This window comes from Sorghum bicolor, chromosome 4 (genome assembly GCF_000003195.3).
Source record: "Sorghum bicolor cultivar BTx623 chromosome 4, Sorghum_bicolor_NCBIv3, whole genome shotgun sequence".
Classification (NCBI taxonomy): domain Eukaryota; kingdom Viridiplantae; phylum Streptophyta; class Magnoliopsida; order Poales; family Poaceae; genus Sorghum; species Sorghum bicolor.
In genome coordinates this window covers 55839077-55978021 of record NC_012873.2, presented here as the reverse complement: position 1 = coordinate 55978021, position 138945 = coordinate 55839077, and the positions used below count along the sequence as shown (strand labels likewise).

General features: G+C 40.8%; 16 protein-coding genes, 1 long non-coding RNA gene and 1 other non-coding gene across 40 annotated transcripts; 8 read left to right on the top strand and 10 right to left on the bottom strand.

The window, feature by feature from the left end:
- Positions 12457-17363, top strand: LOC8056509 (serine/threonine-protein kinase STY17). Its single transcript, XM_021460140.1, has 12 exons — positions 12457-13143; positions 13528-13602; positions 13742-13846; positions 14095-14177; positions 14802-14922; positions 15074-15153; positions 15495-15557; positions 15659-15774; positions 16131-16216; positions 16361-16485; positions 16670-16801; positions 16988-17363. The coding sequence occupies exons 1-12, from the start codon at positions 12682-12684 to the stop codon at positions 17007-17009; spliced, it is 1470 nt and encodes a 489-aa protein (XP_021315815.1). The 5' UTR covers positions 12457-12681; the 3' UTR covers positions 17010-17363.
- LOC8072440 (LETM1 and EF-hand domain-containing protein 1, mitochondrial) lies at positions 19606-28399 on the top strand. Its single transcript, XM_002454105.2, has 15 exons — positions 19606-19761; positions 21246-21901; positions 22002-22314; positions 22610-22756; positions 22914-23002; positions 23097-23189; positions 23737-23863; positions 24860-24924; positions 25000-25171; positions 26073-26288; positions 26420-26467; positions 26579-26725; positions 27183-27265; positions 27664-27779; positions 27870-28399. Exons 2-15 carry the CDS (start codon positions 21306-21308, stop codon positions 27950-27952), a joined length of 2295 nt encoding a protein of 764 aa, XP_002454150.1. The 5' UTR covers positions 19606-19761; positions 21246-21305; the 3' UTR covers positions 27953-28399.
- On the bottom strand, positions 29571-34907 carry LOC110434967 (protein FAR1-RELATED SEQUENCE 6-like). Of its 2 annotated transcripts, XM_021460100.1 has the most exons (7): positions 34598-34897; positions 31911-33935; positions 31760-31795; positions 31507-31620; positions 30288-30353; positions 30029-30190; positions 29571-29938 (listed from the first exon to the last, which is right to left on the bottom strand). In XM_021460100.1, the coding sequence occupies exons 1-6, from the start codon at positions 34667-34669 to the stop codon at positions 30062-30064; spliced, it is 2442 nt and encodes an 813-aa protein (XP_021315775.1). In that variant the 5' UTR covers positions 34670-34897; the 3' UTR covers positions 29571-29938; positions 30029-30061. The 2 variants fall into 2 exon arrangements, 1 of the variants encoding a protein (XP_021315775.1); XR_002452597.1 differs by lacking the exons at positions 29571-29938; positions 30029-30190; positions 30288-30353 and having other exon boundaries at positions 31516-31620; positions 31911-31975; positions 32080-33935; positions 34598-34907.
- On the bottom strand, positions 36719-42185 carry LOC110434878 (protein FAR1-RELATED SEQUENCE 6-like). 7 transcript variants are annotated; one of them, XM_021459706.1, is made up of 8 exons: positions 41897-42160; positions 41565-41785; positions 39366-41495; positions 39137-39250; positions 38954-39058; positions 38811-38867; positions 38646-38726; positions 36719-37025 (listed from the first exon to the last, which is right to left on the bottom strand). In XM_021459706.1, exons 2-7 carry the CDS (start codon positions 41739-41741, stop codon positions 38685-38687), a joined length of 2625 nt encoding a protein of 874 aa, XP_021315381.1. In that variant the 5' UTR covers positions 41742-41785; positions 41897-42160; the 3' UTR covers positions 36719-37025; positions 38646-38684. The 7 variants fall into 7 exon arrangements, with proteins under 7 accessions (XP_021315381.1, XP_021315383.1, XP_021315384.1 ...); XM_021459708.1 differs by having other exon boundaries at positions 36781-37025; positions 41565-41777; positions 41897-42185; XM_021459709.1 differs by having other exon boundaries at positions 36781-37025; positions 41571-41785.
- Positions 58214-59540, bottom strand: LOC8056508. Its single transcript, XM_002452377.2, has 3 exons — positions 59224-59540; positions 58925-59118; positions 58214-58777 (listed from the first exon to the last, which is right to left on the bottom strand). The coding sequence occupies exons 1-3, from the start codon at positions 59317-59319 to the stop codon at positions 58387-58389; spliced, it is 681 nt and encodes a 226-aa protein (XP_002452422.1). The 5' UTR covers positions 59320-59540; the 3' UTR covers positions 58214-58386.
- On the top strand, positions 68235-74364 carry LOC8056507 ((+)-neomenthol dehydrogenase). Of its 2 annotated transcripts, none has more exons than XM_021458930.1 (4): positions 68235-68475; positions 68615-68894; positions 72376-72558; positions 73575-74364. In XM_021458930.1, the coding sequence occupies exons 1-4, from the start codon at positions 68405-68407 to the stop codon at positions 73968-73970; spliced, it is 930 nt and encodes a 309-aa protein (XP_021314605.1). In that variant the 5' UTR covers positions 68235-68404; the 3' UTR covers positions 73971-74364. The 2 variants fall into 2 exon arrangements, with proteins under 2 accessions (XP_021314605.1, XP_002454149.1); XM_002454104.2 differs by having other exon boundaries at positions 68612-68894.
- LOC8072439 (serine/arginine repetitive matrix protein 1) lies at positions 81334-87917 on the top strand. Its single transcript, XM_002454103.2, has 4 exons — positions 81334-81363; positions 82324-83096; positions 87528-87600; positions 87711-87917. The coding sequence occupies exons 1-4, from the start codon at positions 81334-81336 to the stop codon at positions 87837-87839; spliced, it is 1005 nt and encodes a 334-aa protein (XP_002454148.2). The 3' UTR covers positions 87840-87917.
- On the bottom strand, positions 82189-86810 carry LOC8056506 (glutamate synthase 1 [NADH], chloroplastic). Of its 5 annotated transcripts, XR_002451753.1 has the most exons (9): positions 86677-86806; positions 86368-86559; positions 86138-86257; positions 85934-86047; positions 85687-85839; positions 85504-85604; positions 85218-85314; positions 84497-84613; positions 82189-83069 (listed from the first exon to the last, which is right to left on the bottom strand). XR_002451753.1 is itself a non-coding variant. In XM_021458181.1 (6 exons), the coding sequence occupies exons 1-6, from the start codon at positions 86467-86469 to the stop codon at positions 85248-85250; spliced, it is 657 nt and encodes a 218-aa protein (XP_021313856.1). In that variant the 5' UTR covers positions 86470-86810; the 3' UTR covers positions 85054-85247. The 5 variants fall into 5 exon arrangements, 1 of the variants encoding a protein (XP_021313856.1); XR_002451752.1 differs by lacking the exon at positions 82189-83069 and adding an exon at positions 83966-84270 and having other exon boundaries at positions 86368-86810; XR_002451754.1 differs by lacking the exon at positions 85218-85314 and having other exon boundaries at positions 86368-86808.
- On the top strand, positions 89061-89719 carry LOC8056505 (cyclin-F2-2). The gene is made up of 2 exons (XM_021459563.1): positions 89061-89279; positions 89306-89719. Exons 1-2 carry the CDS (start codon positions 89061-89063, stop codon positions 89717-89719), a joined length of 633 nt encoding a protein of 210 aa, XP_021315238.1.
- TRNAS-AGA lies at positions 97141-97222 on the bottom strand. Its single transcript has one exon. It is a non-coding gene; the product is annotated as a tRNA-Ser (tRNA).
- On the top strand, positions 98549-104368 carry LOC8072438 (BAG-associated GRAM protein 1). 2 transcript variants are annotated; one of them, XR_002452417.1, is made up of 17 exons: positions 98549-99194; positions 99290-99387; positions 99493-99568; positions 100637-100765; positions 100882-100928; positions 101004-101124; positions 101231-101347; positions 101725-101754; positions 101845-101944; positions 102196-102302; positions 102414-102560; positions 102633-102737; positions 102867-103013; positions 103102-103155; positions 103540-103587; positions 103679-103740; positions 104176-104255. XR_002452417.1 is itself a non-coding variant. In XM_021459767.1 (17 exons), the coding sequence occupies exons 1-17, from the start codon at positions 98898-98900 to the stop codon at positions 104281-104283; spliced, it is 1809 nt and encodes a 602-aa protein (XP_021315442.1). In that variant the 5' UTR covers positions 98553-98897; the 3' UTR covers positions 104284-104368. The 2 variants fall into 2 exon arrangements, 1 of the variants encoding a protein (XP_021315442.1); XM_021459767.1 differs by having other exon boundaries at positions 98553-99194; positions 103540-103603; positions 104176-104368.
- LOC110434892 lies at positions 100106-101851 on the bottom strand. Its single transcript, XR_002452420.1, has 5 exons — positions 101419-101851; positions 101182-101321; positions 100934-101091; positions 100348-100464; positions 100106-100260 (listed from the first exon to the last, which is right to left on the bottom strand). It is a non-coding gene; the product is annotated as an uncharacterized LOC110434892 (long non-coding RNA).
- On the bottom strand, positions 102155-107997 carry LOC8056504 (TNF receptor-associated factor family protein DDB_G0272829). Of its 5 annotated transcripts, none has more exons than XR_002452418.1 (7): positions 107787-107997; positions 106401-107364; positions 105888-106007; positions 104453-104503; positions 102523-102651; positions 102383-102431; positions 102155-102291 (listed from the first exon to the last, which is right to left on the bottom strand). XR_002452418.1 is itself a non-coding variant. In XM_021459768.1 (4 exons), the coding sequence occupies exons 2-4, from the start codon at positions 107292-107294 to the stop codon at positions 104453-104455; spliced, it is 1065 nt and encodes a 354-aa protein (XP_021315443.1). In that variant the 5' UTR covers positions 107295-107364; positions 107787-107997; the 3' UTR covers positions 104373-104452. The 5 variants fall into 5 exon arrangements, 3 of the variants coding, with proteins under 3 accessions (XP_021315443.1, XP_021315444.1, XP_002452420.1); XR_002452419.1 differs by having other exon boundaries at positions 106401-107350; positions 107787-107968; XM_021459768.1 differs by lacking the exons at positions 102155-102291; positions 102383-102431; positions 102523-102651 and having other exon boundaries at positions 104373-104503.
- On the top strand, positions 111138-116350 carry LOC8072437 (U1 snRNP-associated protein usp106). 5 transcript variants are annotated; one of them, XM_002454100.2, is made up of 13 exons: positions 111142-111476; positions 111612-111664; positions 112635-112803; positions 112903-112966; positions 113741-113820; positions 113915-114071; positions 114223-114284; positions 114366-114425; positions 114696-114754; positions 115062-115143; positions 115286-115335; positions 115454-115678; positions 115905-116350. In XM_002454100.2, exons 1-13 carry the CDS (start codon positions 111330-111332, stop codon positions 115930-115932), a joined length of 1236 nt encoding a protein of 411 aa, XP_002454145.1. In that variant the 5' UTR covers positions 111142-111329; the 3' UTR covers positions 115933-116350. The 5 variants fall into 5 exon arrangements, 3 of the variants coding, with proteins under 3 accessions (XP_021315551.1, XP_021315550.1, XP_002454145.1); XR_002452472.1 differs by lacking the exons at positions 115454-115678; positions 115905-116350 and adding an exon at positions 114878-114923 and having other exon boundaries at positions 111138-111476; XR_002452471.1 differs by lacking the exons at positions 115454-115678; positions 115905-116350 and adding an exon at positions 114875-114923 and having other exon boundaries at positions 111138-111476.
- Positions 116545-120267, bottom strand: LOC8072436. The gene is made up of 6 exons (XM_002452374.2): positions 119927-120267; positions 119764-119838; positions 119274-119307; positions 117126-118680; positions 116892-116985; positions 116545-116811 (listed from the first exon to the last, which is right to left on the bottom strand). Exons 1-6 carry the CDS (start codon positions 120004-120006, stop codon positions 116778-116780), a joined length of 1872 nt encoding a protein of 623 aa, XP_002452419.1. The 5' UTR covers positions 120007-120267; the 3' UTR covers positions 116545-116777.
- On the bottom strand, positions 123563-124765 carry LOC8056503 (chitinase 6). Its single transcript, XM_002452373.2, has 2 exons — positions 124277-124765; positions 123563-124170 (listed from the first exon to the last, which is right to left on the bottom strand). The coding sequence occupies exons 1-2, from the start codon at positions 124674-124676 to the stop codon at positions 123758-123760; spliced, it is 813 nt and encodes a 270-aa protein (XP_002452418.1). The 5' UTR covers positions 124677-124765; the 3' UTR covers positions 123563-123757.
- LOC8072435 lies at positions 128446-132065 on the top strand. The gene is made up of 4 exons (XM_021459338.1): positions 128446-128633; positions 129896-130159; positions 130869-131105; positions 131434-132065. Exons 2-4 carry the CDS (start codon positions 129926-129928, stop codon positions 131707-131709), a joined length of 747 nt encoding a protein of 248 aa, XP_021315013.1. The 5' UTR covers positions 128446-128633; positions 129896-129925; the 3' UTR covers positions 131710-132065.
- LOC8056502 (eukaryotic translation initiation factor 2A) lies at positions 132296-136826 on the bottom strand. Of its 2 annotated transcripts, none has more exons than XM_021459337.1 (13): positions 136617-136826; positions 136158-136518; positions 135344-135530; positions 135014-135248; positions 134876-134944; positions 134673-134774; positions 134228-134268; positions 133900-134033; positions 133760-133823; positions 133526-133622; positions 133333-133445; positions 132708-132733; positions 132296-132622 (listed from the first exon to the last, which is right to left on the bottom strand). In XM_021459337.1, exons 1-13 carry the CDS (start codon positions 136648-136650, stop codon positions 132520-132522), a joined length of 1566 nt encoding a protein of 521 aa, XP_021315012.1. In that variant the 5' UTR covers positions 136651-136826; the 3' UTR covers positions 132296-132519. The 2 variants fall into 2 exon arrangements, with proteins under 2 accessions (XP_021315012.1, XP_002452417.1); XM_002452372.2 differs by having other exon boundaries at positions 133333-133451; positions 136617-136825.

Genomic DNA, 138945 nt, shown 5'->3' with positions numbered 1-138945 from the left:
TCGCTATTTGTTTTACTAACTCACCTGCTTAGTGAAGTTTATAGAAATTTTAAATAGGCTATTCCTCTAGCCATTTGGACCTTTCACGGACACGGACGTGGCCTGTAGGGGGTGGGGGGTGTTGCACGGACACGGACGCGGCTTGCGTTTGCCAACCAGCCCTGAGTCCGGAGACGATGACTTCGCTGTACGCTGTAGCGACGACGTGGGGCACCGGTGTCAGTTGTGCTACGTTGGGGGAAAATGTTAGGGTACGTCTTATTTGTTGTAAAACATACGGACTTGATCCTAGAAGGAAAAGAGAAGGAGGAATCCTAATCCTAGTCCGTTTGTATGTGGGCTCTTACCAAAACTCTTAGGCCTTGGCAGGACTATATATACGTGGGAGATCTATGTTGTAATCACCAATATTCAGAGGAATAAAGAATAGTCTCCCTATCTTGTGTCTATTTGTTCATCTACTTTCATCTACTATGTTGATCATGAGAGACGGAGAGGGAAAGGTCCCAACCGCTGGCAAAGAAGGATATCCTGGACTTGCTTTGAATAAAAGAATTATATAGCATGGTCATTCTTAATCCTAGTAGGATATTCTACTACCACTGAAGTGTAGTAGACTCAGGCACTATAGTTCCTCTAAATAAGTATATGGCCATAATAAATCTCAAAGGTCTTTGTGGGATGCATGATAAATTTTAGAAGATATCCCATATTATTGAAAATCGAATTTTCAAGCTATACCTGATCCTATGAGATATATATGCTGCTCTACAAACAAATACAATGGCCCGAAGCTTTGTATTAAATGTCATAGAAGACATGATGGTAAATAAAAATTCTATCGGTGAATATTCTTGAAGAAATTTCTCTTGTATATAGAATATTCAAGAGAAATATAATACATGAAGCATTTAAATTTATCATCAGAAATGACTCAAATAGAAGTTGAGTTAGAATTTTTAGACAGCTCTATGAACCAGGATATATGACTTGCATATGTTGCACTCCTAGAAGGATCATTATTACATATCACTATTATGAAATAAAGCATGCATGAAGCTGCTAAATGTCAAGCATAGAAGCTAAGACATATAAGAATGGATAAAAATTAGAATATTTAAGGTTTTCTTGAAGAAAAACTTAAATCATGTGCTTATAGACTTGTTTTGTCTTTTACTATCCTGAAGTATTAGTGGTGGCACTGTTTTAAGTTTTAATTCCCGTTGAATTAAGTGGATTTTATAAACTCGTAGAAGAGTTAATGGTTATTTTATTAGCTTGAAGACTAATATCAAGCATTTAATATTCTTAGTTGCAATTCTTACTTGCAGTAATATGTGTCAATCTTACATGGAATGAATTAGAGTTATATGTTTCACATATAAACAATTGCTTATTTTGCCTATGTAAATAAGTTTTACATTATTTTTATCCACAAAGAAGCCTTATTAACCATGAAGGTTATCGTTCTTTGTGCAATACTACCATATAGGTAGAAGGGAGATTGAATTTCCTAGAAGCACATGAATGATTGGACTATACTGGCTTATGAACTGATCTCACAAGGATCAATTTAGCCAAGAAATTGTATAATCCATAAACTAAGTATTCAATACTTCAGCTCAGAAAACTAGAAGTTTATGTCCTACCCCAAATATGTTGCTATACATTGAATAGTACACGTGACATGTGTATTTCATGTCACAACTATTGAATACTAGAAGTATGATTAAATTCTATGGAACATTTGAAATGATTAATCATAGATGATGCATGAAGCATATTACTACTTGAAGTAATTATGGCATGAAAAGGGGGAGGAATTTTAAGTAAGGCATAAGAAAATGTGGATAATAAATATTTAGTAGGCATAGCCTTCCTAAATCTATCTTTAAGTGCATGTATAAGGACTTGAAGTTCTAGTCGTGAATTTTCCGGCTATGTTAGTTTTCTCTACATTGCACTAATTGCATATAAGCATGTGGCTTTGTATTTTTTTTTGTTATCTATTATGTTGGATTGAATACCAACATTCCACGTTACACTTGAATGTGTATTACTATGTTGTGCTCCCGTCGAGCTGCAAGTATCTCCACTCCTGCATGGATATTATCATAAAAGAAGCTAAATTTGTAGCTAGTAGCTACCTTGCACTCTTCCCGTAATTAGATTGGCTAGCTAGTACGCTATGTCTATATAGTTCCTGTTGAACTAAGAAATTTTTTGCTTTCATGTGTTGCATACATAAGCAATATTTTGGTCTATGGCCAAGCAGCTTAAGATAAGGGAGTGAGTTAATCTGAAATTAGCTAAATGGAGAAGTAACCCAATTTGAAGGGATGAATTATTGTGAAATTAAGATGGTGGATAACACGCTTAAATGATTTGGGATTTATTAAGAAAAGGCATTTGTGGATATTGCATTAATGGCAATTAGAAAATTCTTGAAGAAATTCCATGTAATTTTGAATGTTGCGTACTTTATACATTTGAAGTATATGGTCCATTTTTTTATGTATGAGTACTTGGATCAATTTTTTAGGCTAAAGAATAAAGAAGCTAGATAATAAAATAGTTTTATAAACTATGATATGTGCAAATCAGGGGGAGAACATCCTTGATTTCGTAGGAATGCTGAACATTCTTAAGCACTTTATGAATTCTAGCTCACTGCATATAATGTATAATAACCCCCATATTTAAATATGTGCGTGAATATTTCATATAATTTTTTTCATAGCATATATGAATGGGCCTCCACTTGTAGTTGGAGATACATGAATTTGAATTATTTTAAGCCCATCATAGGGGATTTCTTTTGAAGTATGCTATTAAAGATCTAATATTGGCATTAGGGGGAGAGAAAGCCTATGTTGAATGCCAAATATTATTTCCATAGAAGGAAAATGATCTTAAGAGAAAATATTCCTTGAAGCTTGAAGCGGGAATAGTATCACGCACTAAATCAAACAATAGTTTGACTAATGCTCTTGTGAAGCATGAAGCAGAGCATATGCCAGATATTTTTGATAATGAGAGGAGTAATTTAAAGTTATAAACAAGAAGTTGTGTTTACTAGTAGTAAACTAAATGTGTATACTATGAAGCTAAAATCTACGGGGACGCCTGTGGATTCTAGTTTAGTGTATACTTGTTAAATAAAATAAGAATAAACTCCTCCATTCTCACGAAGAGAATGCCTCGTGAAGAAGGTTAGGCTCCTCATGAAGAGGATCATCATGAAGATGAAATCCAACACATTAAGCGCGCGCACCATAGTGTTGGGTATGCAGAACAATAAATTATCTCTTGTTTAGAAAATGACAAAGAGATAGGATAATCTCACATTGTGAGAGTATTGGGAGAAAATAATAGTTGTCGACAACACTACCTCTATAATTGCAAATGTTTCTCTTATGAGAACCCGGATCCAGAAAACAAAGTCCATGGCAAAGTCGCTTGAAGCGATTATATCGGGTCAATGAAGAAAGCAATTGAGGTAGAATCTCCTACTAAGAAGAAATAAATGTTCTGCAATATCTCTGGCAAATGAAATAAATAAATATGAAATATGCAGTTAGTAAAGTGGATCCTGAAAATCCATATAGTTTCTGAAGAACAGAAATCGCAACATATGGAAATTAAATCTCATACTAAGTATTAAAAAGTCTAAGGTGGAATAATATATTCCTGAATGAATATTGAAGTCTCAAGAAGGGCATGTCCTAGAAGGAATAGTCATTGAATGACTTTATAGTGAATAACACTATCTCATTGTGTATATAACATATCATGTAGTAGAGAATATTTCTCATAGAAGAGAAATATTATTCAATAAAATTGAGAACATCCTTAAAGGATTTAATCCATGAAGGATTTTCCAGTTGATTCTTGAAAAACACCATTAGTCCCTGAAGTGAATGTAGACCCGAGAAAAAATAAATTGAGGAATTCTAAATACCATGAAGGTATCATTGAAACACTCAGAAAGTGTATATTGTGATTTTCGTACCATAGAAGGTATAAAAATAATGGTGATTTTGGTAATGAATTATCCCCTAAATATCAAATGTAAGACTGGATTTATTGGTTAGTGGTATAATCAAAATCCTGAAGATTTATAGAATATATAATTTAAAATCTACTAAACAAGAATTATAAGTTTGGTGCACTATCTAGAAGATATTGAATATTGTAATTATTTACCCCATAATCCTCTGAAAGGATTCATTATCCTGAAGATAATTTTTTATTTGTTTTGCACAACTAATAAGTGGTCGTTTTTACGTGAAGCATATTGCTCTTGTTTATACCCATATAATTCATAGAAGAATTATAAGCCAACTTTTGGAAGATATAGTATTGTGGTACTGCATACCATTAATTAAGTACACATTTGTGAACAGTGTGATTTTGAACAATAAAGTTCCAAGTTTGGCATTATGAGGGGGAGCATATTTTCATTGTATCTACCTTGAAGGTAAAACCACTAGAATTACAAAGATCTAGTAGATCATATTTGCTAAAACATTGAAGTTTATGCATAGATCATGGAGATAAATATCTATTCATGAAGAATATGGTATCGTGAAGAATATATAACCACGAGGGTTAAATGTTGTACTCTTTTTTCCTATGTGAGTTTTTACTTGAAGGTTTCTCACACAAGGTTTTTAATGAGACAACATGTGCAACACAATTAACGAATGCAATGTAATCTTTTCTCCAAGAACCGTTTTTCCCATTGGGTTTTCGGATGGAGTTTTTAATGAGGCATGTGCATATCGTGGTAATCGCCCAAGGGGGAGTGTTGTAAAACATACGGACTTGATCCTAGAAGGAAAAGAGAAGGAGGAATCCTAATCCTAGTCCGTTTGTATGTGGGCTCTTACCAAAACTCTTAGGCCTTGGCAGGACTATATATACGTGGGAGATCTATGTTGTAATCACCAATATTCAGAGGAATAAAGAATAGTCTCCCTATCTTGTGTCTATTTGTTCATCTACTTTCATCTACTATGTTGATCATGAGAGACGGAGAGGGAAAGGTCCCAACCGCTGGCAACCTGTTTTATAACATTATTAATTTGCTACATACTCCTATTTTATAGTATTACACTACCGCCTAGTTTCAAGCGTCGTTATGATACTCATGCTGATCCTTTTTTAAAAAAAAATAGCAAGGTTTATAAAAAAAGTATTAGTAATATTTTATTTTTTAAAAACTCTATTCAATTGAGTATATTTGACTTTTTAAAAGTGAGAACGACAAATAAAGTAAAAAAAGAGCTTGTTTGTCTGAGCTTATCTGTCAAATCTGTCAGTCATTAAGCAGCGTTTTTATCTCACAACAAATCAGTAAATAGTACTTTTAGTTATAGCTTTTCAGTCAAGTGAACAAACTCTTAAAATTTAGGCCTTATTTAGTTGATGAAAAATTTAGGTTTGGCTACTGTAGCACTTTCGTTTGTATTTGATAATTAGTGTCCAATTATGGACTAACTAGGCTCAAAAGATTGTCTCGTAAATTACAGGCAAAATGTGCAATTAGTTATTATTATTTTTCTATATTTAATACTTTATGCATACGTCTAAAGATTCAATTTGACGAGAAATCTTGAAAAAGTTTTGGAAAATTTTGAGAACTAAACAAGGCCTTAAAATAAGGATGAAAATGTAGAAGGTGTACCTCAAAGTAAGGACGAAAATGCTTCACTATCTCAGTCTTCACAAAATCTAACGAGAACTATTATTTTATTTTAATTCTTCTGAAGTCATGACTAGAATTACTGTTCGCTGATTTATTGTGAGAAAAAACAGAAAAAATATAACTTATAAAATAATCGAACGGGCTCTAATCGAACCGTACTCGTTATGTAACAGGATATCACTAAAGAGTTGCTGCCCTAATTAACCAAACAAGTTTAGACAGACATCGGAGGAGCACGGCGGTAGCGTTAGTGGAACACTCGTTGCATCGAGGAGGAGAATGATTAAACAACTCACATAAATAAGAAAAAAAATCCTTTTACCCCCTCAACTTTAACACTCATCTGATTTCTCCCCATCTATAAAACCGGGTTTTTTAAACCCTTGAAATTTAAAGCACAACGCTAATTGTCCTGCGATGACACCACGCCAATTAAGAAGGAGGTAAATCAGACTAAGTTGAAAGTTCAAAGAGGTAAATCAAACTACACAAACTAAGTTGAAAGTTCAAAGAGGTAAATCAAACTACATATTTTTTTAAAAAAATAATAACTCATAAAAATACATTAGTTTCTAAAATATCCAACTACTTTTTAAAAAATAATGCAAATAAAAATTCTAAAATCTCATTGAATCTTAGAAAAATCATAGAGATTTTGTTTAGCTCTAACAGTTGTGGAAATAGTTTAAGTTCTTTTTTCTAAAAATCATGACCTATCTTTGGTGCCTAGCTTGAAAAAAATTGAATCTTGATGGACTCATTTTGATATTTACTTGTTAGTAAAAGTTATCATTACCTATTATAGTATTATAGTTAGTCGATGTTGACCTACGTAGAAACACTAGTGGGAGTGGCGTTAGGACCATAGTGGGTGATGGTCCCCTGCTCTAGATATTTTTTCAAAGTATCTGTGTTAGCCTGCACTGTTGAATACACCCTATGTTTAACAATATTAAATTAAATTTTATAAACTATTTAATTTAATTAAGTTTTAGTACAATGCATTATGGAGCTTGGTGTGACCGGAATATCTTGATGTATCATACGAGGCATGATGTTTGTACAAATAGGATCAAGTGACATAAACATATCGAGCAGCACTTATGTTTTCCACTAATAAATAGTGTTAAGCATGATGTGATTGCATGACATTTGTCTTGTCATCAAAGTCACTTGGTCGTCAACATACACTAATTATGATAGATCACAAGAGCATCTACTAGCAAATAAGCACCAACAGGATTCCATACAAGATTCAATTAATTCCATTTTAGGCACTATAAGATAGAGAATGATTTTAAATATACGGAACTATTTTCATATTTTTAGATTAGAGCAGATTAAATCTTCTATGAATTTTTAACATTAGATTGGACTTAAGACTTTTAATTGCACATTCTTAAAAACACATGTGGAAAACTTTTTTATTTTTTTTTTCTAATTTGATCTACCCTTGAATTATTAACATAATCCGATTTACTCTCCTCCTAGCTAATGTGGCGCCATGTAGGACAGCTAGTGTGCGCGCTATATCAGCAAAAACTTCTTGCGATGCAAAAACAAACGATTTTAAAAGTTAAAGAAAAATCAGACTATCACGAAAGTTGAGGATTAAAAGGATTTTTTCCATATAAATAGACGTTTTTTAGTGGAAAACAAACGTTTGTTTAGGCCTTGTTTAGTTCCGAAATTTTTTTGGTTTTTGGAATTGTAGCACTTTCGTTTTTATTTGACAAATATTATCTAATTATGGAGTAACTATGCTTAAAAGATTCATCTCACGATTTACAGGTAAACTGTGCAATTAGTTTTTCGTCTATATTTACTGCTCCATGCATGTGCCACAAGATTTGGTGTGACGAAGAATTTTGAAAAGTTTTTGGATTTTGAGGTGAACACCTTTTTTACTTACAAAAAAATTTGCAAAATGTGAATAATACCAATTTCGTTTGTATTTGACAAATATTGTCCAATCATAAACTAACTAGGCTCAAAAGATTTGTCTCGTCAATTCCGACCAAATTGTGTAATTAATTTTTATTTTCGTCTATATTTAATACTTCATGCATACGTCTAAAGATTCAATGTGACAAGAAATCTGAAAAATTTTGTAAAATTTTTTGGGAACTAAACAAGGCCTAAACAAGGCGTAGGCATTAAGCCAATCTGGCCCAAGAAGAAAGCTGGTTCGAGAGGAAGCTCAGCCCAGAAGAAAAATATAATGAAAGCAGGATCTGTTCTTGTTGGACCGACACAAACGGCCTTGTTTAGTTCCCAAAAAATTTTGCCAAATTTTTCAGATTCCCCGTCAAATCGAATCTTTAGACGCATGCATGGAGTATTAAATATAGACGAAAATAAAAACTAATTGCACAGTTTGATCGGAATTGACGAGACAAATCTTTTAAGCCTAGTTAGTTCATGATTGGACAATATTTATCAAATACAAACAAAAATGCTACAGTACCCATTTTGCAAAATTTTTTGCAACTAAACAAGGCCTAAATATGTCGGGACGACTCGAAGCCTCTTGAAAATTGGAAGCGAGGTTTTCCTCACGGGGTGTCGGGTGATGGCGTGATACAGTCATACACATGTCAGATCGATGTTTCTCAAAAAAAAAAATGACAGATCGATAACGTGCCGTTCATCTGCCTTGTTTAGTTTAAAAAAATTTATAAATTTTTTTCAAGTTTTCCGTCACATCGAATCTTACGCCACAGGCATAAAGTATTAAATATAAATAAAAAAATAACTAATTGCATAATTTATATGTAATTTGTAAGACAAATCTTTTGAGTCTAGTTAATTGATAATTAAATAATATTTATCAAATACAAACGAAAGTACTACAATGTTCATTTTGCAAAATTTTTGGAACTAAACAAGACCCATATTGCAGTGAGGAAATTTTCTTGGCCCAACATCAATCGTAGCCATCCGATAAAGATTTGATGGATCTTTTGTGAGTGGCCATACAAGTCAGATGCGACTTGTGATTTGAAAAACGAATTCCTACCAAATAAGTTCTTTAGTTCAGCATTGTTCATAACCGTAGGATCGAGGTATGGTAGATCCAATCTCTTCTATATATGTCCACGGTGCTCGTCCCAAAACGAGTTGAGACATATGACACGATCGCTGATATTTCTCTAAACCCTCGATACTGTGTCCAGACACAGTATAAATTTTGATTTCAAGATGAATTGAGTCGCAAGTCATTCGTGTAATGCGTAACAAGTGCACGTCAAAGAGTTAACGGAGACAGTGCGCTTACTGAGATTTAGGCTTTGTTTAGTTTCAAAAAGATTTTCGTTTGTTTGTGACAAATATTATCTAATTATGGACTAACTAGAATCAAAAGATTCGTCTCGCGATTTACAGCTAAACTGTGTAATTAGTTTTTGCTTTCGTCTATATTTAATGCTTCATGCATGTGCCACAAGATTCGATGTGACGGGGAATCTTGAAAACTTTTTGCTTTTTGGGTAAAGTAACAATGGAACCAGACGACTTTATTACTACTTCAGTCATTTTCACCATCCCTGACCCACCGTTTTCGGCACTTAAGCCTTGTTTAGTTCGCAAAATTTTTCAAGATTCCCCGTCACATCGAATCTTTAGTCGTATGTATAGAGCATTAAATATAGATGAAAATAAAAACTAATTACACAGTTTATCTGTAATTTGTGAGATGAATCTTTTGAGTCTAGTTACTCCATAATTGAACAATGTTTGTCAAATAAAAACGAAATTGCTAGAGTAGCCAAAAACTAAAAATTTTACAAACTAGGCCTTACTACGAACGAGTGCATGTCGCTCTCCGTGGCTTCCCAATTTTCAAAGAACGGACACGCGCGCGGTAACCCCCCACGCCCCCACCACGCGTGATTGCAAGCCACTCGTACGTACCAATAATATCTGTATCCAATTTATCCATATCCTTTCTGCTTAAGGTCTTGTTTAATTTACGAAAATTTTTGTCTTTGACTACTGTAACATTTTTTGTTTATATTTAACAATTATTGTTTAATCATGAACTAACAAGATTAAAAGATTTATCTCCTAGGTAAATTGTATAATTATTTTTTTTGTTTTGATCTATATTTAATGTTTCTTGTAACATGTAAAGATTTGATGTCATAAAAAATCTTAATTTTTTTTAAAATTAAACCAAGCCTAAAATAAAGGAGGACGGAGAAGGAGACTCACCGGAGGACCAAACTGTGCCGTTGGCGGCGGGCGCCGGGCGGCAGCCGATAGCCGCCCCAGCCAACCAAACCCCACCAGGCCACCACGTCGAGCTGCCAGCTCTGCGCTGCGCTTGCATGCGCATGCGCTCCTCCAGTCGCCCGGATTCCTGCGAGCGAGAGCGCGAGGGAAAAGAACGGTTGGTGGTTGTGGCTCAGCGCTCAGCGGTGCGCAGCTGTCCTGACTCCTGAGAGAGGACGACCGGCGCTTTCGCCGAGCCCGCCCCGGCCGGGCGCTCTCTGGCTCGTGGACTGGCGGTCGCGCACGACGGCGACGCGCGCGGCCGACATGCAATGCAATGCAATTGGCCCCGGGGGGCTAGTCGAGATCCCATCACTAGCGTGTGACGAGGAAGTCCGAACCACATGGGACATTTTACAGGCCTAATCATCCTACGCCAGAGGACACCGACGATAGGACTGCTAACGTCGACCGGCAAGCAAACTGCCACCCACCACAGGGCCCACCTGTCGGGTCGTAATTCGCAAGTACTACCATACCACTCTTTGGCTAGGGCTTCTAAATTTTTTTGAAAAACGATATTGTAGCATTTTTTGTTTGTATTTGAAAAATATTGTCCAGTTATGAACTAACTAGGCTTAAAAGATTCGTCTCGTCAATTCCGACCAAACTGTACAATTAGTTTTTATTTTTTATCTATATTTAATACTCCATGCATGCGTCTAAAGATTCGATATGACAGAGAATATAAAAAATTTTGAGCGAGCCCAACTGTCCAAGCACACACGGCCCAGGCCAATAGGCCATAGTCGTTTGGGCCTTGTTTAGTTCCAAAAAATTTTGCAAAACAGGCACTGTAGCACTTTCGTTTGTATTTGACAAATATTGTCTAATCATGCACTAACTAGGCTCAAAAGATTCGTCTCGTCAATTCCGACCAAACTGTGTAATTAGTTTTTATTTTCATCTATATTTAATACTTCATGCATACGTTTAAAGATTCGATGTGACGGGGAATCTGAAAAATTTTGTAAAATTTTTAGGAAAGCCTTGGTTTATAAGCCGTATCATGGTTTTTCAGAGGAGCAAACTGCCTCACGTGTCGCGTGACTCGTGAGCGATCCCGGATCCCAGGCACCTACGGCATGCAAGTCGGCAGACACTTTCGATCGGACGCCGAAACACTACTGAAACAGATGGACGGAATCTCGGGAGCAAAAGCACCGGCGCCGTTTGGTCCAGAAAAACCTGCTCCGTGCTGCACACCACGCTCCCTCCTTTTTTCTCTGATGAGATGAGATGTGATTCCATGAAAAGGAAGGACCAGTAGCGGCTGTCCACATCTCGTTTTGTGATGACAACGTAAAAGAGGTAAGAACGCTACCGGACCATATGCACGCCGCGCTACGGCAAAAAGCCACCAAATCTCAACAGCACCCAAGTGACATGATAACAGTAAAGTGATGGCCTTCGTTTTCACCGGTGTTTTTTTTTTTAAAAAAAACCCATAGTATCCCAGCGGTTTCTGCAGAATATATAAGACGGAGTACCCCCAGCATTTCGATTGCTGAAGCAAATGTTTGTGTAGCACCACCCGAAATGGTAACATTTGATATTTCCATTTTTTTTAAAAAAAAGCTTCATGGATTGCAGAAGAAAACTCAACAAACACGCAACTGGTCATAAACTGCTGATCAGATATCCCAACAAAGCATTCCAGGTTGGCAAAGATAAACAAACACACTAGTGTAGTACCGGAGGAGTGCGAAGCAAACAAAAAGACTTGGGTCTTGTTTAGTTCACCCTGAAAACAAAAAAGTTTTCAAGATTCTTCGTCATATCAAATCTTGTGGCACATGCATGAAATATTAAATATAGACGAAAACAAAAACTAATTACACAGTTTAGCTGTAAATCACGAGACCAATCTTTTGATCCTAGTTAGTTCATGATTGGATTTGTCACAAACAAACGAAAGTGCTACAGTACCGAAAACTATTCATTTTTCGAAACTAAACAAGGCCTTGGAAAAAGTCGTCGGCAGGCGTTCTCACGAAGCCAACAAACACACACTGCGCCGACCACTCGCCCCCCACTGACAATGTGACCAGCCGCACTTTGGTCCCACTCATCATTGACTCATTGCTTCCCAACATCCCGGTACGTGACACGAGGCCCGCGTTTTAAAAACACCCTCACACCTCACCGCGCGTTTTCCTCCACTCGGTTTTATTCCCCGCTCCCTCCCCAACTGCGCGCACAAACGCTCCGCCCACTCCGCTGCTTGCAACTGCAAGAGGATCCATTCATTTCCATCGCTGCTGCTCGAGCTCGGCTGCTACCAGTAGTGAGCTGTATACCAAATATATATATATATATATATATATATATATATATATATATATATATATATATATATATATATATATATATATATATATATATATATATATATATATATATATATATATATATATATATATATATAGGATATATATATATATATTTGTATATATATATATATATATAACTGCTGGTCTCGATCGAGTCGTCGCCCAGTTGGTTAATAGCAGAGGCAGCATCGCCCACGCCCAATCATCCGCCCCCAAATCCCCAGAAGCACCCACCCCCCTCGCGCGCGAGATCCCACGCGCGTCCCACCAGCAGTCCAGCACCACCTCCTCCCGCGGATTCCCTCCTCCTCCTCCAGCGCGGTCCCAGGCCGGCGGTGGCCTGCGGAGGCCCTGCGACGAAGACCCATGGACGGGGCGGCGAAGAAGAAGATGACGCGGAGCATCTCGCGGCAGCTCTCGTCGGGGGCGGCGCGGCTGTGGCGCCAGCTGTCGCTGGACCCGCACACCCCGCGCCGCGGCGGGCCGGGGCCGGGGGCGGGGGCGGGGGCACGGCAGACGCGGTTCGCGATCGCGAGGCAGTCGTCGCTCGACCCGACGCCGCGGGGCGGGCCCGACGGGTCGTCGGCGCACCAGCAGCTCGCGGTGCCGGAGAACCTGGACGCCACCATGCGCCTGCTCTTCGCGGCGTGCCAGGGGGACGCCGCCGGGGTGGAGGAGCTGCTCAGGAGCGGGGTGGACGTCGACAGCATCGACCTCGACGGGCGCACGGCGCTGCACATCGCCGCCTGCGAGGGACAGGGGGAGGTCGTGCGCCTGCTGCTCGACTGGAAGGCCAACATCAACGCCCGCGACCGATGGGGTAGCACGGTTCGTCAACTCTACTAGACTATTACCACTACTTCATTACTAGCTCTTTCTGTTCCTCTTTGACGAACGCGATCGGTCTAGTTCTGCTGTCTTGTCCCGGTTCACTGAATGCGTGGAGCCTTTGTAGTTTCTGATGTGCTTCAGCTCGTACTAATGGGAAGTACGAAAAGAACATCTATAAAGCACCTTATCTAACTGAACTTATAGAGAATAGTCAATGGCACGTTAGCTGAACAGATTTCATGGTTTAAACTATGCAACTGGTTATTTATAGAGAATAGTCAACGTCTCAACGATTTTGACTAGACCAGCATGATAAGAGGAAGTACCTTATCTAACTGAACTTTATCTCTGCCTTCCTGCATTTTTATGGACGATTTTCAGCCAGCAGCAGACGCGAAACATTACGGCCACTTCGAAGTATATAATCTTCTGAGAGCAAGAGGAGCAAAAGTTCCGGTACTATATTTCGCTGACGCAAAAATACTGAGCTATTCCTTTTTTTAGAAGAAAAAAGATGCAAGGGATCTGAGCCATTCCTCCTCTCTTGCTTTCTCAGATACTGTATATATTTAACATGTGCTTATTTTACTCCTAGAAAACCAGAAAGACTCCAATGGCTGTGTCAAATCCGAAAGAAGTTCCAGAGTATGAATTGAACCCACTTGAACTGGAGTTCCGAAGAGGAGAGGAGGTCACAAAGGCATGTTTTTTTTTTATTATAACATTGTCTGCTTATTCTTCATTTTACTCTGTTCTTGATGTTTTTGTACTTTGGGTTCGTGTTATTCAGTGACTTCCACTAAGAGATTTCCACATTGAAGCTCAAGCTAAAGGATGATTTCTAGAATTTTCAGATCTATTTATGTTTTCTCTATCTGTTCGTGCAAGTGTACATTACCTTTAAAATTTGCATACAATTGTGACAGTCCTTGCCATACAATTTTGCAGGGTACATATCTGGCAAAATGGTATGGCTCGAAAGTGTTTGTTAAGATACTTGACAAAGACAGCTTCTCGGATGCTGATAGCATGTAATGGCTCCCTGCATTAACTCTTGTCTTGAGTAATCTTTTATATTGATTACATGTGCATTCTTTTATACCTTCCATTGTGTCAAATGATGTTGAATAATCAACAGCATAATTAATTCCTTCTGACTCGCTCTGTAAGTTCATGTGTAACTACAATTTCAGGATGATCTTGAAACTTGTTCCGCATGTCACCTAGGTCCCTGAACTATTAATTTGCATATGCAGGTCCCTAAACTTACGTAGTTCACTCGAGGTCCAAACCTATATAATTAGTATTGATTTGTTTACTTAGCATCTATGGCAGCATCCATGTCAATGAAAATTTGAAATTCATCATTCATATCACTATTGGGTCACACATCATAGCCCAGTGGGATGCACATGTTTAACATTCGCGCTCCCCAGATGTCATGCGCCCAACGATTGTCGGTGAGCGCCTCGCGTAGATAGCGTCTCCGACCGGCCCTGGACCATTGTGTTTAATAAACCATGCTACAAAGCGGGTTTGCCATATAGTTAGTCTGTAATATAACCTAAAATATGTCTGTACCATTGTAATTTTTGTTCTGTTTCATAGGGATTGGCCTATTAATTAACTTTTGAGCTATTGTTTTCTTTGTTCAGAAATGCGTTCAAACACGAGCTTACCTTACTTGAGAAAGCACGACATCCCAATTTGGTCCAATTTGTTGGAGCTGTCACACAAAATGTCCCGATGATGATTGTTTCAGAGTACCATCAAAAGGTAAGTTACTATAATTGACTGAACAAGACAAATTTCTGTATTCAGTTTCAATTTGTTGCTCAAGCCATTCTCTTTCAAATAGCACTCTTTTTACACATAAAATCTATGCTGTCTTTGCCATTGATGTCAATATCCATTTTTCCATGATTAGGGTGATTTAGCCAGTTATCTTGAGATGAAAGGTCGCTTGAAGCCTCACAAAGCTATAAGATTTGCTCTTGAAATTGCGAGGTGTGTGAATACTCATGAAATCTATATTGTTTTTAAATGATTGTCCTTTTGATAAAATTTTATGTACCTTGCGGCTTGCAAAATGTTGATTGAAGTGCAGCGAGTAGGGGTAGTACACTATTTTATACTCACATAGAAAAAAGATACTCTTTCCTGGCTTATTGATCAGAATGGCAGGACTGTTCTTTTAGGTGTGGTAACACACATATGTGTTTTCAGATAGCAATTTTGTGTTGATTCAGTTGGATACAATAGAAACAACACTATGAAGCTTGTTTCTGCTACCTCTACAGTTGAACCGAACAAAAAGTGTTCAGGATTTTTTTTCCCTTCTTGTTCAGGGGACTGAATTATCTCCATGAGTGCAAGCCTGACCCAATCATTCACGGACATTTGTCACCAAAGTAAGCTCATTAAGCATTATTCCATCGTTGAATTCGTTCAAGACTTTTAAATATGTGGCTACATGTATGCTGTACGCTATGATACTTTGGTAAGGTTGCAGAAACATCGTTCGGGACGATGAAGGACAGCTTAAGGTGGCTGGGTTTGGATCACTGAGTTTGACTAAAGTTTCTGAAGACAAAGTACAAATGGTTCAGCCAGTTACAAAACTAGACAGTATGTTGCACTCACTCAGATGTTTTTTTGTTATTAAAGAAGAGCTTTGGTTTATAAATGGACCTTAGATATCACCATCTCGAAGGAAAAAATAGTTCGAATGTTCAATCCATGTTATGCTCCTCCTACCCTCTTTCTTTATTATGCCTTTGCCGTCGAAATGTAAGTTCGTGAGTTTGGTCAGTTCCTTTTTCAGATGTAGTGTCCATTTGCTTTTAGAATTAATTTGACACCAATCTTATCTTATTATATAATACTATTTTAGCTAGTGTCCGAGTTCCTTTCAATACCCCTCCCTGTGTTTATTTGGTAACTCTGTCTTGTAGCCTTGCTGATACTTTCCTCAATGTGCATAGATGTATACATCGCTCCTGAGGTCTACAAAAATGAACCATTTGACAGAAGTGCAGATGTATTTGCATTTGGTCTCATTCTTTACGAGGTACGCAAAGCTATCCAATCTACATGCAAGGAATCCAGGCTAATCATGTGTTGCATCCTGGCTGATGTGTCACTTAGATGAACAGAAATTCTTAGCTTCTCACGTTTACACTGCTTGCCCGTTCTATGGACGGTTCTGGTTCAGATGATTGAAGGAACCCCTGCTTTTCACCCAAAGCCACAAGAGGAAGCAGCTAAGATGATTTGTTTAGAGGGGCTGAGACCACCATTCAAGAATAAACCAAAATACTACCCCAGTGATGTGAAAGAGTGAGTGAATCACACGCAGTGTGCAAGATATTTACTTGTGGAGCTTTGCTTTCACTTGATTGATCAAGTTCTCCTCTTGCCAACTCGACCACACTAGCAGTGTGCAAGATATTTTCGTAGGTGAAACACTGCATTTAGCATCGTGCCATTTTGCTGCTCATGATGGTTCTTTGCACGGCTGCAGGCTGATACAAGAATGCTGGGATACGACGCCTTCCGTCAGGCCAACATTCGCGGAGATAATTGTGCGCCTGAACAAGATACACGCGAGCTGTGCTAAGCAGGGTCGCTGGAGAGACACCTTCAAGCTTCCATGGTACATCTCTGGCTGATCTTATCTTATGAGAATCATCAGTTGCCAATCCCCCAGTCCAATTCCTCTCTGAAGTGTTAATTCTGATGCGCTTTCCAGAACATGAACCTAAGCTCATTGTTACGGCATAAAAATATGTCTCGTGGGGATTGTTGGTCTGAATCATACTCTTCGTTTTATGTGACACAGGAAACAAACTGGAGACAGATAGTTGTAAAGTTCCGTGAGGCTGCCGTCAAGATTTCGCCCCCTCCCTTCAGCAAATGTGAGTAAACACGACTACACGAGTGAAGAAACGTACAGAGTTACAAACAGAAGCCGTTCCTTTTCAGCTCAGGTTCTATACGCGTCCAATACGAGAGCACAGTTTGTAGCCTGTATGACCGTATCTAGGCTTATGCCACCGGCCCATTTCCTCCTGTGATATTTTCATCTTCATCCAAACGGGAACAGTGAACAGAATATTACTTTTCTGAACATTGAGTACGTGCCACTTCCTTTTGAACTCGTACGAGCTACGACATGTGAGCGTTGTAAATTCTACACGATCTCATTTTTTTTGGCAGCTCGCATGTGCGAATTTGCGTATTCATCAGGGGAAAAAAAGGCGAGAAGCCTGCCAAGTTGGGGATGAGTTGATACGCAAAGGCAACGGCTTGGACTTGTAGGACCCCGTACTTGCGTCGTTTGTGTACGTGTGCAGTGTGCTGAAAGAGAACATGAGGCATATGCCGAGAAATATGCTACTCCGAGATTGCCACGGTGAACTAGACCCAGCCCCCAGCGCCCATAGGCGAGCCTGTCCGGTCCGGGATATGCCATCTGGACTGGCATGTGGCATCTGGGCAGGGCAACAAGTCAGAAGAACGGTGCCGAACAGCCGATTCCTCGCGAATTTTCAAAGTCAAATCACGTGTTTTTATTTTATTAGTACGGACCACCGAGAAGCTTGGAACTGCTTTGATGGAGAACAACTTCTAAGGCCTTGTTTAGTTCCGCACCGATTTCGGGACACTGTAGCAGTTTTGTTTGTTTGTGGTAATTATTGTTCAATCATAGTAGTGTTGGCAATGGGGAAATCCCCATCGGATATGAACTCCCCAGACCCATCCCCGTGACAATAATATGACACCACGGGTATCCCCATATACACTGATGGGTGGGGGAATTTCTCCAGACCTATACCCGGGTGGGTAAATTAGACCCGGCGGGTCACCCATACCCGCCAAACATCAGCAATTCACAAGCACCAGTCACGTAGTAGCAATTCACAAGCATCGTCACATAGCCATTCACAAGCATCGTCACATAGCCACCTCACCATATACCTAGCAAATAGCAACATAATAATTTCTGCTGCAACCACTAGTCAGAACACCATAATAGTTCATTGTCCATACAAATCACGTAGTAGAGAGTAATACTTTGGTAGCACTACATAGGGTTTCAGTGTCTGGGCTGCCGGTGGACTGGTGGCTGGTGGGCTTCTTTAGTTTTGGGCTGGGTATTTTTCACCCATGGGTAAATGGGTATGGGGACTACTAGAACGTCCCCATACCCGCGTACCCAATAGGTGAAGGGTTTGCTCCGTTTGTGTACCCATGGGTACTGGTTTTACTCCATATTGATACCCTAATAGAGTAAATACCCATCGGATCGCGGGTCGCGGGCCCCATTGACATCTTTAAATCATAGACTAACTAGGCTCAAAATATTCGTCTCGTAAATTTCGACCAAACTGTGCAATTCGTTTTTTTATATTTAATACTTCATGCATGTGTTTAAAGATTCGATGTGACAGGGAATCTTGAAAAGTTTTTGGATTTTGGGTGGAAGTAAACAAGGCCTAAGACTCTATTACTCTCTGCCCTAAAAGAACAACTTGAAAAATTTCTAACTCTCTTGAAAATAACCGTATATCTAGTTTTTAAAAAGTTAAAAAAAATCTTTTTCAATATACTATTGATGTTTTTGTATATCTTATGTTTGTTATGAAAATAATATATTAGAAAAGGGAGTGTGTTATTTTAGAATGAATGGAGTAGTTTGATAATTTAAAATTTGAAAGAAAGAAACGTGAAGTCAAGAAACACAATAGCTGGTTTGTTCGCTGGTCTGAAAAACAATAGCTGAAAGTACTGTTCGTTGATTTATTGTGAGAAAAAAGCACTGCTAGCTGACAGAAAAGGTATGACTTATAAGACAAGACAAGCGAACATGCTCATGCAAGGTAAATTAAGGGCGTGTTTGGCAGAATTTCTCTCCAGCTCCGGCTCCATCTCGTCAGAGAAGCTTTGTTAAACGTTTTTCTAGAGAAATTATTTTTAAACGAAAGTGCTATCCTCTGTAACAGCACTTTGGAGTAGCCTTGTTTAGTTCCGGAAAGTGAAAAGTTTTCGGTACTGTAGCACTTTCGTTTGTTTGTGACAAATATTATCCAATCATGGGCTAACTAGGATCAAAAGATTCGTCTCGTGATTTACAGCTAAACTGTGTAATTAGTTTTTATTTTCGTCTATATTTAATGTTTAATGCATGTGCCACAATATTCGATGTAACGGAAAATCTTGAAAACTTTTTGGTTTTCATGGTGAACTAAACAAGACCTATGAAGAATAAACTTTCCGTGCAACGAATAGTTCGATCAGACGGTCAGGTGACTTGCAGATCAGCACCTCCACTCCAGCAGGGGACTTGCGGCGGGTTCCACTCCGTTAGCCCTCCGCAAGACGTGCGGCGGCTTGCGGCCGCTCCTACCTGTTAGTACTTTTTTTTTTCTTTCTTCCTCCACACGCCTGCTTCACCTCCCCCCTCCCTGGCTCCTTCCAACTGCCCCTCTTCTTCTTTCCCTCTCCCTCCCTCCCTCCCCTGCTTCCCCTCCTCCAAAGCCCTAAACCCCACCCCAGCGCAGCTCGGTGTGCCAACCCACTCGCCCGCCCGGTCGGCGCCGCACCCCTCGCCCGGTGAGCGCCCCCCTCCAGGAGGCGATCCTCTCTGGCTCTCTCTGTCTCCCCCCTTCCCGTATTACTTTTTGTTCCCCATTGGCATTATGTTTTAGGTTCTGTTTGGTGCGAGTCGAGTTCGCTCGCCGTTGCGTCGGCGGTTTGGTGATGATCCAGGGATGGTTTCATCAATGGGATCACCAATCAGTGACTACGCATGCTGCTCTTTGTAATTTTTAAATTTTGTCCTTTTTTTGGGGAAAATTTTAGTGGCGATCGGTGAGTTTTTTGGGGTCTATGCGGTAGCGAAAAGGACCGAATTGAATCTGTGCTTAATCGCTAATTCGATCCCAGTGAGTTAATTTTTAATTTTTTAATGAAGAAGCCACGGTGGCCTACTAGTGATACGCGTCGTTGTCTCGTTGCTGCCCTTTCCTTTACTTACTGTTGCCGTACTTATTGGAGGTTTGCGCCTCCAACCATCCTTTGCCTGTGAACTGTAGGGGTGGTCGCTGATGAATGGTGGTGACTATTCTAATTGCCCGTGCACTTGGGTTATATGTCGAGTTAATTTCATGGAAAGAAGGCCCTCACCTGTTCCTTTGTTGTTCAGTCCCTTAGGCTGGTTAGATTAGTTATTTTTTAATATATATTTAGTACTCCACGCATGCGTCCAAAGATTCGATGTGATGGGAAATATTGTAAACTTTTGGGATTTTGAGTGCATCTAAACAAGGCCTAAACCAACATGATCAACACGTGTCTTCGTGATGTAGTGTGGAACTGTTGAACTGCTGCTGATGGTAAAAGTCTTTAATCGTCAGATTCCTCTTTGAGATCAGCAAAACATGTGAAACTTTGGCAAAGTAGAGGGTTCGTGTAAACGTGAAGTAGGAATATTTTGGAATGGTTGGTTACTGATGTCTACTCCATCTGTTACTGATATTCAGGCCTTCAGGGACTGTTAGAGGAAGTGCTCTCAATGGTGTCAAAATTAGTTCACAGTTGACCCATGACAGTTACTAGTGATAAATCTGGAAAGTTGGGGCAAATAATAAGGATTGTTCTTATATAACTTCTTACCAGCATCTGTGAGAAGACTCTAGATATTTGTCCGTTTGGGGATTCAAAAATTACATTTTCTGAAACTAAATGCTTGAGGTCAGATGTCAAAAGGAAAAAATACATTGTAAACTTGTTTGTGGTAATACCTACAATCGGATGAACTATGCCAAGCTTGGACACTAATTGCATTAGTGAATTAGCCTAACAGTTCTTATGAATTAGTTGCTAGCTTCCTGTTGTTTGAATAATTATATTTTTAGGCAATTCAAGAGAACTGAAGATTCAATTATATTAGAACAACATCCTAGGATTCCTTGAAAATTGTTGTTACGGTTGTGAAGTCTTATTGCACCAAGCACCTTTGTTCTTTGCAACTATTTTCTTTCTTTATGGGAATAATAAAATCTTATGCTTATGTTTGGACAATTGGACCACTTCAGGATTCTACCCTAAAGGCATGACCTTGGCCTTCCCATCTGGAAATTGAGTAGCAATCAAGTATGGCTTCAAGAGCAATCACGAGGAGAAGGAAATATCTTTTCGATCATGTTAAAACACTTAACCTCTCATCTTCATCCTCTACCTTCCAACATGGAAGAATTGGTTCTGAGGCTGAGCCAAGAATAGCACTACGGTTTCTGGAGCAAAGCTCCGGAGACTCAAGATCTGAGAAGGAGCAATACAGTGTGAATTTGACTAAAAGGAATTTGGCAGGTCTTGCTAATAGATTTCTGCAACGTCCAGCTCATGGGATATCTCTTTCACATTATGGAATTGGAAAGAATGACTTCGGGTTGCCGCTGGGAGCTCGATCTATTCTGCAGTCAGTTCGTGCATCATCAACTGCAACTGCAGGGCAACCTAAGTTGGATATTGATGATGGACAGGGTGAGGATCAGAAGCAAAATAGAAAGAAAAAAGAGGCATCCCCAGAGGAATGTGATCAGGCTGTGGAAGGCCTAAGTACTGCAAAAGCTAAAGCCAAAGCTAAACAGGTCCAAGAATCTCCGAAGGCTAGCCAATCAGTTATGCAGAAATTCTGGGCAAGGCTTCTGGGTATTGGCCCTGCTCTGCGAGCTGTGGCTTCAATGAGCAGGTCTCAGTTCCTTCCTTTGTACCTACATGCGCACATATAAGAAGAATGATTGGTCTGTTTCTTTCTTAACTTACGTAACTTTACCTCTTTGTTTGTCAAGGGCTGATTGGGCTGCAAAGCTTAAGCATTGGAAGGATGAATTTGTTTCTACACTGCAGCATTACTGGTTAGGGACAAAGCTACTATGGGCAGATGTTAGAATCTCATCAAGATTGCTGGTGAAACTTGCTGGTGGAAAAAGCCTTTCTAGAAGAGAGAGGCAACAGCTGACACGAACAACAGCTGATATCTTCAGGCTGGTACCATTTGCTGTGTTCATCATTGTTCCTTTCATGGAGTTCTTACTGCCAGTGTTCCTGAAGTTATTTCCAAACATGCTTCCATCAACATTCCAAGACAAAATGAAAGAAGAGGTATGTGTTTGATTGGTTTCAGAACCAGAGATTATACTGGTTTGGCGGTGTTACATTTCTTGGCATGCGAATAGTACTCTGTATGTCACAAACTCACTGCTGCACATTTGTTATTAGTGTATTAGTTCCATGGCACAGCATACCTTACTGTTGCTCTTGTTGCTGTAGATAGTCATTTTTGCATCTCATGTTTGAACTGGGTCTCCTTTGCCATTTTGTGTCATGACTACTGACTGAAGACATTATCATAGCGCAAACTGATTGGCTTAAGGACATGATTCATTTTACTGTGCAGGAAGCATTGAAAAGGAAACTAAAAGCAAGGATGGAATATGCGAAATTTTTGCAAGATACAGCAAAAGAAATGGCAAAGGAAGTTCAAACATCACGTAGTGGGGACATAAAACAGACTGCTGAAGATCTGGACGAGTTTTTGAACAAGGTATATATTCTTTCTATGCTCCAATCATTACTATAAGTTATCCATTGTAACAAGGTATAAATTCTTTCTATGCTCCAATCATTACCACAATTAGTTATGTATTGTAAACAGCCGTTTGCTATTCTGTGATTGGATAACATACCTAAATTTTGCTTAGGTAAGGAGAGGTGAACGTGTCTCTAATGACGAAATCTTGAGCTTTGCAAAACTTTTCAATGATGAACTTACTTTGGATAACATGAGCAGGTTCGATGTTCTTTTACCTTACCTGTATAAATTGATCATCAAGCTATCAAAGTTACACCAGTGACTAAACTGTTGCTTGGTATTTTTTCTGCAGACCACGCTTGGTAAATATGTGCAAATATATGGGTATCCGGCCTTTTGGTACAGATCACTACTTGAGGTTCATGCTTCGCAAAAAACTGCAAGAGTAAGTATTTAAATTGATACTGTAGAAATGCTGGTTTAATTTGCATCTGGAGCATCTATGTACTATTCTGATTGTATCTACTTAAATGCCAGTGTAACATTGGCCTCACTGTGCACAAACTTGCTTTCCTACCTTAATTGAAAGGCAGAACTCCTGCCACCCCTTTCAAAAAGCCAGTATAACAGAAAATGTTCAATTTTGGTAGATCAAACTGTGATGAGGCTTGTGGCCTATCTTTATATTAAGTAGTTTCGAGTTAATATTTCATATTAGTCAATGCACGATGGATGTGCAAGCTTACCAGAATTTAGAAATCTCTGAAACAGATTTAAGGGTGTTTAGGTCGAATAGTAGTTCAGGTTCAGCAGTACACCTTTTTTTTTAAAAAAAAATGATATAGCATCAAGATTCTTTTCTTGTTTCACAATTTGCTAGTTCTTTTGCCCTTTGTCTTGTTTCTGTTTGATTTAATATGCTACCATTTGAATTTTGAACTGTCTTCTTATAGTGCTGCTTATTATTTTGGTATCGGTACCTATCTTTGCAGCATTAAGAATGATGATAAGATGATTCAAGCTGAGGGTGTGGAGTCTCTTTCTGAAGAGGAGCTTCGGCAAGCCTGTCGGGAACGTGGTCACCTAGGTCTACTGTCAACTGAAGAGATGAGACAGCAGGTTTGACCACTTAATCTTATGACATATAATTTTAGACTTCCAAAAGTCGGAAAGAAAGGGCTAAATTCCCTCACCATCCTTGTGGTTAGGGAGATACGTAAACATCTCAATGCTTGTGTGTCTGAGGGGTACTAGGCCTTGTATTTCAGTAGCTTACAGGCAGTGGCAAATGAGAGTAGTTTGTGGTGTTTGGCTGGTTTGTCAGCTGTCCATGAACTACTCATCAGGTCGCTTAACCTTGACACCTACGTCAAGGTCTGTTTGGTCGTGGTTGAGTCTCTATTGTATGTGGCGCGTATGTAACTTGTATTCTCTCTTAATGAAATGACACACAGCTCTCCTGTGTCATGTGAGAGAAAAAGGGAAAAAAAGACAGCAACACCTTTAACTCAGGGGCAGATCCACAGTGCAAGAAGTGGTGTCCTGTGATATCAGTGGCTTGAGGAATTACCTTTGTAACACTACCGTTATGCAACCCTATAGGCTACTGCTTTAGCAAGATAATTGACTGGTGGCACCACTGAATTAATTTCCTAGATCAACCCCTGCCTTAACTCGTTATGCTATGGAATGGAGTAGTCATCCTGCATTCCTATGATATAGTTGGGCTATGCTCCATCCATTTCCATGTAGGTCCTGTTTTGTGTTCTTCCCAAGAATACATGATATTTTTCTTAGTTCGTAGCTGCATTTAAGCACCTATATGAGCTACAAAGTGCCATGTTTACATTTCCTAGTAAATATCATCTTTTTCTTTAATCTTTCTTAATTGAAACTTTTATGTCCTTGTTACATTTTTCAAGTCTGATGTACTGTTGAGGAAATGTTATGACAGCACTTAGCTTGCACTTTCAATCAAACACAAATGATATTGAGGGATTACACAGCCTTTGAGTTTAACTGCAAGTTCAAGGAAACCATTTATATAGAAAAAAATAACTAATGCCATATAAATGCATATAAAATTATGCTAGTAACGTTCATCTTTTTTGCCAGCTCCGAGACTGGTTGGATCTCTCACTAAACTATGCAGTGCCATCTTCACTTCTCATACTTTCAAGGTAAATTTAGTAAACATTTTCCCAGTTGTCATGCTATTTTTATGCTTGCATTCTTATGTTCGGTAATTCTGTCAGAGCTTTTACTGTATCTGGGAAAGTGAAGCCTGAGGAAGCTGTTGTAGCAACACTATCTTCACTACCGGATGAAGTTGTGGATACAGTTGGGACAGTACTGCCATCTGAAGATTCAGTTTCTGAGAGGAGGAGAAAACTTGAATTCCTTGAGATGCAAGAAGAACTTATCAAGGTGACGTGTACATATGCATCTTTTTATTTCTCTAGAGATAGCATATAGATTGTAATAATTAAACAATGTGTTTTTTTTAACCTCCCATTGTGCCAATGCAGCCATACTCTTTGGGGACATAAAACCACTGTACTGATAAGCTGATAGAGAACTTCCCTCCACTGAATGTGTACCTGCTGGCTTGTAGTTTGTAACCTACGTTTTATTATTAGTCGAAAAAGCTAGAGTTAAGCCACATATTTAATTTTATCTAACCCAATGCGCTGTTTCAGATTTTGAAATTCCTACTTTCGTGCATTGTTATTCCGTGCTCCCTAGTTATACATCATGCTTGAATCCCTAGTTGGATCCTGTGTGTAAACTTCATAGGAGATCCTGTTCATATCTTTGTAACGTGGTAGATGTTCAGATGAGCATAATTACTTAGCCTTCGTTTCGATTATAGAGATTAGGTTTAATCTCTTTGAATCGGTAGGGAATTGAACTAGAACCCCTTCATATTCAAAGGAATCTGCCTAGTCCCTATCCATTAAAGTTTCTCATTACATGGTTTATGCAGTTTCATGGTTAGGGAGAAGATGTTCAATTAAGAGAATCTGAAATGAAAATGTTATTACAAATTAGATTTCGTAATTGATATCCCCAAGTTTGTAACTCGAGCCATGCTTCCAATTTGTGTAGTTTCTAATCCCAATGTTGTCATCTTATCTGGAGTGCTTAAAGACTCGCACTGTAATTATAGCAGATTTGTTCTCTTTCACAAATCTGCAAACAGATTTTACTTGATAATTATCCTATGTTTGTCAGAACATGCATTTTTTATATTTAACCCAATCATTTTGTTTTGTTAAAATAATGCTGCAAATCTATTATTGATTTTTTAATGCAAAAATATATTCAGGAGGAAGAGAAAAGGAAGGAGAAAGAAGAAAAAGCAAAACAAGAGGAAGAGGAAAAGACAAAGCTCAAAGAACCAGAGGGTGTTGCTGAAGATTTAGCTTTGAAAGAAATGACAGAGGCTACTGCTAGGGAAGAAGAACTGCGAAAGGCAAAACAACACGACAGGGAAAAATTCTGTAATATCGGCCGAGCATTGGCAGTGCTCGCATCTGCATCAGTATGCTCCTATACAATCAGTATTTTTCATTTATTAACTATACACGTTGACAGTAACAACACAGTAATTATGAACACTAGTGTCTCCTCATTCCATCCTCTGTCTGATCTTTTTGTAACTTGTATTTGCAGTCTGTAAGCAAGGAGCGTCAGGAGTTCTTGGGACTTGTCAACAAGGAGGTATAATATGAAGTGGATTAGACAAACAAATACTCATGCAGGCATCTTTCATGGTATTGCATATATAAATATGTACACTGGATATTTAATAGGACTTTTGTCCGCATGCAGATAGAACTATACAACTCAATGCTTGAAAAGGAGGGTACAGAGGGTGAAGAAGAAGCTAAGAGAGCATACATAGCTGCTAGAGAGGAATCAGACCGTCATGCTGAGGCTGCTGCAGAAGAAAAAGTCTCATCAGCACTTATTGAGAAGGTAAGGAATCCTTCAGGGATGACCCCTAATTGAGCAGTGTCTACCTAAAATCTGTTTATATTTCCCATAATTTGTTGCTACTACTCTTGGAACTATGCTGCCTGAATAGCCTTGAATATCGACAGTGAAAACTATAAACAAATATCTAAAAGTTGGAGATAAGGGTGCAAACTTTTACTGCAAATTGTAACTAAGGTCTATATTGACAAGACTAGGTAACTAAAAGGCCTCTGATTTTCATTATGATGATGTAATCTTAGAAAGCCTACCTGAACTGAACACCTTTTTTGGCATTTTAAAAGTGCTGCAAAGGAAACAAGCATCCACATGCTTTTTTATCTTCAGTATGTTGTTGGCATATGTATGCTATTATATCCTTTTTTTGGTTGAATATTTATGATTCATGGGTTTGCTGTTCACATGAATCACATATAACTACGAACTTTGCTGCATTCAGGTTGATGCTATGCTCCAAGAATTAGAAAAGGAGATTGATGATGTGGATGCACAAATTGGAAATCGTTGGCAACTACTTGATAAGTAAGTCACTTGTATGTATGGATCTTTTTATGTTGTGTGCTTGTCAGCCAGTGCATTTTGTTACTGAGTTCTCCCTGATAGGGAAACTTAATGCTATTTTTTGTTAATTTACAATCGGCATTAACTCTGTTGCCCTGTCAAAACACAGTTGTGTGTCGGGTGTTTCTGTGATCTACCTAACCATATTCAGAGGATTGTTTTATGAAATGCACTAGTTCATAAACTCATCTTCCTTGTGGAGTCCCTGTAAAGCATGGAGCATGGTTGCTGCTTCCTATTATCCTAAGATGTCTGGGATGACCTACTTTGTCAAACATTGAAGTCATTTGTAATATGCCACCATAACCATTTTGCACATAGTCCTCAGCATCATGATCCAATTTGTACACAATTTTCAGGGACCATGATGGCAAAGTGACACCTGAAGAGGTGGCGGCCGCAGCAGCCTATCTCAAGGACACCATAGGGAAAGAAGGCGTGCAAGAGCTCATCAGCAACCTTTCTAAAGACAAAGGTTCGTTCACCCGTGACACCTACATGCTGTTCCAGTGTTGCATCTGTCCTTTTTTTCTTTTCTGAATGTTCTCTTTATGCACGCCTTCAGAAGGAAAGATCCTTGTTGAAGATATTGTGAAGCTAGCATCCCAAACAGAGAACAATGAAGAGGAAGAGGAAGCACGGCAGTAGCTGGTAGAGTATTTGGAAACATCGCACTCGTTTAGATAGGTGGCCTATTATTATACACATATTATTTCAGCAGCCAGAGCTCAGAAATTCAAGAGACCTCAGCTACCTATCGGCAGTGTCATATGTATTGAAAGGCAATGCGGCCATTTTTTGTGCCTCTTGGCTGACTTTGATAGTGACTTCCAGTTAGTAAGGTAGACTTCCTGTAGAGATGCTCATGCTGACATGCATTTAGTTAGGCGCGGTGCTGTGGTTTGGCAGGTAATTGCAACAAATTTCGACCGGTTACTATGGACGTGGAAAATACAGACCAATTGTTATGCTACTATGCATCCCGAAATTTTGAATCGGTTTCGAATTCGTAAGTGATGGTTGCTGGATGTTTGGGTAATGTATTGACCATGAAGTTTATGGAATCATATGTTTGAGCTGATTTTATCGTGACCAGTTATGATTTGTTGTGTATTGTTCTGCTTGGAGTCTTGAGTTGAAATTTAAAATTGTGAATTTGCACCAAAATGTTTCTGGACGATCAGGACCATATTGAAACTCAGGCTCTGGCTCCTATATTTAGGCCTTGTTTGACACAGCTCAACTTCACTAGTAAAGCTATTTATTTTTTTAAAAAATGACTTCATTTGCAACTTTCTAGATGAAGCTAAGCTATTTTGAAAAAAAAAATGTTTAGTAAAATATCTTTGCATAGATGGGAGAGATAAATAAGGGAGAGAGCTGGGAGAGATAAATAAGGGAGAGAGCTGTAATAAGCTACTTTTTTTAGTTTCATCCTAACTCATGTTTTTCTGATTCTGAGAGAAGAAAAACAGCTTCACCCATGAAGCTATTTTGAAAATAAGTGTTTGGCAAAAAAAAAAAAACAGCTCACAATAGCTTATGAAGCTGTTGTGAGCTGTACCAAATAAAACCTTACACGCTGTCAGCCATGTTGCTTGTACAACAAACAATGTGTGCAGTGAAGTAATCGAAGTCGCATTCAGTTTGTAAAAGTTACCAGAGTATGAATGTTCGTTCTTTTTTATTCCCCTTCTTTTTGTGTAGGAACCTGTTCACCAATCTTCTAATATCCTTGACCTTGAGCAATCCAATACACCAGTATACCACTTGCACTATTTCTTTCTTTCCAACTTCTAGAATTTTAAGACGTGTTGCAAGACCCCTAAGAGTAAACTATATTACCTACTTCTCTGTGCCAAAATAGAGGTAAATTGTATTACCTACTTTCTTTCCAAAATTATAGATCATTTCGGCTTCTGTAGGTACATATCCACTATGTTAGATACATACCCTCCCAAATTGTAAGTCGTTTTAGCTTGTCTAGATTCATAGTTTCTACAATATTTAGTTAATGCATAGCAAAAACTATAAACCTTGAAAAGTCAAAACGACTTGCAATTTAGAACATAGAGTATATATTTAAAAAACAACCAATAATTTCAAACAGAGCCCACATTTTTCACGTTTATGACGGGTTTATTAGTTTTGAATTAATTAGCTTTGTCCTAAATATCGAGAAGAATAACTGAATTTCCCATAGAGCTCTCCTTTGGCATGTCTTGTTCCATGATTGTTGCCAAAGTACCCAATGACCACAGTCAGGAAACACTAACACCCTCCATGCTTTATATTTCTATATGCAGTAGACATCGATCTGGTGATCGACAATGGGAATTCAAAGGCAACTGGCACTGCACTCATGAGCCATGATAGAGCTGTTCCAAAAAAAAATCATTTACATATCACAAAAAAGGACACGGGGATTTGTACATTACAAATAGAACTTGTGGATACTGGATTCCCCGAGTAAATTAGGTGCAACCTGTCTTGCTGAAATCAGCCAAAAAAAATTGTGTGAGACTAAATTTCCATCCTGGGCCAGATACCTTGGATCACATTGAGGTAATTGTTAGTGCCGGCGTCCATATGTAAAATTTCTCACGGCAGGAAGTCAACGTATGTACAGAAATCCTGGGAAGAACAAATATAGTTGCCACAATTCAGGTGAGGTGACTATAGTTGAACAAAGCATACCAAGTAGTAGGAGTAAATCAGGAAAACCTGTTCTAAATGTTAGCAGTGCCCCCTAGCGGCCTAGCCAGATGCAGATGCTGGGGCTCCATTTGCCTGTTGAGATGTCTCTGTGAGCTTCTGACCACGAGGTCGCTTCCTTTTTTCGTTGGCTGAAGTATCTTGCATGGTCTCATTTGGCTTTGGAGGCACCTAGCCATACCACCCCGTGCCATTGAATGCCATCAATTCATGCCAAAAAAAGTCCTTGCAAGATGAATGGAACTTGCAAACAAACATAAACTCAAACCTGGAACATCTGCTGGTACATCACTGGCATCAGAACATTTCCAAAAGCATGTGGGTCAACACCACTCTGAAAATTTGAATCAGCAACAGTCAGTAGAATATTCCTACCGAATAGAATCTACCTCAAAGTAAAATAATAAAGAAAAAACTTGAAAATAAAGAACAATTACCGATTAATAAGTACTCCCTCCATCCTAAATTGTAAGTTGTTTTGGATTTTCCAGGCACATTGCTGTGCATCCGCTGTCTAGATACATAGCAAAAACTATGTATCTGGAAAAGCCAAAATGACTTACAATTTGGAAACTGGAACGGAGTGATATATGATTTATTTTTGTTAGAAGATAAAATATTATTTTACCAACTATAGAGAACAATGAATAACTACTGCTTATTGCAAACATTCCTGATTTAATATGCAAGAAAAGCATCTAAATATCCGGAAGAGTGCGGATTTGGCACCCAGGGAGGCTAGCACCCTCTTTATCTGGAGCAGACATCTTAGTAGAAATAAACAGAAGAAAATGGAGGTAATAGAGCCGTCTTCCTCTTCCTCACTGCCACTGCGCCACACAGCCCGCACCACCAATCGTCTTCCTCACACCACCAACAAGCATGCTAGCCATGGGCCTGCTCCCTTGTGACCTCCTTTGCGCCACCCAGTCTCCTCCTAGCTCCAGCTGCCGCATCACTGAGGAGGAGGCGCAGATCCACTGGCTTCTTGCACCGTCGCTTGACCTTGAGTATGGGCTGGCACTCAGTCATGGATGCAACGCTCATGGGGGAGGGACACACTCACAGTCACAAGGGAGGGGCACTCTCATGGAGAGGTGCATGCGCTCACAGGGGAGGGCACACTCGTGGAGAGCCGCACATGCTCATGGGGGAGGGCGTGCTCATGGGGCGCTCAGACGGGAGCAGAGGAATGCAAGGCTGGGGCCGCCACGGACGCGCTCACGGGGGAGGGCTGTGCTCATGGTGAGACACGGACGGAAGTGGAGGAACGCGAGACAAGGAGGAAGAAGGTGGAGGAAGAAATACCATCACAGCCTGCTGTCAAAACAAATCTCAGTGATGCTAGGCAATGACTCCATATAAGGAGGGTGCCAGCACCCCTGGGCGCCATACTATTTTCGTATCATGAAAATTTGGTTTTCTAGTGCCTGTGGGATTTCGTCAAAGATACAAGTCAGCATATATGACCATTTGTTCTGACATACCGGTACCATGTAGACAATGCTTGGCTGAAATGCTGCTTGACTGCCTACAAATTGCTGGATATTAGCTGGTACTCCAATGTAGCCAGTAGGAACTATTCCTTTTTCTGCTCCTCCCTGGAGTAAAAATAGCAACCAATCAATATCTTATTTTTAAGGAGGTCTTTAATGAAGCATATAGTCTTACAAACTAATATCCTCAGCCAGATGTGTCAACTAAGGATATAAAATTAACTAATGCTTAGTGCAATCTTACCTTTTGGATTTGCGGTACTTGCATGACTGCTGGAGCCTGCATATTGCAAAACAACCCATTTAAGCAAATCATATGGACTACCGATTCTAATTTCCACGAAGCTTACAAGCAAACATGTGTATATAAGATTTATTATAGGTTGAACCAGTACCTCTGGTCCTTTGAGACCATCATTTCTGTTTCCAGTAGCTGCACCCACCACGGTTTGACCAGGCACTGTATTTGATTTATTTACTTTAGGAACACGAGACTTGATCCTTGGTTGTGTATCATCATGTGTGTTACTATTTAGCAGAAATTTTTCTGTCTCCCTTACCAACCTCAAAGCAAGGCGATACTTATCTGATAGGACTGCAGAGTCAACAAGTTGCAAACATCTCATTGATAAATAGTCATATCGATCCATGCGATTGTTGGGGACAAGATCGCTTGGAGGGCGTCTCTTCACATGCAACTGTCTAAAATCCTTTTTCCACCTATCAAGAATATAATGTTGTGGAATTTCACGAACCAGTTGAAACTTGAGCATTGAGAGACTATGCCTACATAGTATGCCACTGAATTGGAAACCTCCACATATACAACTAATATTCTTTTCGTCCGCTTTGTATGTCACTGCAAAAATTTTACTCATGGTCCTTTTACCATCTTCAAGGAAAATGCACTCCTTGACATTGAATGTGGAGACAGGCCCATCAACACCAATTAAAGATACGTGGCAGTACATTATGGCTTCAATCTCATCTTGGAACTTCTTGAACATATTATGTGTGTATACCTTTGAGAGCTGCTCTTCCATATAGAATTTTGATACCGGTGGACGTTGCTTATGAAATGTCTCAAAATCTGCTTGGGCCTCCTTCTCATATTTACTCTGCAAAGCCATCTCATACTTGCCAAGAAATTGCTTCAAGGTGGTTTTTAAATCAACATATCCATCAAAAAAAGGAGTGATTGTTTCATTTCTTTGTGTAGCAGACATTCCTGCCCAAAATGTATCCTTAATGAAAACAGGAACCCATGAAGATCGACATTCATAAAGTGATCTTAGCCAATCATTGCCCTGAAGCCCACTATATGTAATTAGAGTATTCCATTCTCCTTCAAACTCATCGATGGTTAATGAATCATACACAGCCTTATGCATCGCCTTGTTGATAGCTCTGTACTCTGACAGCCCACCTAAACGTTCTGCGGCCTTCCTCATTATCTGAAACAAGCACATTCTATGACGGACTCCCGGAATAACCTCAGCTACAGCACTTTGGATGCCCCTACAATAGTCAGTGACAATAGCCTTCGGAAGATTGCCATACATACATGCTATCCAAGCCTTAAGTAGCCATGAATAGGTTTCTGCTGTTTCATCAGAAAGCAGGGCACACCCCATCAAGACAGATTGTCCATGATGATTCACCCCAATAAATGTTGCAAGAGGCATGTCGTATTTACTAGCCACATATGACGTATCAAGTGTGATGACATCACTATAGTACTCACACATGGCTCTTGACCGTGCATCTGCCCAGAAAACATTCCTGGTACAGCCTTCATCGTCCAGGTCAATGACATTGAAAAAGTTGGCATTTTTGGCCTGCATCCGAGTGAAGAAAAGCCGAAGGGCCTCCGAATCTCCAGGTTGGAGCTTCAAACGACCCCTCTCCACAAAGCTGTGGTGCTTGCTCTCGCCAAACAGAAGCTGCTCAAGCTCCCCCAGCTTATCCATGGGCACCTTGCTTGACTCTTCAATAGGCATAGCCCCAGGGCCACCCATACGCATCCTCCTCTTCGCAGGGCCAGAGAGTTGCTTATAAGAGTTCAAAAACCTTGCCATTGCTGGGCTCACTGGATGATTATGGTCGAGGATCGCCAACTCTACATGCAACAATTTATCTCCCCACAACTTCACTCGGATCTTGGCTGGGCAGTTAGTGGTCGATGAAGCCCGTTTCCGAAACTTTGGCTCATAACGTGGCCGCCCTCCTTTGCAGCACATAAGCTCGAGATATAAGCAGGTCCCTTCTTGTGAGAATGAGGACCTCCTTACTGAGACACCAAAGCCAACACGGCGGGCATACTTGCGGTAGAATCGGTTCACTTCTGTGTGATTATTGAACACCATGCCAACTTCCGGAACACCAATATCCTCCCCATCGGACTCCTCCATGCTGGGATCCTAAAAAAAATACATTCATCATGAAACCACTTACATTGCAAACTACTGAAAAATTTTAAAGTTTTTCCAGCTAATACAGAGTGAGGACAACTTAGAAGTAACTTTTTAAAACATAGGTACAGAATGAGTGACTGAGCAAATAGCACGTCCTGAATGTAGGTATTTCAGGATAGCATGACACTAACATTCGGTTTCAACTGCTGGTAAATGCTCCAATGATCATCCAACTAAGATGTGCCTATTATCAATGCCTCCAAAGCAAAGGCTACAACTTGATTTGAACAGAAATGGATCGTAAATTAGAACCTCAAGCCCACACACCCCACAGTGATGAACAGAAATACAGAATTAATAGACACTAGACTGCTTACTTACTAGTAAAAAAACAAATGCTAGTCCAAGTAACGAAAATAGAGTTAATAACTATCCATCAAAACCAAATGAATCAATCAAATCCAAACCCTAAATGACAACCACTGTCTGCCCGCCCACTCTAGTCTAGAGTTCAAAATGAAATCTGAGTCGTTCCTCCCCGGCAGTCACGCCTCGAATCAAGGAAGGAAATGGGAATTTCCCCACACCGAGAAGTTAGCACATATCAAACGCTACGCTCAGGATCACCAAGGCGATAAAAGGATCAGGGACGACGGGGCGAGTCTGACCAGTGCGTTGAGGTCCCGGCGCCGGGCACGGCGCGGGTTCTTGGACGTTGGGAGCGGTTCCTCCACCTCCATCGCCGGAGGGCCCGCCGCCGACGAGGCAGGCTAGGGTTTCGGACGGGTACGGGGAGAGGCGGGTGCAAAGTTTGGTGACAAATGAATTAGGGGGCCGCTACCTGCGCGTCTGCACAAGGGCCCGAGAGAGAGGTGGGGGCGTGGGGCCCGGCCGCTCGCTCCTCACGTCCTCAGACCCTCGGCCCCTCGGGCGTCTCCCGCGCCGCGTCCACACGACCGTGAACGCGAGCAGCTGCTGTTCCGGACCGTCCGAGCTGGGCCGGCGCAGTGCGTGAAGGTAGCGCCTGGCCGCAATCCGTCGTGGCAATGGCTGATGTAGCAGAAAGCCAGAATCCCAGATCTGGATGAGCATGCACAGGGATAATTTCTATTTGCGCCTTAGCCCTGTTTAGATTGGAGATGAAAAATTTTTATGTGTCACATCGAATATATCGAAAAGACGTCGGGAGAGGTTTTTAGAAACTAATTTAAAAACAAATTACATAACTCGTTTGAAAATTAAGACAAATCTATTAAGTATAATTAATCTGTCATTAGCACATGTGGGTTACTGTAGCACTTAAGGCTAATCATAGACTAACTAGGCTTAAAAGATTCGTCTCGCGATTTTTAACCAAACTGTGTAATTAGTTTATTTTATTTTTAACCAAACTGTGTAATTAGTTTATTTTTTATCTATATTTAATGTTCAATGCATGTGTTCAAAGATTCGATGGAATGGATGAAAATTTTTTGGTTGGGGAACTAAACAGGGCCTTATTTAGATCCAAATTTTTTTGATTTAGCTATTGTAGCACTTTTTTATATTTAACAATTATTATCTACTAATGCACTAACTAAGCTAAAAAGGTTCATCTCGTAAATCATAGTCAAACTGTGCAATTAGTTATTTTTAATCTATATTTAGGTCTTGTTTAGTTCACCCCAAAAACCAAAATTTTTTAAAATTCTCCGTCACATCGAATCTTAGGGCACATGCATGAAGCATTAGATATAAACGAAAATAAAAAACTAATTGCACAGTTTACCTGTAAATCACGAGATGAATCTTTTGAGCTTAGTTTGTCCATGATTGGATAATATTTGTCAAATAAAAACGAAAATGCTACAATACTGAAATCCAAAATCTTTTCGGAACTAAACAAGGCCTTAATGTTCCATACATGTGCCGCAAGATTCAATATGATAGGGGATCTTAAAAAGTTTTTAGATTTTGGAGTGACTAAACAAGACCTATACAAGGCCTTGGTTTGTATGTAACGCTGGTGAGCCAAGCCAAAACTTGGCAACTAGGGCCTTGTTTAGTTTAACCTAAATTTTAATTTTTTTAAGATTTCTCGTTATATTGAATCTTATGATACATGTATGAAACATTAAATATAGATAAAAAATAACTAATTACACAGTTTGTCTGTAATTTGATAGCCGAATCTTTTGAACCTAGTTAGTCAATACTTAGACAATAATTATTAAATACAGATAAAAGTTTACAGTGATAAAAATAAAAAAAAAATCTAAACAAGGCCCGAAAGGTATGGTCAAACAATATAGGAAAAAATGTATTTGTACGCATCGATGCCACTAGGCATGGTCAAACAATAGGAGAGGGAAAAAAATGTGCTCCTATGGCCTGGTTTGGATCTAAAAAGTTTTTAGATTTTAATATTATAGCAATTTTATTTGTATTTGATAGTTATTGTCCAATGACTAACTAAACTCAAAAGATTCGTCTCATAAATTACAGACAAATTATGTAATTAGTTATTATTTTATTTATATTTAGTGCTCTATACATTGTAATATGATAAAAAAATTTGAAAAGTTTTTAGATTTTGAGGTGAACTAAACCTATGTACACGTCGAGATGAGGTGACAGGTGGGAGTCGGGTTGCAGATGGACAGGAAGGCAACGGAGAAGGAACGACGCGTATGGCCGTATGGGCGGAATGTGAGGGTGCTGGCGACTCGCGAGGACGTCTTGGGCTACTGCGGCTCCTTCCTTTTAAAGGCGCAGTATTGTGAGAGAGACTTCTGTCTGAATCTAACCAATAAACCAACACCAAAACGAATATGCATCCTCTGCAACATTATCAAATCTGGCGCACAGCACATCAGGCAAAAAAAAACTATTGTAGAGACAATATTATGTACAGTTTGAATATTCATCCTAGAGACAGCAGCTAACAGTATCATGTAACAAAAATGTTTGGATCCATTGGACCCTCTGCGAAGCTCTTGCCATCTGGACTCTGGAGTGCCAGTGCCACGTACAGCCTCGGTATCCTTCGGTTAGTTCGGGACTCAGGAAGTCATTACAGGAGCCTGAGAAGTCATGGAGCCTGAGAAGTCATGGTGCCTGAAATTACAGAGGGAAACCTATTACGGACAGATAGCTGGTATACCGGTACTGTTGCTAACCAAGGTTTAAAAATTGCATTTTTTTAGCTATAGCGCAACTTTAGCTAGCTATTTAAAACATCAATGCTACCGCACAGCTAGTAAGAACCATTGCAGATATATGTTTATACAATTGTAAATTATTCTCTAAGAAAGAAAACTATTGTGTTTCTGCTTTTGGAATCAGTTTAAAGCAGGAACTGGCTATGAAAATCTGGTGCATATTGGGAATGCATGCATCCTTACCAAGCCAATGAATGAACCATTGGCACAATATATATTAACTATTAATCGAAACAAAGGTATTCCATGCAGATCCATAGTTTCACAAGGGTACAGTGTATGATCAGAGTTCATGTTATAAATAAAGCCTTGGGCAAAAAACAACACTATGTTACTAACAGCAACCAGGCTCAAAAATCATGCCATAGTGTATGACTGCATCTGTATGGAAAGAACTCAGGTGTAAAGAAATTATCATGGTAAGAATTTATGTCTAGAGATGCATGACTACCATAACTAGCAAAAGATGGTATAACAACTAACAGCAGCAAATAGTGTAGGTAATACAAAATAGTAAAGTTATCATGTGATAAACCATAGCAATCAGTTTGAAATAAGCTATATGGCTTTACGCCTGAAAAAAAAATGCAGAAACTACAAGGATCTCTTCTTCTCTCATCACATCTGTGAGCATGTGACACAGACACCACAGTCATCACCCTCCCTACACTATAGCACACTCAAGTGCTGACTGCTGAGTACTTTCATAGCAATGCAAAATAAACTTGAAGTGGTAGTTTTTTCTAACGAAACAACAGGGGCTCAGACCTTGATTAAAACAAAGGGTGGGAAAAAATCCTGATGTTACTGAGTTTGTGTATAAAAAAATATTAGAATGAGTGATGAAAATGCATCATAGTTCACTAAATTTGATGGGTGTTTTGTTCAAGTCCTTCAGACAAGAATTTGTATTTAGGTCCCCAATCTTGTAAAGGAGTGTCAAGTTAAGTCCAAACCCAACTTAAATTATTAACTATCAATTGCATCTCGCTGTGACAGTGTATAAAGATAAAGTGTAGCTATACTTTTGCTGGATAATATTAAACAATGCTATATAAACATACCAACAACAAGTAATAGTCTGTCCACATCGGAAGATGTTCGGTTTTTCTATTTGTTCGGCACTTGCTCAGAAAACAATATAGATATAGATTGAAAACTCTAAAAAAAACAATATAGATTGAACCAAAGATGTTATGTCAAGACCAATTAAGCAAATTTTGGACCCCATTGACAATTTAACACAGTTAAGGTGTGGGACCCAATTCTTCAAGAACCCAAGTGGCATACCCATTCTTATCCAAAAAAAAAGAAAAAAAAGGCGGCATACCCATGCAAGTTAACTCCAATACCTATATATATCATAAATAAGGAATAGCATTTCTCGCAGAATATATGCATGGGCACAATTCTGAACCAAGACAAATAACAAGCCTTGAATGTTGGCACTTGGAGGATGATGGAAAAATTTAACGGGACACATAGCTACATGGATAAGAAAAAACTGACACCTTACCTAAAGTTTAACTGAAACAATTGGAGCAATGAATATGCACTACCCTGCTCTTCGCGTAGGAGTTCTTAGCACTGGATTATCCTGCAAGATGGCCATATGAGTCATTTTCAGACAGATATCCATAGAAAAACTTCGAAGTCAAAAACCAAGATTGACTAGCAATACCTGCAACATTGGGTGGTAAACCCACTGATTCCCAAACCCATGTGGTTCTGCCTGCACCTAAAAAACAAGGTGTCAAAATAATAGTTGCAAACAAAGACAACTATACAAAATTATATCGACACGGTCAATCGTACGACAGAAACCTGTATGAAATTGTTCTGTTGCATCCTTTGGTGGCTAGGCACTTGATGTTGGTGATTAATATCCATTCCAAAATGATTACCAAATGAGAGATTTGGTATTCCTTCCTGTGTAAGTTTGCAGCAAGACTTTTTAAAATATATGTAGTATTAATAGCAGCGGGAAACAAAAACAATAATGTGTACCATTAAATCAATGCCTCCTTGCACTCCCATGTGAGGACCTTCAAGATGGGAGGCAGAAGACGGCCCCTGGATCATATTTGTATTGTCTGTGACAAATGATGACCGTAGGAAATCCTGCTCAACAAGAATATCCATGAACAACAAAAGGTGTATTCATATTATATTAACTGAAGTGTGGGTCTGAGGCTCATGAATATACTCTCGAGAAAAAAAGGGAACTAACACTGACCTGTTCTTTATTTGGTTGTGTTACAGTATCATCATTAGATTCTGTCACTTTCTTTGGAGGCCGACCACGGCGCTTTGCATGGGCTGACTGAGAATTCTTTACTCCCTCTGAAAACTGAGGATTAAAAAGGCCTTGACCATTTTCTGGTGCATCAGCCTCAAAGGAAAGAAGCATTGGCTGCCTGTCTCTAGCAGGCAGTCCATCATCCAGAAGAGATCTTTCCGCTTCTCTCAGTAACTTCAGAGCAACAAGGTACCTACTCTCAGATACAAACCCTAGATTGAGCAGCTGACTACATTGTGTGAACAAATAATCAGAGTGCTCAACAATGTCACTAAGAGGCATTTCATTAGGTTTCTTTGCATTAGAATATAATTTCTTATAGTCCCTTCTCCAGCGATCAAGAACATAATCTTTTGGGATCTCAAATATCTCCTGCAACTTCAACACAGACAGTGCATGTCTACACAGGATGCCAGTGAACTGAACAAAACCACATTCACACTCAATTTCAACTTTGGGCTCTTCTTTACAAAAGTAAACTTCATAGGTCCTGCTCTCTGTGTCCTTTCCATCTTCCATGTATGAGCATTCTTTCACTTCAAAAGTAACAAGTCGGCCATCAACTTTAATTGGCATACCATCGCAATACATCGTTGCTTTCAACTCATCTTGAAATTTTCTGAACATGTTTATTGTGTAGGCTTTGGCCAGCTGCTCTTCCATGTAGAATTTTGTTACAGTCAATGGAGACCTATGGGAAGATTCTTCATCTGCTTGCCACTCTTTCTTGTATTTGTTCTCTAATATCATCTCATATTTACTGAAAAATTGCTTCAAAGAAGTTTTTGGGTACACAAACCCATCATAGTATGAGGAAATAGACTCCCCACGCTGTGAAATAGACATCCCTGCCCAGAATTTATCTCTCAGATATGCAGGTGCCCAGAGTTGGCGATGCTCATAAAGGGAACTGAGGCAACCGTTTTCTCCAAGTCCATGTTCCTCGATAATCTTCTTCCAGTCCGTTTCAAACTCTGGGATCTTCAAAGACCCATATGTTACTTTCTTCAGTGCTTTCTTGATTGTTTTAAACTCTGCATGTTCTTTCAAGTTCTCTGCTACATCTTTCATAATACGGTACAGGCAAAGGCGATGTCTAACATCAGGGAGAACTTCTTGAACAGCATCTAAAATAGCATTGTAATGTTCAGTAATGATTGCCTTTGGGCAGAGACCCTTCATACATGATAAAAATGCTCTAAATAACCAAGCATAACTATCAGCACTTAGATCTGACAGTAAACCAGTACCAAACAGAACAGGCTGACCATGGTTATTCATCCCAGTGAAGAAAACAAGTGGCAAATCATATTTTTCTGTCAAGTATGAGGTGTCAAAGTAAACAACATCATGACCAAAGTAATCGTTCGCTGCCCGTGACCTAGCATCACTCCAGAATAAGTTCCTCAAACGACCCTGATGATCCAAATCTACTAAGTAGAAGAAGTAAGGATTCTTGTTCTGCATATTCCCAAAAAACCTCTGGATATATTCATCGTCTCCTTCCCCAAATTTAAGCCTTCCTATCTCCGTGAAGTTCCCTTGCTCTTTCTCAGATGGAATGTTCCTGCGACCCTTCAGTCGTGAGGCAGCTCCCCCATTCTTGGCATCTGTTAGCTTTTTATAACAATTAATGAGTGATGTAGAGGACTGGTTTAGTGGATGGTTGTGCTCGAGCTTAGCATCATCAATATGAAGCCATCTATCTTGCCTTAACTTCAAAGAGATCCTTGCTGGACAATTTATCTTGGTTGACTCTCTCGATAGATAGCACGCATTTGCTCTCCCTCTTCCAGCTCGACTACATCCAATCACCAACCTTCGGCACACCCCTGACTTCAAATACGATGACTTCAGAATGATTGCTGAGAACCCAGAATCCTCCGCATATTGTTTATAGTACTTGAGAGCATCATCATAAGTTTTGAATCTCAGCCCAACACGCGGTGCATTCTCATCCACCTTACCCTCCCCACCATCTTCCTGCCCGCTGTCATTATCATCCACAAGTATCACCTCCTTGCCCTCATGCAGCGGCACCTCCTTGGGCGAAATACCTCCCAAATCCTAGTGAACAAAGCAAAGCATTACAAGTTTCCATAGCAGTCAGCACCAAAAATAAACATTCAAACTAACCTGCACCTCTCTAACCTGGGGCACATCAACTCTTTTCAGCACTGCGCCATTGCCATGTACCTCTGTGTCATTACCATGTACCTCTGCGCCATTCCCATCCACAAGAATAGACACATCGGCGAGTGTTGCCTCCCTCGCCAACTCTTCTAACATGGGGGCGGGCACACCATGGGACATGGGGGTTCAGTTTAGCTGAACCCTAATCTGATTGACCTTGTGCCCCGAAGAAGAGTAAGAACAGATTCAGACCATAAACTGAACAGGATACAGTAAGCAGGCAAACCATGCAGCAATCAAATTAGCAAACAAAAGGCCCTCAGAGTAAGACCAACCCCAGGTAAATCCCTCGAAGCAAGTCTTCTGGCGGCGCTGGCGACCTCCGGCTCGGCTGCGGGTGCCGCCTGCGGGCTCCGCGTACTGGCGGAGAGGCCGGACTGGGGGCCACGATCGGAGTCGCAGGTGTACGCGGAGATAACGGTGCAGAGGGCGGCTGCGGCGGAGTCGCGGGGTTCGGAGGGCGGCGGCGCGGGCGGTTCGGAGGGCTGCGGCACGGGATGCCAGAGGCGACGGCGAGAGGCTGCGGGAAGAGGACGGATAAAGAAATGAGATGTCCAGCTCTACAACTAAGGCCTTGTTTAGTTGGCAAAAATTTTGGGTTTTGGCTACTGTAGCACTTTCGTTTTTATTTGACAAACATTATCCAATCATAGAGTAAATAGGCACAAAAGATTCATCTCACAAATTACAGATAAACTGTGCAGTTAGTTTTTATTTTCATCTATATTTAATGCTCCATGCATGCGACCAAAGATTCGATGTGACGGGGAATCTTGAAAATTTTTGCGAACTAAACAAGGCCTAAAAATTACGGAGAGAAGCACGCATGTACATTTATGGTGGAGCCACAACTTTCCTTTTTACTATGTCATGATAGACTATCCTACGAACTCAGACCCCACTCATACATGTAAAGTTATTTTAGCGAATTAAAAAAAATCATAACTCTTGATATAAATTAAATTTCGATTGCACCATTAAATTTCTTATAACAAATCTTTTAAAACAAGATCACATATGAATATATTTAGATAAAATTTTATTTTACTATGTTATGAGAGACTATCCCATGAACACAGACCCCACTCACCCATACATGCAAAATTGTTTTAGCGAATTAAAAAAAGTCATAACTCTTAAACCAAATATATAAATTAAATTTCGATTGCACCATTAAATTTCTTATAACAAATTGTAACACCCAAAAATTTACAACTTTTGAAATAGGTGAAAAATGATTTAATTTTGTATTTTGGTGCTCATGAATCATAGAAAAATAATATTTTCATTAAATTAAAATTCAATATAGGATTTAGAAACATGTATGTGCACTCATGCTGGAGCATTTATATTTTTGTACTGTGTGACTTTGAGTAAAGTTCAAAAGTATTTCAAAAGGATTTTTAATGAGTTTCAAATGGCTTTTTAAATAAAAAGAAACAAAAGAAAAGAAAAAGGAAGAACAAAAACTATCTCTCCATCTGTTTTGGCCCGAGAGGCCCAACCAAACTTTCTCCCCTAGTTGACTTTTCATAAGAGGGGTAACCTAATTAAAGGAGTTACAATGAGAAGGATTGGCTAATGTTGGATCATATGTGAGGATCACAAGCACTTGGTAAACTGGTTTTGATTCAAGATATCATCCCATTCAGAGAATATTAATGGAGATATATGTCATTGCCGATACTCATGGATTGAGAGTTATGTTTATGAGGATCAGATGACACCAAAGATTACGAAGTTATAATTTGGATGCAAGAGTGAAACAATTTAACCGTGATAAAGGTACCGATAAATTGGAACTTAGTGATGAAACCAACCTTGGATTAAGAGACTCGGTACAACAAATTTAAAAGACTATGATGTGTAGTGTCCAAAAAAAGAATAGGAGAGCTAGCCTCTAGTGTCCCCCAATCAACCTCGTTTTAAGGGGGGTAGCACCTTGATATCACGGGATGATGTATTTTAAAACTATCTTGAAGTGATAATTGTCTTCTGAGATATCCTATGGTTATGATCAACTATCCTTGCTGAGTTACTGACATTGGTCACTTGATGACAGTGAGTGAAGTGTCCAACGAGGAAGCCTTTGTTAGTTCGAACCCCAAGGGGAGAGATGCAGACAGATCAGGTTGCTGAAATATCCACTTTGTCATAAGCAAGGAGAACTTCACTGTAAACCTCATCGTGCTAGAGTCACTCGACATTCTTTTGGTTCGTGATAATGGATGGTTATGGACACACAAAGGAGTGATCTATGCTACCCAGTGGAAAATTTTCTTGACCGCACCATCAGGAAAAAGGATCGAGTAATCAAGGTGGTCCACTCCTACCTGAGGAGGCATATCCATGCTAAGTTATCAAATCTTCGAGTTATATAAGTCAAAAGTTGGTAGTCAACATGGATATTGATCAATTATGAATAATAGACATTCTGTGGAAAAGTTGAGTTTATCTTTGGTATGCAAGTTGTAAAGTTGAAAGAGTTATTAAGATCTTTATCTGTTTTCTCTCACAGGATTCGTGCCTTTTCCGAATCTCGAGGACGAGATTCATTTTAAGGGGGGTAGATTTGTAACACCCAAAAAATTACAACTTTTGAAATAGGTGAAAAATGATTTCATTTTGTATTTTGGTGCTCATGAATCATAGGAAAATAATATTTTCATTAAATTAAAATTCAATATAGGATTTAGAAACATGTATGTGCACTCATGCTGGAGCATTTATATTTTTGTACCGTGTGACCTTGAGTAAAGTTCAAAAGTATTTCAAAAGGATTTTTAATGAGTTTCAAATGGCTTTTTAAATAAAAAGAAAAAAAAGAAAAGAAAAAGGAAGAACAAAAACTCTCTCTCCATCTGTTTTGGCCCGAGAGGCCCAACCAAACTTTCTCCCCCTCTCTCCTCTCCCCCTACCCAGACCCCGCGCTCGGCCCAAGATGGCCAGCAACCAGCCCAACTCCCCAGCCCCGCGCCCTTCCTCTCCCCCTCTCCCTCCCGCACTCGGCCCAGCCCCGTTCCCCCCCCCCCCCGCTCGGCCTTGCTGTCCGCCCCGGCCCAGCTCACCTCGGCCCGAAACGCGGCCCAGCGACGTGCTGATCTCCCCTCTCTCTTCTCTCTGTGTCCGACAGCCGGGTCCCAGCCTTCTATCAATGACATGTGGGGCCCGCGAGACCAGCGCCTTCTCCTTCCTCAGCTCGCAACCGAACCGGACTCTCCCCCGGTCGATTTCAATCCCGTGAACAACGGGATTTCCTTGCCAAATCGACAAACCGACCCCTATAAGGCTCCTAAGCACCGCAGCGGACTCCTTTTGCATCTAAACCGTGAAAACGTGCACTAGCTTCGTTTCTCCGCGACAATTTGGATCTCGCCGAGCTTGTGCTCAAGCCGCCACCGCCGCGTGAAAGGTTCTTGTTTGGTTTTGGTAATTGAGTGACAACTTAGGTGGACTAATAGTGTTTATGTGAGATACACAGGAGATTAGTCCACAGGTGATGATGTGATGATGGAGGAGCTCATTGCATATGAGATATGACATGGAGTCATGTGACCAAGGTGGAGAAGATCAAGATGAGGCTTGGCTCGATGGACCGGTTGCAAGAGTGAAGGGCAAGTCGAAGGCTTTGAAGCGAGGGACCGCGTGTGACGGTGAAGCTTGAGCAAGACTTGACGCCGATGGACCGAGGCAATGGTGAAGAGCAAGTGAGGTCAAGATCGATGAACCAATACGGTCACGTGATGATATGAAGTGGATCATATCATTTGGTGATTGGTTGGTGCATGTGTTGCATCAACATTGGAGAAGATGGAATGGAAAGCACAAGGCAAAGGTATAACCTAGGGCTTTTCCATTTCACCGGTCATAGGTGTGTAGAGAAGTTTATGACCGGATTTAGGATAGATGGCCGTACTATCAAGAGGGGCAAACTTGTTTGCATATCGGTCATCTAGTGCCACTTGAGCGATCTAACTTTGCATACGTGTTAGGATCGAGTGGCGTGACAAGTTGAGAGGCTAACTCCTTTGGGAAAAAGTTTGTGAAAAAGCTAACACACTTGCACAAGGTGGTGAACACTTGGTGGTGTTGGCACATTTGCAAAGGAGGTGGAGTTCCTAGGGTTGAGAGGGGTGTGGGTTCGGCGCTTTTGAGAAAATTAAGTGCATATTTTCTATTGCGCCGGTGGGAAGTTTGGAGAAGTCGCGGGAGTGTTTCTTGCTGAGAAACACTCACCGGACGCTGGTGCTGGCAGCACCGGACGCTGGTCCAGAGCGTCCGGTGTGGTGTCTGTGGCGCAGGTGTGCACCGGACGCACCGGAGTGAGTCCGGTGCTCAGCGTCCGGTGTGAGGGGTTTTTGTAACCCTCTCTGCGCACGAGTCCGGTGAGCACCGGACCGTCCGGTGCCCAACGTCCGGTGAGGTCGCGAGTTTGACACCCTCTCTGCGCACGAGTCCGGTGAGCACCGGACCGTCCGGTGTGGACTTGCAGAGCGTCCGGTGGTGCTGAGCAGGCGCGCGTGCGAAGTAGCCGTTGGCGGCAACGGTCGAGTTCAAACGGCTAGTGACTCGTGGCGGTCGGCTGAGCACCGGACGCTAGGTGTGGAGCGTCCGGTGGCTCCCTGTGAGCGTCCGGTGCCCACGTGTTTTGCCCAGTGAAGGGGCAACGGCTAGTTTAGCCCTTGGGGCTATAAGTAGAAGTGTTGGCCGGCCTTGGCCGGTGTTGAGCACCCTTGGGACTTAGTGTCCATGCTTGGGGAGTGCTAGGAAAGCCTCTAACTCACTTGTGCTTGCAAGAGTGCGAATCAATAGCGAGTGAGTGATTCTAGTGCGTTGCATTGAGAGATTGCATCGAGTGGCACTAGGTGTTCGTGTTGCAAGCCGGTGGTGCTTGTTACTCTTGGAGGTTGCCACCTCCTAGACGGCTTGGTGGCTTGTGACTCCGTCGAAGCACGCAAGGAGATTGTGCGGTGCTCCGGAGAAGAGATTGTGAGGGGTACGGTGCTCACTCCGCGGGGATCGCGAAGAGCAACTCTAGTGGATTGCTTGTGGCTTGGAGGATCCCCATCTTGAGAGTGGATGTGCGGCACCCGCTGAGGGTTTGGCTTTGGAATGCCAATTAGCTCGTGATCCATCAAGTGGGTGTATTGCCACAACGAGGACGTAGCTTGGTGGCAACCAAGTGAACCTCGGTAAAAATCACCGTGTCAACATTGTCTACTCTTCTCGGTGGTTTGCTTTCGCTATACACGAGCTTGTATTTACTTTCTTTATATACTTGTGATTGTGTAGTTGCTTTTGTAATTAGTTAAGCTTGTGTAGCTTGCTAGTTACCTTCTTGCTTGTGTAGCTAGAAGTAGTTCCCTTGTGTGACTAATTTGGTTTGTGTAACCTTGTTAGTCACTTTGCTTAGTTTGTGTAGCTAAGTAAGTTGCGCTCTCTAATTTGGCATTAGTTGCCTTGTTATTGAGCTTGCTAGTGAGCTTAGGGTTTGTGCGCTTTACCTCACTAGTTTGTGTAGGAGCTCCCCCGGTTTGCAAAGTACTAGTTGCATAGGTTTGTGTGACCTTGCTCCTAGAATTGATTAGGTGAGCTCTTGCTAAGGTAGCACCTTGTTTGCTTGTTTAGAATCTTTTACAAGGTGCTAGAGAACTTAGATAGAGGGGTGTAGTCTTGGCTAGACCGATAGATTTAATTCCGCATTTGTTTCGGTTAGCCGGCGCGTTTTTTTAGAAAGGACTATTCACCCCCCCTCTAATCCGCCATCTCGACCCTTCACCGCGCGTCTCCCTCGTTGCTCCTCGGCCCAGAAAAACTCCCCCAGCGAGACCGCGGTGAGCTCCTCTATCTCGTGGCGTCTTCCTTTTGCAATTTGGTGCACGGATTCGCGAAACCAAGGGCGCCGGCGAGCTTCGCGGCGGTGTCCATGGCGCGCCGCCGTGGGAGGCTCTGACCCGGCCGGCCACCGGCCACTGCCTTGCCCTGGAGCGTCTTCGACCGTCGGATGGAGATCAGATGGCCACGAAAAGAAGATACCCCTTCGGGGTAAATTATGTTAAAGAGCCCCTGGTTTTCTTTAGTTTTGAACCCGCCGTCCAAAACGCCCTCTCTGATTTTACGCTTTCCAAATTAAGAAAACGTAGTCTGTGTCGGGTTAAGAAAAATACGTTTTCAGATAATTACGAGTTTGCCACTAGATTGAATTTGCTCATAAAATATTCGTTTGAACTCCGTTTTTGTCCATTCAAATTTTGTTAGATCCGTATTTACGAGCTCTACGTGTTAGAAGTATTTATTCACTGTTTTGAAACTTTTTATTTTCGCAGTAGCATTTAATTAATTACCTTTCTATAGGAAATCTTAGAAAATTCATAACTTCTACGTTTTAATTCCGATTTTCGTGAACTTTACGTTTGTGTGATCGTAGCGCTGCGTAGAACATTTTGATAAACTTTTATATTTGTTTTACCACTGTTTGGTGTATTGTTCTAATTATAGCTTGTTTGCTTTGTGAATGATTGTCCATTGGATTGCGTGTTGTTGATTGATGATCGGAATTAGACGGTGAGCTGTATGATGGTGATCAAGATTAAGTATTTGAAGACCAGCAGGCTCAGGAGAGCTTTGATCAAGGCAAGTATAACTTGGGATTATCCTTGTTACCTATACACAATTAATATAACATTTCTCATATGCATGCTATCACCTTGATGACCTTAGCAAAATCATAGATGATTGTTATCCTGAATTTCTTGTTACCTATTTTGATATGCATTTGAGGTAGTTTTGCTAGTGCTTAATATAATCCATGATCTTGTAACATGAATATTTGGATATACAATAAACAATAAAATAAGCTTTCTATCAACTTGAATATAAAGGGTGAAAAGAACTCTAGTTTTTGCTGGATTGATCTTGACCCTCCATAAGGACTTATCCCTTGGCAAAAGCTAGGACAACTCGTACAACCATGAGGGCTACATGGCTCTGGTTTTAGCTCAGTATGAGGACCTTTTTCTAGCTTGTTAGCAGTTACCTTAAATGGCGTAAGAATGGCTAGACACGTTGGGTATAGTGTGGCCTCTGTCCATGTGTATAGGCTGCGGGTTATGTGCCATGGAAGGGGGGCTCTATATCTGCCTGCCGAGTGAATCTAATGGCCCTAACTTGTTAGACGAAACCTTTGAAAGGCTTCATAGTGATCCCTGCCGACCTCCCTAGGAAGGGGGTTAAGAGACTTGCAATCTCGGCGAAAGGGTAAATCACGACTCATGGGTAAAGATGTACAACCTCTGCAGAGTGTTAAATCTGGTATACTAGCCGTGCCCACGGATACGGGCGGCCCGGAAAACTGACGGAATAGATGGACACTGGTGAACTTGATTAATGATGATAAATGATGGTTTATTATGTTGTTTATATGTGTTATTCATAATTCCTGTATACAATTGATCATGTGGTTATGGGATTAATTATGCTACCTTGATATTTGCTATCCAATGATTAAATATGCTATGTACACATAAAAGCTAAATGCAGTCAAACCAGTGTCAGCTAATTGAGCCTCATGAACCTCTGGTTATACTTGTTGAGTACGATATGTGCTCATTCTTGCAATTTCCCCCTCACCTCAGGAGAAGTTTTGGACTTGTGATCAACCAGTCAGTTTGATCCTGTGGAGAGGAGTTAATACCCGATGTTTGGAGTTGTCTATCCGCTGTTTGCTATCAAAGGTTATTTCTTTTATACTAAGTACGTTATATAATTTATGCATTGTCTTTTGATATTACCCCTTATTTGTAGCTATATGTGAGATTTGGCTTCTAAAACTCACATATGGTGCATATCTGATTTTGTCCTTAAAATCGGATATTACACAAATCCTTTAAAACAAGATCACATATGGATATATTTAGATAAAATTTTATTAATGAATATTTATTTCTACAACTAAAAATTATGGAAAGGACCCGTCCACAACTCTCATTTCTTTGGTGGTCTTTTTTACTCCGCAAATAACACGCTATCTCATCAACTTAGGCCCCACTCACCTATGCATACAAAATTATTTTAGCAAATTAAAAAAATCATAACTCATAAACTAAAGATATAAATTAAATTCTGACTGCACCATTAAATTTCTTATAACAAATCTTTCAAAACAATATCACACATGGATATATTTAGATAAAATTTTATTAATGAATATTTATCTTATAATGATAAAATATTTTCTTTTATTAAGTAGAGACAATATTCTAGGTTCAACAGACAATGTTCTGTCTTTGTAGAAAAATGTTATCGATTGAGAAGAGTAGTATTTTGGTTTTAGGTTTATGAAACTGATATTACAATATACATAAAAATACATAAATACATGACATAGATAAAAAAATAATAAAATCTAGAGTAAAAAGCATAAGAAAAAAATAAAAACACAAAATGGAGAAAAAATTCAAATAATGTCAAAGGGTTACTTTCTAAATCTCGTAAATATATTTATAGAACATTAACATCACTAAATATATCATAGAACATCATTAAATATGTCATAGAACATCACATCTATTATAGATTACATGTATAGTAAGTGAACACCATAAGAAGCATCATAGAACATCACATATATACTACGTAAACATGACATAACACAACATAGAACACTAAATATATACTACATAAACATCGCATATATATAGAAAATAAAAATAAAATTACTAAGAACAAATATAAAAACAAACATGATTAACAAATGATAAAAAATGCATAGAGCAAATAAAATAAATGAATAATTTAAATAAGGATAAAAAGAAGATTAAAAGGAATTAAAATATAAATAAGAATAAAGAAACATAGAAAACCTGAAAAAAGAAAAAAAAATAGAAGCAAGGAAGAAAAAAAACTAAGGCCCTGTTTACTTGTAAAATTTTTTTTCAAAATGTGAATAGTACCACTTTCGTTTGTATTTGATAAATATTGTCCAATCATAGGCTAACTAGGCTCGAAAGATTTATCTCACAAATTCCATGCAAACTGTGTAATTAGTTATCTTTTCTATCTATATTTAATGCTTTATGCATGTGCCGCAAGATTTGATGTGATGGAGAATCTAAAATATTTGGCAACATATTTGGAGAAGTAAACAAGGCCTAAAACTAAAAGAAAAAGAAAATAAAAGATAAAATTAAAACAAGAAAAGAATAAGGAAAGGACAGGAAATAAAATAAAATTGAAAAACGAAAACTAAAAAGAAATAAAAAAGGAATAATATAGACAAAAAAATAAAATAACAATGAAGAAACATAGAGTATGTGGATTTTAAAAACCCGTAACAACCTACGGGCATTAACTTAGTGCACTATGCAGTATATATTTGATGTTGAATGATATATCTTCTGATGCTCACCTAGTACAAATGTAATGTTTTATTAGTCACTCCCAATGCAGAAACCATCATAGTTTCTATAGATATTAATTATGGTGTCATCTAAGCATTTTGGTAATATGGCAAGGTAGTTATTAAAGAGAGAGAGCAAAAATCATAGAAACTGGGTCTAACTTAGGGCTGTCCCAATAGTGTATTTATGGTGGTTTCTATGTCTATTAATTATCTTAACAGCTCAACTTTTTTTACTGATGTGGCGAAAGAATTAATGAGGAGAGATAGTACAAAATAGAGAAACGATTTCTACTATAGGAAAGGAAGTCGATGCTCGTATCGAGACCGGAAGAAACCGCCCAAACCTCGTTGGAGAGACACTGCTCGTTTCCATCCGATCCGCTGCGCGATGCCTCCGCCGTCGCTGCGCAGACTCCTGGTGCAAGCTCACCCTCAATCTCGTGTGCTTTTCTTCAATCTCCCACACGAGCTCTCTATCTCCTGCACGAGCTTGACTCTGTCTCCCGTGCTCTCTTCCTCCGTGCCCCAATCTAAACACTTGTTCTCTAGAATCAGTAGATGCCATAGCCCCTTGGCGGCGAGGTCCTTGCTGGCTGTCTGGCTCTGCTGACGCTTAGACGCTCAGCGCAAGTACAGGGCTTGCAGCTAGCTGCCGGCCGCCGGCGGTCCTCGCTAGCTGCTTGCCTTGCTGCGTGTTGTGCTAGCTCCAAGACATGTCTACGCGAGATCTAAGACATAAAGTGATATGATTGGTTGAGAATTGAGAGAGAATGAATGTGATTGGATAACAAATTATTGTATAGAAACTATCCATTGGGACCATAGTTTCTATACATAGTGTCTATAGAAATTAATAGGTATAGAAACTATATATGGTTTCTACCATTGGAAGTGACCTTATGTGTCTTATGATGTTTCTACGGTTTTCATTTCTCTTATGTTTTTATGGCAATGCTAACGTAGTATACATATAACGTATTTTGCTATATTCATATTATATAAATAAGATGTTTTATGATTTATCATTGAGTGAGATTTAATAAAAAACATTTGTCTTTATAATGTACTTTTTTATGCTTCTGAAATATTTTGTTTTTAAAATTTAGAACATTTGTCCTTAGAGGACCTAGAACATCGTATATGCTTAATAGAAAACATTATATATTCATTCCAAAATACATTTACCGAGTGAGCTCTTGTTTTAAAAAAAAATTATTATAAAATAATGCCATGGTGTAACTATAAATTAATTTTAAAATTTGTTTTAAGAAATACAATTTTTAAAACTTTCAAAAACCTTTGCATATAGATGTTGTCAGCAAAAGTATTCACTTGCATGCATATACTAGGGCCTTGTTTAGTTCCTAAAAATTTTTGCAAAAAGTTTCAGCTGTCACATCCAATCTTGCGGTACATGCGTGAAGCATTAAATATAGATAAAAATAGTAACTAATTGTACAGTTTACCTGTAATTTGCGAGACAAATTTTTTAAACCTAGTTAATTCATAATTGAACAATATTTGTCAAATACAAACGGTGCTACTATTCTTATTGCAAAATTCTTTGGAAAGTAAACAATGTCTAGTACTTTTTACCTACATGTGCTTTTCTCTGTACACACATACACACTGCTTACGTCATCTGCAATGGTAGTCAAATAACTAGTTTACAAGAAATTCTATTGGCTATAAAAATAGCTAGTTAGATGAGGTACATTTAATCTAGCACGATCTTATAGAAATAACTCTCTTATATAACTCTCCATTATAGTGTTTATTTATTCATGTTTATATATCTTATCTGGTTAGCTATTTGTCAATTGTTATTAATAACCAATAAAAATCATTTTAGGCCTTGTTTAGATACACTAAAAATCCCAAAACTTTACAAGATTCTCCATCACATCGAATCTTGCGACACATGCATGAAGTATTAAATATAAATAAAAAGAATAACTAATTGCGCGGTTTACATGTAAATCACGAGACAAATCTTTTGAACCTAGTTACTCCATAATTAGACAATGTTTGTCAAATAAAAACGAAAATGCTACAGTATTAAAATCCAAAAACTTTTTGCATCTAAACAAGACCTTAGATTAGCTATTTAAAAATCATTGGAGATGTCCTTTATTGATTAGCTAGGGCATCTCCAATAGCGGACGTCCACAGCGGTCTGCTCAAATAGCTAGCTGAGGTGGCACCCAAATAAAATAAACAAAGGGACTGGATCTGCATGCCCTCGAAAAGTCGAAATGCAGGAGGAGCTAGCAGAAAAACAACATGGAAGTGCGAGACTACTGGTTTCTCTCTAGCGTTCATCGATAGAAGTGTGAGGGCTGGTTTGGTTTCTCGCTAGTTAGGCTAGTCTCAATGTATGTTTTATGAGAGTGTCATGCACATTAAATAGGGTGCTACATAAGCAAAATTGCTGACTTGGCAGGGTCATTAAATGAAGGAGTTTCATTAGACGAGAGAGGAGTTTCATCCCATGAAACTCATGTGGCTCGGTTACCTAGTTTATAGTCTTGGTAACTGTGCTATGAAACTATACATTGAGACTGACCTTAGAGCATCTATAAAAGATCACTAATAAGTAATAATTCATCCTCAATATAATAATATTAGTGATCATCAATATCACTTTTTTAAATATTGAGGGAGATACTCCAACAGATCACCAATAATTTCTCTTAATATATAGGACCCACATGTTAGGTTCTATCTTTTTTATTTACTCTTATATTTCTTTTCTTTTATTTTTATTTTTATCTTTCTCCAACGTTGTCGTCTTTCTTTCTCGTCCATCCCTTCCTGCGCTCCGGCGGCACGGAACAGCACGTTGCCCTACTCCACCCAGTGGCATCAGCTCCATCCCTAGCCGCCCATCTGAGCCCAACCTCCGGCCGTCCATGGTGCCATAAGTTCCCGAAGAGATGGGGCAGCCTCACATGCCCAAGTTCCTGGAGGCCACTAAGCATTGGTTATGCACAGCGAGGAGGAGGGCACGTAGCCTCGTTCTCGACAGTGAGCCCGCAGGCCTCCTGATCAAGCGTGGCAAGGTATCAACCAGGACCTCCACACCGCCATCGTCGTCCATCTGCCTCGACTTCCACCTTTAGATCGAGCGTAGGAGCGGCGACACTCGGTGGAAAAGTAACAATTATAGTAGACCTAGGTTATTAAAAAAGGCGATATCTTCCCCCTTTATTTGAGAGGAAATGGAGGAGATATTGGTGATCACCATAAAAAAGGATGATAAAGGGGAGTTGTTGGAACACTGAATTTGGCTTATTTCCCTCAATATGACAGGTTTATGGGGATAGGGGATGGTAAAGAGGACGGGATGGTAAAGGGGACCTGTTGGAGATGCTCTTAGTAAGTTGTTTGCACTCTCTCTCTCCGAGCTCGGATGAATTTAGATGATTGCTGGCGATTTCGACAGTCCGTTGGGCACGTCCTTAGCGGAACTTTCTTTTTTTTGCACGGCCCAAGTACAATCTTTCATTTTAGTCTTTCAACCTATTATAACAAACTGTAAGCATTTTTAGTTTCTAGTCGGCGCATGGCTAGGTGCCACCCTGGTCGGCACATATCAAACCCCGATGATATCACCTTCTCAATGTAATCTAAAGCTATATTTCCAAATCAAATGGATCCAGGATTTGCTCACTAGATTCCACATCGGCCCACCCAACTCACATGGATTAAGTTGAAAATTTAAGATTCCCCAAATTCGCCTCTACCTTTTGAATTTATTTTTATATTTTTCGTAATCTTCAGAAAATTCCACAGGCCACGTCTTTCACTTGTTTAAGCTTAAATTTTCTATGGTCAATTCTTTAGTGCTCCTAAGTAAAAGAAAAATATCAAAAAAGAAAAAGAAAAAGTCAAAATTTCGCAAAAAAAACAACAACAACCCAAAAAAGATACATGCAACGCCGGTTGATAACCAGAGGAGACGTGGTGTTGCGATTGCGGGGTTTTCGGATCGTGTTGTTGAGAAACTGGATCGATTTGTGCCTCGTTTCCACGAAATCAAGAGTTACCAGAACCTTTTGGAAGATCGGACCACCTTTGCTCCCATCATCAAGTCTTTAGGGTTATGGTCTCTCAATGCCAAGTTTTTTTTATACCGGGGATTTATCTCCTTCTCCTCTTCCTCCCTAGTGATAGCGAGGGCCAAGGGGGTAGGGGTGGATTCGTTTTCTCAATGGCGACTCTATTGAAGATAATTCAGTGTTAGCAACTTCCTCAGAATGACAACATGGTGACTTGGTTTTCTAAGCGGCGACACTCAAGGCAGAGATGATATCGTCGTCATGTAATAATTTTCTCTGCTCTCAAACCAAACACACTCTTACAATACCACCTTAGAGCGTCCACAAGAATCCGCAATAAAGCCTCCTAATATAGAACTATTGGCAAGAATGAACACCCCCCCACACACACACCTCCAACAGTTTCTAATCCCACCTCTCAATCTTTTCACACTTGAAATAATAGACTGATCACATTGGATCGACATGTGTATCCATCGGCCAATCTAAAAGCGAACAGACATGAAAAAGAATAAAGAGCAAAAAAGTATTCATGATGCAAATATATAAGAGATAAATTATATATATATATATATATATATATATATATATATATAGCATAGGAGAAAGAGTAGGAAAGATCATGATGTAAATATATAAGAGATAAATTCTATACAAGTGGTTAGGATAATTTAGAAATAGTATAGGATAAAGAGTAGGAAAATATTCATAATACAAATATATAAGAGATAAATAATATGTAAAAGTGGTTAGGATAATTTACAAATAATATAGAATTAGCAAATATGTCTGTGTGTTGCAACGGGAGAAAAAACTATCAGACATTCGTTCAAAACGATGATGTGATTTGTACATGTCTATTTATATTTGATCCTTCTATAGTTTATTTTATGATGACCATAACAATGTCCTATTAAAATACATTTTGATTTAATTATACAATAATATAATAATGTCCTACGTATTAAACTTGTATTGAATTAAAATACACTTTGATATATTTTTCGCCCGTAGCTCGAGCTCCTCACCGCCGCCTCTCCATCTACTCCCACCATCGTCGTTGCGCTCTTGGTGAGCATAGTAGAAGACTCTTCTTGGGTCTCGCAAGCGCGTCTTCTCTGCGCTCCGCCGATGTCCAGGGCTTTGTTTAGTTTGCAAAAAATTTTGGGCCTTGTTCAGTTCACTCTCAAAACCAAAAAGGTTTTAAGATTCTCTGTCACATCAAATTTATGATTCATGCATGAAATATTAAATATAGACGAAAACAAAAACTAATCACACAGTTTAGCTGTAAATCAAGAGACGAATCTTTTGATCCTAGTTAGTCTATAATTGAATAATATTTATCACAAACAAACGAAAGTGCTACAGTACCGAAAACTTTTCACTTCTCGGAACTAAGGCCTTGCTTAGTTCGCAAAAACTTTTGGTTCGGGTACTGTAGCACTTTTGTTTTTATTTGACAAACATTGTCCAATCATGAAGTAAGTGGACTCAAAAGATTTATCTCGCGGTTTACAGGCAAACTGTGCAATTAGTTTTTATTTTCATCTATATTTAATGCTTCATGAATGTGCCGCAAAATTCGATGTGACGGGGAATCTTGAAAAATTTTGGGTTTTTTTTTTTTGAACTGAACAAGGCCTAAACAAGGCCTCTTTTTGGCAACGGTAGCACTTTCGTTTTTATTTGACAAACATTGTCCAATCACGAAATAACTAGGCTCAAAAGATTCATCTCATAAATTACAGGTAAATTGTACAATTAGCTTTTATTTTCGTCTATATTTAATGCTCCATGTATGCAACTAAAGATTCGATGTGATGGAAATCTTGAAAATTTTTCAGAGCCCTCAGCCTTGCCTGCCGAACTCTGCTCCAACGCCGCCAAGGCCGTCAACACCAGTCCGTGGCAATGACACCGACGTCAGCTGTGGAAAAATCATTTTTTTTATTTCCTAAGGTGGCCTCGATCCAGTGCTTTTGTTCATTGATCTGCTCTAGTCCTCTTGTGCCTCGATCTATTTGGTTTTCTATACTTTTGTGCCTCGGTATAGTCCATGATGAGGACTCCGATAGTTTGAAAATTGCATGATTCGTATTAGTATTTATTAGTTTATTGGCTATTCGATGTACATACGATTCGGTGTATGAGTTGTATTTGGACTTGGCCTACCACTTCCTGTTGTAGCAACACTGAGGAGGAAAGAAGAAAGAGATTGAATAAAATAAGAAATAGCCGAAACTAATTTGACACGAACATATGATAGAAAGAATATAGATTAGGCTGGACGAAACTAAAAGAAACGGCAGAAATTTTGAGGTATAGATATTTTTTCTTTAATTTTTAATAGAGTTCGATTTGGAAAAGTAGAGGATTTCTGTCTTTCTTTCGATTTCGTGTTCGATCTCTCCATCCTTATAAGTAGTGAGACCAAAAAAATTTCAGGTTAACAATTAGGCCTTGTTTAGTTCACCCTAAAAACCAAAAAGTTTTCAAGATTCCTCGTCACATCGAATCTTGTGGCACATGCATGAAACATTAAATATAGACGAAAACAAAAACTAATTACACAGTTTAGCTGTAAATCACGAGACGAATCTTTTGATTCTAGTTAGTCTATGATTGGATAATATTTGTCACAAACAAACGAAAGTGCTACGGTACCGAAAATTTTTCACTTTTCGGAACTAAACTAGCTGAAATTTTACCTCTTTAGTATTAGTATATATATTATATAGATTAGTAATGTAAAATTATCTTCTATATTTTAGTAGTAAATTATTAGAACAGTTACAAATGGTTTTATTTATTCCTTCTAATATTTTTTTGTCGAGTTGAAATATTCTGTCTTTTGGAAAGAAAATGTTGGATACTCTCGAAGATGTTCTTATCCGGTTTTTTTCTAGATGATTTTTCAAAGACGTCTTTTCTTGATCTGGATTTAAAAAAAAACTCGACCAGAAGGAGAGACGTCCCCTTAATTTTTGTCTTAAGAAGTTGGTGCCGTGACTCGAACTTGATCTGGACTCTAATTGGGCATTCTTATAATTCAATCTATTCATTAGTTTTTTATTGAATTATTTTATTGCCATACTCGGTTTTGATTTTGATAAGACTCAATGCAAAAATATGCAAGTCTAATTCATACGTGCAATGAATTTATTTTAAAAAAAAGTCCCGTAGCATTGTACCAAAAAAAAAAGAGGATATGCAGTATAGACAAAGGAAAAGCACAAAAGGTGGAAACCATGAGCGGCTAATGGTGACACCGCGCAACTCCACGGAACGGAACGCATCGAGCTCAAGCTGTGCCCGCAGGTTGCTTGGGGCCGTAGCCGCCGTGCCCGTACTGGGGAGGAGCAGGGTAAGCCATAGGCGGCGGGTAGGGCGGCGGAGGATACGGCTGCGCCCACTGCGGCTGCCCCATCGCGACGCCCGGTGCGACGAACTGGCCCGGCGCCGCCGGCTCGTCCGTCCGCTGGAAGTAGACGTAGGCCGCGATGGCGCACCCGGTGGCCACGGCGGACAAGACGGACGCCGTGGCGAAGACGCCGCTCTTGAGCACGGTGCAGCCGTAGTAGTAGCCGCGGCCGTAGCGCCGGCCCGGCCTGCTCGCCGAGACGTCCCGCGTCCCGCCCCGGTTCATCGCCGCGCCGTACAGGAACATCACCGCCGCCACCGCCACCACCACCCTGACGAGGAGGCCCCATGGATACATGACGACCAATTCACAACAAAGACAGCAACAAGCATTTGAACGGCGGCGGCGGCGGCCTCGCGCGCGCAGAACGGCGAGTTCACGGCATGCGGGTGGCTGGATCTAGTAGGCGCGTACGTACCAGGCGATGATGGACAGCTTGACGGCGACGGCGCGCCTGCGGCCGGCGGCGGGCGCGTCGCGTCGTCGGAGGCATCCGCTGGCCGCGGTGGCGGTGGCAAGCCCCGTCAGCGCGAGCAGCGCCGCCGCGACGCCGCAGCCGAGCGCCGGCGTGCGCTGGTACACGCAGCGCTGCCCGACGAAGCCTACAAAAGCCTGCGCGGCCGACCAATGGAAGTATACAACTACAAACAGTGAGCCCGCTGCAGAACTCAAATTCGAAGAGCAGAGATGAGGCGGATGATGGAGTGCGTAGCTTGCCTTGGACTTGGTGCTCTCCGCGACGAACCCCAAGGCGGCGGCGGCGAGGCCGAGCACGGCCACCGCCGCGCTCACCAACACCACACGTTTCTGCATCCTTCAATGTCACACCACTCTGCCTCTCCAACAACTGATGGAATGGCAAAACAACCGGAGGCCGCCAAAAATATATAAGCTCAGCTAATCCACTTGCTACTCTACCACTACAGGTCAGCCGGATTAGCAGGTCAAATGGAGAATTAAATCTGACAAGATAGATTAGCCGTGTGGCCACCAAGCACGGCATCGAATCGAAACATAAAGGATCCGAGCGAGAAGAGGTGTTGGTCGAGATTTCTTTGATATTTCCCGGTTCCTATCAGTTTGACTAACGGCGGCCAAGATTTTTCCCCTTTCTGAAACAACTGGCGATACAGGAGCGTTTTCGATTTTTTAATAACCACATGCCTTGGTCACACGCTAACCTATCTTCCAATTGGACCTTTAAAACCAGAGACAAGGTCTACGCGGCGCAGAACCAGAACATTTCTGTCTCTCTAATCGTACTCGTACGGCTTACGCATCGTTATTATCTAGGGCCTTGTTTAGATCCGATCATGGACTAAGTAGACTCAAAAGATTCGTCTCGTCAATTTCGATCAAACTGTACAATTAGTTTTTATTTTCGTCTATATTTAATATTTCATGCATACGTCTAAAGATTTTATGTGACGAGTAATCTAAAAAATTTTGCAAAATTTTTTGGAAACTAAACAAGACCTAGGGTGAAAGAGTTGATGCTGGCTAGGCGATAACATGGACACAATGCAAGATATATCTTGCCTTTGCTATTCTCAGCGATAGGTTCAGAGCTATGAATTTCACAGATGCATTTCAGAATTTTTTGCAATCTATTTATTAGATCTCTAGAATTTCGTAAGATGCATGCATTCATAACATAAATACTTCATTCGTCCCAAATTATAAGTCATTCCAAGAATCTTGGAGAGTCAAAGTTTTTCAAGATTGACCAAATTTATATAGTAAAATAATAACATTTTTGGTACCAACCAAGTATCATTAGATTCTTTGTTAGTTATATTTTCATAGTGTACCTATTTTATGACATAAATCTTTATATTTCTCTTTGTATTTTTGGTCAAATTTGAAAATACTTTGACTCTCCAAGATTCTTAGAATAACTTATAATTTAGAACATAGGGAGTAGTAATTTTCTCATTGGTGTAATGGTAAGACAGATGCATTCCTAACATTTCGTATGTGTTGTTTGCTAGCATTGTTGAACTGCAATATGTTTACAAAGCTTTGTTGCAATAAGGCCAGTCTCAATGGAGAGTTTTATAGCGTTGTTTTCAAGGTTGGCATGTCATATGAAATGAAATAAAACTTGGATGAAACACCCACTCTTAATGGAGAGTTTCATTCTATAGTTTCATAGGCATTTAATTTCAAGACTCATAGAGAGTTGGTAATCGTGCCAAGAGAGTTTCATCTAGATGAAACTCATTTCTTCTCTCTCTTCTTAAATACACTGTCATGTCATCTAAAATGCCTATGTGGCAGCCTATTTAATGTGAATAAAACTTAGATGAAACTCCCACTGAGACTGGCGTAAGCGGCCATATGCATCGCTGACGCAGAGACTGTAATGCTTGTTTTATCCATCGTTAATAAATCCTTTTTAAGCCATTGCTGATGGATTGTTTGCTTATTCCATCGCTACTGAATTCTTTTGACCCGTCTCAGTAAAGACAACAATAGTATTATTTTTTTGAACATGACAACAATAGTAATTGTTGCTAGCTTGTAATTCATTTTGAGAGTAGAGATAAAAATAAATCTTTGCTATAGTCTAGCTTTTTTTTTTTGAGTGGATGCCAATATGCAGAGGTCCATCAAATTGGGCCTAACAAACACAATTAGCTATAGTTACGTGTAATTCAGTAGTGGGCCAAACTAGGCTAATCGACCTCGGGCCTGGACCTGTGTAAGTGTATGCAAGCCCACAAACGAAACGGCCCTCTCGAGGGAATGGGCCCGCATGAGATCCGAAGTACTTGTACTAGTCATTTTGGAGTCGGACCCAGCCGGCCTCGAGCTTCCTCTCTATCTTGAGCCGTTTATGGAGTGACCGAGTGAGTGATGAAACGACTATAGCAACAACTGACTAAGGAGTAAGGACTAGCTTGAAATACTGTCATTAGTTAGACAAGTTACTAGGCATATATATCCATTGTATGATTGTAACAAGATGAGGCCAATACTCTAGTTGGCCCTGACAGGTTGTACCCGTGTAACCACTTACATCAACATGCAGAAAACACATCAAGGTGTGATACTTCCACCAAAACTCTCTCCTTTGATCTTTTACGCACGAGCCATAATTTATTCAATTTAAACCGGGTGCATGCAGAGGAGTCTACTCCATTTGTCCTCTTCAAGTGTGGCTATGGCACTCGTGCTAGTTAATTTTCTTAATTTTAATTAGATTTATAGGAAATATTAACAATATTTATATTTATTATAAAATAGACTCAATCATCTATATAATAATACTAATTATAAAATATAAATATTATATTATTATACATATGTGATCAAAATTGTGAGTTCATCTTCCTTCTAGAAAAATAAGAATAACAATTAAAAAGACACTGAGAAAGTAGGATGGTGGACATAGAGTGAGAGCAGCACTTCCCTTGGCAGAAAAGCTATGATTGAAAGTACTGTTCGCTGATTTATTATGAAAGAAAAATACTGCTGAGTAACTGACATATTCGACAGTTGTACTTTTTCTATCAATCAACAGTATTTTAGTCTCACAATGTATCAGTGAACAGTATTTTTTAGTCATGACTTTTTCGACAAGCGAACAGGCTTGTGAGAAGCATTATTTATTGTCCTACTTGGACTATTATGAATTGACCGCTTCAAGGGTGTGATGTCACTGTAGTGTGGACGTGCAAAAAGGCAGTACACCACCAAATAACAACCCAACACTAAGGCCTTGTTTAGTTCCGGAAAAATTTTAGATTTCGCTACTGTAGCATTTTCGTTTTTATTTGATAAATATTGACCAATCATGAACTAACTAGGATCAAAAGATTCGTCTCGCGATTTATAGACAAACTGTGTAATTAGTTTTTATTTTCGTTTATATTTAATGTTTCATGCATGTGCCGCAAGATTCGATGTGACGGGGAATCTTGAAAACTTTTTGGATTTCAGGGTGAACTAAACAAAGCCTAAAGGCTGTTGACAAGAAAAATAATACTATCACTATCTTCGCCATCTAGACACAAAATACTTGACACTTTGATTAATACGGATCAGACTTGTGACAGCCAATAGTTTCAAAACATTTCGTTTAATTTATTAGGAGCATAAAGAAGTTAAATGTAGTTTTGTCTTGTAAGTTATATTACCTTCGTAATACATGATTATAACATAATGTGATTATATTTTAACATAAGGAAAAATAGTAGTCAAAGGTAAACCTCGAATGAAGACAGCAAAAGTTTTTTTTAAAAAGCTCCAAATATTTATATAGCAGGAAAAAGTAGCACCGGTCTATCTCCGGCCTAATCAAGCTTAGTGACTAACAGTTTATTTAGCTACACACACATTATGTTTATATAATACTCCCATTTTCAAATCGATCACGATTCACGTGGTCGGTGTCCTCTTGTCACTAAACAATGCAATAGGATGTATACTCGCTATTCGCCTAAGCATGTCACGGTCTCAAGTCTGAAACTACCTCGCTCGATCGCCTTACATGATTAACTACTATAGTAACTGAGCTTTCGTCCGACGCCTAACTTCGCCCTGATGTGCTCAGGGCTTTGTGTGCAAGACGATTCCACCTCCACCGGCTTCGCTTTATCAGAGTTTTCAATGACCAGTGACCGAGTGGTGTACTCTACATAGAGTATATATGTACACTCCACTACATGTATGTGACTATGTGTAGTAGTAAGGATTTGGTTCACTTGCTAAATTTTAGTTAACTAAACTTTAGTCATTTTAGTAGCTAAAATAGTTTAGTCTACTCACCTAAAAATAACTAAAACATTTTTAACTGGTTAAAATTAAATTTAGCAAGGAAAATCAAACAGGGCCTTAGTGTTTGTGAGTTGTGACAAATAATGTGGCATGTACATGTACCTCGGTTCTCATTTGGCATTTGGCATGAAACTCGAGGCAGCAAATATGAAACCAAATATGACATAATGAAATGAAATTGACCCTGTTCCACTACATATATAATAAAATAAACTGAGATTTCAATAGCCTGATCTCATCAGACCAAATGCATTCTGCGCTACTAATTTCTTAAGACGGAAATTTCACCTGAACCCATTCATTCTATGAACTCGAGGCAGTACTAGTAATGCGTATCTACATGAAAAACGTGAGTTTCATGATTGTTTTCTTTTTTAGTTTTTAAAAGGGGATCGGATCTCATGGTCGCATTGAATCCATTATTCTTCATACGTTGAAGATGGTATTTGGTCGTCGTCTCGTTCGTTTGTTTAATTATTTGCTCCGCTCTGACTCGATCTTAGAGCAAGAAAGATTCCATAGTACTGCAACTACTACTATATATATTACTCCCTCCATCCCAAATTGTAAGTCGTTTGACTTTTTTTTACCCCAAGTTTGACCACTCGTCTTATTCAAAAAATTTATGCAAATATAGTCAAATTTAAGTCATTTTTGCAGAACTTTTATTAATAAACCAATATACAACAAAAAAAAGTGATATTTTATACAAAACTTTGAATAAGACGAGTGGTCAAACTTGATATTAAAAAAGTCAAACGACTTACAATTTGGGATGGATTGAGTAATAAGTTGACAGTGTCTTTGCGTGGCTATATACTAACAAATTTTCCTTGCGGTTTCGGAAGGGTACATGCAGGGCATCTTAACTTAAACAAAGGATCACTACAGAATCCCGGATGCAGGTAGATTATAAGTTTTTTTAAGCATCAGTAATCATTAGTAATAGCAAACTGAGGGTACATAGCTCAAGAGGCTTTTCCTAGGCTTCTTGTGGTATAACATGTGCACCTGTTCACCTAAATTAAGTTCTGAGTAAAATGCAGCAGCCCTTAAAAGTTAAAATGCATATCTACATACATGAGCTAGGCCCAAGCTACGTCACAACTGACATGACGATCAGCGCCAGCACCAGCAATGCTAGCTAGCCCCTAAACTTGACAGAGTGTGCATCCAGGTGCTTAAACTTTTAAAATGAACATCCACATACATGAAGGTCTAGGCTAGACCTGTTTAGTGACATAGCTCACTGCAAGGGCAATGTGGGAACTAACAATTAGGATAACAAATGCGGCAACAATTAATCTACCACTAAACTTAAAATGATGTTTGGAATGACATGAGTTTACCATCTAGAGTCACCTCCTACAAGGAAATCAAGAGCAAAATCTTCCTCCTTAGATTTGTAATTTAGAGTTGCTCCTTGCAAGCTCCCCTTCTCCTCCTTGGACTATGATTATATCCCGAGCAGGAAGGAGGAGACAACTTTAATTCTGGACGCTATTTCCACATGCGAGTGAAAACATCACCTGCGCGCCTCTAGAAAAAGGTTTCCACGGGCAGCTCGTTTTTACAACCGCTTTTGAAAATGGCCCTCACGACCTTGGAAACATGCTTTTTAGAAGGCGGATGGTCTTACCAATGATCTCTAAAAATGAAGGTTGGACCTAGACCTGGGCACAAAACCCGATACCTGAACCCCGAACCCGAAATACCCGAACCCGGACCCGAAAAACCCGAACCCGCAGTACCCGAACTCTAGTTCGGATAGTGAATGTTAAAACCCGAATTTATTTCGGGTAAATCGGGTAACATACCCCGGTACCCGAAGTACCTGGAGGCCTGGATTATTTTGTTCTCGTGTGAAGCAAGCACTGTTGTGATGGCAAGCAGCAAACTTGACTTTGCTCTTGTAACTTGATTGCGTCATGGTTTGAACTTGTTCCTTTATCTGTTACATGAATGAGTTATCATCTATTCTATGCAAAATTCTATGATGTTATCACTTTTGCTACGATTTTATATATTTCGGGTAAATCGGGTATACCCGAATTTGCGGGTACCCGAACCTGCGGGTAGTGGTTTTTTGGGGCTGTTTTCGGGTAATAATTCTCATTACCCGAACTTTTGAAAACCCGAACTACCCTACCCGAACTTTGCGGGTTACCCGAACGCCCAGGGCTAGTTGGACCATTCACATATAAAAATAGATTATTTTTCAGAGATAGTATATTTGCTAAGGCCAGAAGGTTTCTATCGAGACGGATGTTGATGGAGTTGCCTTGTGTTTTGGCATGGGTTGGCTGAGGGGATTTATTTTACCTCAATTTTGGTCTTCGCTCAGAATTAAATCAAGACCCGATGTATACTACTAGAGAGCCACCTAACCATACGGCTAGGCACCCATTCGCGATTCGAAGATAAAAAACGAAGAGAGGTAATAGGACCTATTTGGAATGTATTATTCTGAAAACACAGAAATGAGAAAAAAACATAGTATTAGAGTTGTGTGAAAATTACAATACTACAAGAATTGAAAATGCAAGATAGTTTCCATTATGGTCTTTAAATGCAACGTAGGTAGAATCATGAATTTCAAGAGAGATCTATAGACACAAAGAAAAGTTTCCATAGGGTCCAATCTCATGCTGTTTTCTCCAATTCCTATGATTTATACACATCTGAAGGAATTTTATAAGATTTAATCCTTTATTTTGAAGAGTCATTTGGAGAATTTGCAAGATTAAAATTCTCTAAAAATTTCTATGTTTTTCTTTTGTTCCAAGGGAAGTTTGTTCGCTGGTTTGAAAAGTCATAACTGAAAATACTGTTGAAGTACCGCTTATAAACAAGCGAAGAGAGGTACATGCACCAACGCCTAGTAGAGACGACTAGCTTAGGCCTTGTTTAGTTTCTAAAAATTTTCAAGATTTCCCGTCACATCGAATCTTTATACACATGCATGAAGCATTAAATGTAGATGAAAATAAAAACTAATTGCACAGTTTGTCTGTAATTTGCGAGACGAATCTTTTGAGCCTAGTTACTCCATAATTGGATAATAATTGTCACAAATAAACGAAAATGCTACAGTAGCCAAAACCAAAAATTTTCGCGAACTGAACAAGGCCTTAGGAAGGTTAGCCATTAAGGACAGTTCCACGAAGGAAGAAATCATTTTGATGGATTAAATGATATGCCAACAAAGAAAAAGTTGACATAGTCTCGCAAACAAAAAAGAAAAAGTTGACATATAGCTTAGTTATAGTGAAGAAAGAGAGAAAGTTAGAGAAAACGGTTTGTGCGTCCGAGAAAGTCAACTCGATATCAAAGACATCAGAAAAGAGGGAGTTCACAAAAGAATATAATTATAGAATATGTATAGACAACCTAGCTCAAATTTGACAAAATTTATAGTAAATAATTAATATTTATGTCTCTATATAAATATTTTATAAAGATATTTTATATCTAATTATGTTTATTTTGTATCATGAGTATTAATATTTTTAATATAAATATAGTCAAAGTTCAAATTGTTTATAAATTTTGAAAGCGAGAATTACATTTGCATGGAGGGAGTAGTTGATAACAGCCTCGGAGGGCCACCTACTGGTACTACATCCGTCCGTTAAAAAAAATATAATTTTAGGATATAGTCAAAGTAGTTCAAATTTAAACAAGTTTATATTAAATATTATTAACATTTATGTCTTAAAATATTTTGTCTACGAAAATATATTTGATAACTAAATTGACTGTATTTATTTTGTATTAAGAATGTTTGTATATTTTTATAAATATTTTGTCTATGAAAATATATCTAAATTGATTGTATTTATTTTGTATCAAGAATGTTTGTATATTTTTTTATATAAATTTAGTCAAAGGTTAACCTATTTGACTTTAAAAAACAAGATCTTTTTTTTGGACAGATGGAGTGCTAGGCAGTACTCACGCACAACACATTGCGGTAAGAGCACTCACAATGCAGAAACTATTGTGGTTTCTATAGACATTAATTACAGTGTCACCTAAGCATTTTGCTGATGTGACAATGTAGTTATTGAAGAGAGAGAGTAAAAATCATAGAAACTGGATCTAAGGGCACTTCCAATGCTAGAAACTACATGTAGTTTCTATACATATTAATTTTTATAGACACTATTTATAGAAACTATGATCCCAATGGATAGTTTCTGTAGAATATTTTTTTATCCAATCACATCCATTCTCTCTCCATTCTCAGTCAATCATATCACTTCATGTCTTGGATTTTGTGTAGACATAGTTTCTAACTTAGACCCAGTTTCTATGATTTTTACTCTCTTTCTTCAATAACTCTCTTGCCACAACAGCAAAATACTTAGGTGACACTAAAATTAATATCTATAGAAACCACAATGGTTTCTGCATTGGGAGTGCTCTAAGTTAGAAATCATGTCTACACAAAATCCAATACATGAAGTGATATGATTGGATAAGAATGGAGAGAGAATAAATGTGATTGGATATAAAAATATTCTATAGAAACTATCCATTGAGACCATAGTTTCTATATATAGTATATATAGTGTCTATAGAAATTAATGGGTATAGAAACTATACGTAGTTTGTATCATTGGAGTGCCCTAATAATGCGCGTACTACCACCGTTTTGTTAATCACACACGAATTGTCAGAAGCTGTCCACAACTGCACAGCGCGGGAGCAGCAGCTAGCACTCTGGTATGGTATCCCTTCGCTTTCAGACGTGGCTACCTGTGCCGCATCTCGTATGCCACCGGCTACGTTGACCGTAACTAATCCCATGCATGAGATGAGCATGCCCCACTGACCAGCCTCTGGCCTCCGCTCCACCTCCACTTGCTCTCCATCCGTCCGGCCGTCCCGGCCGTCCCTATATATAAACGCTCCCTTGGCTGCCTACTTGCTTGTCCCTTCCATTCCATCATCACTTGCAACTAGATAGCTAGCTTAGCTCCCGATCGAGAGAACTCGCCGCCGCGCGCTCCATCTCTTTCGCTTCGTTCACTGCAACTTTCCAAGCCCCGGCCAGCTCCAGGTGGATCGATCGGAGATCAAGCGCCGGCGGCGGTAACCACCAGCTCGATCGATGTCGTCGTCGTCGTCGTCGATGGACTGCGTCGCCGCCTCAAAGGACAAGGAGGAGACGCCTCCGCTCAAGTGAGTAGTACTAGTAGTATCTCGTTGTGTTTGTGTGTGTAACCATTAGCTTCGGTCTTCGATCGTCGTCGGGGCTCGAGAGATCAACATAACATATCATTCCTTGATCTGTTGCATGCGTGGCCGGCGCATCCAGTAGCAGGGCGGCGGCGTGGTGGACGGGGGAGACGGTGGCGGTGGTGACGGGCGCGAACCGCGGCATCGGGCACGCGCTGGCCGCGCGGCTTGCCGAGCAGGGCCTGTGCGTTGTGGTCACGGCGCGGGACGAGGCGCGCGGGGAGGCCGCCGCGGCCGCGCTCCGCGCCAGGGGGCCGCTCCGCGGCGCCGTGCGGTTCCGCCGCCTCGACGTCGCCGACCCGGCCTCCGTCGCCGCGTTCGCGTCGTGGGTGCGCGACGAGCTCGGCGGCCTCGACATCCTGGTGAGCCCCTGCCCTGCCCTGCCTGTCCGTCCATGCATGTTTCTTTCTTTTCCTCGCCCTAGTTCACTCTAAAAAAGATTTCTCGTTATATTAAATCTTGCGGCACATGCATGAAGCATTATATATAGACGAAAACAAAAACTAATTACACATTTTACCTGTAATTTGAGAGACGAATCTTTTGATTCTAGTTAGTCTATGATTAGACAATATTTACCACAAACAAACGAAAGTGCTACACTAGCGAAATTTAAAAAAAATTCATATCTAAAAAGGCCTAATTTCCTCGGGTTTCGGGCATCTCCTTTTGGCCTTTCGATTCGCGCTTTGCCGTTCTAGGTCAAGTAGGGTTTGACTTGTCAAGGAACAAGCACTGTATTAATGATGCAGCTAGTGGATGTGGGAGCTCGACACTTTGGCCTGCCGTAGATTGCAATGACAAGCATTTTCTTTTTCGTGCATGTCAAACAAAAGTGCTTCACAATGTGTGTAGTACTGTATATGCCTATACCGAGTATATAAGAGCACGAAAAAAATAGTCATGTACCATTTTCTTTGTCATATAAACCCAACGTCACTAGGACTTTTAAATTTTAGCAATATATATTGCGGCAATCTAGCTTGGCTCTTTTATCACATACGGTCTTCCAAAAAAAAAAAAACAAGTCACGCTCACGCACACACAATTAAGTTCAAAGCCAATGTCGTCACGAGTCCAGTCGGAGGAGTATATATACGTAGTACGAGGTGAAGCATGGTAGTCGTCGCTACGCGCAGTAACAACCTTACCAGTTCGCCGTGTAGACGCCATGTAGCCACCCGCGACTAATTTTGCCCTAAAAAAAAAGAGCCCGCGACTAATTTGTGTTCTCCTTCGTGTCGGACACGAGACAAAGTCGAAGCCCATGAACAACAACTCAAAAGGTATATATATATATAGACATCATCATCATATCCTCACTAAATTTAGGATAATATATCTCTCGATCGCTAGCTAGCAATCTTGTACCTGCTCCAATCGGTTTTGAGCTCAATAGTTCTTGGTCTCTTGTGACCGCCACCGGAGTATTATATTAGGTGATGATATGCTCAAGTTTTATTATTATGTTCTAATAACGTAGCAAATGTTTCCGGCCGGCGGTGTCAAACTTCTGACTTCTGAGATACATAAGTAGCTACCCAGTCTACTTGGAATTCAAGAATTTCAATTCAGTCATAGAAAACCCACAGCAGAAATCACAAAAATATTCTGTGTACAGTCGTTTGGAATTGAAGTCAAGTCGCCCATTTGATCGGAGATCCGGCCTAGCTTCATGCTTATTATATATATACATATATACACATACACGCTACTAGAATTCTAGAACCATATATATTATGGGGTGTATATAAATCTGCTGCATATATTGGTTAGAATTCGTTCAAGTAATAATTAATAATAAATTACTATAGCACTACTAGTAAAACGTAGCACAGCTCAACTTCACTAGTAAAGCTGTTTTTTTTTAAAATAGCTTTATAAGCAACTTTATAGGTGAAGCTGAATTATTTTGGAAAAAGTGTTTGGTAAAATAGCTTCACCAACTACTTTATGCATAGGTAAGAGAGAGAAATAGGGGAGAGAACTGCAATAAGCTAATTTTTTTCAGCTTCATCCCAACTTATGTCTTCATGAGAGAAGAAGAAAACAACTTCATTCATAAAGCTGTTTTAGAAATAAGTGTTTGGCCAAAAAAACAGCTCACAACAGCTCATAAACCTATTGTGAGCTGTCATGCCACACGCTAAGTTGTATAAAAAGTAGCTACCGCAAACGCACAAGCGAGCAAAACAAGAAATGGACGCACATGCCGCAGGTTTCTATTTTACGCGAGCCTCACGAACTGCTCCCACTATCGCATACCATACATACAGTATATAGAAGCTAAGCTTTGCCCAGTGCCTAGCACGACGATGCAATGCAGCCTCACAGTACGTGCAGCACACAATGCAAGAGCTACTAAAGCTGTGTTCAGATTATATAGTGTCCTGCAGTTTAGTATTGCAAAGTGGCGGCAGTTAGTTACTGCATTATGGTATCCAGATCATCACGCTCTACAATATAATCCAAAGCATTGCATTATTGCACTAGCTAGTAGTAGATGGTGTACATTACTGCATTATATTACGCTGGAACCACGCATTTTAATTTTCTTGGTAGTCAACACGTACGTGTACAAATTAATCCGTGTTGTGCGCGACATATTATACTAATATAATAAGCATTGGTCGAATATGCCGTTGAGATGGCAGTACTTGTGAAAATCTGACATTCTGAAATCTGAGGGCAGTCCCAATGGATAGTTTCTTGAGACATTTTCCAAGAGAGAAAGAAAGCAATTAATGTGCAATTAATGTGCTGTAGAAACTATCCTTCTCAATGCATAGTTTCTTTAATAATTTCTATACAAGAGATAACTTAAATGCAACATAAAAAAGGCATCGATCAACTCTAACAAGCAACCATATAGCCTGATTGCTTTCTGCAGATCAGATCAAACATCTCGGAGCAAAAAAATAACACAGGAAACTAGTATTTGCTCAAGTCTTCTTCACGTAACAATGCTTGTCTACACGTATGTGCACTCTAGAAAGAAGCAAATCAATATTGTCCTTTTTGTAGTAGGCATGCATGCATACAACTGATCAAAAAATGATCCTGCTACGCAAGTTCTGCTAGTTTATCCGATGGAGTTGGACGAGAACATGAGCATAGCCTCCTGTAGTCACACATATTACGGCCGTATGGGCAAGCCAAAGTCTGTCGAGCAAGAACGACACAAACATGGTCAGTTCACCATCGGCGACTCGGCGAGCAGCCAACCTAGCTCGAGCCTCGAGGACACCCTTCATCATTACCTCGTCCAGCACTCCAGCGCCTTCTGCCACGGCCAGGCGAGACCCGACCACGACGATAGCAAGGACCTTCCACAGGTTCACAGACACCGCCTCGACGCGTGACAAACGCTGGGGCTTGGTGTTATGGTGCTCGCCTCTGTGGACGGCGATGAAGCTCTCACGCACACAAGAGAGAGGCGGCGCTCACCAGCGGCCACGAGAAGATACAGAGGAGGAGGCGCCAAAGCACGACCAGGCGAGGAATCACGGGAGCTCGCATGGGGTGGCAACATGGGTGCATGCTTGCACTTCGGTGCGGCGGTGGTGGAGCACTCGATCTGGAAAGAATGAGATAGAAACGACTCGAGTCTCTCCAATGCCGAACGACCGGTTTCTTCCCGTCTTGATTCGCGAGTAGACTCGATTTCTTGAGGAAGAAACGGTGTCTTCCTTTTCTAATCTCTCTCCTCATTAATTCTATTGCCATGTCAGCAAATTGCTTAGTTGGCAGGATAATTAAAGCACATAGAAACTACCATTAATATTCCATTGGGAGTGCCCTGAGGCTGATTTTGCATGGTGTTGGTTGCACTTGCATACACAGGTGAACAATGCTGGGGTGTCGTTCAACGAGATGGACACCAACTCCGTGGAGCACGCGGAGACGGTGCTCCGGACCAACTTCTACGGGGCCAAGATGCTCACCGAGGCGCTGCTGCCACTCTTCCGCCGCTCGCCCACCACCAGCCGCATCCTAAACATCAGCTCCCAGCTTGGTCTTCTCAACGTAAGTCGTTGCTGTCAAACGCCTTGTTTAGATCAGAAAGGTTTAGAATTTTGACACCGTAGCACTTTCGTTTTTATTTAACAAACATTGTTCAATTATGGAGTAACTAGATTTAAAGGATTCGTCTCGCAATTTACAGGCAAACTAGACAATTAGTTTTTGTTTTTATCTATATTTAATGTTCCATACATGTACCTCAAAATTCGATGTGACGAGAAATATTGAAAAGTTTTTGATTTTTAGGTAAACTAAACAAGCCTATATATCTTTTCTGATGCTTGTAGTTGTATGTCAGGTCAGTTGAAACTAACACCTGCAGTTGCAGAGATTAATTAATGATGGCACATGTGTGTGTTGACCTGACCTTAGTTTATTTCTTGCCGGTCAAATCAGTCCTCAATCACCTCAATCCATTGAGATCATTTGAACAAGCAGCAGGCTGGTTAATTCTGTTCAGAGGCATGGACTACAACGTTTGAACGCCCTATTACAGAGACAGCGCCACTTGATTTGCCGTTGCCATGGCATTGGCACATGCATACCATACCAGGCAGGCAGGCACCAGCAGTTCAGAACTGCCCGGTGCCCGGTGTACAGTGTGCTGTGTCGTGCCAGAACGTTGGCTTTTACATGTTCGGCAGCTACTATCCTGGCCATTTAAACAACTTTGAGATATGTGCAGCAGGAGAGAGAGTGCAAAACACTGGAAAGAAAAGTGCTGAATATAGAAGAGAGTGTACTGCAGCACGAATCTTAAAACACTTTTGAATGGTAGGAGATAAACACAACTGAGCAGACACATGCTACAATACATTATCGACCATGTAACTGTCGAAACTCACAAGCCATGACATGTCTGACCCAACCTCCAACAAAGCCACATGGATGAACGCTAACAACACGCAGACATATATCAGTGCAGCGAGCTAGTGGCATTGGATCAGATGTCGGTTTCAGACGAATTGCTAATAATAATAATAATAATATATACCATTTGATATTGGCTGTTGTTGCAGAAGGTGAAGGACCCTCAGCTGCGTCGCATGCTCCTGGACGAGGCGGCGCTGACGGAGGGCGACATCGAGGGGATGGCGTCGCGGTTCCTGGCGCAGGTGGCGGACGGCACCTGGCGCGGGCGCGGGTGGCCCGAGGTGTGGACGGACTACGCCGTGTCCAAGCTGGCGCTCAACGCCTACTCCCGCCTGCTGGCGTCGCGGCTGGCGGGCCGCGGGGTGAGCGTCAACTGCTTCTGCCCCGGGTTCACGCGCACCGACATGACGCGCGGGCTCGGCAAGCGCACCGCCGAGGAGGCCGGCCGCGTCGCCGCGGGGCTCGCGCTGCTCCCGCCCCACCACCTGCCCACCGGCGAGTTCTTCAAGTGGCGCACGCCGCAGCTCTACTCCAAGCTGTGATCAAAGTTGCCACGCGCGCGTTTGCGTGTGTCTCGCATCTCGCGGTCGCGGTACTGGCTGCCCGGGCAGCTGCTGCTGCGCGCACCGATCGGCGCGGCGCGGGCGGCAGGCATGCCCGCGTGCGTGCGTGTGGTGTGCACTGTGCAGATCATGGTGGTTGCCGTTTCCGTATGCAAAGCATGGTTCCCTTTTTGTTTCTTACTGTAGTATTTAAGATGGAAAAAAATGGTCGTCTTCTTGCTCGCAAAAAAAAAGGAGAGAACAAGTGTACGTCTTTCACGTGCACATATTTATAAGCGTTTTTTGGACTGCTCCGCCACATCATTTCTAAGACCTTGTTTAGTTCTGATTTTTTTGTTTGAGGTACCGTAATACTTTCGTTTTTATTTAGTAATTATTGTCCAATCATAGACTAACTAGGCTCAAAAGATTTATCTTGCGATTTACAAGCAAACTATGCAATTAATTTTTGTTTTCATCTATATTTAATATTTTATGCATGTGCCGCAAGATTCGATGTGATGGGGAATCTTGAAAAGTTTTTGTTTTTTTGGATGAACTAAACAAGGCCTAAAATCTCCTTAAAACAACTTAGGTCTTGTTTGGTTCCTCCTAATTCTTTAACACATATTACATCAAATGTTTGAACATATCTATGAAGTACTAAATATATACTATTAGGAGGATCCTCCACGCGTTGACGTGGGTTTGAAGAAGAAATATAAATAGGTTATAGTGTTAATCACTAAGAATCGGGAGATGTATATCTATGATGTTGGTAATATTACTGTTAATAAATGATGTAGTTTTGCTAATGTGAATAAAAACATAATATCATGTTGTAGTTGGATGTATTAGTGGATGTTGATATGGACACTTTGCATGGTGAGATAGTTGAATATGCTATGTTAGTTGGATGTATTAGTGGATGTTGATATGGACACTTTGCATGGTGAGATAGTTGAATATGCTATGTTAGTTGGATGTTCTAGTAGATGCTAATATGAACACTTTGCATGGCAAGAGAAATAACTAGTGGGGTTTATCTTTATAAGAGATATAGATATAAAAGTACAAGAGAATGAACATATAAAAGTGGTTAGTAATTTAAATATAGTATGGAATTCTTGATGTAAAATCGTCTTCTATATTTTAGGAGTAAACTATTAAAAATTATTGGAGATGATCTTATTTATTTTTTTCCAAAACTTTTTGGTGAATTGGAACAATCCATAATTTTGGAAAGAAATTTTTGGAGATGTTAAGAAGCTAGTTATTAGAAATATATTAGAAAATATTGAGGAAAGACAAAAATAAAGGTCTATATAATTATTTTGTTCACTTAACTAATAGTTATTAGGTTCTTAAAACTCTAAAACCAGCTAAGAATTTTAAGAAGCTCTTGAAGATGCTTTAGCCAGCTAAGATGGATGTATCTCTTGAGATGGGCCGGCAGATGCACTTCCTCCGTCTTAAAAACAAATGCACTTAGACGTTGTTTAGTTTCTTATTTTTTCAAGATTTTTCATCACATCAAATCTTGTGGCACATGAATAGAGCATTAAATATAGATAAAAAATAATTAATTGCAAACTTTGTCTATAATTTGTAAGATGAATCTTTTGAATCTAATTAGTTTATTATTGGATAATATTACCAAATACAAACAAAAATGTAAGCGTATCAAAAACCAAAAAAATTTGCCAAACATGGCCTAGAACACGACGAGAGATTCAACCAGGAGAACTGCTGCATGCTGCGCCAGCGGAGCCGACCCGGTGCATGGAGGGCCGAACGGCCACTGCCGAGCTGGGCTGGGTTCGTGAGTACAGGAAGGGAGACGAGGGATTGAGCCCAAGGAGGTTTTGTATTAATATAAGGGGTTTCCTTATTTTTCATAGAAAATCAAAAGGAAGGATTTTGGACGAATTTGAATTGGATTCAAGGAATATTTTTGGTGCCGCAAATAAATTCCAGAAAGCACACAACCACTCAAAATCACAAAAATACATATGGTGTATTTTAATGCAAGGTTTGGAAAAACATTTCCCTTCAGTGGTTTTTATGATATGATAAAAATAGAAAAGGTGTTATAGGCATCGCCTCATCCCGTAGTGGTCAGTGGCGAAGCTAGAGCAATTTTTAGAGGGGTGTATTTGCCTTGTGAATGCATAAACATATGTTCTAAGGGGTGTATATATGGTGAAATCTAAACCAAATCAACTAATTTTGTATTTTTTAGGGGTTGCATTTGCACCCACTACACCCAATGTAGCTTCGCCCCTGGTAGTGGTCATCGATAATCTTCAGCTACTTCTATTATCTAGCTTGGAATTGACCATCAAGTGTCGGCTGCTACCGTTGAACCTTCCACGGGTTTGCCTTCTCATGGCGCCTATCACACACCAAGGGTTTGGACGCATGTGTGGTGAGGCTGCCATGCATTCCCGGACTTGTTCATGCATAGGCGTGCAGTGATCTTGTCGTGTTGGGTTACGCCTCAAACATGATCCTGTGCTGGGAGTGGCCGACATGGCCTCGCGGGAACAGGGGAACATAGCCCGACAGGATCTAGCGCCCTGTGTCTATGCCCACATGTCAGGATGTAGATGCCTGACATACTTTGAAGATACATTCTCAGCGTCAGTCGGGATGGGAAAACCCTAATAGCCCGAGCAAGACGAAGGTGCGCGTTCTACCCCTTGGTCGCTACTGCCTCCCAAGGTCGAGAACCACTTAGCCTAGTTGAGCCTCCGGTGTGAGCAACTTCGGCGAGCACTTATCCTCTTGACTCATTTCCGAGACGCTTAGGCCATTTCCTAAAGTACGCACTAAGATCCAGTAGCAACACAGTTGAGTGTCGACCTTATCCGCTTCACAGGCAAACATTCATCTTCTTCCTTGTGTTGCTACTCTTCGAGCTCATCTACTATTTCTTCTACTCCTCGTACTCGTGCGCTCAAGCTCCGATGCTACCAATAACGGCAAGGTGGGTCCTCATCCTCATCCTCCTAATTAACCTCCTCCTCTTAGGGTTTGGGGTTTCAGAGCTAGATATGGCCATGGAGTTTTTGTGTTCTCCGGCTATAAAGAGATATTTGGGGATGTTGGCGAACAAACAGTGGTGACAGTCGAGACGATGGTGAAGGTGGGACAGTGAGGGTGCCGCTTGGGGGCGGTGGAAGAGGCCGGTTGGACAGTGCAGGTGATGGGGGCGTCACTTGAGAAGGCAGAGAAGGATGGTGTGATTAAGGCCGACGACGAATGTGGGTGGCGGCAAAGGCGACGTTTCGCCGTTGTCGGAGATGGATGGGAGGCGGTGCAAGTGGGGCGAGCAGGGGCGAGGCTATCATCAATGTTATGGTGGTGCACCGCTGTGGCAGAACCTCCTGAATTAAATGGCCCACATGCACACATCATTGTCCCAAAGACTTCTGATCAACGTGCACGAGTTCCAAATGACTCAAGAAGTCTGTCGGGTGTCCTCGGGAAACCCGAATCATCCACGTAACAATCTTTTCAGGAATTCCCTCATCAAGCATCACAGTATTACAACATTTCATAGATAAGAGAAATCAGAGTAAAAGCGGAAAGGTTACATAACATGTATTGAAACTTAAGTTCAAGGTTTACAAACCATAAGTATTTAATACATAAAAGCTTCGGAACTTTATTATTACATAAACCATAGATTCACACAACAACTTTTTACTTGCCCAAGGTCACACATCAGAAACCTCATCGTCACTTTCCTCCACAAGAGTAAAGTAACCATGACCATCAAAAGGATTATCAAGAGGTTCACCTGCAACATGGGTTAAGAAACCCTGAGTACAAAAGTACTCAACAAGACTTAACCGACTATAAAAGAGGTGAAGACTCAAGTATGCAGGCTATGGGGATTCAAGGTAAAGCTTTAACAAGATCAAGTATTTCTTTTGCATAAAAGCTTACTAAAATTAAAGCCTACTTTCAAGTTTTAACTCAAGATTATCACTTATAACTAGCCAAGATCATTATCCAACTTGCATAAGCAAATCATCTCTTTCTTATACCAAAGATTCACTTATTACTACGATGATGGTACGAGGATTGAGGCTCCATATCCGAGGAAACACGGCGATTCGAATCGATTAAACCCAGCTGGGGATTCAGTACCACACGACATATGTAGAACTTAATCTTGCATATGTCAACCTTTTCTATAGATCCTCCCATACAAGAACGGGTCCAGCGTCACCCGAGAGTACAGTACACCACCATCCTACAGCCAATCTAGATGTTTCCCGGTCATCTCAGATCCGTAAGGTGGGTACACGCTACTCTCGCCATCTCTCCACTCCCAGTACGCGGTTAGCCGTTCTCAAGTATCGGAATAGCTATAGGTAAGGCTTACCGCCGCATGTGGGCTGTACTCAAAGTTCTCAATCACAACAGGCCAATCAACGGTACGGTCCTTAATCGACTCAGTTGGAGACACTACTTTAAGACTCCATTCTTAAAGCAAGTCCACCGACCGGTCTCAAGTTTAACATTATCGACTACAAAAGTATGCCACAACAACCCTTCAAACTTTCTCATTTGAAAACTTATCTAATAAGCAGGGCTAAGCATACTAAGCATTTTCATAAAGCAAGTACCAAGGTTAATATTGAAATCATCAAGGTAGATAATGCAGCAAATAGGATTCACTCAACTCCTATTCACCTAATGCATCATATTAACTCAAGTGATATAAATAACTTTATGAAAATACAAGGATAGGGTTTAATGTCCGGGGCTTGCCTTGACCGGAAGGGAAGTTCGGCAACTCAACTACTCTCGAAGGATCCACAAACTCGGAAGAAACCCACTGGGGATCAGATTCTTCCGGAGCGTATTCTATACGTAAAAATGCATATGCATGATTATGATATATTCAAGATATGATAAAGACAAATTACATGATCTTGGATAGAAACAACAAACTATGATTATCTCGAGTACAATTTACCTTCACGGTATAGAAACAACTAACTTAGCTACCCAAAAACATGGATTATTTCTAAACAAGTTTTATCATCTTTATTAAGCAATAAAATGAATCTATCATATCATAAAGATTATTTATATGAAAAATAAACCATAACCAGGGAGCATATCATGCTAAGTAACCATGGTTGTCAAACAATCCAAAACATCACCCAAATCCTAAAGGGATTAATTATTTCTATTTCTTTTATAAACATTTTAAATAGCTTTATTAAGAGACAGAGCATACTTTATCAAACAGAGCTGAAATTAACCATGAAGCTAAATAACAGTAACACAAGCTCACATATTAAATTTCATGATTTTTGGATATACCTATAAATTATTAAAAATCATGGAAGGTTTATTCATTAATAAACAAAGGCAATTTATGTATACATGAAAATTATCAGAAAATCAAACCTAACATTTTTCTTAGGCTCTATCCATTTTATGTAAGCTATACAAAAATTCTCATAATTTTTGGATTAGCACAAAATTTATTACACAAATTCAAATATAAACCAAAAACTGCATAAAAGAAAAAAAAAACAAAACAGCACTGTGTCACTGCGGCCCAGGAGTTCGGCCCACGCGTTCGGCCCAACCAGCTCGGGAGAGCTCCCCCGCGCGGACCGCGCGCTGCCCCTCTCCTCACGCAGACACTGACGGGCGGGTCCCGCCCGTCAGCTTCGCCTTCTACCTCGTGCCACCGCTCCGGCGAACTCCACCGCAACACCGGTGAGCTCCCGGCTTCCGCAGCGAGGCGCGCTAGCTTCCCCAGATCCTTGCGCACCCGTAGACCTCCTTTACACCCGCTCTACCCTACCCTAGCTGCCACGGCCATGGACGCGGCGGACGACCACCCCGGCCGAGCCAATGCCGGCCACCACGCTTGAGTAGAGCGCGAAAAGAGCAGCGCAAGAGCATCAGTGGCTCACCGCGATCCCAAAGGAACAAGAAGCAGCGTCGGAGAAGCTCGGGTTGATGCTGGCCACGTGAGATGCTCACGGCGGCGTTTCGGCCGGAGTTGGAGAGGAAAACGGCTCGGTGTGAAGTTGTGGAAGGGTAGAGCTTGCGCTCAGGGGCGCAATCGATGGCTAAGGACCTGGCGAAACTCGGGGAGTGCTCGGGTGGATTGGGAAGGGAACGATCGAGGCGAATTTGGAGTTGGACGAGCCGCTGCCCGTCGGTGCTCCCGTGGCGAAAAAGAGATCGGCGATCACAGGAGAGAAGGGCACGTCGCGTTCCACTTCGCCAGCAGCTGCTCCACTTTGCCACGGATGCGGACACGCGCTATGACGGGGTGAAACGGCGGTTCACGAGTCGGCAAACGCCGATCGACGCTCGGCGGCACACCGCCATGAACAGGGTCGAGCTTATCCCCCTTTTCCCCAAAATACCCTTTCTGAAAACATAAAATTACTCTGGGATTTTGAATAGAAGATGAAAATATGCCAAAATAAAAGTTGTACAAAAATTTGTGAGCTACAAAACATCTTTTGGTGGCCAGAGCTAATTCTGAGTGAAAATTAGCTAAATTTGCCAAACAGTTTTGAAATTCAAGCTAAATTCCAAATTTTTGAATTGGGGCAAAACAGAATTTCCAAAATTACTTTTGATTTTGTAAAACAACTTGAAAAACTCCCAACATGAAAGTTGTTCAACTTTTCAAGCCCTACAACTCTCATGTTGACCATTTTTCAAAATTCCAAACAGATTTTGAATTGGAGATTTAAGTTTGAAAAGGGGACACTTTCCGGAAATCTGTATTTTCAAAATTACTTTGAATTTTGTACTGAAACTTCAAAAACTCAAAACACCAAAGTTGTACATCTTGACAAGACCTACAACTTTGCTTTTAAACTCAACTTCAAATTCTGCTTGGTTTTTGAATTGCACAAAAGGGGGCAAATCTAGGGTTTTGGAAACTAGGGTTTTCCCCCCTTAAGCTTCTCGGAAAACTCTCACCCAACGTTTTTAAACTCCAAACAAGCATCCATACATAAAATAAACACACTTAAATTCCTAAACACATTCATCCAAAATAAACTTATTTTAGGTTAATGCATTAGTGTGTGCTTAACATATTTTTGATGCAATGCTCATGATGACATGTCCCATTTTTAGTTCGCTCAACACGAGAGTGTTACAACCACTCAAGCAACAAATGAATTTTTCTCATATTACATGGTGAGTATTAGTGAATTTACTAACAAATTTTTGGTGCACCCTGGTGCCAGTGCACCACGGTAACACAGCGTGGCTTCGCCCCTGGGGTCGAGCAACCCCCTCGGTTAATGGAGGACTAGTTGAAGGAGTAGTGGAAGGTGGTAGACAGTGGTCAATGGCGATGGCGCCGCCGGCAAGGACGGCGGTGGAGGTTGGCAGTGGCTTGGTTGGACACACCAAGAACATGGTGTAGTCGGCAGTCTTATGGAAGGAGAAAAAACCAAAAATAGGAATCATGATGAGGAGTTTCCTTAGGGCATCCGTGGTGGAGGAAGAATAATGACTCATCATATGAGCTGCCATAAGTGGAGAATACGACTCATGAAGGAGAGAGAATGAATAGATGCAAAATTTGACTCTTGAGAATAGAAAACGGTTTTGAAGGAATGAGAGAAGCAACAATTGCCCTGCTTGGCTATAAGGGCCTTGTTTAGTTCCTAAAAAATTTTACAAAATTTTTCAGATTCTCTGTCACATCGAATCTTTAGACACATGCATAGAGTATTAAATATAGACGAAAATAAAAATTAATTGCACAGTTTGGTCGAAATTGACGAGGCGAATCTTTTGACCCTACTTAGTTCATGATTGGACAATATTTATCAAATACAAACGAAAGTATCACTATTCATATTTTGCAAAAATTTTTAGAAGTAAACAAGGCCAAGTTCGTACTCGCTTGAAGAGAGATATGTGTTTTATGTTTTTGTGGAGCCCATGGTGCTTTTTGTATGCCTGACTCCTGTTTTCCTGACATGTCGCTGTCTAAGTGAGGCCGTTTTTAGTTCACCTCGAAATTTAAAATTTTTTCAAAATTCTCCGTCACATCAAATCTTATAGCACATGCATAAAGCACTAAATCTCCTACAACTCAAAAGAACAAAAGTAAGACCACCGGATGGTGCGACTTTTTTTGGTAGCTCCCCCACACCCCGACGTGCGAAACCCCCGACGCCCCAACGTGGAAGGGTAAATATTGAAAAAAAAAACAACTTAGGATTCCTGATGCAAATTTACAACACACAATAATATATAACAGAGAGGTGGAAGGGTGCGAAATGAAATAAAGAAAAAGAAAGAATTCCTGATATAAAATCTCAGTCCTGTAAAGGAAACAAAATTAATCGCATGCTCTTCTAAAGGAAAGAATCGCACGGTACCAAATCCTCGCCCCCGACGCCCTCGCACTCGCCCTCGCCCGACGTCGCACCTCTTCCTCCATCGTCCTGGGTCCTCGTCGACGCCCTCGCCCCCGACGCCCGACCTGCGTTGCCAGGTCAGGAGACTCGCCCTCCGCCACCGACGACCGACGCCCTCGCCCTTCACCCTCGCCCGCCCCCGACACCGACACCGTCGCCCTCGGCCGCGACGCCCGACCTGCGTTGCCAGGTCTGGAGAGTTGCCCTCGCCCTCGCCACCGACGCCCGCGTTGCCTCGACCCCGACGCCCGACGCTCGACGCCCGACACGCGACGCCCGACACGCGACGCTCGACGCGCGACGCCATCGACACCGTCGCCCTCGACCTCGCCCTCGCCCCTGACGCCGCAGCCCAACGCCCTCGCCGACCTGCGCCTCATCCTCGCCCGACGCCCTCGCACGACCTGCGTCGGGTTGCCTCGACGCTCGACGCCCAACGCGCGACGCCCTCGCCCCCGACGCCGCAGCCCAACGCCCTCGCCGACCTGCGCCTCATCATCGCCCGACGCCCTCGCACGACCTGCGTTGCCAGGTCGCCCTCGCCGTCGCCCGACCCCCGAGCCCAACCTGCGTTGGCAACCTCAGCCCTGCGACCGTCCTTGAAGCCGTCAATCCTGCGTTTTGCCAGTTCCTGGAGTCGCCCTCGCCTTTGCGTTTCCTGGCCAGTCCACAACCATAAAACAAGGTGAGTTACATATTATACACATCATTTTGTTTCAAAGTAACTAAATATTAATTGTAAAATTTTAGACTGGGGGTGCAGCTATTCAAATAAAAAATTTAAAACAGCTCTTTACACAGTTCAAAGTAACTAATATTAATTGAAAAATTATAGAATGGGGGTGCAGCTATCTCCTGCATTGAAAATATTTAGCCACACTAACGATAACTGGAATGAAGAACACCCAGAATATGTCATACACAAAAAGTCCACCCTGTAAATGGAAAAGGAAAAATGCATTTACATACGGCCTTATAAATGAACAGAGAATGTTTCAGTGGCACTCAAAATGGAAGGGCCCAGCCCCAATTACTTCAGAACTATTAATCTATTATACACCAGACAAAGGTTCCATATTTTAATATTCATGTCATAAAATGATCACCAATTGAAAGCTTGCTAAGAAAAACTTTTATACATTACTTAATAAATATATGACCAAGTGCATGCTAAAAAAGACAACATACAGACAACAAGCGATACTTTTAGGCGGCGTGAGTACATAGACAAATAAAGTAAAGATATGTTAAGACCAGATGGTCCGTAATAAGTCATATGTAGATATATAAAATATTATAGTGGTGATTATGATAGTGCAGTGATAATAAAAATAAGACAGGTTTGTGACTGAAATAATGAGGATGTGTTCTTAGAAGTTATAACAGAAAAATAGATACGGTGGAAGAGCTCTTCTTATTAAATTTATATTGTGAATTCTAAATTTTAGTATATATGCCTTCGTTAGGTTTTCTTTTCCCAAAGCAATAAAGCATGATGAAAGAACAAGAATCAGTAAACTCAGATTAGGATCATCTGCAAATCCACATGCTGTATAACACAAAGTGCCAAATAATTGGAGATATGATATAAAAAGAGCTCTATCTATTATCAAGTATCACCAGTGACAAAAGACAAATCCATGAAAATATAAGGAGGGGCTAAACACGCTATATCGCTTTAAGAAAACTATATGTACCATAGAAGACAAATATAGTAGTTTAGAGCAGTTTTATATTGAAACATTGATGAGAAGTATGAAAACTGAAATAGATCATGAAAAAAAAATAAATGATTCAACTTATCTGCACTCAAAGTCTCAAATCAATAAATGGCATGTGGCTATGATGTCCATTCCAATCTATCAAAAAGACATAAACAGGCTATCATAAGACACCAAAAATGCACACTTAAATCTTTTCCTAATTTCTGGATCAATGCAAGGAGAAAAACATATAGGAATACAATGCAGACACACGACAGCAATGAATAAAAAGAAAAGGCAAAACTAACTTCTGAGGATATTATAAGTTAGAAATTTGTGAACATACATTCTACATAAATTGCACGAAAGTAATATGCATCACCTGCAAATTACCCAGAATCTTCTCAAACCAAATGGAGTGTGATTCTGCAAATCGCTCATTTCTGCACTCTTGGAAAGTCACACCCAGCAAGAAAGTACCCAACCAACAACTGTATGTCTAATGAATTGCCAAACAGAAAGGCAAGCATATTAGTAAAATGTGAAGGTAACAAGGGCATAGCTATAGATCAACATATACTATTTTCAGACATAACTTGCAGTAAAAAAAAAGCAAAAGGACAAAATATGCAAATAAATGAAGTTAAGCAATATAACAGCATTTACCTTCTAAATGTTTCTGTCATTCAATTTTAGTGGTAATTTTAGTAACAGAGAAGTGAAAAGTAGAAACTTCACAGATTGGTAATTCTATTGATTTAGCAGCATCGGCGTAAAATGACACTAATTAAATAGTATGATAGCATAAATGAAACACAGCCGCATGATCAAACTAACAGAGGGCTGAGATGGAATGTGTCACATATAGGCACTAATAGGTTGTGCACAGGCGCATTGGTTGTGCACGGTCCCAGCTGGGAAAGGTGTTTTTTGAGAACCTTGAGTGAACCTGTTTTAATATATGGATTTAGAAATCTTATTACAGCCATAGTTTGCAGCTTTAAGATGCTGAATAGAACATCAGAATGAAGCACTAGCACTACGAAAAAGAAAGCGTCAGTTGCACAGAATTTCATGCAAAACAGTTGGGAGCCCTAAGCTACCTCAAACCAAACACATTTCCTTCCCACCACCTAATCGGAGGTCACATCCTGACGAGTCGGGCATAGCAGTCGGCCATAGCAGAACTGCAGCTGGACTCTGCAACATGGTTATCGGGTATCAACATGGTTATTCCGTTCTCCCCCTACAGAAATTTAAATTTCTTGCCAAAGTTTCATTTCAAAAACTGTGCTTAGTGGGGACTCCCTGATCCTTTTCAGCCATGAAACCGAATGAAAGCAAAACAAAACAAAAACAAAAACTTCTCAAGTGAGAAAAGGGAAGCACCTTGAAGACAGAGAACACATGTAGAAATCCCTCTCTCCTCCACACTTAATGTTCAGAGCTGCTCGGACGGAGATGATTGAGAGTCTCCTAAGGATATATAGCTGAAACAATTCATGAAAAAATGTTAAAGCCAAATCCATCACATTTGTTGATGTGCAATTACATCTAATGCTATGGAATTACCTGTTGCTCAAACTCAGCCTCTGATCTTGAACTCTTGGTAATAAAAACCTGCTCAATGACTGGCTCTGTCTCCAGTGCAGATTCATCCAGGTCTGAGTTATCAGTTGGAACTGGACGCCACCCGAGTATTACATGTCCCAGTGATTCGGCGACCTGCAAGGACAACATCGTTAATCAGAGGAAATGAAAACATGCAAATCCTGCATTGCTAATAGGCTATCAAATTTATTAACAGTGTTACACCAACCTTCTTAAACTCAGCTTTGCCCTTCTCACGACGCTTTTCATCGGTTGGCATAAATAACATTCCAACAGCATACTCGCCTGGTGGCGGTAGCTCAAACCCAGCATCCTTTGTGACCTGCAGGAACACCAAAGCAAAAGCAATGAATTAACTGTCCAAAAGAACAGTTTCGCTTTCTTATATTTCTTTTTGTTGCAAAGAACTCACCTCTTTGAAGAAGTCATGTGGTAGAGCGACCATGATGCCGGCACCGTCTCCTGTGTTCTTCTCACAGCTACAGGCACCACGGTGTGCCATTCTCTCAAGCATCTCAATAGCATCATTAACCTGTGGTAAAAAAAAGGAGAGCAAAATTGGCATCCCAAACGTGATAAATCAAAATAGTGTAACTACAATACATGTGGCATCGCCTCTTTGAAGGAATCGATGAAACTCACAGTCGCGCGCTTGTAATCGCCAGAAAGCTCAGCGACAAACCCAACGCCGCACGCGTCGCGCTCGAACGAGGGATTGTAGATCTGGTCCTCCCTTCGCTGCATCTGGTTGACCCTTCGGTGGATTCGGCCATTCCTTCACCCCCGAGCTCTATCCCTTGGCCAGATTCGGCCGTTCCTTCACCAGCAGGCAGCCTGGCGCGACCGACATCCAGCATAGCCGAGGGGTGAGAGAGGAGGGGCACTGGAGGATGGAGAGATGGAGCAGGGAAGGACTATGGTGGCGTCCAGGATTGGTAGGGCGATGCTCACCGTCGGAAGAGGAAGAGGTGAGCGAGTGAGAAGGGGAGGGGAAGCGACGGAGTCGGAAGAGGAAGAAGCTCCTGAGCGAGTGAGAAAGGGATGGAACCGACGGAGACATCAAGATGGATGGAGTGTAGGCGTCGGCGATTAATTATTTTTTGTTTTATTCATTTCAGGCTCCAAAAAACTTTTAGTAGAAACTAAACAGTGCAATCCTACAAAATATGTTTTCAGTATAAATTACTAGCTATCCTATAGCAACACATAGGCATGCTAACCTATATTTAAATAAAAGTAAAAAATTGTTTATGTATACTTAAATTGTATAATAGGGGTAAACTAATTTTATATGGAGAAAAAAATATGTTCCATTTTTAAATGTGAATATATTTTTTAAAATTTCAAAATAAAGTTTTTTGTCTTGTGGGGAACGATGTATAAATCTCTGCAAAGCACATATTTGTGATTGTATTATTGAGAGATTAGATTCTTAATTGTAGAATTTATTGTAAAATATGTAATGTGAATACACAAACTTGCCATGTTTAGCTTTATGTTTTCGATCAGTAAGAAAAAATGCTTATCATGATTGACCCTAGACCTGTTGAAGAATGGTGTAAAGACACACCAGCGCTTATGTATGCCAAATACACTCTTGGATTTAGCTACAACTACACGGCCGCAGTAAATAAACATATTCCTGGATGGGATGAAGATGTTTTCAAATGGAAATTTAAACGGGCAGAAAACATTGCAAAGGACATAGATGGGTAAATAACTCAAAATCACCATAGTTTACAATAACAAATACATATGGTTTAACTATTTCTATATATTGCTGATCGTGAATCTTGATACAGGTACTTAAGTGGATTTCTCATCTTACAGTATATGTCTGCATGGAATAGACCACAAGCCACACACATTTATACCGTGAGTTTAACAGTTTGTCTCAATTTTTATACAAGATTTATTTCATAAAAACGTTGTATTATTCATGCGACACACACTAATATATATACATATACTCAAATATGTGACAGAATGGTATGGAGATGCTGCGAAACTTATTTGTGGATTTACTAGCGCACGAAAGAAATGGATATCGAAGATTTCTTCCTGCCGATATTAAACATTATCTTGGTCGTATCACCGAAAAGTCTATAAAGTAGAATTTGTGAACTTATAACATAATGCTCTCCGTGGCTATGTTTGATTTCAGAAACTTTGCTTCTTTAAGATAAATATCACTTTATAGCTGGTATTTAAGTTTTATTATAATATTATTATCTTATTGTGCGATACATGTATTTTTAATAAAAAATGTTAGTTATCCCGTAGCAACGCACGGGCACGCTACCTAGTATAGAAGAAAACAAAAACTAATTGCACAGTTTGTCTGTAATTTATGAAACGAATTTTTTAAGTCTAATTAGTTTATAATTGGACAATATTTACCGCAAACGAACGAAAATGCTAGAGTACCAAAAATCCGAAATCTTTTCGCAAGCCTGAGTCGATGCACCATTGCCGATGCTCTTATATAAAATGTGTATACCAAGTGCTACGGAGTAGTAAATCATAAGCGATCCCGATTTAGCATTTAAAAAAAAAAGATCTGAAAAAAACAAAACGAGGAAAAAAGAAACCGGTTGGGCAGGCGGCAGCACGAATCCGACGCGGGTTGACGCCATGGACGCCTTCATCAAGCGGCCTCTCGTTCGTCAGATTCCGCCGCCTGGCTTCGAATCCTGCTCCAGCGGTGGCGCCACGACGATGCACACCAACCCCTTCAGCTTCGACCTTGGCATTGCGCCTCCATATATATTCGACTGCCAGCTCCAGGTGCATCTCCGGTGGCGACATGGGGAGGAGGAAGACACATCCCTTCAGCTTCGGCCTCGACATTGCTCGTCGTCCTCCGATCAGCTTGTCCGATCTCTGTGATGATTATTTTCCTCGGCCTGCCCAGCTCGGGCCGTTTCCAGCAATGAACGTTCGACCTCGCCGTCGGCGAACTCCCTGCGTTACCAGTACCATCCGCCGGCTTCAATCCGTCACCGGTCTACGACTACGGCAACCCCTTTGACGCCGACGGCAGAGCTTCCCTTGCCATGGAGGTTCCAGCACCGTGGGACCCGTGCTACGACAACGACGACGGCCACGTCGTCCAGCCGGGCGTGGAGGAGCCCGCCGTATCGGTGTCGTCCGCTGCTCCGGTCTGCGACGGCGGCACCCTCAACGACGACGACAACTCCACGAGGGTTCTTCCGAAGCTCTGCTGTTTCTATGACGGCCACGACGAAGACCTCGAGGCCACCCTCCGGGCCTAGGAGGACGAAGCCGAAGCCAAGCCGTCCCCGGACTACCTGGAGACGACGCAGCGGGGTCGGATGAGCCAAGACACCCGCCCCACCCTCGTCGGCTGGATGAGACGGTTCGCCCAGTGCTACGGCCTCGCCCCCGGCGCGCTCCACCGCGCCGTCTCCTACGCCGACCGGTTCCTCTCGGTGCGACCGCTGGCGGACGACGTCGGCATGCCCCGCCTCCGTCTCCTGGGCGCCGTGGCCGTCTACGCCGCGGCCAAGTACGAGGACCAGGGAACCGTAGAGGTACTGGACGCCGCGGACATCGCCAGCTACGGCCGCCGCTGCGGCGGCGGCGGCGGCTTCGCCTCGAGCAAGGAGGAGGTGCTCTGGACATGGAGCGCGCGCTGCTCGCGGCGCTCGACTACCGGCTGGGCCGCCCCACGGCGTACACGTTCGTGGAGCACTTCACCCGTCACTATGGCCAAGAGGAGGCGCGCCTGGAGCTCCGCTCCTGCGCGCATGACTTCGCGGACATGTCGCTGCTCCACTACGGCTGCCTCCAGCACAAGCCGTCGGCTGTGGCTGCGGCGGCCATGTTGCTGGCGAGGCTGACGCTGAAGCCGACGTACGGGCAGATGAGGTGTTGGAACAGGGAGCTCAAGGAGCTGACGGCCGGGGTACGAACCCATAAAATTGGAGCGCTGCGTCGAAGCAATACACTCTCTCATTCCTCACCATGGTGATGGCTCCTACGACGTCATCGAGCTCTTTCCAATGTTCTATGCGATTGCGGACGACCCAACGAAGTATAGGAATTAACAGCAGAACTACTCTGGTGCTCCGAGATGCACGGCCAGAGGTTTTAGCTAACGTAACTGCACAGAATCTGAGCAGATTGTTTGGTAACTTTTTGTGGCAAAACTTATGTATTTTAAAAAGCCAAAATGTCTTATAATTTGAAATGCATGGAGTATTTTTGTATTCATCTTGTGAAAAGAGTTTAACTGCACTGTGTGTGCGTGTGTTTATGACAAAAGACATTTGTCTCATGTAGTGTGCACATAATTACAGTATTACATACACATATACACGCCACCGACGCAGCTTTGTTTCTTCATATATCAGCATCACAAATACATATATAATCACATTAGCGCAATACATGCATGTTAACAGAATATATATTGAGATTGGATACTCATGATAATGCACGCTCGAGGTAAGTACCCATGCATAAGGAGGAGTAAGTCATTTTAGTTTATATATATATAAAATCAAGCAGCCGCCAAGAAGAACATTCCCTCTCAAAGTCATAAAGATTAGCCATCTTGGGTTCATTTGATAGGATATAGCTGAAAAACCAAATAACATACCTAAATTAAGGATCGACACAATATATTTTACATTTAGTTATTTTAATTAACGTCTATAGGGTAATTCTTGGTTCATTATTGTGCAGTCAATTATCTTTTCACCAAAATAGGTCGCCCTAATATAAATCCTTGAAATAACGCCTACTCAAATTTCATAGCACCAAATAATGTGTTACACTCGTGACACACTCCTCTACTAAAACAACATGAATATATATTTGGTAGCTCATATCAACACTCTGCAAGTATTAGATCAACTTGGTTCTTTTGTTGGTTAGTATATCACCTTACCCAACAAGGATTCTGAGCGAGAAGTTATGTGTTTGGTTATTTAATAACCAAAGCGTTTCAAAGTCCGTACAGACGAGATTTTGCTTGCTCCACCAAGAGAGCCAAATTGGCTCACCTAGCTAGGGGAGCTTCTCGTTGCTCGTGCCAGCTAGGCAAGGCCAGGACCAAAGATGCCTTACATAGCTCCATTGAAATAGTGTTTACACAAAAGTTCAAATACATTGCTAGTTAATTGTCATGAAATATGTAATAGTTTACCAAGACAAACTACATGTATAACAAAACAAGCTTCCACATTGTCATATTCTTTTGTCTAGCTAAGGGCATCCAAAATGCTAGTGCATGCCAATCATGCATGAAAAGTGAACATAAGCCCAGTTGAATTTCTGAAGTGTACACATCAAATTAATGTGGGACACATGATATAGTAAAAAGCTCTCTCTCCTATCCATCCTATATCCCCCATGCAGCCAAGCTTCATCTCCATTCCTCATTCTTCCTCCCCCATCCCCTCACTACCCCTCCCAACAATCCACACATAGATCCAGAAATTAGGCTTAGAACTAAGTAGAATAGGGATAAGCTCATCTAGACATGGACCCGACAGATCAATAAGCTCTAGAGTGCTATAGCGGATTGATTAGCTAGAAATTTTGCAGCATTATATTGGACATCAGGTTGCATGTGGTGGTGCAAGTGCAAGATGCCTTCGACAAGTGTGTTGAGGGGATGGGTCCTCTTGTGGTTTTCTTCGAGGAGGTGGTGGCCTGGTGGCCATGCTATTTCACATGGAGGCTCAACATGGCCACGATATTTGGAGGGTAATAGACAACACCCACACCACTGTTTAGCAGTTCTCATCCACCAACACATTGGTGAGCATCAAAAACCACCCAACAATGAGGTGAAGCACCTCATCAATGCACTTAACCTTGCTAGACACTATAGCCTTAGGAGCAGCGAAGGTGCACTCCAAGTGGTGCTACCATGCTAGCATTCAGGGGCGGAGCTTGGTTAAGGTCACACTGGGCCATGCCACCCCTTCCCAATACAATTTTTGTTTGCTAAACAGTGAACTTTTTGTTGTTCATGAGTCATTAATACTCAATTATATAGAATGGCCCCTCTTAGCAAGCTTCACCACTGCTAGCATTGACAAGAGAGTGGTGTACAATGGCCATGTGCAAGATACATTATTTTATGTAGCTTAGGGCTTCTGGAGTGTGGGAAATAATTGGGGCCTTAAGACCCAATTGGCATTCATAAAGGTAGCCATATACATAATAGAGAGTTTAACTTAACCCAAAAACACATAAGACTCATCTATTGGCTTAAATCTCGACCTTAAGGAATAAAAAATTAGTACTGCCAATCCATCGTCACATCCGCTAGGGAAGAAGTGGTGGATCACAAGAAGGAGGATTGCAAGAGCATGTGCATGGAGGATTTCTAGCATTGTGGATCTCTAGCACTTAGGCTATGTCATTGTGGTGCTAGTGGAGGGTACTAGAATGTCGTTGTTGTGTAAGTCTACTAGAGTTGGAGCTCATGGACACCGCCTAATTTGGCTAAGAAAGAGCACCTCCATGATGGCAACATGCAGGGGATCCGCAAGGAGGGGTTATGGGCTTCGTCATTGGTGGCAAGCGACCGCCAAAACACCTAAACAAAGGTACAAATTTGGCATGGGTGAGTGTGGGGCATTCCATTGGACAATGATTTTACGTGATTAAGCGATGGGGAAATGGAGGAGGCCAACATAAGGTGTTTTTTAATTGTCAAACAGGACCCACCTTATGGTCTAGTACCAGTTTCCTACAAAAGAGGAGACCATAGAAAATATGGGACTTGCCTTCATAGTGAATTCAAGCCCTATTGTATGTTTTGTTGTTGATGATTCTTATTAAGGATCTAACACATTTATTGAGCCATGAACATATTCTAAACACAAATGGATAAGGCATATGTGCTTAGTCCCCTCAAACAGGAAAAGCAAGAATACCACATAAAGATCATTTTTAATTTTTTTTGTGATGCTTATATTATGTTTAGGATGCCGTACTATCAACAAATAGCATTCAAAAGTGCTCAACTGAACTAATAATACTTTAGATACACTTGATGCAACACATGCACTATTAGGGCCGGGCTAAAAAATCTAAACAAATGGACAACATGTAGCCTTACACCTAAGTGTTGCAGATAATCTATGGAAATATCCATCAAGTTGTGAACTATCCATGCCTTTGTGTGGATTATCCGCTAATTGACTCTTTGTTGTAGTCTAAGCAAATTGTCCAAGAGGGTGTCTAGTTATGGATTATCTATGCATGTGCATGGTATTTTTACAAATTGACCGTGCCAACGACTCTTTTTGGTGGGTGGGTATTAATACCTCATCACTCATTCTAACAATTACCTTATTAAGTTTTGAACAAACCCTAGACAAGAACTCTTTATACCATTTAAGGTGTTTTCCTCTCTTCCACCTTTTGCTCACTTTTGTATTTCACTAGGATTTGAGCGAGATCTTGAGTGGGGGTGACTAAAATTCCATCCCTTCAACACTCATTTCTTCATCAAACCCATGGATTGGTGTTTGCTACTCTTCGCTCCTAGAAGGCTAGACGTTGGTTGTTGAAGCACCCAAGCTTGTGGTGTGCTCCAAGAAGTTACTATTGCCCCAAATACTCTAGTAAGTACCCTCAAGCCTGATCTTCATTAATTCCTTGAGAAGAGGATATGATTCAAAGAGTATGAGCCTCTATGGCTTCCACAATAATAAGGATGTAGGCACATCTTGGTTGAATGGCTAAACCTTGGATAAATATATTTTTCTCATGTACTTGGCTTCTTTCTTTCTATCGAAGCTTGTTCTTTGAGTTTCTCATAAAGCATCGACTTTTAGAGTTAAGCCCAATCTACTTCTCTATTGATTTTGAGCTGCATGTGACCTTAAGAATAGGTTAGGAACACCCAAGCAACCCAAGACACTTTGTTGATCTAATTTTTTGATGGGGTTGTGAGTAGGCAACCTCACACCTCTGAATACTTCACAAACTGGCGAAGCATTAACAACAATCTATGTGGATTATTTGCAAGTGACCTAACTTGTTTTTGAGATAGTGTTTAACAGCCTATTCAACACCCACTCCCCTCCTCTAGGCCCTATTTGATCATTTCATGCCTTAAGGTCCCTAGAGGTACTAATTAAACACTCTGGATGCCCTTAGTGTGACTCATCTGCATAATCAAATTTAGGCTCTAGTAGAGTTGGCTCGAACACTATGATATTAATGGTTCAGTACTTCAGTAAGCATCCCATGGTGTGATTTGAACCACACCTGGAGCTATACTCTAAGAGCATCATAGAATTTGTGCATCGAGGAGCTATAGATATAGGTTGTCACATGCATATATGGGGTTATTTGCAAATTATGTTAATGCTTATGGTATATGCAGAACAAACTAAAACATATACTTTACAAGTATGTGCTGTGGTTGGCTAGATTTGTTCCTTAAATATTATATCTAAAAGAACAAGTGCAACAAAAGAACCCACATATTTTTTTTACCGAAGTCAACTTGGGGAACCTCAACCTATTTTTATTTTTTTATTTCAGACATGTTTAAATTCGCTCCCACGAGGAGTCAAACCCAAGTCTGTTGGATGCTATCCATGTGCTCTAACCATTAGGCTGGAGACCCTTTGACAAGAACCCACCTATTATAGGCACATTCTCTCAATTTGGTTCAAAACTCTTAATCTCAAGTGCCTTCTATAAACATACAAAAGTAACTTGGCCATACATCATAATAATAACAGCCCAATGTGTATCTTTGCTACACAAATATCATTTCACAATAATTGGCATATCAAACCAAATAGCTTCAAACTAATAAATAAATAAAATTTTAATTGCACACCTCAAATAATTAGATCCAACCAAAATAACTCCTAACAACTAACAACACATTACAAGTTTACAACAAATCCATCACAACAGATATCAAACGAATATTATATCTGGGCTCACACATCACTATTTCTAAATATAATTCTAAAGGAGAACCAGAAGAAAACATGCATATTGGTGACCATTATTTGTTGCATTAAAAGAGTATATAAACACAATATACTATTTGTTTAGTATTTTTGTGTTTAATGGCTAACCTTGTAATAGTTCTTTGTCTGCTACTCAAAAGGAGCATGTTTTAAATGTCATTGGATTTTCTAATATATATACATGTCACTCTCTAGTAGTGTTTTAACAATATTGAGTAGCACTTAGACAATGGGTTAAAATTCACTAGCATCTCAGTAACTAATACTTGACGATCAACTTTCGCCAAACATTGCACCAAGTAAAAAAACTAGGTACTATATCTAAGCAAAGAATATCTTTGCTACTCAAATTAATATTCTTGGACCATAATTGGCATCCAGCAAAAACACCACACTAGTAATGGATAGTTCATAAGCACTCTGCAAACCAATCGAGGTCCGTTTTGCATTGTACAATAATTGGTGTCATGTGTACCATTTTTATTGATGTCATATTAGTTTTGCTCTAAGTCAAATATTTGTATTTTTTGCCATTGATTTTAAAAAATATATAGATTTATGTCATAAGATTTATATTTTTATATTTACCATAAGAAATACTTTCATAACATATAATATGCTGTGAAACGATAAGCACTTTTTAAAATGGTTGGTCAAACATAATAACATTTGACTTAGAAAATGTCAAACAAACGGAGTAGCTAGTAAAAGCAATGAACAATCAGCCAAAACATTTTACAATTTAGAACAGCTGCCGGATAGAGTAATTGTCATCGAACCAAATAGTGAGCCGAAATCAAACAAGCATACATAACAAGCTCAGAGAAACTGAGCTTCACTGCACTGGGGCGAGGTCGAACTGTTCTCTCCTGCCTCGTCAGGCGTTGTCGTCGTCGTCCGCCAGCGACATCTGGCTGAGTCTGCTGGGACCCGGCGGAAGCCAAGACCCGCCTGCCGCCTGTCGCATCTCCATGCGCCGGCGCATGGCGTCCTCCTCCAGCACGAACCGCCGCATCAGCATTTCGTCGGTCAGCGACGACGTCCCCCTGAAAGCGAATGTCCAGTAGTCGTCCGATTCTCCCGTGAGCACAGCTTCCGGGGGTGAACGGGCACCGGAACGGATGCTCCTCCTCCGCCGCCGCCGCCGCCGACGCGGTGGCGGACTCTTCCTTGAATCCATGACGTCGTCGTCATGGACGCCGGAGCAGACCGGCTTGCCGACGCACGCCACGGACACGCGCGCGAGCGCCGACCCCACCGCCTTCTTGAGGGACGAGCGCCAGCGCGGCCTCTCCGTTGGCGCGCGCTCCCATGCCCGTTCCCGCGCCAGCGCCGGCGGTTCCACGGCCGCGGGGTGCTTCCACATGAGGAGCCCGCTCAGTGCGCGACGGAACCACGAGGGCCGCGCCCTGGAGCCGCCGCCGCTACCATCCCTGCACCAAATCAGCTCAGCCTCAGCGTTTCATGCAACAAACTCTTGACTATTCAGTCAGGAGAGATACATATATATAAATCCAGTCACTACTTGTTAATCACTTATTAAGATCAAGTATAGCTACGATCTCGCAGCTGCGATCGATTGATCTTCACAGTGAAAACCGCGCTGATAATCACCTTGACTGGATCCGCGAGGCGCCCTCCTCCTCCTCCTCCTCCTCCTCCTCCTCCTCCTCCTCCTGTGGCTGCACCGAGAGAGAAGCCTCCATTTCACCCAAAAGCAAGCTATCCAATCTCATCCCCGTCGTCTCGCAAGGACGACGATGGACCAGTTCTTGCCTGTGGCGACCGCGAGAGGGGACTTCGTGCTGCTGGAGTGACACCCTCACGCACTCCTTTTAGTAATTAGTACTACTAGTAGGGCTGCTAATTCGGCCCTTGTCAGAGTGAAGCAGGGGCAATAACACCTGATGTCATGCATTAATCAAGTGCTGAAGCATTTTGATCTCCTTCTGATAGTCTATTGTGTAATTGCTTAACTCCGGAGGAATCCGATCAAGCAAGCAGAGCGAAATGGAGGAATGCATTTATTTCATTGACGGGCTGCGATATTTTTTATATGATAATAATATCTTGTAGATTGATGTAGATTAGTTCGGTGCTTTGGGCAGTGGAGTGTGGTGAGATTTCAAAGCTATCTGTAGGGCCGTTACTGGTGCTTAATGGAAAATGGGGGGTGATTGATTGCTAGAGATGTAGTAGAGATGTTGATGAAACTGAACGTTGAAATCAGAGGAAGAGGACAATGGAACGCGTGGATGGTTGAACGCAAGACCATTTTTAAATGAGAAATTTGAAAAACTCAGGAAATATCTTGTTTAATGAAATCTAAAACTAAATCTTCCCTACTTTTTACATTGCAAAGTACTACAAAAAAAAAAGAGTTCAGGTTCTTTGAAACAAAATTTAAAAGAGAACAAAACATCATGAAAAAAAACGTGGTCGGCAGGATTCGAACCTGCGCGGGCAAAGCCCACATGATTTCTAGTCATGCCCGATAACCACTCCGGCACGACCACTTCGATGCAAAGATCTAAATTTAAACTTATTTATTTCTAAATGTTCTTCTCCAGATATCACTGCACCAAGAACCCAGCCGCCCAGGACCAAAATGGCAGTGCTGTACTCCTTGATTGAACGAAATCCTGCGATCAAACAGCAAAGCAGAAAGACTTGGGAGGGTCATGCGCGGGCGCTCTGAGCAGCAGCAGATCAGCGTGGGCGCGTCACGGTGGCTTTGGTCCGCCGGATCCACGGCAAGCAGGCCATGAGCATGAGGCGTCTCCGGGAGGCGAGAGCGGGCCGAGCCGGGGTAGTTTCGTTTGGGCTTGGACCGGCCGCTCCCGGCGACTGATGGACGGACGGATGCTGACGAATGGAACGACTCTTCTCTCTCTCTCTCTCTCTCTCTCTCTCTCTCTCTCTCTCTCTCTCTATTTAAAAAAAAATCCTGGTTCGGACGAATGGAATGATTCAGGAACGACGAATGATAGGAATGAGTTGGTGCTTTGCTGAATCTAATGATGATTGCAGGAAGCTGGAAACGAAATCGTTAGTACTTAGTACGGCTCTTTTATATATCCTCTCCCTCTCTCTTTACAACTAGCTAGCTAGCCAGAGCCTGGTATCATCCTCAGACCTCTGGAGCTTACATGAGCTACCAATTCGAAAGTGGCAAGCTTTGATGTGCGGCCCTACATACTCTAGTGCCTAGTCTGGCTTATCATTGGATTTCAGGTCTCATCAAGTAGTGCGGTGTTTCTTCTAGTACCCGCCAATACCTTAAGTAGCTAAGTTAATACTAGTGGCATGGTAGTAGCTATCAGTATTAACATTTTGGCCCCAAGAGCTTATAATGAGCCTCATGATGTAGCTTTAGTTGCTTTAACACTTGCTTTGCTGCTCCAAATTGACTAACGCATACGCTTGACCGCCAATTCCAATCATAGTGTGTATGCAACAATAGACGAGTATTTTGTTATCATCTTCAACTCATCTCTAATGTCATTTATTTTAGCTTGCATACTGTATATTACTACTTGCGTAACAATCTCGCGTGTTGATTACAATATGGGACATGCATGTTCGTTTGAGCTCTTGCATATCGTAACAAACCCTCTTTTTTTAAGTGGTGGGCTGTGTTTGTTTCAGATTATCGCATGCTTGCATATCGTAAAACAAATTGCTTGACATGTGTTAAGAACAGATACCTTTTTTTCTCCTCCTTGTCCCGTTCAGTAGTAAAAAAAAAAACAAGTACAGTATATCATATGACGTATAGACGCCCCCACGGCATCCCTTAAAAAATGGCCTTGACGGCGGTGCACGCCGTGGAGCACCGTTGTGCTCCGCCATCGCCCTCCAGCCGCACGCACCTACCTGCTAATCATTGCATCTTTCGGCTCCCCGCCGCCAGCCGCTACCGCTACCGCTACCGCTAGTAGCTCTCACCGACGACGACCCCGCGCGCGCTCCGCTCTCCCCACTTTTAAATGCTCCAGCGCACTGGCCGTGGCAGGCCTTCCGCCGATCGCCTTCGTTCCCTCCCCTCTGCTTCCCACCATTTCCCAGAAACCCACAGTCCCACACACGCCTTCGCTTCGAATTCGAGCAGACGAACGATTGGAAATCGTCACCTCGCCGCGCGCGGCCCTCTGCATCGTCTCGCTCGGATCCTCCCGGTCCCGGCGATAGATGGGTCAGTGCTTGTCGTGGGCGCTGGGCCTGCTCCTGCCGTCGCTGTGGGAGGCCGAGGTCGCCATCTCCGCCACGGCGCTGCTCATCGCCGCGCTCATCCTCTTCCTCTTGACGTCGGACCAGCACGCCAAGTCCACGGCGGCCGCCAGCGGCAACACGCCACCCTCGTCGTCCGCGCGTTCATCTGCCACCGCAGCAGCCGCGGGCCGCGGCCGCCGGACCCGCGCGAGCGGAGAGGCGGCCTCTGAAATCACTTGCGCTCAGGGTGGTGGCGGCGGCGGCTACATCATCAAGGTAAATATTGGCAACTCTGATCGATTGCACCTGCATTGCCGATGTTGTTTTTACGCGTTCAGTTCATATATGCATCATCGATCTGTGCTTTTCAGCTGGAGCTGCTCTCGGCCAAGTACCTGATCGGCGCCAACTTGGACGGCAGCTCCGATCCTTTCGCCGTCATCTCCTGCGCCGACCAGAAGCGTTTCAGGTCCTTTATATTATTACTTGCTTACAGTTGATTCTTAATTCAGGCCGAGCTCGTGAATGATTTGATTCTCAACGAGGTGAGGCTGCCCACACTGTTTTTGTGCAGTTCCATGGTGCCCAGCCAGAGAAACCCTCTGTGGGGAGAGGAGTTCAATTTCCTGGTTGAACAACTCCCGGTTGAGGTAAGCAACAAAACAGCAGCGTCCTCAGCTCCTCTGCATTTGAATTTTGAAGTGCGCGGACAGCTGGAAAAAAAAAGTGATAGCCTGCCACTGTATCCATCTTTCTAGTTCCATTTACTATAGAGTCACCGGCATTGCCACCTAGCTAGACAACCAGCCCTCTTCCCATGCCTGCTAGAACATTCAGTTCAATCATGGACGTGTCAGGTTCCCAGCAAAATGATGGATGCCTCAACACCAGTGTAAACCGAGCCCATGCATTCATCCACACTGCCTCTCTGTTTGCCCCAAGCGTGAGAGACCAGCAACAGTTTATGTGTGATATTCTAGACAAATGCTCCGTTAGAGATGGCCCAGGGTGTACGCCAGCCTTGTTTCTCTCAAAAAAAAAAAAAAAAAAACTGTTGCTTTGCCACTGCAGAGTACTGCTAGTAGGAACTACAAGTGTCAGCTTTTTAGAAGCTTCAAGGAACAGCGAAACCGTTTCCTTTTTGCTGCTTGACATTTGAGAATTTTGATTCAAAAGTACATAAAATAGAAACAAAAGTGATTTGCTGCGTCATAATCATGTGCCAGGATAAAAATTCCCACGACGTACAACATCCCACCCCAGACTCACTCACGAGTAGTGGTCCACATGACAGCGTAAGTTAGACCTATCGAACTCAATGTTTTGAGTTGTGGATACCAACCTGCAGAAAGTAATGTAAAGAACCGTTAGCAAGCAGTATATTAAACTTGGGAGTACATGGCGTGCATATGCTTTGTGCTGAACGTACGGATGGAAGCATCATAGCTTCTCCGAAGCATCGTCATAGCATCATAGTGGCTGGTGTGCGGGCCCCAGGCGCAAGCCTAGCTCAGAGCGACATTAACATGACGTGCTAATGATTCAACTAAGATTAACAAGCAAACAAACTGTATAAGTTCAATATAATGAAATAAAGAGGTAAAGTACGACTAAATTCATGTGGCTGTGAATAAAAAGTTGAGAACATCGAAAAAGAATATTTGATGCCAGAATTGCTGTGATAAAACATGTGACATGTGTTGCTACTTTCTGCACAGGTAACCATAACAATATATGATTGGGACACTTTGTGCAAATGCAAAGTTATTGGATCTGTAACCATAGCTGTTCTCACTGAAAATGAATCCGGGGCTAGTTGGTATGAACTGGACAGCAAATTTGGTCAGGTAAGACATGAATTTTATGGAAGATTTGTGATTGAATATTTTATGTCACTTGCGTCCATCTTGATAATTCAATGAATTTCAGCATGTATTGACAATCCAAAATCATCTGGCTGCAGATCTGCCTGCGTCTTCGTTCAACTAAAGCATTTCCAGATTCTGATAGGTAACCTTGTTTTCGGAGAAACAATGACAGCATTTCTGAATGTAAACATGATCCCAATTTAATCATATTTTCCAGCTCCTTTGAAGAATGTAATGGAGCTGAATCCCCAAGAAAGATGGTACTGAATAAGCAACGCCAAACGATGATTGAAGGCATTGGCCCCCTGCAAATCATATATAAACTTCCTCATGATGAAGTACTTTTCTCAACAAATTATAATGCCATATGTAGGCGTGCAGTATCGTATACTCACCAGAACTTATAATTTACTGATACATCCAATTTATCTCTTATCCTTGCAGATTGTTCACCAAAGTTACTCCTGTGCTCTGGAGAGATGTTTTTTGCTCCATGGCCGTATGTACATCTCCCAATGGCATTTGTGCTTCCACTCTAACGTATTCTCCAAACAATTGAATGTAAGCAAATATTTTCAAAATGGTTCCTGGACTTAATATAGCTGCTTGATATATAATTAGAGGGTGCGTACAGTGATTTTGAAGATAAAGTGTGCATTAGGCTTCTCTCCAGCTCTCTTCAAATCCCAAACTGATCCTTGGACAGTTGTAAATGATGAGAGGGCAGGGCACATGATAATATCATTTCATATGCCTCAGAAAATCTGTAAAAGTTAAGTTGTTCTTCTAGCAGCTAACTGGCACAAATAAGGTCACTGCCACAACCAATAGATAACAGTATCAAATTAAAAAGCGACAAAAACTTTCAGGCCAACTTTTCATATTTTATCCCTACATGATATCATTGAGTTCCTTCTCTAAGACCTGCATTTTTTTAGGTGATTATCCCATTGCAAGACATATACGAGGTATGCAATCCATATGGCCCTTTTCTGGCATACAAACAGTGTTTGTTTTCTTTTATTGAGAGCTAACATACAAATGAATTTATCCTGCAGATAAAAAGAAGTCAGCATTCTCTTATCAATCCAGCAATTACTATTTTTCTTAATGCTGGTGCAGGTGGACATGGAACACCTCGTGCATGCAGTCAAAATGGTAAATCAATTTTGATTGGCACTTTTAATAAGTTACATGCAAGCATACACCTAATTAGAAAAGTAGGCCTTATGGATTTTGTCTGCAAGATTTCTGAAAACTTCAATCAGAGAGTTGAGTGTATTTACAAGCTCAAGTACTCCTGCAGACAAAGCACCATCACATATGTGTCATATTTTCTTCACCTTCCATGTTGCAAAACTATGAAGAGAATTTTACCGTTGAGCTTGAGCATCCGTCTAATTTTTCAGGAAGGATCAGGTATACCTTTGCATCATTCTGGAGTAGAAACCGTACATTTAGAGCTCTAGAGGCTGCACTACAAAGTTATGAAGCAACCTTGGAAGCTGAAAAACAGGTACTTAGTATGTGTTTGAATTTTATGTTTCGACATCATGTTCAAACTTTATGCTTTGATATCTTCTCGCCAAAACTAACCTGATGTTTATACTTGTTCTCCCATAAACAGGTGAGAGCACATGTACTTCTACAAATAGAACATAACAGTGTGTTCTGCAGTAAGTCAGACAACACAAAGATACCAGAAAAAAACACTGAAAAGGCTATAAAATTCCAACCTTTCATCAATGACCATGTCCTTGCAGATGTAACCAGTGTGAGCATCCAACTTTGTTTTTCCAATTCTTCTGATGCATAACCCATTTCCTAATTCTAACTCATCTTGCAGAAGTTCTTCCCTGGTACACCTGAGAAGTTTTTCAGTACAATATTAGGTGACAATTCAATGTTTTTCCAACAATACAGGGATGCAAGAAAAGATACAAATTTGAAGGTGTCTATTTGTCAGTTGCACTATCAACATGCTCTGTTTGTTCATGTTGATTTCTTGAAGCTGCTACTAATTTGACTGCTAACAGTGATGACCAACATCATTTAATAGATAATATTTTCTTTACTGCAGCTGAGCAGGTGGTGTGCCTCAGAAGAGTACGGTGGCAAGGTTCGTGAAGTGACTTTCAGGTCACAATGCCACAGTCCTTTGTGCCCTCCAGACACCACAGTGACAGAATGGCAGCATGCCTCTTTCTCAAAGGATAAAAGGAACTTGGTAACTATAACTTAGAGCAGATTTATCATTGCAATTTCTTGGGGAAGTTTTCTCATTGACGAAAGAATGAATATTTGTCTGATTTCAGGTCTATGAGACAAAGCACCAGGCACATGATGTTCCTTTTGGTTCTTACTTTGAGGTATTTAGCATCTTTTATAGTACATTCTTAAAGAATAGTAGTCATTTGAATACTTTAAGAATTTGAAAGGTATCTATTAGCAAACTAGTAGCTCTATATGAGACTCAGTAACTTATGTGTTTATAGAAATAATTTATTTTTAATAGCAACCTTCCACATTTTATGTCTTTCTTCAGTTAATATTGCACATGTATAAAGTAATTTAACACTTATTGAATTAATGCAGTCACACGCTTATATACATCACTGAATCTGTAATGCTAGTTAACAGAACATAAAGATTAACCATTTCTTTTCCATACAAGACTGTGTTATTTGATTTTACTAGTACGAACATAAATATCTTTTCAACAGGGAGAATTGTTGCTGATACATTTTTTACAGATCCACTGCAGGTGGTCGCTAAGAACAACCTCCAGTTCGACATGTCAAGTAAATATAAAGATCGGTTAGTTGAATTGCATTTCCATAAAATCTATTCAGTAGGACATTTTCCGATAATATTATCTTTCTGCAACAATAGGTGTAAACATGAAGAAATGGTGCATATTGCAATCCAGAATAAAATCTGGAGCAACCGATGAGGTATGCAATGACACCTTCGATACAGTTTCCTAGCTAAAGAATATATGCACTGGCGACAATGAGGGTTCATTGATATTTCACAACTCCATAAACCAAGATAATGGAAAGACAGTAATTACTTCAGAATTCAAATTTCTTCGACCAATTTATAACACCATAATTTCTAGCCTCTTAAAACTTCATCTGTCTTAAACCTGAGTCAGAAAGGACCAGTGTTAATCTCAGTCCAATAGCTGAACGTTCTAGGCTTGAGACAAAACTCTTTAGTCTCAATTAGGAATGTGACAGAAAGATGGTGAAGCGACTCGAATTGACTCTGCACCACACAACCTCTGGTTATATCGAGCATAAGATCAAATAGTGAACCTAATACTGATATTTTCAGAAGCACCATTGATAGTTTTTGTTCTTGACATGACGTGTATTCTTGTGCAGTACCGGAGAGAAGTTTGCAAGATTTTGGAGGCTGCTTGTGATTATTTCCTCAAATCTGAGTCAAATAGCCATGACAGTGACGAAATTGTGATGGCATCTTCACCATGAAAGCCTACAGATGAAAAACACCTACACAGTGCCATGCACATATACAAGTGCAGTGCAAACAAGTTTGCAGATTTTGCAGGGTGATTGTGGTCACATCCAAAAGCTGAGGAACAGACAAACCAGCAATGACATTGTGCAGATATCCAAGAAAAGTGCAGTGGGAAGCCACCTATGGAATTGCATCCACATGAAGAAGAGGCTTCAGATCATGGAGACATTCCTGCGAAGTAGTGAGCCAGTATGATGTGTCATTCAGTACATAAACCAAGTAATCATAATAGTTACCTAGAACAAGATAGGTTACATTGATGTTACATACAATGCTCAAAACAAAAGAGAAACTCCAAACTTCTGCAAGGACCAGTGCAATTTGACCTGCTGATGTAGTAGTGCAAGTTAATTAAATTACCTTAACCAATTCCTATAATATAATATTCCCATAAAAGAGTACACAGGACAGAAATCTCTCCCCTCATTCATTGATACCAATCAGTTCCTGGTAACTTGTCTGACAGTTTCGGACTTCAAAACTCCTGTATTGCAACATATATTGGTAGTGACAATTTGACATGTGTCCTTCTATGATGGATTTCTAACCTTGATGAGGTAGATGCTTATCAAATCAAACAGGAAAACAGAAGAAATGGTTTCTGATACTTTGTTGGGATGCAATAATGCGCATGCAATTTTTAATCATATGTAATCCTTCAATGCTTAAATCAGCTAGGAACTGCATAATGCAATGTAACAGTCACAAATAAACAGCTCAGATAGTCCAAATCGATTGGCAAGACAAGTATGAGAATTTCCATTATAAGGAGCGGCTTGCATGCAAGAAGCATATTTTTAGGAAGTACTAGTAAAGTGAGTGACGTCATACACCAGCATTGGATGCAATCAATGCAGCTTAATGACTATTTTTGAGACCAATATCATTGTGATATCTTTGAGTGGAAGATCTACCATGCATTGACATATAGCTGAATAACCGATATGCAATATATTTGCACAAAAGATCTGTCTCTAGTGATTGGCAATGTTCTATTTGCAAAGGAGTATTCCACACTTCACGTGGTGAATGCTTCCAATCACATTAGTATTGCCACGTACAAGCATGGTTTATATATGTTACAAGTCCAGAACCTATCAATGTTTTTTATGAATTACTCTTAATAACAAAATAAATGATGTTCTGCATAAGGCAGAAGGTTATATGAATGACCATGTCATTGTTCTACTCTTCTAAATTACGATCAAACATCCTAACATAATTACAAGATAGCCAACATGGGACAAAACCAACACCGTAACAGACGATTCAGATACAACTAATCCCCATAATAATCCGAACATTTATTGTATAAAAAAGGTCAAAACATCAATTACATCAAATTAAAAAGATAGCTCAAGAGAAGCTTATATTCTAAACCCTACAGTTATCTATATTTTTTACATGAACAAACAAAACATAATGGCAAACTGTATGTTGGTGCTACTGATTATTTACATGTCCTAAATTATGCCACTCTGGGTTGTGTAGGAAGTATAAATTACAACAGTTATCATGCATTCCTTGACCTAAACTCGTTCTCAAGCTTCTTCACCTTTGCCTCTTGTGCTTTTATACCACTCTCGAGATTCTTGATCTTTGCTTCTTGCTCCTTTATTATCAGAGTGAGGGACCTAACATCTAAAGCCCCAGAGATTTCGTTAAGTGACTGAGCCTGTAACAATATTAAAGAAGAATCAAGCCATATCTCTTGTTTGGAAAACCGTAAAACATAGTACAAGTTGCAAGACTTAGTAGGAGCCAATTAATACACCTTGGTGTGAAATATATCACCTACTCCAGCACATTGATCGCTTTGGCAAAGCTATGCCAGCACATAGAGGCATAGTTGCCTTCTGATAAATATGTTTAATCTTTCACTGGTTCAACAATTACTCACAGCTTCTAGTTGTTGAGTTAAATAACTGTCAGTTTTTTTAAACTCAGAGCTTACATACATCAGGCAAAATAGGAAGGTAAACTAAAAATGGGTTTTGCATATACATTCAAACTTCTATAGGACGCAGTTAAATCCAGTTAAAGAGGGTCAAATAAAGAATATACTAACCTTCTCAAGGAGTTGTAATCGTTGATTCATATCATTAACAGCAGCATTTTGTCTTGTACTTGCTTGGAGAACATACAGCAGATGCGTTTGAAGTAGCTTCGAACAGTGATTCTCAAGATTACCTTGTGGAAAGGCTGTTTCACATCCAACATGGTAGAAAGGACAGTTAATAAGCTTCATAGCACAAACTGTTGCACAATGTTTTTCCATCTCACAACGCATAACATGTTGCTCGCACAGCTGCACACATGGCAGGGCCTTAAATGGACAGATGGAGTCATGCTCCTCGATACGAATAGCAGAAAGTGAAATTGAGCATCCATCATTTTTGCAGTCCACTACTCTAAACTTGCACTGACTTCTATGGTCAGCCAGCTTGTCTTGCTCATCAAATTTTTCGGGACAGTGGAAAATGCATTTCATGTCTATGCTTTCAAGAATAGTCTCTGAGGTAGCCTGCCTTACGTCCAGTGTCCACACATTCTCCTTCTCCATCTTCTGCATAAAATCTTTAATTTTGTTCAAGCGGCTTTCACTAGACAAAAACCCAGACACATGGCTCAGCAAGTTCCTTTTGGAAGCCACAAAGTCATCAATCAAGTCTGATAGGAACTCGGTCGGCCTGGTGGACGCTTTCATTAATTGATCTGAATGATCCTGGGCTCCATCCACAAACTCACGAATAAGCGATTCAGTTCTCGCAAGCAGATCATTTTCTAGCTCGGTCTTCACAGCAACAACTACAGAAGATGCGCTCTTGAATATATCGCCCGTGGTGCTGTCCACTGAAGCTGTGGCCAATCCACAAAGCAAGATTTCTGCCATGCTATGTACAACATCGGTGTCGCATAGGTCACACCGTGAACTATGGCCATCTTCCTCGACCGCACTCATAAGTCTGTCCAATGAAAATCTGAAGGGTGTGCTTCAATTGGTACAACAGAAGTGTCCTGAGAAAAGGAAACTAACACAATAATATAAATTTAGAAACAAAAAGTCAACATCTATCCTTGTACAGTGAAGGAAATTCATGGCAATGAACATTCTACTAATATAAATATAAATGTGAAACAATCTCCAGATAAGCCAGAGTCCCAGGGCGAAATGTTCTGCAACACCCAGTCATAAGCAAAAACAGGGAATCGATGGCCAGAACCATCTCCGAGAGTCCTGCGCGGCTCGGGCCATCAACAACTAAAGTGAGATAATGAAGAAAACTAGATGCAAGTTATCTCCCTAACAGGGGCACTGTATGGAGCCTCTGGGATCGAATTGGAGCACCGCACTCTCGAGGCACAAATTGAAAGAAGAACGCGATTCGATGACCCGAGCACTCGGCCCGGTTCAGAGGCTTAGGGGGGGGCGGAGGTTGGGTGCGGCGCTTACCACTGAACAAGGCAGGTCGTCGTTGGGATCGGGACTCGGGAGCTTGGTTGCGGCGACGCGACGTGATCACCCAGACTCCCGCCGGAGGCAGCGCAGCGGTGAGGAGACTGGAGACCGGCGAGGTGACGACTGACGAGCGGGAGGGCCGGGGCCCGGACCGCTTTGGGTTGGGCCGTTGAGGCTTGCTAGAGATTTTTATTTATTTATTTATAATAATATCGCTAGAGATTATCGAGCTTATCACGGTTTATCAGTCAATAAATCAGCGAACAACATTAGCATAAACTAAATTTTAGCATCAGCCATGATACACTTGGGTTGTCTCCGTTTGTTTGAAGGATATTCAATAATATAAATGCATCCCATCACATAAGAACATATTGTGTCACGTTTCCTTTATACACCTTGGCTCGCTATTTTCTTCGTAATGTCAATCACATATGGAACATCATGTTTGTTTGTCGTACAATTGAGATTAAGTCTTGCTTCATAATGACTAGCAAATATGCTTGTGCGTTGCAACGGAAGAAAAACATCAAATGACCTTAGAAAGTGATGACGTAATGTTACATATCTATTTATATTTATCCTTTTTATAAAATTTAAAGTCCATAATTTATTTTATTGATAACCATAACATCTATGATATTAGATAGTTAATATTTATAATATATGTAGCTTGAAGACATATTTATTTAATAATAATAATAGAAAATAGTTAAACCTTATCTCACTCTAATATTACCTCTTAATATACCTCAGTATTATATTAAAACATGAGAAGTTTGATGCTAGCATTATTTTTTATTTAGATTAGGATTGCTATAAAATATGAATCAAGCATCACATTAAATAGGCTACCATAAAATTTTTATAATAATTGAAGCAAGATAACTACAATTTTAATTTTACACTAAAAAGCATAGGCAAGCATTTCCAACAAAAAAAAGTGTACTAAAATTTGTGATATTTTTTGTTTACTGCATGGATCTACATATATGGAGCTGAAAAAATTTTGTTTTATAATTTTTAGATTTTTCTATGAATTTGGAGCAAGATAACTACAATTTTAATTTTACACTAAAAAGCATAGGCAAGCATTTTCAACAAAAAAGTGTACTAAAATTTGTGATATTTTTTATTTACTGCATAGATCTACGTATGTGGAGCTGAACATAATTTGTTTTATAATTTTTAGATTTTTCTATACATTAATATACATTTATCAATTTTCAGCCGATTTAAAAAATAAAAGAAAAGTAAATTGAAGATTTTATATTAGGAACCTTAGAAAAATTTTTATTCTTTTTTCTCTCTTCCTACCGATTGTCGATGGGCTGTGTGCGCCGACAGACAGATAGCAGAGGCTATGAAAAGTAATAGGAGATTTTACATTGGGAACCTTAAAATGTTTTTTATTTTGGTTTTGCCCTTCTACAAAAGTTGGACGGAGGAGGCGACCGATTAGGCAAACCGAGGGTGAACAGGAGCAGGACGGAAGAAAATATAGGGTTCTTTATAAATAGGTATAGATTTGATTAAGCAATTAAGCATATCACCAATATATATTATAAAAAATAATATTTTGTTCAACACTTAGTGAACATGTAATATCTTCAAGGTGATGGTGTTATCATTCAATCCAAAAAAAACTTCCAATTTTAGGCAATGCATGTGATGCGTAATAGGCTAATAGCGAACAACCAAGAACTAGTCAAGGAGTTATGGTTATTGCTAGGTTGGATATGCATGGAATTGAACCATATTTCGTGCTATCCCATGTTATTCCCTGCTCAACAAATATATCTCAGGCTCTTGCTTCTTCATACAGACTGAACACAAAAGTTGCCCTAAAGTATAGAGCTTTAGGAGTCTAATTGGTTTTGTCACTTCTAACCATGGGATCGGCACTGCGCCATTTGCTTGAATGGTTGGGAGAATTAATTGTTTAGGCCCTGTTTAGTTCCCCACCGAAAATTTTTTCATCCATCTCATCGAATCTTTAGACACATGCATGAAACATTAAATGTAGATAAAAAAATAAACTAATTACACAGTTTAGTTGAGAATCGCGAGACGAATCTTTTACTCCATGATTAGCCTTAAGTGCTACAATAACCCACATATGCTAATGATAGATTAATTATGCTTAATAAATTTGTCTAGCAGTTTCCTGACGAGCTATGTAATTTGTTTTTTTATTAGTCTCTAAAAACCTCTCCCGACATCCTTCCGACACATCCGATGTGACACCCAAATAATTTTTGTTCCCAATCTAAACAGGCCCTTAGCTTGATCGAGGGGATCCACAAGCGGTCGCACAATCTAGGATGCAGAAAAAAAAATCCTCTTTTTCCATAAACTTGGCTCAGTCGGAGCGAGACATTTGCATGTATGAGAAAAAAAAACTGTAGCATGTATATTTGTACATCAATTCATGCGCTAGGCTTGATAGCAGCAACATACTAAAACTTGCATGTATATAAAGTATGTTCGGTATGACTCTAAGGTATGAGCCAACTCTTAAGCCAATCTTAGTGAAAAGTTTTATGTTTTGAATACTGTTATATCATATAGACTCAAATGAAATAAGATTCTATAGTTTCATAGACATTTAATTTTATGGCTCATACATAGGGTCTGTTTAGTTCTCTATGGAATGAAAAATACAAACTACCAACTACTTTAGAATGATGAAGTGCAAAATACCAATTTTTCAGGGTTACCTTTAGTTCCATCCAAAATACGGAATTTATTACCCTTATTATAGCTTATTGAGGTTTTTTGGGCTTTTTTTTGGCCTATTGAGGCCAAAATCTAAAATGGAAAATGAGAATGATTTTACCAAAATTTTGCACGTTGTTTAGTTCCACTATGCAAAATAATGGACAAAAACTAAAATTTTTGGATAAAAAGGGAACTAAACACCCCCATAGTTGATAATCGTGCCAAGAGGATTTAATTTCCATGAGACTTATTTTCTCTCTTTTCTTAAAAAATTGTTACATCATAAAAAATAGTTATGTGGAAGCTTATTAAATATAAATAAAATTTTGATAAAATTCCAATTGAAATGTACCAATAGCCGTAAGGATCCGGACTTTAGCATTAATCTTTTTTAGAAAAACTTTCTTACGAAATTATAGTCTATAAGCAAAACGTGGCCTTTAAATTGAAGCAATATTTCAATGTAAAGTTTTGGAAGATGCACAAATTTAGGTTCAAATGTCACGAGGCTTAAAAATTGATGACAATTTTTGGAGACAAAAAAAAAAAAAAACCCCTCCCACAAGGCAAAGTCACTTTGTCGAGCGCGAGCCGTGCTGTGGCCTCGTGTCCAACTCGAACCACCGCCACGCTCTGGAGTCTAGAGTCCAGCGTCTAGAGTGCATCCAGTATTGCAACCCAATCCCATATCCATCTTCCTCCTCGGAAGTCCGATTGGCCAGACGGCCCCGATTCACTGCGGCCGCTCCGTCTCGCCCTCTTCGCAAGGGAAAACCCTAGGCTAGGGGACGGGAGCGCAGTCCCACGCACGTCGACATGGACGCCATCCGGAAGCAGCTCGACCAGCTCATGGGCGCCAACCGCAACGGCGACGTGCGGGAGGTCAGCCGCAAGTACTACGATCGCGACGTCTGCCGCCTCTACCTCGCCGGCCTCTGCCCCCACGACCTCTTCCAGCTTACCGTATGTGCCCTACTGCCCTGGTCCCCCTCATTCCGTTACGTCACTGATTTAGAACGTTCGAGTAGATCTGGGTTGTCGTGTGGTTCCTGGGTTTTGGTAGCGATTTTTAATTTTTAATTTGTTTGTGTATTGCAGAAGATGGACATGGGGCCGTGCCCGAAGCTGCACTCGCTGCAACTGCGCAAAGAGTATCCTTCCAAGCCAAGAGTTACTTTGTTTTGTGTATTCGTTTGTGGGGGTTAGTTTTTGAGTGATGCTTGATGTGTAAAAACCAATTCAGGGCTCGTTCGTTTGACCTGGAACAGAGGCCAGGAACCATTCCGGCCAGGAATGATATTCAAATTTATATATCTGTGAACGAGTGGAATGATTCCTAGCCGGGAATCTCCCTAACCGAACGGCCCCTCAACGATTCATAACATTATGCATTTGATGATTCTTTTTTTCTCTGCCTAAGGGTTCGGTAGGAAGCCAGTGCATACTCGATTGGTATTTCTGAGGTGATGGTGAAAGGAATTGGGCATGTCTATTGGGTTCGATATTTATGATATTTGTTTGCAATTTGTGACCTGAGTGGCTGCACATGCGATGCTACTGCACAATTATTTTTATCCTGTGACTTCCATGATGATTGAGATGAAGCATAAAATCTTTTGTTAGGTTAGCATTGTGTTGTAGCTTCATATTTGCAATGATCTAGGCAATGGGGTTGCTTTATGGATGCTTCAGAATCAAGTTTCCTCTTGCTACACAGTGTGTACCAACATTAGTGACTTGGCTCTGACGGTATGGTAGTTTTGATGCATTCCCTGAGGCTAGGGCCAGCAGTGAACTCTGAGGCACCCATGATATTTTGTCTATTTTTTCTAATCAATGAACTTCGTCTTAATAATCATCATTTGTGGCATTGTGCACACATTAGGTTCAAATGGTTTGAATTGGTGATAAAGCAATCTGCTGGATAACTAGGTGTGACTCTGTTTGTGGATTATTGTGGTCTTGAGTGAAACTCGAACTCCTGGAGGTTCAGTGTTTGTTGTTTAATAGTGCAGAGTTGTTGGCTTACATCCCCCACCCTTATTACCATTCTTTTGTTAATTGTATGTTGGCAATTGGTTGAAATTACTCAGTTCTGTGTCTTCCTGAGTGTGTCAATAGATATGAAGAAGCCAAAGCCAAAGGTACAGATAACTATGACCGTGAATTGGAAGAAACCATTGAAAGACTAATTGTCGAGTGTGAAAGGAAGATTCAGAGAGCCCTTAAACGTTTGGAGGAGGAGGATGCTAAGGCAGCTATTGCTATTTCTGTCACTGAGGTTACACAGGTACATTCTGTTATTCTACTTCTGTTCCCGCCAAACTAACTTTGATTGTTCATTTATTTGGATAAACTGAGCAATGAAGTTTATGCGTGCTTTATGCAGACCAAAGAAGTAATGGAGTTATCCAAACAAATTAGGCAGAAGATGAAGGATATTGATGCTTTTGGTAAGTTTGGTCGTCGTATTTTTTATGTGTTCCATTCCATCATGGCCTGCAACAATAAAGAAGTTTGTGTTCACACATATGATTTGCTCACTCTATTATATGCTTAATGCTATTTGGAGATTGACATGTTTATGACAGCTTGATAGTAGCATGTTCTTTCTTCTTTTGCCTTGAGTTGGCCTAGTATATTTTGAACTTTTAACATGGGAACTGTTCGGTGACAAGAAATTATATTGTTCTTGAAATGTATGATTTGTTTCTTTTAGTATTTTGCATATTTGATCACAATTATGTATAGTACACCAATAACCTAGCAATCACTATTGTTTTAGTGCATGCCCACATGGCTAAAAAAAATGTCCTTTTGCTTTACCTCCTCTAACAATAGCGTTTATATGATAAAGTAAATGAAATAGCAGGACAATGTATTTGAAAAAAATCCTTAGAACATGTAGTGTTTTCTCAAATATCTAAACTCACTGTGAAGGGCTGAAGGCATGACTGCATGGAAATTTGATCTGAACAATCAAACCATCCTAAAATGCTTTGACCTTCTCTATTGACTTACCTAGTAACTTTCTTGTTATCGTGCCTATAATGGTCAGGTAATAATGGAGTAAAGCCCATCCTTGTTTTGGATTTTTTTTTACTCTGGTAGTTTCGGTTTCTCTTTGTGTTTACTTTATGCCAAAGCAATTTTTTTGAAGCCTTCTTCCTGGTACATTCAGTACCTTAACTTCTTCGTCTTGGCATATGGTCTACCTTGTACTCTAGATCTTGAGGGTAACACCGAGGGAAAAATCCGGGCCAATGAAGAACTTGACAAGCTAAAAGAACAAAGGGCAGAAGAGCAGGTACTTATATAGCTGAATTTCTCTTACTGTGTAATAATTCTTTACAAATTCGAGGTCACACATTTATCAGTTTTTTTTTGTTATATTATTCCAGGCAAAGATGTTACTTGAAGCTTTTAACAAAGACCGTGCTTATTTAATAAATTTTCTTCAAAATGCCACTCAAACAACTACACCTGTTCCCCCTGCTGCTCCGGATGCACGGACACAAGAAATGATAAACGAGAAACTGAAAAAGGCAGAAGAACTAGGTATTTACCTTTTGCTCTTATTTTACTTCCAATACTTCCCCTTAACTGCTATAAATGCAAATCTCTATTGACATGGTTGTTCTACCCTTGTCTCCTTACATATATCATGAGGTGTCTAGTGATCTCTCAATTTTATTTTTATGTTGAACAGGTGAGAATGGAATGGTTGATGAAGCTCAAAAAATGTTGGATGAGGCAGAAGCTCTGAAGAAGGTTGGTGTCTTCTTTTAATATTTAACTTTGTCAGAATTCTATCAGTTTAATTGACAGGATTGTCTTGTCATTATTAACCAGCTGAGCACCCGACCACAGGCTGTCCTAGACTCTACAAAAATGACAACTCATATCCAGATTGTAAGTTTCGTGAACTGCCGTTGCTCGTTCCATGTGAAAAAAGTCATGATTTCCTTTTAGTTTTATTCAAAATCCTTGTATCCTTTTCTATGTATATGTCATGGGAGTTTTTATTTTTAATATGCTATTGTTTACTCTGTGTACCTGATTAAAATATCTACATGCTAAATCTCTTCTCACATATTCTTGTTGGGAATATTAGTATAGACAGAGTTGTATTGTGGTATTTTTGATTGTAATAATATCTTTTTTTTATCTATTTTTGTTTAGACTGATCAAAAGCTACGCCTGTGCGACATATGTGGAGCATTCTTGAGCGTATATGACAGGTAAACTCTTGTTTAGCTGCTGGATTGATTTGTACCACTAGGACCATGGATATCGCAGAGTTTGGATTTTTTAACAGTTCTTCAGCTTTTGACGGGCCTATGTACCTCCCTTTTCACCAGCAGGCTTTTGGGCCCACTTTTACGAGGATTACTTTTGCAGCTAAAGAATGTGCGTGTTTATTATACATGTACTATTACCATGCGAAGTAGTTTTTAAGGCTTTAATAAATTATCATAAACCTATGTTATACGATAACGTATATAATTTACAGTTACCAGCGTAGCTAATTTCCCTTTTGCCCCACAGTGACCGTCGCCTGGCAGATCATTTTGGAGGGAAACTTCATATGGGTTATATGCTTATACGTGAGAGATTGTCTGAACTGCAGGTTTGTTTTTGTAAATTGTGTGGTCTTCTGAGTGAAGCTTACTGGATTTCTTTTACTGAACTTGGATCAGTTTTATTAGTGCTTGGTTGTTTTTATGTGGGAGGGTGACATGGTCTTGTTTCTATTCCTTTTATATGTACAGGAAGAAAAGAACAAAAAACGGAAGTTAGACCAAGCTGAGTATGACAGAAGGTGATATTTTTTCCCCTGTCCTTTTGAAGCCTTGCTAGTAACAATTCAGTATTTCTATTTATGATAGTGTAGAACTGCTAGCAGTCTTCAAAGCTTCATCTAATATACTTAACACCAGGTCCAGGGAAAGGAGCGGGGAACGTGCCAGGGCTTCGAGCAGGGATCGCTACAGAGGAGACCACAGCAGCAGCCGTGACAGGGACTATGACCGCAGAAGAAGCCATGATCGGTACCATGACAGGGAGAGAGAACGAGATTCCGGGCGGTCTCGTAGTTATGATTCCAGAAGTCACCGCAGGTCACGTTCACCAAGGGGAAGTTCTAGGGATTATGATCGATCTGGGTATGTTTACTTCTACTTCAGTTAGCACATGTATTAATGGAACTCCAAAGAGCTCCTTTCTTAATTATCTCTTGCTATTGTGGTAACACTGGTTGTTGACTACTTGTCTTTAAACAAGGATAGAATGTAGCAAGGTTATTAACTGCAACTTCTTGTGGAAAAAAAGAAGTTATTTAACTTGTTTTTGGTAAAGGTGTATCTGACTTTGTTTTGCATCTTTCTGCAGGCGTTATGAACGACGAGATCGGTACTAGGAGTAAGGAAGCCTCCTTGAAGTTTAGGGAGCTAGATTGCATTGCCCCAGTGTTTCTGTTCGGGAATTCTAACAGGGGGCTTAGGTCCAACTGGAGAAAGGCATCAGCTCTTTGCATTATAACGGATAGAATCTGACATAATCTATGCTAATCATATTGTTATGCTAGCTGGTGTTTATCGTAAACAGAATGTTACACCATGTACTCCCTCAGTTCCAAATTGTATTTTACCATGTATATGACATAATGTATATTTAGATATATGTAGCAAAAGCATAGTCTAGAAAAGCTAGAATGACTTGCAATTTAGAATGGAGAGTATCTATTATTCAGCATTGTTGATTTCTGGCAACAAGTTTTTACTCATACGAACGCTGATGTTGTGGACGTGTGACAGCAATACATGTCATGTTTTCTAGTCAAGGTGGTTCTAGAAGTGGAATTCAAACTGTAACACGTCATATTTTCTAGTGAAGGCGGTTGTAGAGGTGGAATTCAAACTCTGTTGACCGTTAAATTACTATAACTCTTAACTGAAATTTCATTATGATTATTGGGGATGAACTAGTTGCACTGGACATGAATATAGTGGATTCACAGCAGAGACCATGGTTTGCCATTGCTTGAGCTTAGCTTCACGTTCATATTTCCGATGACGGGATGCACAATTACCACTACACCCCCGATAGCATCAAGTATATGCAGAAAAGCTTGCCACAAACGGAAGTGCCTAGTCACAACCACAGAATACACAGGTCTGATAAAGTTTTTTGAAGAAACAAAATCGAAAATTTATCGGGTCCATAGGTTCCATTGCAGGTCGTTCTCACGTACTACTTGCTAGCTCAGCTCATTAGCCTCTTGACTTCGTCTATGCAACTGCACAAGCAAACGCAGGGTATTATAAAACTACAGAGCATGATTGCGCAAAAGAGGGATAAAGGAAAATAAAGGGCAACCTTTTTGGCAAATTAGGCAAGACACATTCCACTGCACGAATAAAAATGTCACCTTCTATGGCCTCTGCTGAATTAGCGGGCCTATTATCATCGTCTAGCATAGGAAACAAGAAAAGAAACCCATTAGCCATCAGCTTACAAAGGGATTACGAACTACGAAGTATAAACTGTATAGACCCATTACACATAACACATCACAAAAAGGAAAAGGTTTGATGATGGTTCACAATGTACCTTGGGGAGCTTGAGGCATCAATCCCCCTCCAACATGGCCTCTAGTCAGCTTGTCCACTTCATTGTTCTCCGTAGGCAACCATTCGTCTAAAATCTGCCCAATAATCGAATGGGCCAATATTGAAGTTTCATCACAGATTGCAGTAACCTCCGAACATCTTGACTTCTTCAAATGGTTAGCATCAACAGACATCTCTGCATAGGGCTCCATGTCACTGTTAACAGCTTCATTGTCTCTGCAATGCCTAGTGCTTCCAGAGTCTTCAGCCCTGTCACAATGTTTCCTAAGTACTTCTGATTTGGAACCAGCTCTAGAGACATTATGTGTATCGCCAATAGTTTCACCCCAGCAACTCCCTCTCGTAATATCAGTGCCCAATAAACTAACAGAACGACAAGGCTCATGCACCTCCTGCTGCTCAGAGCTTAAATTGAAGTAATTGGTCCAAGAAAGTATGAAATCGTTATCCTCATTGCAGCAATCATTCCCTAAGCTAATCAACTCTTCGCATGAACATTCTTCTATACAACAATGTGCTAAAGCTTTGAGATGACTGCTTAAGTTCAGTACAGCATCTACCTCAGCCTCCTTCCTCTCTTCTGTTAAGACAACACGCTGACGTCTAGAAATCTGATTTATAAAGGCTATGGCTCGGAGGGCCTCATCTGGTAGATCATCATCACATCCAAACAAACATTCTGTCAAGTAGTTCCTCAAAGCTGCTCTTAAGTGCGTCCTTTCAACTTTAGAATCATGATCCAGTATTGGGCGCAGTAATTTCAGTTTCTCATGTGTGATTTTTGGAAGTGACCAAAGAGCATTTAGGATATCATTCTGCAAAGATATAGTTTCTTTTGCAAAGGGGAAGAACTCTGACTGCAAAATACTCACACTGCTCAGCTTTTGCTTCTGATATAGGTTCACCACTGACATTGCCTTTGCTAATTTCTTTGGAAGGTAATTACCTTCCTCAAGCTTTGCTAAAATCTTGTTGCACCTTTTCCTTACCATTTTGATTATACGTGCTCTTGTGGAAGAGCGAGCAATTAATCCAAATTTTGGGGTACACGGTTTTCCTCTAATGTTCCTATTCATTGCAACAAGACCCTGCATAGGCATTCCTTCAAGCTCATCCAACGCACGATTGATAGAAGACAAAAGTTGCGGTGACACGGGTGTGACTAGCCTCACAGAACCAGATCGATAGCTGCATGGATTTGTAAAAATATTGAATAGCTGGCATAGCATGTCTTTCTGATCCAAGCTGGCCAAGTAACTTGGAAGGTGAGATTTTACAATCTTTTCCATTACAGACCTAGTCTTATCAAAAGTAAACTTGTTATGACTGACGATGCAAGCCACTGCATGAAGCATTTCATATGTCAATTTGCTGATTGTGTCCTGCATGACACCAAGATATTCTAGACCAAATGGTTCATTTTCCTTCTTTAAGTTAAAAAGCTGGAGGCCCTCCTGAACTAAGTGATGCGTATAGCCATTGCACTCTGAACTCCAAACTTTATTAATGCTACCTCTCACTTTATCACAAGATATCTGAAAAAAATGGACCCCACTAAATTCACATTTTATATTTTGAACTGACATAATGCAACCAAAATTGCTGTTATATTAACTAGTATAAATCAGGAAACTGAGAAATGGTACCAAAGCGATTGTAAGCTGAGTAAAGAAAATTTATATAGCAATGACAAAAACACTTTTGCAGAGATGCAATTAAATTGAACCATGTTCAAAAAACACCATACATACCACAAAAGTACCACGTGCAATAGTTCCTAACTGGGCGCTAGAACATGCTCTTCCATAAGTTTTAAGCATTATTGAAATAAACTCCTTTCAGTAATCAGTACACACCTGATTTATTCTTGTGTAAAATTTATACACGGAAAAATGGAATATTGATTACTTCACATATTTCACTAACACCTTAAAGACATAAACATATAGGTGGAGGGATTTGAAAAAGTGGATATCCAGCTAACATACTCGATAGGAGAAACCAGATGTGCACATAGTACATGAGCCATGATGTTAGTAAGAATGTAAAAGAAACATTAAGCTATATGACTTCTCAACAAATAAACATTGAACTATATATAGTTCTTTCTAAAGTACTAAACACTTACATCTTCACTCCTGATATATGACTCAGGCAAGTACCTACATAAGCAGAGAACTAACAATTAGAATTATTATAGTCACTACAAACATCCTGATTGTTTTTTTGGTGGGTGGGTGGGTGGGGGATATAAATTAGCGAGACAGAGTTTGATGTGGAAACATTTCAGATCAAGATAGATGCCATTACACATAATGACAGCATTTAGCAAAAAACACTTTTTACCTTTTCAGAATGCATCAAAGCATTGCTATGGCATCTACAATGAAAGAAGTGCTTAAGATACACAATGATAAATCAAACACAACACATGATAAAATTACCACCCAAAATGCGTCTAACACTGATTTTGCAAAATCAAATTTCATAATGATACGGATAATTTTTCAGCCCGGTTGGGGCAATAAAACACTAAGCTTCAGAGAACTTAATAAAGGGAACAAGCAAAACCCTGGACTAGAACACTACTCTCGTCCCAGAAGTCGGCGCACACTTACGCGTCATCCAAAAACTTGGGTCGCTTCGCGCGCCTGATGCAGCCATCCGGACTAAGGACCGTCGACTCCAGCCACCTGCAGATTAAGAGGGCCCCGAATCTTTTGTGAAGCGGGGAAAGTGCATTCTAATCGGAGCTGCGCCGGAAGGAGAAACCGCACCGACCTCCGCTTCTCGTCGACGTGGGATTGCTGGCTCGAAACGAGCGAGCACAGTTCCTCTGCATCCTCGAAAGTGAACTCCATCACCCACCGCTCAAGATAGCGGGCGGAGGGAGGGAACTAGCTGCCACTGATAGCGGGCGTTCGCCGACAAGGGTGGGGGGACGCGGCGGTTGGGGCTTGGGGGCGGAGCCACGCGGCCGGCGTCAGGATCGACCGGCCGGGACTCGGACTGGAGGTGAGGAAGTGAGGAGGCGAGGAGCGGAAGGGGCGGGTTCGGTTCGGGAGGTGGCGGCAGAGTGGAGCGCGCCGTGCGCGCGCATTGCCCTTGTCGGCCTTGCGAGACCCGACTACCCGAGACCTGAGCTGGCGGTCCGTGACAAGGTGACAGCCCAGTACTACTCCGGTAGACTGCACGTGGGTTTCTTTTTCCTTGAAAAAATAAAAAAGCACTCACATGTTAATTAAACTAGCAAATATACACCTGCGACACGTATGTCCATATGAAAAACTATTTTGATATGTCAATTTGTGTATATGTCATCAACATTTTGTAAATATAAAAACCCTATATTAAATTACTTATTTAATCTATAAAATATTAAATAAGTTTACAGGAGCGACACCAGTCTTACGTGAGGGCCCATGTTTACACCATCAATTTCTGGTATATTAACTCATATACTGTTGCATGCTTTGTTTTTTGATAGTGCAGTTAAAAGTAGATCAACCAGATTTCAGAGTATGAAAAAGCTGAGTTTTGTGCAATCAAAGATTTGTCTGAATAAAAATTAAAATAAATATAAATAAAAAATAAAATAAATATAAATATAAATATTATACAACCGTAAGAGAAATCCAAACGAACAACTGAGTGTTTTCTTTATTGGCAACACTCAATTTTAGTAACTGTGTGATTGACTCTATAGGTCTTTGATCTAGCCTCGTGTCCGTCTTTGGAAGAAATCGCAGCACGCATGGGCGGTTGCTGGGGATGACACACACCCGGTGCACGCAGTTGCCCGCCCACCCGCAGGATGCATCCGGCCGTGGCCACCACAGTTGCGGGAATCGACCGCTTTATTATTTTCTATTTTCGAAGTCTAGGAGCAATCTTGGGTTATAAGGAGTCTTACATCTTATATCATATAAGATCTCGGGTGATGGAGAGCTCAAGCTCATATAACACGATATTTAAATCGAACGGTTATTAAAAGGGAAGAGTTTCGTAAAAAAAACTCGCTCTTTTATAGTGTGATTTGAGGTTCAATTCAACCACAAGGTAATTTGTATTTCTCGACTTACACTGTATGCCGATTTGTTGCAAATGCTCATCCCTAGACAGCTTCATTCAAAAAGTCATTCCACCGTGCAAGTTTGCGTAACCATGTAATCAACTCAACATGGTTCGTGTGCTTAGTTTATGTTTATTCATAATGTCAGGGTGAATGAGAAGACCAGTGTTATCCTAAATGCTAAATAAAACTACTATTCAAACTAAACACCCATTTAAATAGATAAAATGACTGATTAAACAGAAACGACGTAGTACAGATCGTGTATAAATAGACTAAATGACCATTTAGTGGAACAATGACAAAGACATGTATAACCACACCTAAGCTTTGAATATGTGATTATGGCGGAGACTCTAAAGAAAAGCTAAGTTGATACCATTGGGGATATCTAACTCTAATAAACACTTACATCAATGACTCCATGTTAGCAAAAACATGACATTATATTATTGTGTTGTGTAGAGCATTGACTTGTACCATGCCATTTCTGTAGTTGTCCGTGGCAGCTTCTTTTGATATAACGCAATAAACTCTGGTCGGTCTTGGCACAGCAGGGGTACAAGAGGTCAAGAGCCTTTTTGTATTTCGAATGTCAGGGTAGAATGGCACAATGTCTTGATGAGCTAGTTAGTGCAACAATAGAGGCAAATATCTTTTAATTTAACGTTTCATCCTCCTTTTGTGTCTATTTCTCTTCTTGCTATAAACTATAACTTGTGCATGCACATATGGGTTATGTACAGAAACTATGGTTGATTGATAAGATAAAAGTCTATTTTAGTAATATCTTTGTAAGAGTTGAGCCTTCGATTGACATGTCATAGGTCGTGCTTGGATCTATAGTCGAAGTCTTGTTGGAATAAGCAGATGTCATGGCATGACATGACATGATAAATAATAATATGCCGACCAAGACAATACAATGTGGCACAAAAACACGAAATGAGTCAAACCAATATAGCATGGCATTACAAGTCGTACATTTAGTAATAGTATCATAGTGTTTTTTTTAAAAAAAAGGACTACGAATGTCAAAGACAATGTGAGATACATGGTTATTATTTTAAATTTGTAATTGTTTCATTTAATGGGTTTGTATTTTGTAATTGTTCCTTTTGATGGTTTTCATCTCAACGATTTTTTTAGGTTTCACCAAGGCAGTTCTCTAGTTTCATCGCAACAAATTTTCTGTTTTTATGTTTGGTATATAGTTCCTTTGAAGCAATGCGGCTGGCGTTTTGGGTGATTTAGGCCCACGTCTGTTTGAACTTTTGGCCGCTTTTTAGACTACTAACTTTTAGACTTTTCAAAAGTCAAAAACCTAGAAGCTATTAAAAAAAACAAAAAAACACGGTGAGTCCCCCAAATACTCGTAAGAAAGGAACTGGGCGTCGGATTCGAGCCTGGATGGCGTCGCTCTCACCTGGAGCGCTCGTTCCCCTAGAAGATGATTTTTGGCTTTTGGTTTTTGAAAGTTTCTTGGCTTCTGGAAGATTCAAAAGTTGAGGTCTGAGCACCCCGAAAACAAAACAAATAGGCCCTTGAGCTTCAAGATTGCACCTGGTGTGGAGAACCTACATAGTACCGAGTGAGGACACATGCTGTCACTTGAAAATTATTATCAGGGATTCTAAACTATTTTTTACCATTGATGCCCCACATAAGTGGATGATAAGATCCTTACATAGCAACAAATGTGAGGTTAATTTGATTATCATCATTAGGCCTTGTTTAGTTCACCCAAAAACCAAAAATTTTTCAAGATTCTCTGTTACATCGAATCTTACGACATATGCATGAAGCATTAAACATAGATGGAAATAAAAACTAATTGCACACTTTGTCTGTAAATCACGAGACGACGAATCTTTTAAGCCTAGTTACTCTATGATTGGACAATATTTGCCAAATAAAAATAAAATGCTACAGTGTCAAAATCAAAAAACTTTTTAGATCTAAACAACTCCAATCAAATTTTCTTCTGGGTCTTCTTCCCCTGGCGTGGACAGAGCTGCACCCCTTGTCTGTCCAGGACTCCGGGTAGGCGGGTAGTCGCTAGGTAGTTAGCTTAGCTTAGAGAGCAGCCGAGGGCACATCTGAACATGCAAGTACATTCTACGACAATTTCTACCGTTTACGATCCCCTATCGAATCGATTAGGCAGTATTCTGATCACTTTTCCAACATTGATTAGGCACTCTTTTATACGATGTCGTATTTGGGACGATGATCCCTCTAGTTTTATTGTCCAACTATTATCAGATGATGTAACTATCTTCGATCAATAAAGTTTGCCCAAGGGCTTTATCAAAAAAAAAACCAAGCTGAGTGTTTAAACAGAATAAGCTCAAGCAGATCAGTAATTTTTATTTCCGTATATATAAGTCTCTGAATCACAACATCACATCCCTAACCTACTAGCTTGTTGATGTCTCGCCGCTCCGATCCCCAACACACAATTTACACACAATTCACACTACCAAACCGAATCACATCCACATGACCACATCCACACAACTAGTACACGACGTCAGTCATCAGCATGTGAGGTTGCTTCCTGGGTCGACGCCGAAATCCTGGCAGAACTGCTTGTAGTAGGCGACGCGGTCGTTGACGGAGTCCGGGTTCTTGCCGTCGCACTCGAGCGCGCCGTTGATGGCCCGGATGGTGGCGCCGAAGCCCTGCCCGGAGACGAAGACCCCGTGCACGCTGTTCATCCAGTACCAGAGCGCCGCCCGGAACGCGACGACGGCGCTGCGCGCCACCGCGTCGGGGTCGCCCAGCCCGTCGAAGCCGATGCTCTGCCCCGCCGGCCCGTAGTTGTAGTTCCACGAGATCTGCAGCGGGCCTCGCCCGTAGTACCCTTTCCCCGCCTGGCACGGCCACTCCGTGTTGTTCGCGTCGCAGTAGTTCTTGCTCGGCCCGTCGATCTCGTTGATGTAGCAGAACTCTACAAGCAGCTTGAATTTTAGTACGTATATCTGTCTGTAGCTTGATTGAAAAAATGCACGAAAAAAACGAGCCTCGATCGGTTCTGTGAAAAAAAAAAAACGTACTTATGGTCTCGTGGTTGGCGTTGCCGAAGAAGGCGGCGATCTCGCGCTTGGAGTCGTCGACGGTGCCGGTGCGGCCGAAGGACGGGTAGTAGCCGGCGGCGGCGAGGAAGGCGTCGCGGGTGTAGAAGCCGTTGGCCTCGCAGGAGGCGGCGGCCTGCGCGAGGAGCGCGTCGAAGAAGGCCGGCGTCACGATGCTGGCCACGGACACGTTGTTGGTCGCCGGCACGTCGCAGGGGCCCGACTGGCACGTGTCGGCGCCGCAGTAGTCCTCGCCCGTCCCGCAGTACCCGTACTTGCTGCAGCACTGGTCCGACGCGCACCCGCAGTTCTGCGCGCCCGCCGAGAGGACGAGCGCCGCCAGGACGGCGGCGGCGACGGCGAGCTTCGTCGTCTGTGCCATGGCTGCTGGTTGGCGTTTGTGCGTGATGCGACTGTGATGCCTGCTGCCTCTGGGGCTCTCTGGTGGTGAGTGAGTTTCACGGTGGGCTGATCGGTTGGCTTTTGTAGAGTGGGATTAGTAGACTTTAATTTGGAGAGGGAGCATGCATCCGTCCGATCAGGTCGTCTCACCTGTCGCGATCGCGATCGTCCAAACGAAACGAGAGGGCCGAGTCAAAGCGAGCGAAACGAAAGGACGACGGAGCGTCGAGGAGGTCGACGCCAACGCCAACCCAGGTCGGCATCTGCACGTTGTGAAATCTGTGTGCACCGCGTCGACCTGTCAACCTGTGTGTGGTGTCATGGCTCATACTGAAGCTGAAGCACGTCGCCGTTGCCTCACTACTTGGCCCTTTTTTCTATCGGGCTACCATGGCGTAACGGGAGCGCAGGGATGGAAAAAAAAAACGTGAAGCAGTTTCCGTGCTCAGCTGCACGTACCGCTACGTTTGTTCTTAGCGGCACCTGCAGCGTTCATCTCGCGGCGCCTGCCAGCGTTGTTTGTTGAAGCCGCCACTTCTAGAAAAATGAAAAAAAAAAAGCACTGAAGACTATTTGTTCAGCTCATCAGCTGGCAAGAACCGGAGGTGGTAGAACGGAGGCCACACACGCGTCAACGAGTCAAAGTCAAACCATGACAATCAGAGGCCCAACTAGTCAGCTGCATCCCTTCCATTTCCTATCGACCGGCCGGCCGGCCGGATCCGTTGATCACTTGATGTCATCTGAGTATACTAATGTATTTGCCACCATTGGCACCGGTAGAGCCACGAGTTTAGCAACGAAGCATGAGACAGACAAGACACCGCTGTTTTATGCTGCAACAGTGCAACTACAAGCTAGCAGTCAGTCATTTCGGCGCATGAAGTAATGGAAATTGAAACGGTTCATGTTCTTCGAAGCATATAGTCCTGTCATAAATGATACTATGGCCTGATTATCCATTTTTTTTGTTTTGGCACTGCAACACTTTTATTTGTATTTGATAATTATTGTTCAATCATGGATTAACTAGGTTCAAAATATTCATCTCGTAAATTATAGACAAACTATGTAATTCGTTATTTTTTACTTATATTTAATGTTTCATGCATATATCGTAAGATTCGATACGATGAAAAATGTTGAAAACTTTTTAAATTTTGGAATAAACTAAACAAGGCCTATGCCATGACCTTGCTCCAATACCCACCATATATCTAGGTCTCTTAAAATGCATTTTAGACACCATTTAGGTGTAGCCACAATGTGGTGTGCTACCGAACGAAGAGAGAGAGGGATCCAAGCATCCAAGCATGCTACTGCAGGAGGCGATATCCTACTTCAGTCATCTACATGCATGGATGCTCATTGAATAAATTACCATTTTCTTCTCAGGCAAAGGTGAAAGATATCAAAGAATCTTGTACAGTTGAGTGGGTTCTACATGAATTCAGCATCGGTGCTGACATGACATCAGTAAGCCTGGGCATTCGGGTTACCCGATTTTTTCGGGTCGGGTAATTCGGATAATTCAAAATTGTTACCCGATATTAGTCCTGAAAAAACACTACCCGCAATTTTGGGTACCCGATAATTCGGGTTCAGGTTCGGGTATTCCCGATTTACCCGAATTTTCAAAAAACAACACAATACACAAAATTTCAATAGCAATTTATATATAATTTCAGCAGCAATTTGTATATAATTTCAATAGCATTTTGTAGAGAATAATATATTACTAGCACTTGTTCAAATAAAGAGAATTATGTTCTATTAAATTGATAAGTTCTAATATTTAACTAACAAATTACATGATAAATACAAAGATATAGACAAATATTTGAGTAATTCGGGTAGTTCAGGTACCGGGGGATATTACCCGAATTACCCAAACTAATTTCGGGTAATCAAAATTGCTATCCGAATTTAGGATCGGGTACCTCGGGTTCGGATAATTCGGGTTCGGGTCCGGGTAATTCGGGTATGGGTAACGGGTATCGGGTAGTTTGCCCAGACTTAGACATCAGTGGCGGAGGTAGAGAAAATTCAAGAAGTTGCACTTGCCTTGTAGGTGTATAGATTTTTATTTTGAGGGTGCAAATATGGTAAAAATTTAGCTATAATCATTGTTTTTCACTATTTACTATATACATCCGTCCATGACTGACATTGTATGCACTATGGTTTGAAGGGCATCGGAAGAGGTGTTATAGGCATATGATGATTTTCGGCATCGACTACGCTGTGGCCAGTCTTATAAGATACTGTCATTTAGAAACCATTAGGTTTAGAACCCATAACTTTATGAGCAGTGCGAGTGGTCTTTGGTGGGTTCTCATGGGCAGCATGTAAATTTATTTGATCGTAGCTTATATATTATTATCACACGTGTTAGGTTTGTAGTTCTTGAACTACAGATTGGACAAGTATATATATGAATATTGGTTCATGAGGTTATCCTACTGAGTTTTTCCTATTCTTCTCCTACGGTCCTACCTATATGCTACTAGTAAACTTCTGTTGCCCATCTCAAAATACTGCTTTACAATGGCCAGGATGAACCATTGGTACTCAGATAGATGACCTTCAGATGCAGTCCACAATAAGAAAAAACTGCACAGCATCTGATTTTTTTCCTTCAAATAATTAAATTTAGATGTTACCCGCGAATTGTTTCCCAATTTTAGGATTGCCCAGCTTCTTAGGCGATGTATACTTCTGAAATAATTACACCCAAAGTCTAATTGTGACCTCAATACAGCTTCAAATAACTATTTATATGTTCTCATTTTATCTTACCCAGGTAGCTTCAAAAAACGAGGTATTTTCCTAACTTCGGATTTTTTAGAAATTTGTTTTCAGTTCCAAAAAATCTAAAAGAAAACTGAATCATTTTAAATCCTTGAAAAATATTCTTAAAATTCAAAAAAATTGAACTCTTGGAGATAGATTGAGAGATGATGAATCAAATAAAGTATTTAGAGCTCATGAAAAAGGATTTTAGAGCATCTAGGCATTGGATTTTTCTCTAGAAAAAATAGAAAAAAATCTAAAAAAGTCCACAAAATTCCCGGAAACGATTAGATGATGTCTAAATGCATTTTGAAAACATAGCACACAAGAGCACCAAAAAAAAAAAGAAACGGGAAAGCACCACTTTAATAAAAGCTTGTCAAATTAATTGACAACTAAGATTCTCAATGAGCATCGATGCGTGTAGATGACTCGAGTACGATGTTCTTGAAATCCTCAAAAGTTTGATGAAAGTATACAAAAATTTAAACTAATGTTGACAAATTCTATCCAAATATTAAAAACATCCATTTTATTTAGTATTTTTATTCAAAGACGCCTAATTTTGAGATACTTTAATTAAACATTGTGCTAGAATTGTATTGAGGTAGTAGTTATTACTCTACTTACGGTCTGTTTAGTTCCCTATAGAATACAAAATAAAAAATATTAACTATTTTAGAATGATGAAATACAAAATGTCAAAATTTATAGGGTTATGTTTAGTTCCATATAAAATACAGAATTTATTGCCCTTATATGGCCTCTTGAGTTTTTTTTTGGATTTTTTTAGTCTCTTGAGACCAAAATCTAAAATAGAGAATGATAATAATTTTGCTAAAAAGTTTGCATAGTATTTAGTTCTATTATATAAAATAATGGACTAAAATCCATAACTTTTTTTTGATGAAAGGGGACTAACTAAACACCCTCTTAAGTGACTATCAGTTCTGTCTTGTGCGGAACCTAACCAAGCAGCCCGTTCCCCACCTTGCCTTATCTTCTCCCGTTCACCCCGCGTGTGCGCGCGCTCTCTCGCGCGGCGAACGACCGGCGCCGTCCTACACTCCTACGCCAGGTACCCAGGCGTTTGTCTGTCCCTTCGCCAGTCCTTGGTCCTCCGCCGGCGACGAGTACCCAACAAGTACGCGGACCCTTTCCCTTCCCTTTCCTACTGTGCGAAACCGAGTTCCCGAACCCTAACTTAGCTATTTGGCTATTTTCCTTTATTCGGACATGATCTAATTTCAAGTATATAGATATATTATGCCTACCAATTTCCATTTTTTTCGCAAAAATTACCCATGTCCTCTATTGGGTCCGCTTCTGAGAGGAAGCATTCCATAGCCGAAGTATTAGAAAGCCGTGTTGATGTCCTGTGTTTTTACATGTGAAAGTTGGAGTTTAATGTGCGCTGAGCTGTCAGTAATCAATCAAGCTGAGATAAGAGAATGAACAAGAGGTGTTTGTGTCACCAACTTCTGGCAAATTAAGAAACAGAATAAGGCTTCCCGGCTAACGTGTTCTTTGCCGTAAATTTGCTGAAATCCTTGTGAGAAATGAACGAATCAAACAAAATGTGCTTGGACATGCTGAAGTTTGCTAGTTGCCAATTTTTAAGGGCATGCAAAATTGATCCAAGTTGATCCCGTAGGCCTTGGAACCAAGGTAGGTGAAGATTGTTTTAGGCATATTGGGGGTTCGACTGAGCCCCATGTCACATGCTAAGTTCACTGCTATCTCCTTTGCAGGTAGTCCCACTTTTTACTCATGTCATTCCTATTTTGAATTTGAGATGGTGGTATTTTTTCTATACTGGTGTAACAATGTTCATTAGACAGCTAACCTTAAGTTAGTTGTGATGCTTCCATTTCCTCTTTTCAATTTTATTGTTGTATTTAGATTATCATGTAGATTTCCTTGATGTATGGTAGCGTACAATGTCTCTATCTTTGGTTTGAGTGTCAATAAGGATCTGTCATACAGAACATGGTTCTGTCATACTGGTAGCTCATGAACATGAAGGATTGAAGCTCATATGGTTTCTGCGGTTGGCTACATTGCATTTCATCTGGTTATTGGTCATCTTACAACTTTATGTTCCGATGCATGAATTGTTTTTTTTTTTTCATTTTCTTTGTGTAGAGAGGTAGAATACCAATGGATCATGCGTATTGTCAATTATATAAATGAAAGAGAGTTTATTGAAATTTTCTTAAGAAGGAAACTTATCTTAATCTTGGCTAACTGGTTGGGTTCAACCCCCCCCCCCCCCCCCCCCCCCCCCCGAAACACATGCACAACCGACATGTATGCATTAGATCCTGTTGTTATCTTATTTTATACCAAGGCATTAACAGTTTCTTTGTAATTTCTGAAATTCTTACATTTAATGTGAATCTGCAGATTTGGTTCTAGTTAATCAAGAAGTAGGAAATGATGAGCTACTTCCAAGCCACTACTTGCAAGCCTCACAGTAGGATCATTGTGAACAAACCTATAGCAGGTCTTGGGAGCACATGTCAGTATCCATTATATTCACATGCTCTCAGATTCCACAAGCTGAAACAGAAGGTGTGCCCAAGGGTAGTTCTCATTGCTGCTAGCCACAGAAGGCTTACTCCTGTATGTGCCTTAAGTGGAAAGGGAAACCCTGGAACTGGCGATGATGTAAGTAGCTTCTAAGGCCTTCCTTTTACATAGCTGTGCAACTGTGTTGTTTCTTGACATGATTCCAGGACTGTGTTGAATATGTGTCAAATGATAGTGTTATCATGGCTTCACAGCTTCACTGCCAATTACCAAAATTTTGGTCACGCATAGATTCTGTCCAAGGTGTATGAAATTAAACAAAGTTGATGTTTTGTTGGTGCCAAATTTATGGATGCCACCAGTGCACTTGACATTTGTTGAACTAAGGAAAACATGTTAGAGTAATATTTTTATTTGCATATGCCATACGCCCATACTGTGCGCTTAGATATATGTTAAATTGAACTAGTGTATGTCTGTATGATTTTTGGTGGATCAAAGCAACTCTTGTCTCGCTTCAGAATTGTCATACTCCTTTAGGTGGATACTTCTGTTGTTTTTGGAGTTCATAATCTGCTGGGTTATTCTCAACTATTTAAAACTATGTTTTCAAATTATTGGTCAAAGTTAGGAATGTTTGACTTAGGACAAACCTAAAACGGAGGGAATATGTTAGGGTAGCGAATTTAAACAAAGATCAAGGACACATATTAGGAATAGCTGGCTTGGTCAACAAACCAAATATATAGGAAAGGTCTCTAGCCCCAAAACATTTATTTGGTTCTGCTAGCAGAGTGCGCTTACGTTTCTTAACAGATTGGTGAACTTGTATATCGCTTTGTTGCAGCCTTTGATGGAATCTTTGAAGAAAGCTATGGCTGATGCCAAAAAGCCCCGGCCCATACAAGACTTGCTGAAGGAGCAGGTGGCTAAACTGAGAGAACAAGCGTCTGGTGGAGGCGGAGGGAATGGGAATCGCCGTGGAGGCAGTGGTGGTTCTGGTGGCCCAGATGATGAATCGTTCAAGGAAACATTGGATGAAGTGGTCCAAGTTATCTTAGCCACTGTTGCTTTCATACTTGTGGTAATTTTTTGTTTTTCTTATTTATTCTGCATTTCCTGGAATACTTATTTGATAAGTTAGCACTGGGCATCATAGACTGCTGAAACACTGTTGCTTATGAATAGACATAATAGTATCAATAGACTCATGCTCTTAGGGTTTTTTGCTTGTACATGTGACACTTAGGTACAGAATGATTATAGTCCCCTTCTATGATATGAATTACCTTACAATTTTGTTATAGCCAGATCTTACAAAATTCAAATGTATGCATCTGTGTTTATCATAGTGACAAGCATTAACACTCCAGGATGGCTGCTAAATCACTATAATTTTTCTAATGGTGCAGTACATCCACATAATCAGAGGGGAGGAGCTTTACCGTCTTGCCAGGGACTACACCAGATATCTCGTCACTGGTAAGAGGACTGCTCGACTGAAGCGTGCCATACAAAAGTGGCACAACTTCTCCGAGAGCTTCATGCAGAAGGAAGGCTCAGAAGAGGACCAATATGACAGATCAGCTGTGTCAAAACCTACATGGTGGCAACAGCCTCAGAAATTTGTGCATCTTATGCAGGAGCTTTGCAGGGGAAACTGGCGTCCCCATGCTCAGGAGTCTTAGTTGATGGGGTATCATGAGCCCCCCTCTCCTTTTTTTTTTTGACCCGTTGCAGAATGCATAATAGGAACGTGGGCTAGTGCAGCGGAGTAAGGTCGCCTGTCGCCTGGACCTTTTTTTTTTTTTTGGTTCTTTATCGGGTGTCTCTGGTTTGTTAAAAGTATGAAGAAAGTGAGTTCGTTCTTGGCAATTTTTGTAGTTGATGGGACCGTGTTTTGAGACTGTAACCTGCCAATCAGACGGTGGTGATAGCTTGTGCATCTGATCGATCAAAACTCTCGACTGTGACACGAAATATGTAGCGGGGGTGAAGGATTATTTACTAATTCTTTCAATGCACATGTTTGTTGAGGACTGCAGATCTCTTGCCATAAGCCTCAGCTAATCAGCTAGCAAGTTGCCATGCCATACATTTTTCTTTTGTTATTAGGACATTAGGACTTCAAAGTTACACTTGCCATGCAAATGCAACAGCGTACGATTATGTTTTTTTGGGAAATTCTGCTAGAACTATCATGCCCATGAAACTATCGTCCTTTCAATAGACATTGCTAGCACAATAATCATGAATCCATCGACAGAACGAGAGTATATGAAAATATGAAATAGCCTCACTTTTCTGTTTCTTCGATATTGTTATACAAACTCAGTATAACACTGAAAAAAAGAACGACTGTCTGCACCAAACTATGAAGAGTTTCATACAGTGTAAACGTGAATCGGTGCATGGCCGTTTCACCAGATTGAAAGAAATAATTTGTCACTGTCTGTTATACTCGGTGGATGGAAATGCTGAAACAAATCCAGTACAGATCAACTTTCATCAGCAGGGGAGCCTGACGCTTCTGCAGCTTTCTTTTCCTTCTGTTTCTCTCTGCGCTTCTTGTTTCGCAATGCATTTTTGCTCATCTCCCCCCTGTTACATTGTTAAGGTCAGTGGATCATCTGTCAATGTAAAAAAAAAGGCATAAGAAAAGGTGAATGAAGAATGTGAAACTCACCCTGCAGGAGCTAGTCCACCAAAGAGCTGCAATGCACCAACAAACATGATAAGTCAACTTATAGTCTTATACTGCCAAACAATGAAGATTTTCTCCAACGAGCTGGAACAACAACCTAATTAGCTGAGCACAGCAAACTACAATCCCAGATAAACGCCAGCATACAATTTATTAGGTATGAGACACATTCCTCTTTTATTCTATCGACACTGACAAGATCTAGCCTGTGTTGTTTCAACTTTCACTTTCAGCATAGCCGGGCACAATCCCAGATAAAAGAGGGCTTTGTTCTTACGGCGTAAAGGCGAGGCACGGCGATTGGTGGGGGGAGGGGGGGGGGGGGGGTGGCGGGCGCCTGGACGCCTAGGCGCCGCCCTTGAGAACTATGAAAGAGGGTGGTGATAGGCCTGGCAAATCGATGTAAAAAAATCCAACCACTCATGGAGATCTAGCCCAACTTGCTTGGAGGACTAACAGGCTTTGTTGTTGTGGCACCATGACAAGGAGCAATTGCATGGTAATAGACTAAATCATTCAGTTTCACATTCCATTCCGCTAAACCAAAGACCAAACACCCCAGTTCTGAAACAGAACCATGGTGGTGTTATTGGATAGAAGCTTGTACCTTGTCCTGAAGTTCTGCAGAACCCTTAGCATGAGGTGGGCGGTATGCTGTAGGTTTTGGCGCTGTATTTGCAGGGGCCTTGCTTGCTGTTTGTGCTGACTTGGAACCTTGTGCTGAAACTATACAAGGAAGTCAAGGGGAGATATCAATTGATCAGAACAGATTGACTTGGAATCTACGAGAATACCAGAACCTTGTTTTTTTGTTTCTTCAATCTTTAAGGTACTCAAGGATGTTGTCAGGTCAGCAATGTCACTGAATCTTTCAGGTACTTCAGGTTTCCAATCAGCCTGAGTAATTCAAAAAAAGAAAAAGAAAAAAACAGAAATATAGAGTGAAGGTGCAGATTTATCTATAAACTTCAGCACGTTACTACAGTTTAGGAACAAAATAGGATAAAAAACAACAAATTATGTCGAGGGGATACCTGATACAGCCTTTCAAACATCTTCTTAAACTGCAGAGATCCGTTGTGGTCAAATATTTTTATACTGCAACAGTTCCATTCAGTAAGGGCGTTTAACTATGTCCACTATTTGCCAATTGCCAAATATGCAGTAAACATACCAATTGTCTATTTGGAGCCTCGGAGCTGTTGTAGCAGTCATAAAATGACGACCATCAGGGGACCATTCACTTGTGACAGAACATTCTGCCTTTGTTTTCGCTACCAATTTCTTTTCTGAATAATCCCAGAATGCCTGGGCAGAAAATACAGTGTGAGCTACAATGCAACTATTTGTAGATGCTTACAAGTATTAAGGCATCTTTGCTTTAGTAGTTTGTCTTTGTTTTTTCTATATCAAACTTAAGAGTTAGCAGATGAAATAGGCAATATTTATAAATTTTCAGGGTGAAGAAGAATGCTGAAAAATTGCTTGGTGTAGAAATATACCATATCACCAGGCAAATTACCAAATCCTGCTAATACAACAACTGGTCAAGAAAATATGGTCAAGGATATTGTTAAAGCAACAGGTTTCGTAAGATGTATACTCCCTCTGTTTCTTATTATACTGAGTATTAGGATCTGAAAAGGTCAAATTTCTTAAACTGTAACTAACAAAGTAACAATTAGTCAAATTATGTGTGATTAGTGTGCAAAAGTTATATTATATCAATAGATGTGTATTTAACATATTTTTAATATAATATTAATTTCATAATAAAAATTAGTGGACAAAGAATGCTTCAAAAGAGTTATACAGATCCTAGTACGCCCTATGAAAAGAAACAGAGGGAGCATGGCTTAGCCCAACTTTTGTAGATAGATATGGCCACCACATTTTCACACAAGACCACACATCAAGACTAACTGATCAAATTATTCTAGAGGATACATCGTCCTTTGGGATTCCATCTTATTGTATTGTAAGGTCCTTCACCAAGCTCAACAAGAGGGTTGCATTTCTTGTTGAATATTGTTGCCTTGGCCGGCATAACTGAGATACGGTTAAGGAGCTCATAAAAAGGATAAATGGTACATAAAAGGTTAAACAATGAAACTCTACATTGCATATTGAGACAGGAAATATAAGGATACATCCATAAACCACAGCAAATTCAGAGCCAGAGGAAGACCACTGCACATCATGGACTGGCCCATCCTTTTCTGCCAATACATTATAGGGTCAGATACCAGAAATTAAAGGATAAATATTGTCAAAACCTAAGAACTTACTAAGTGGAACAATTCCTTCAAAGGCCCTGTCAGTTGTCAAGTAGTTCAACTTGGTTTCACCATAGTAACTCTGGTTGGTTTTATCCACGTCAGCTTGAACAAGAACTAGAAGCCCAGTGGACCCTTTGTTCCAGTGTAATTGAACAGTGGAACAACGAAAAAAGCTCCTGCGAGCAACAACTTGATTTTGTGTGTCCTTGTTGCAAGAAAATATCTGAACGCTAGCTGGAACACCCTACTCGAAACCAGAGAGAGAAAAAGATCAGTAACCTTGTGAAACTAGTTCGCAGAAACAATCTAATTACCTAATAAAAATGTAACAAATCAGACCTTAGCCTCTGGGACGAATCCAGCAACATGAGATCCTGGTGCAGTTGCTAGCTGCATCGTAGCTATGCCAGGCATTCTTATCCTATACAAAATTCCTTTTGCAAAATCTTTTGGATCAAAGAATTGTATCTCATTAGGCATCATCCGGCAAGCGACCGATTCATCCGCAGAAAACTGAACCATTGGCCTGCAGGTTCAATCAACATATCATGCACCAAAAGAACTCAAATGTGTCGCATGCTTACGCAAATTGAGCCTAAATCGAATTTATAGATACTTCCTCCTATACTATCTCAGGTTTCCTTTTTGCCTAATCTCATGTGTGCGGCTAATGGGGAACCCACATAGAATGGTGGCAGAAGGTAGTATTAGAATCTCAAATCCAGGAACCAGAATAAAAAAGCTTATTCAGTAGCCAATCTAATCACTAAGGATCAGGTTATTCGGGTGCTAGGAGATATCTTAAAAATTGAGTAACAGTTTTGTTTCCTTGCCAGTGTCCCAAAAGAAGCATCATACAGCTTGATAGGAACCTCAGTGATAGATGTGTATACAACTGTGAGTTCAAACATAGCTACCATATGACATCAGTGACTTAATGGAGTATTGCAATAGAAAATGTGCTAGATGTTAACAAGCGAGCGTCTGCCACTCCCATACAATGCACATCTGCTAAATCAGGAGTAACAATACGAGAGATCAAAAAAAAAAAAGAAAAAGAGTAACAAGACGCTAATGCCATAATGATTAACGAAGCATAAAGAGTGCAGGCAGCATAATTTATCAGTGTCACGAGAGCAGAAGTAACACGAACCAGGTGGCCTTAGACATGCTCTTCTGGTAGTGCTGGTAGAGAGCAGCAGCTGAGTCGACGTGCCAGACCGTGACATTCTTCTCCTGCGGCGAGGATGACTTCTGGAAGGTCTGCAGATACGCCCCCGTGGGCGACAGCGCGGCGGCGAGGAGACCCGGGAGCTCGAAGCACTTGACAACGGCGAGTGTGCGGCAGTCGTAGACGGTGGCCGAGGCCGATGCCACAGTCGCCAGGAGGCGGGCACCGTCGGTGGAGAAAGAGGTGGCGCTGCACGCCGTCTTTGGGAGTCTCTGCGGCGGAGTGGTGGTGCCCGGCGGGTATGGCGGGCCAGACCACACCGTGCAGCCGTCGGGCTCGCGAACTGCGCGGTTGGCGCATTCCGTCAAACGGGCGGTGCTCAAACGCGAGATATCAAGGGACAAAACGCGTCGAGGAGTGAGAGGGGATGTGTGAGGATACCTAGGATCTCGAGGGCCGGCGGTGGCGATGCCATGGCCGAGCACGCGACAAGTCCTCTGGAGCCGCCGGCGGGATCGCGAGCACAGTGACGGGCGGCGGCGGCGCGTGACGGAGAGGTTGGGGACGGCGTCCAGGAGATGCGGGTGTTGTCAGTTTGCTTGCTACCGCAGCTGACAGGTGGGACTAGGGCGCTAAAGCTTTCGTGAGGCCGCCGTTGTGAGAGTTGTTCTGGGGCTTGGGCTACTTCAATAGTTTGGGTTCCGTACGGCCTAGGCCCATTTTGGCTGGCCGGTCAGGGGTCAGCCCACCCAAAAACTGCTTGCGATTGCAAGTTGTATCTTTTTTTTTTTGAAAGGGATTGCAAGTTTTCATTCTAGTGGGCCAGTGCTCAGTGGCAGTCTAGGAAGAGAAAAGTTTTGCCAAAAAAAAGCAAGAGAAAAGAAAAGAAATCCTAATCCTAAAAGAAGAAAATTAATGTATCTAAAAGGTAAGAGAAAATTATCGTCAAAGAAGAGAAGTATTTTCTCTAAAATGGTAAGAAAAAGTTACCTAGAGAGAAATTGGTCCTTAAAATTGAAAAATAGACACTACTGGAATCCCTAAAATAGATATTGCCCCTCTGTGTTCGACCAGTTATCCTTCGCTCTGCCTACCAACCGTTGCGGCTACCTTCTTGCCTTGTATTGTTTTTATAATTTTCTATCTAGAGCTCTAGCCTAGTTTGTCAGAGAAACTCAATCTCAGCGGACATGGAGAAGAGCAGCCGGATCAGACGAACATTGAGTTAGAGAACAGGGCGAAAATTGACTAAAAAGATACCAGACATCAATAAGATGAGAAACACCAAGTGTCATATAGCAAATCCAAATATAATACTTTGTCCGTTCTAAATTATAAGTTCTCTAATTTTAATCAAGTTTATTTATAGATACATATGCTAACGTTTACAAGATATTACATTCCCTTTTAAACTTGCCAAAAGCGAACTAGTTTCATTTAATGAAAGTACTTCAAGTTTGCTTTAATGAAACTACTTCGATGTCTTCCATTCTCCTATAAGTCTATAACCTTGTCAAAAAGTAGACTAGTTTAGTTTAGGATAAAAAGAAATCTTTGCTTAAACTTATCAAGTATGATATAGTGTTTTTCTATCCCAACAAATCAGCTTCAACCGACTTATCAGCAGTATAAACCATGAGCCGAACAACTCCGCAACCGCTAGACATCAACATTCAACAAACAGCTATCAGCGAAAACAGAGGGAGCAAAGAGGCGCATCATCGATAGGAAAACAAAAAAGGCCTTGTTAGGCCTTGTCTAGTTCAACAAAAAAACCAAAAACTTTTTAAGATTCCCCGTCACATCGAATCTTGTGACACATGCATGAAGCATTAAATATAGATGAAAACAAAAACTAATTACACAGTTTGTCTGTAAATTACGAGATGAATCTTTTAAGCCTAATTACTCCATAATTGGATAATATTTGTCAAATAAAGACGAAAGAGCTACAGTGTCAAAATCTAAAAAAAATTCGGATCTAAACAAGGCCTAAGTTCCAAAAAAAATTTAGATTTTCCGTCACATCAAATCTTACGGCACATTTATAGAGCACTAAATATAGATTAAAAATAACTAATTGCATAGTTTGCCTGTAGTTTGCGAGACGGATCTTTTAATCCTAATTAGTCCATGGTTGAACAATAATTATCAAATACAAACAAAAGTGCTACAGTATCAAAAACCCAAAATTTTTCACCAAACAAGGCCAAAGTGCGACGCTATTCCAAGGTCTTGTACCACAGAGTCCACTGTCCACTCCACCCAGGTCCCAGGGCGGACCAATTTTCTTCTGCACTTTTACACGTTCATTTGCCGCGGCCGCTTGCAAAGCCACTGTTTCAGTCGCTGGGCTGGTGTTCTCCAACTGCACACCTTTTATCCCGGATATCGACAGACACTAGCCTTCTGTTCTTGGCTTCCTGGTTCCTGCCCTGCATATAGTTGCATGTAGATTTTCTGGCCTTTCTGGTACGTATAATATAACAGAAAGAAAGGTCTAAAGAAAAATACTGCTGCTTCTACTATAAACAGCCAATGTTCTATCCTACCACGCTTTTTCATGGCTCCTATCCAACCTAGACGCCAAGTCACAGCCCCAACATAGCAAGCGCACCCGGATGGCCCTTGCGGCGCCCATCTCCGTGTCAACCTCTGCCCATCAATGCGCTGTACTAGTAGCACGGAGGAGAAAGGGACCCGCCTGGCGCCCTACGCCACAAGTCCCCCAAGTGCCAGTTCACACGGAAAGCCAACCAATGATCGCGGC

Coding starts and splice junctions, on each gene's coding strand:
- LOC8072440 (XM_002454105.2), top strand. CDS start 21,306: ATGGCTTCAAGAGCAATCACGAGGAGAAGGAAATATCTTTTCGATCAT. Junction 22,315..22,609: donor AAGACAAAATGAAAGAAGAG/GTATGTGTTTGA, acceptor TTTACTGTGCAG/GAAGCATTGAAAAGGAAACT. Junction 27,266..27,663: donor CGTTGGCAACTACTTGATAA/GTAAGTCACTTG, acceptor CACAATTTTCAG/GGACCATGATGGCAAAGTGA.
- LOC8056508 (XM_002452377.2), bottom strand. CDS start 59,319: ATGCAGAAACGTGTGGTGTTGGTGAGCGCGGCGGTGGCCGTGCTCGGC. Junction 59,119..59,223: donor CGGAGAGCACCAAGTCCAAG/GCAAGCTACGCA, acceptor TCGGCCGCGCAG/GCTTTTGTAGGCTTCGTCGG. Junction 58,778..58,924: donor AAGCTGTCCATCATCGCCTG/GTACGTACGCGC, acceptor CCTCCTCGTCAG/GGTGGTGGTGGCGGTGGCGG.
- LOC8072439 (XM_002454103.2), top strand. CDS start 81,334: ATGGCGCCGCCGGCAAGGACGGCGGTGGAG. Junction 81,364..82,323: donor CGGCAAGGACGGCGGTGGAG/GTTGGCAGTGGC, acceptor AGTCCTGTAAAG/GAAACAAAATTAATCGCATG. Junction 87,601..87,710: donor AAGCCACACACATTTATACC/GTGAGTTTAACA, acceptor AATATGTGACAG/AATGGTATGGAGATGCTGCG.
- LOC8072438 (XM_021459767.1), top strand. CDS start 98,898: ATGGGTCAGTGCTTGTCGTGGGCGCTGGGCCTGCTCCTGCCGTCGCTG. Junction 101,755..101,844: donor CATTGCAAGACATATACGAG/GTATGCAATCCA, acceptor TTTATCCTGCAG/ATAAAAAGAAGTCAGCATTC. Junction 102,561..102,632: donor TCCTTGCAGATGTAACCAGT/GTGAGCATCCAA, acceptor CTCATCTTGCAG/AAGTTCTTCCCTGGTACACC.
- LOC8056503 (XM_002452373.2), bottom strand. CDS start 124,676: ATGGCACAGACGACGAAGCTCGCCGTCGCCGCCGCCGTCCTGGCGGCG. Junction 124,171..124,276: donor CGCCAACCACGAGACCATAA/GTACGTTTTTTT, acceptor AGCTGCTTGTAG/AGTTCTGCTACATCAACGAG.
- LOC8056505 (XM_021459563.1), top strand. CDS start 89,061: ATGAGCCAAGACACCCGCCCCACCCTCGTCGGCTGGATGAGACGGTTC. Junction 89,280..89,305: donor AGGACCAGGGAACCGTAGAG/GTACTGGACGCC, acceptor GGACATCGCCAG/CTACGGCCGCCGCTGCGGCG.
- LOC110434878 (XM_021459708.1), bottom strand. CDS start 41,741: ATGTCCCATGGTGTGCCCGCCCCCATGTTAGAAGAGTTGGCGAGGGAG. Junction 39,251..39,365: donor CACAACCAAATAAAGAACAG/GTCAGTGTTAGT, acceptor CTTGTTGAGCAG/GATTTCCTACGGTCATCATT. Junction 38,868..38,953: donor AACAGAACAATTTCATACAG/GTTTCTGTCGTA, acceptor CTTGTTTTTTAG/GTGCAGGCAGAACCACATGG.
- LOC8056502 (XM_002452372.2), bottom strand. CDS start 136,650: ATGGCATCGCCACCGCCGGCCCTCGAGATCCTAG. Junction 135,531..136,157: donor AGCATGTCTAAGGCCACCTG/GTTCGTGTTACT, acceptor TTGAACCTGCAG/GCCAATGGTTCAGTTTTCTG. Junction 134,269..134,672: donor ATGGAATCCCAAAGGACGAT/GTATCCTCTAGA, acceptor TTTCTTGACCAG/TTGTTGTATTAGCAGGATTT.
- LOC8072435 (XM_021459338.1), top strand. CDS start 129,926: ATGATGAGCTACTTCCAAGCCACTACTTGCAAGCCTCACAGTAGGATC. Junction 130,160..130,868: donor ACCCTGGAACTGGCGATGAT/GTAAGTAGCTTC, acceptor GCTTTGTTGCAG/CCTTTGATGGAATCTTTGAA. Junction 131,106..131,433: donor CTGTTGCTTTCATACTTGTG/GTAATTTTTTGT, acceptor CTAATGGTGCAG/TACATCCACATAATCAGAGG.
- LOC110434967 (XM_021460100.1), bottom strand. CDS start 34,669: ATGGAGGTGGAGGAACCGCTCCCAACGTCCAAGAACCCGCGCCGTGCC. Junction 33,936..34,597: donor GCCGGGACCTCAACGCACTG/GTCAGACTCGCC, acceptor TATTTTTTTTAG/GATCCCAGCATGGAGGAGTC. Junction 31,621..31,759: donor AAGTACCGCAAATCCAAAAG/GTAAGATTGCAC, acceptor TTTTTACTCCAG/GGAGGAGCAGAAAAAGGAAT.
- LOC8056504 (XM_021459768.1), bottom strand. CDS start 107,294: ATGAGTGCGGTCGAGGAAGATGGCCATAGTTCACGGTGTGACCTATGC. Junction 106,008..106,400: donor GATTACAACTCCTTGAGAAG/GTTAGTATATTC, acceptor ATATTGTTACAG/GCTCAGTCACTTAACGAAAT. Junction 104,504..105,887: donor TAAAAGCACAAGAGGCAAAG/GTGAAGAAGCTT, acceptor ACTACTTCGCAG/GAATGTCTCCATGATCTGAA.
- LOC8056506 (XM_021458181.1), bottom strand. CDS start 86,469: ATGCAGCGAAGGGAGGACCAGATCTACAATCCCTCGTTCGAGCGCGAC. Junction 86,048..86,137: donor CACATGACTTCTTCAAAGAG/GTGAGTTCTTTG, acceptor GTGTTCCTGCAG/GTCACAAAGGATGCTGGGTT. Junction 85,315..85,503: donor ATGTGTTCTCTGTCTTCAAG/GTGCTTCCCTTT, acceptor ACCATGTTGCAG/AGTCCAGCTGCAGTTCTGCT.
- LOC8072436 (XM_002452374.2), bottom strand. CDS start 120,006: ATGGAGTTCACTTTCGAGGATGCAGAGGAACTGTGCTCGCTCGTTTCG. Junction 119,839..119,926: donor CACGTCGACGAGAAGCGGAG/GTCGGTGCGGTT, acceptor CTTAATCTGCAG/GTGGCTGGAGTCGACGGTCC. Junction 116,812..116,891: donor TTGCCTAATTTGCCAAAAAG/GTTGCCCTTTAT, acceptor TTGCTTGTGCAG/TTGCATAGACGAAGTCAAGA.
- LOC8056507 (XM_002454104.2), top strand. CDS start 68,405: ATGTCGTCGTCGTCGTCGTCGATGGACTGCGTCGCCGCCTCAAAGGAC. Junction 68,476..68,611: donor GAGGAGACGCCTCCGCTCAA/GTGAGTAGTACT, acceptor CGGCGCATCCAG/TAGCAGGGCGGCGGCGTGGT. Junction 72,559..73,574: donor CCCAGCTTGGTCTTCTCAAC/GTAAGTCGTTGC, acceptor CTGTTGTTGCAG/AAGGTGAAGGACCCTCAGCT.
- LOC8056509 (XM_021460140.1), top strand. CDS start 12,682: ATGGACGGGGCGGCGAAGAAGAAGATGACGCGGAGCATCTCGCGGCAG. Junction 14,178..14,801: donor TTCTCGGATGCTGATAGCAT/GTAATGGCTCCC, acceptor TTCTTTGTTCAG/AAATGCGTTCAAACACGAGC. Junction 16,217..16,360: donor TTGGTCTCATTCTTTACGAG/GTACGCAAAGCT, acceptor GTTCTGGTTCAG/ATGATTGAAGGAACCCCTGC.
- LOC8072437 (XM_002454100.2), top strand. CDS start 111,330: ATGGACGCCATCCGGAAGCAGCTCGACCAGCTCATGGGCGCCAACCGC. Junction 114,426..114,695: donor TGACAACTCATATCCAGATT/GTAAGTTTCGTG, acceptor ATTTTTGTTTAG/ACTGATCAAAAGCTACGCCT. Junction 114,755..115,061: donor TTCTTGAGCGTATATGACAG/GTAAACTCTTGT, acceptor TTTGCCCCACAG/TGACCGTCGCCTGGCAGATC.